This window comes from Sciurus vulgaris (genome assembly GCF_902686455.1).
Source record: "Sciurus vulgaris genome assembly, chromosome: 15".
Lineage (NCBI taxonomy): Eukaryota > Metazoa > Chordata > Mammalia > Rodentia > Sciuridae > Sciurus > Sciurus vulgaris.
Genome location: NC_136476.1, coordinates 1,229,657 through 1,373,835, shown reverse-complemented (window position 1 = coordinate 1,373,835; position 144,179 = coordinate 1,229,657). Strand labels below are relative to the sequence as shown.

Genomic DNA, 144,179 nt, shown 5'->3' with positions numbered 1-144,179 from the left:
GCCTTAAAGCTTTCAATAATTTTTGATAGCTTATTAGTGAATGCCATTAACTACCACTGACTGACCACTTTTTCTGTGCCAGATATCACCTTAGTTCAACCTCACAACTACTTCTCTGAGATGAATAGACTTCTGCCTTAGTTATAGAGGTGTAAAATGATGTGACCCAAAGTTAGAGAGGCAGAAAGTACAAGCACAATACTTTGGTCTCTTATCTGTCTGATATTTGAGACAATGTTCTAAATGAGTATACTCTACTACCTTCAGAATGCTACTGTAATCTTCTAAATTCCTCGTTCTGGAAGTTACATTCCTAAAAAATCAAAGGTTCAAATTATTTCTCTTCACTTGAATTCTCAACTTCATCCCAAACTAAATTATTTCTCTCTTTGAGCGAAAGTGATGAGCCACTTGAGTCTCTTTTTCTATCTAGTCAGAATATTAGCTCCTTCAAGACAGGTGCTCTGTGCTATACTTCCTTCTATCTTCCACAAGTCACCTCAAAAAATACTTGCTTTTTAAGAGGAACTCGTTCTTTCTTCAAGAGATTCAGCATATTTGCTTTTGTGGTTTCTAATGACTTTCACAGTTGCAGTCCTGGGCTCTGTCTCCTTTGGAATGTTAGAGATGCTTTCTTCTCTTGAGAAGTGTCAGAAAAAAGGCACAATGAAGCTGCATGCTAGACAGGGTCTTAAAAGTTGTAGATTTATGCCATAGCTTGAAGCATTTACTCACATGCTTTATAAAAGAAGATGAAAGATGTTTCTGTAGAAATATTAGTGTGTAGAATGCCAATGTGTGGGCCATATGAACACAGGATTGTGGGGAAATAACAAAAGTGCTTACAGGGTCTTGAATTGCTTATGTAGACACCTTCCAAGCCCAGTTGTACACTTTTAGACAAAGGAAGGGAAATATTGTCATTGTTGCTGAGTGCTTCCACATTGCAAGAAACAGTGGTATGTTTGGGCTGATTGGCATGATGATGGTGATGTAAACAAGTGGATGCCTAGTGGGAACCATAAAGCATCTTCAAGACATGTGACAAAGGGCAGTAGTCATGTCCTTGGAAGCATTCACCTGCTGCTCCTTTCTGGAACTCACAGATGGGGGCCATTCAGCATCGGCTACTTCTCAACCATCTACTGACTTTCCTCCAGGAAATGATTTTCAACCTTGACTCCGCAGTGGAGTCATCTTGGGTTTTAAGGGACTGATGCCGATATTCCACCCTCAGATTTTTACAGACTTCCCAGCCAATCCTAGTACTCAGTCACAGGCTGAGTTTATTGTCTGGACCCTTGCTACCAGGTCTGACTGGTAAACCAGAAACACCCTGCACTGCCTAGAGCTTGTTAGAAATGCAACAAGCTCATCCTAGAGCTATCAAATAAAAATCAGCATTTTAACCATATTCCCATGATAGTTAATTACATTAAATTCTGAAGAGAGTAAGTCTAGGTTTTTCTCTTCCTTTATAATTTCTTTCCTCCTGAGTCTTTGAAACACTCATGGCTTCTAATAACTCCAAGGGGTTTACTCTATTTCCCTGCTCTGGGTTGAAAGGTGCATTGGCAAGTGAGTTACTTGCTTTCTCGAGGAATTAGCCAGCCCTGGGAGGGTAGGCCCTGCTTTGTTCCCTGGATTGCTAACTGTCTGCAAGTTTTGGAGTAAATCAACCTTCTACCATTCCCTCCACATCCCCTCCCCACAACCTCTAACATCCTATTAAACAGAACTATTTATCCCAGGAAGGCAGAGCTGCCTCAGTTCTACTGGTCAACTTTGGAGCAGCTGCATGGAAGAATTTCCTCCTGTCTAATTCACTTTGGCCAAATTCAGAAACAGTGTTACAGGAGTGGGGTCTTCTGGGAAACTGAGGCATCAGGAAGACCATACTTCAAGCCCCAGAATCTTGTGATCTACCCAGAAAGACTTCAGACATGTTGCTCAGATTAACAGGAAATGAGTTTACTAGAAGGGATAGGAAAGGAGAAAAAGGGACATTCTCAAGTGAGAGAGTATGTCCACTCAGAGAAGAGAAGGACAGTATGCCTCTCCTATTCCAGTTTTATTGGGGATCCCAGAGAAGTTTCCCAGAGAGTCCCACTCAGGTTCACCTCTTGAGTTTTGACTGACAGCAGGAAGACATCAAACTTTCAAGTCTCCACTGCCACGACAACTCTAGGTGATTTTGGCCTGGGCTGACCGTTTCTAATTGACTTCTTAACCATAAATTCTTACAGATTTTATGGTTAATAGGAATTATTCTTTTCTCTTCAAGTTTCAGGATCTGGTCTGTGGACAGGGTTACAACAGTCTCCCCCTTCAGGATAACCTGTGTTGCTCTTATCGACATTATTTGGGGCCTGCATCTCTCCCCCAGATAACAGATACTTTGCTGAGGAATGTGACATATCCTAGCCACTTAAGCCAGGCATGGCTGCAGGTAAATTGCTTCTTGGAAAAGAAAGCAGTGAGGGTCAGCACAGTGGGTCCATTTTATAGAATTGTTTCCTTAACCTCATGTTTCCACCATTTGCATCTGTCTGTCCCCTATCAATAGTACTGGAAGCCAGCTTTCCCAAGGTGAGACTTTGGGCCAGGTAGGTATCCACAGAGGCCCCTTTTCTCTAAACATTTCCTTTTAGAGTTTTCACCCTTGGAAATCACTATAATGTCTCACATTGGACTAAAAAGTTAGAGCTTTCATTGCACTGTCCACAACTAAGAGTTGCTCACACTGGTGGAATGGAATTTTGGTGTTGATGAACAGGGTCTCTGAAGTTAAATGACCACTGGTATGACTTATCCTGGAAAACATGCCCAAGAGTGAGATTCAAGCAGCCTGTTACCAAAAGCTAGTGAGTATTTTCATTTCTGAGTAAGATCAGAAATAGAAGGTAGGAATAGAAGCTGCTGGTTAGTTACAAAAATAAAAAAAGTTTTTGCAAAGTGTGTTAAATCTTTATTGAAAGTCAAAACAGATGAACAGTATTGAATAACCACAGGTTGTCATTAAAAGAAAATGCCCTTGGAAGAAAACAGTCAGATGTTAGGAGTTTGCAAAGAAGATAACTATGAATTGACTTTCCTAAACCCCCTGCCCACTGCTCCCCCACATTCTGGACCTGTAATTGTCTTTTTTTCTTCCAACAGTTTCAGTCTTCCACAGCAAGCAGTTAGGGATTTTACTAATTAGACTCCTACCAGTCCCAATGCCTGGTGTTTTTTGTTTTTTTTTTGAGACAAGCAAATAAGGAAGTCATTTGTGATTGTTCATTTTGTGTGTCAACTATGCTGTGCTCTGGTTCCCACCTGTCTGGTCAAAACCCCAGTGTAGGTGTTGCTGTAAGGGTCTTTTAAAAATGTGATTAACTTTTAAATCGGTAGAATGAGTAAAAAACTCTACGCTTCATGATGTGAGTGTGCTTAGCCAATCCATTGAAGGTCTTAAAAGAAAAAAAAAATAGGTACTGTAGTACCCCCTTATCCTTGTGAGATCCATTTTAAGACTCACAATGAATGACTGAAAACTTGGATAGTAGTAGACCCTATATATACCATTGTTTTCCTGTGCATACATACCTAAGATGAAGCATAATGAATGAATTAGGCACAATAAGAAATTAACAAGTAATAATAAAATAGAAACATTATGAAATATACTACAATATAAGTTATATGAATGTATTCTCTCCCCAACCCCCTCTCTCTCTTTCCCTAATATCTCTCTCTGTACTGTACTCACCCTTCATATGATGATGTGAGATGAAAATTCCTATGCAGTTGATCTCTAGTAACTGAATCCAGGGCAGCAAAATCAAGGCTAAGGGGAGAATACTGTGTTTGCTTTGAAAGGATGACTCTAAGGAGAGCTATGATCTAAGGAAAGGACAGACTACTTACAGGCATTTTAGAGAACGTTGTTCAATGGTTTGCTTCTTTGTGGGCAAAGGAAAGGATACCAGTTCCTAAATCATCTCAAATCATTTTCCTCCCAGGGTCATCTTTATAGTAAGGATTGTTCCAAACTCTGTAGAGAAGCAGAACAAAGCAAAGGACTACCACACATTAGGTTTAATTTTTAATTTATTTTTAGTTTTACCTGAAATGACTTATTGTAAATGAACTTAGGAATTTATGTATTCATAAATATGCCAGAAACTACTTGCCATGGGGAGGTTCGTAATCAACCAGCCATCTTCAAAGCAACTTGCAGGTGTGTCTAAGATTAGAAAAAATAAAGTTAAAATGGAAATTATAAATTCAACTAGGGAAGGACTGTACTGTAAAATTCATACCTAAACAGTAAGAGCCTCTGGGTTTCTCAATTTAAAATAATAACCACTTTCATAAGAAATCCGTGAGACAGCGAGAGAGAGAGACAAAAGAGTCAATTGGAACAATTGGAAGTAAATACAAAGTGAAAAGAAAGTCCCCCAGAAATATCATCTGTATATAACTATCCATAAATATAGTTCTATTGACAAAGAAAATTAAAATATGCAACTTGAGGTGAAAGAATCTTTATGTATGCACTGCACTACGGTCAGAGTGTTTGTATCCCTTGCCCAAAACTCACATGTTGAAGTCCCAGCCCTCAAGGTGTTGTATTCAGAGGTTTTGAGAGGTAATGGATCATGGGGCAGAGCTTTTTTTAATGAAATTGTGCCCTTATAAAACAGGCTTCGGGAAACTTCCTGTCCCTTCTACCAAGGCAGGACACAGCCAAAAGACGACTATCCATGAACCAGCAGCAATCCCTCATTACCTACCACATCCGCTAGAAACCTATTCTTGGACTTCCCAGTCTCCAGAGCTGTGAAAAATAAATTTCTGTTGTTTCTAAGCTGCTCAATTTATGATATTTTTTATAGCACCCAAAAATGCTGTTTATATACCCATATATAAAATGACATTGATGTCATTTTTATTGGTGTGTTCTCTTTTCATCTTTTTTCTTTTTGTGTGATATATGTGTTAGTCAGCTTTCATCACTGTGACCAAAATATCTGACAAGAACAACTTAGGGGAGGAGAAGTTTATTTTGGGCTCATGGTTTCAGACATCTCAGGCCATGGTTGGTCTACTCCATTGCTCTGGGCCTGAAGTGAGGTAGAAGAACATTATGGTAGAAAGATGTGTTGAGAGAAAGCTGCTCAGCTCTTTGCAGCCAGAAAGCAGCTAAGGGAGTGGGTATTAAGGGAAAAGATAAACCTCTCCAGGGCATGCCCCACCTGTGACCTACTTCTGCCCACTAGGTTCCAGCTTCAGGTAGTCCTTTCAGCTATCAATGGATCAATCCATCCATGGATTAATCCACTGATGAGGTCAGAGCCCTTCTGATCCAATCATTGCCTAAAATCCCTGCTTCTGAACTTAGCTGCAATGAGAACCAAGCTTCCAACACAAGCTTTCTGGGGTATGTTCCAGATCCAAACCATAGCATTCTATAAACCAAATTGTAAAATATCAGACAGGCCTCTCTCATTCTACATTACAGTTGGTTCAAGCTCAGTCATATGAGGGTGTGGCAGATTGTATTTTCTAAAAATGGTCAAAGAATACATTCTATTCCACATGCTATATTACAAGTATGAATTTGACAGTCCTCTTATAATCTTATCATGGAGAGATGAGATATCTCCCCTTGAACCTGAAAAGGCATAAGTGCCTCATGTGACTTCTTAGGCTGGGTCTTCTTGAATCTTTTGGTACACCTGCTATTGGATACCAGTCACCATGCTATGAGAGGTAGCCCAACTAGTCTTTGGAGAAGCCTGTGTAGAGAAGGTCTGAGATCCTCCCACAGCCCTAATGGAGTTCCAAACCATCAACCAGTACCAACTTGCCCATTCTACTCCCAAGTTAATTTACTTCAGCTGACTCCAAGTAGAGCAGAGAGGACCCAATCTAAATTGTGCATTCATTAATAAAATAAATTATTTTTTCTGATGTGTTAAGTAATGGGATGGTTTGTCACATAGCAAGAAATAAATTAATACAAGGCCCTCACCATGAACTTTACAGGATTATGTGAAGACTTCAGGGATCTCAAGCACAGCTAAATACCAGAAGGAAGGAGTTTTGGTATTGAGGCTTCTGAACAGAACTGAGTCCCATTGGCAAAGCTAGTAAAGAATCCTGAGATCCAGAATCTTTGGTTCCTCACTGATAGGAAATTAGCCAGGGGCTTTGTCTATCTCTGAGGACTACTCATAGCCAAACTTCCACTGTCTGCACCATCTCCAGCACAGGACATATGGAGCTGCAACCCCTGTAAAAGTCATGACTGTTGTACCTTAAGAAAATTAGTGGAAATTTTGGTAAAATATCAGAATTTTCTCCAACTATGTGGAACATTGTAAAACATTAATTTGGATTTACATAACTTTGTATACCTCCGAAGTAGCCAGGACTGCACAAAGAGTCATATGGAAAATGAATGGTGGACACATAGACACATTCTATGAATACTCATCTAGTGATAACTAAAATAGCCAATGACAGGATGTATTTACTTTATCATCTCATAGATATCAGACCAGGGGGTGCATAATTTTTTACATGCATTCACACATGTCCATATTCACGTGTATAACAACAGTTATTGTAGTTTCTTGATGAAGCAAATAGTTCATCAATGGTTATATAATACGAATATCCATGTATAAGTAATGAAGGAAATTACAGTTGTCTATTATTAATATTCTTAACATTTTATATTAATTTTTTACTTTTGCTTAAGAATACTCATGTAACTCACATGTCAAAACCCCAGGAGGATGGCTAGTGAAGAGTTTAAATCTTAGGAAGTCTGGTGATAGGGGATGATTTTGAGATAAAATAACTAAGGACAGTAGGTTTAGGAGGGTAATTTTGTATAGCAGAAAATAGCAATCAAATTTCAGGTGGCATTGAGAGAGCAATATTTTCTCTTTCCACACACACAGAAATGGCCATTTGACAATGGTTTCCAAGTGTGTCAGAATAAATTTTATATGAGAATCCCTGATCAAAAAACTTAATACTTTATGGCAAAGTATAATTTGGGGTGGACTGAATTTGATCGGAATTCAATAAAATACTCAACATTTTTTTAACATTTCATAAAAATTAAAACTAGTCCACTAGAATGTGACTAAATATTTCTAGTAGAATTTCTTATAATAATAAAACATTGGAAATAATAGAAATATTTATCAGAAGATTATATGATTAAATTATGATTCATTTATACACTGAAAAATGATGTTGCCATTAAAAAGAATAAGAAAGCATTATATGTAGTAAACTATTGAAATAAAGACAGCATGGCAAAGAACAATGTGATTAACATGAACGCGGGGTTTTCTCAATGGCAGATGGTGGAAGGATGTTCTTAGGAACAATTAAGCACAGATGCCTCTGGGATGTAGGAAGGACAGCTACTGTAGCAAAAAGAGGGTGACCCTTCATATTTACTGTGCACTCTTCTGTAACTTTTGTGTTTATATAACATGTGCAAAACAGAAAAATTAAGCTGAAATGGGAACACAATAAAGACCACATCAGTCCCACTTTACATACATGGAATCATTCAATTTCATATATTAAACCTCATACATTCTTTCTACTTTCTGTATTCTCTACATTTTTGTATTCCCATCCTCCAACTTTCTTCAAATATTCCCAATAAGATTAACCCGAAACATGCAATGTGAAAAATAAAGTATTCCTCCCAAAACAAGAAAGCAAATTAAAACAAGAAAATATATTTTCATAGTTAAGGAGAAGTTAGAAGTCAATATATTTACAGATGTAAACATAGATATAATTAAGGGAATGTTGAAGTTAGGTGAAATGATTTGGAAGAGTAGAAAACTGTCACTAATCTGCATATACTAGATTTCAGGAAAATATTTTATAATAAGGAAAAGATACTGTATTGTCTACATTATTATAGCTTTTTTCCCCTATAATTTTATATTGAATAATTACACCAAGGCAAGGTTTCAATGGGCATGAAAGAAGGTGATTAAAACCATGCCCATAGAAGAGATATTTTCAGGAATAAGAAAGAACTATTATCCACAGATGGTTTCCCTAAAACTAGTTATTTATATAAGGATGCTAGGGATGTATTTACATTATATTTTAGTGCATATTGTGTTTCCATAACAAAATACCTGAGGTATGTGTTCATAATTATGAAGAAAAGAAGACTAGTCAGCTCATTGTTCTGAAGGTTCTAGGGTGGGCATTTGCTTGGCTCTCATGAAGGGTTCATAGCAGATAGTACCACAATGGCAGGAATTCATGTGAGAGTAGTAAGCAGTGCAGGTAGGAGAGAGGTTCAGCAGAGGTGCCACGCTTGCTTACACCAACCCATTCTTTTAGAAACTAATCCAGTCCCATGAGATCTGACCTATACTCATAAGTCAGCGTTATTCCACTCGTAAGGATGGAGCCTTCATAGCCTAAGAACTTCACCAGGCTGCACCTCTTAGGAGGTGCACCACTTCAACACCACACACTGGGGACCTACCTTCCAACACAGGAATCTTTGGGGGACAAACCACATCCAAACTATAGGACCCCAGGAGAAATTTAATAATTTTCAATAGGGAGGCAGAGGATTTTATGACTTTGGGATGAAAGAGAAAAAACAACTACAGTTGTGAGGGCTTTATTATATTGATGTATATTTAAGGGAATGTTGAAGTTACATGAAATAAGGTAAACTAAAAAGTAACAAGCTTTTACCAAAAAATAATTACGATTATGATGATATTGATAGTGATGGCAATAATGATGATACTGATGGTGCTGATGAGGGTCATGATGATAGCTCTCTTTTATTGTTTCATATGTATCAGGCATTGTACAAAAAGTTTTACTTACTATTTCATTCAATTTTCAAAACAATTGTGCAAGATAGAAATTATCTCATTTTCTAGTCTGGAAACAAGAACTCAAAGAGGTTAAAAATAAACTTTAAGAAACCCACCACATTTTCTCTCTGGTTTAAAACTAGAGATGAAATTAGTGATGATGTCAATCATGCAATATATCTGAATTCACACAGATGCCATATATGGTATCTTCCCTTTCAACTGAAAGTATTTTCAACAATCCTAAGAACTCTTCTTTGAAGCCACTAATGTGGATACACCAGATGATTTCTTGTCAGCAGTTTTGGTGGTCATAAAGCTGTTTTTCCATCATTTTGTTTATCATCAGAAGGTCTAGTTAAAACCTAGTGCCACATGGCTCTCTAAAATAATGGTTCTAATATACTGGGATTTTAGTTAACACTGGAAACTGCATGTAATCTCCAAACTAACTCATTCTTGGTTCAGGGTATAAAACATTTGGGTTTGCTGATGTTACCCAAGCAATCATATCTCAGCTCACAAAAACTGAGGATACCTTCCTATTGTTGAGATAGCAGAAACCTCTTTGCTGCTGATCAATATGGTGGCACAAATGGTTCCACTTACTCTTAGGCCCAATAGCATAGGAACTTTTGACCTCAATTACAGTTTGGGGAACCCAGAACTGGCAGATGTCCTAGGAAATTGGAGAAAGAATTAAGGTTATATAGCAGCACCCAGAATATTTTATTATCATTGTTAGAAAAGACATTAATTGAAGGCATCTACTGATTAGTAATTGGTCAAGGCAAACTGCTTTTGCTTACCATCATGGGAGTCATAGGAGTCTAGCCAGAGCTGGTGGATTGTCTGCATCAACCATTCATTGCAAGATAGTCCTTATACTCTTTATTATCCAGTTGATTATTTAGTTGGGAGTTAGAAATCTTGGTGAAACCCAGCCAAATGATATGCCTGTCCTTAAACCCACATAAAGTAAAAACAACTTCGCAGTAAGAGGCAGTGGGATAGCAGATCTGAGCTATAATTTTCATGGCAGATCTCAGAAAAATTGAGTCCTTTTGCAACAAAATCCACTCTACCACCAATTCTTCTGCAGTAGCCTCTCTGGACACAATGACCTGTGCTTCACTGAAGATTAGCGTTTGACTTAGATTTTACTGTTGTATAATAATTACCACAAAGTTGGTGGTTTAAAATAGCAGCTATTTATTATCTCACAACTCTTAGATTAAAAATTCTGGCACAGTTTATTAGGTTTTCCATTCAACTTCGTACAAGGCCAAGGTAAGAACCCCAGCTGTATTCTTAACTATAAGTCAAAACTTGTGCCCTCTTCTAAGGTGACATCTGGTCCTTTGAAGTTATAGGATTGAGTTCCCAGTTTCACTATGTCTATTACTGGGCACCACTCTTACAGGCCCAGCCATGTTTCCCCTTCCATCTTCAAAGTCAGCAACAGGAACCCTTTTTGGGTCAATTTAAATCGACTTCACTTTTCAAAGGATCACTCTATCAGTGCAGGATGGTCAAGGATAGTTTTCCCTTCAATTGCCAGATGGGTCACATAACATAACCTAATCACAAGAATACCTATTTCATCATAGTCACAGGTCCCACGGTGTTATGCTTTATTTATGGTTTGAATGTGTCCCCCTAAGGCTCGTGCTCTGGAAACTCAGTCCCCAGTGCAGCAGTGCTGAGGTGGTGGAAACTTTAAGAGGCGGGGTCTAGTGGAAGGTAAATTGGTTATTGGAAACCCTGCCTTTGGAAGTACTAATGTAGTTCTCATAGGATTACAATTAGTTCCTTCAAGAGTGAATTGTTATAAAAAGACTGACCCCTGAGTCCCTCTGGCTTTCTGAGTTTCTGTTCTGCCTATACTCCAGCATTGTGATGCCATTTGCCACAAGGCCCTCATTAAAAGCTAAAGCAGAAGGGACTGTCCAATATCGGGCTTTCCATTTCCAAACTGTAAGTTAAATAAAACATTTTTCTTTATAAAGTGTCCAATCTCCAGTATTTTGTTACAACAACAACAACAAACAAAACAAAACAAAACAAAACAAAACAAAACAAAACAAAACTGAGATACAAAGATTTTACAAGGGTATATAAACTAGTGGCCTATAATCTTGGGGGTATCTTACAATTTTGAAATGTTACGTATTACTGAGATACACTTGTTCTGCTGAGACCTGCAGGTGTGAGATGAAATTCCTAAGAATGAAGAACTTCCTTAAGAGCAACATCATTATCCCAGGTAAAGCCTGGATTTCTTAGACAGGAGAAAGAAATTTCAAAAGTAGGATTAGAATAGGTAAGAAATAAGGCTGTTCCTTTTCTTGATCTTTGCTTTAAGACACTTGAATGTTTAAGAATTCACCCCTTTGAAGTGCTGGTTAGAGATCCTCACTGCCATTGGGAATAGCCTGGATGCTGGGTAAAAGGGGACCCCAGAATGGCCTTGGCTAAAGATGAGCAATCTACATTTGTAAGTCAAAATAGAAAAGGTATTGCATGTTTTTGTATCTCTTTTCCTTTGCTCTTTCACTCAAAGTGCTTTTACACATTGTAATTCTGCAGCCAATTATAAGTGCTACATATGGATCAGGATGGTAAAGTTGAACAGAATCTCCTCCAAGATATCAAAGTAGTAGCAGAAGTTTTCAGCAAAAGTAGTAAGGAGAATGTGAATCCTAGAGATAGAGGTAGAATTGGCTCTCTGTGGCTCAGCAATAGATTCCCACATTAGCAAAGGAATTCTGGGGTTACATTTGTCAAAGAATATGGAGTTTCCTAACAATCATTCAGATCAATATGAATTCATGGAAAAAGTAAAGCAATTGGTAAATTGTACAGAGAAACTGAAAGAAAACACATCTCATTACCTACCCTGTCCACCAGCCCCTCATGCCATTATCATAACCAATTCCAAATTATCGACTTGACATCCATTCAGTGGCCAATTGAATCAATGCTGCCTTTGTATTTACTGAATCTCTAACATCATCTAACATCCTGGGGCCTTGCTGATTCTGGAGGGATGGCCTCCCCCAGGACTGGCAATTCCTGTAGACAGTAAATTGTGCACCAAGCACACATTTCATATGCAAATCAACCTATCCTGAGTTTGTGTCCACCCAGCCCACCTCCTTTATCTGGATCTCATACTTCAGACCACTATTTCCTTGCCCAAATCAACCCAGTGCTAAGTACCAGACAACTAGAAATAGCCAGAGTCTGCTGAAATTACTCAACATAGTCAATCCTAAACTGCTTACTTTAACTTGCAGGATGGAGGACACAAAATAGCTCTTGCCCATGTTTTCCTTCATGTCATCTATTCCCTAACAGATCATTTCTTCCCATATTTGACAGAGGAATTCTGAGTTCCATTTATTAAAAAAAGTTTTCTAACACAGTCATACAGATTAATATGTATTTATGGAAAAGGGAAATCAATTGAAGGATTGTGCTTCCCCATGTGGTCCTGAAAGGTGTGGCATGCTCCCTTACTTCCCTGGTACTCTGAGTAAAAAACTATCTTTTCAATGGCAATAATTATGTGTTCTGTTACCCTCACCATACCTGAATAATAATAAAAATCTACATTCAAAAATGCCAGTTTTCAGATGCGCTGCAGGTTTCCTGGACTAGATAATGGTATCATCAAATGTCTTCCCATGAAAGACATTCTTGGTTTGAAGATAACTGCAGTGGTGTGTGTGGATAGTTTTCCCTCTAAGAAGTGAAAAAGAAAAGGTTTTAAACCACTGTTTAAAATCATTTCACAGATTAAGTGTCATGGGTGCAAGGGGACTTTATTACATGTAAAACTAAGGTGCATATATAAACCCTAATATCTTCTCTTCCTACATTGTGTTTTGATGTCCCAGGTGTGCTACGGAAAAAAATTATTAGCTCAATAATATTTACTGTTCTGCAGGTAATTTTTCAGAATTATTTTTACTTTTGCAATCCTTGCCATCCTGTTGTGTTTTGACTCCTTTGTTTCTAACAATTCTGTCTCAAATTAGCAATGCATGTGTTATACTTGTGTATTCCTATAAAGGAAAACAATTTTAAAGCCAAATCATAAATTTTAACTTTTGACTTCCATGAACTGCCATGCATTCTCACTGATATTTTAAGGTAATGAGAGCAATATCTCATTTATTGATGGTCACAATACAACTTAAATAGTACACACCTTGATATACTCTTCAGAGCTTGCACATGTGTGAAATTCCACCACTTTCTACCTGTGTGCTCTCTTAAGGTCACCTTTTTATGCCTTCCCCTGCTCTTCTAGCCTAAATAAGTATGTGTCCTTCTGTGTATACCTTTCTTAGCTTAGAGCAAGAACACTCAGAGAGCTGGTACTGAATCTTGTTTATTTTGTAATATGGTAGTCCCCTCTTATCCATGGTAGATATTTTCCAAGATCCTCAATGAATGCTAAAACCAAAGATACTACCAGATCCTATGTATACTATGTTTTTCCCTTATACATACCTACCTCTGATAAAACTTAATTTATAAATAAGGCATAGTAAGATAACAATGACATTAATAAAATAGAATTATAACAATGTATCATAATAAAATTGCCAGCATCACTATTCTTTTCTTTACCACCATTTTTTAAGTAAAATAAGGATTATTTAACATAAATACTGCAATACCACAGTAGTAAATCAGATAACAAAGATGACTACTAGTGGGCATTTAGTATATATAGTGTGGATATGCTGGACAAAGGTATGATTCACATCCCTGGTGGGATGAAGTAGAAAAATGTGATTCCATCATGCTACTCAGAACCAGAGTCAATTTAAAATTTATGGATTGTTTATTTCTGAGATTTTCCATGTTATATTTCCAAATCATGGTTGCCCATGGACAAATTAAACTGCAGTTGGAAAGGCACAGAGGACTTCTATACAGTAGCAAGCCCAGCCAACACCTGACAGCATTGGTACTCATTAAATTTGGGTTGACTGAGTGAATGGATGAACAAACAAATGAGTCGAAGGCAAAAAAACAAGACAAAATAAAACAAAGCAAAAACATTAAGGCATAAGTGGGGCTGCCTGCTCAGTGTTTTCAGTTTGCCTTTTGGAAATGGCTGAAGAGATGAGCTTAAGCAGTCACGTTTATGCCAGGAGATCCTGTCTTTTGCTCACAATTGATTATAACAGAGTGACACGTGGCCACATGGAAGCAGGCAGCATTTCTCCACATCAAGAACTTGCATAAGAGACCCAGTTCAGATGTTATTGGATACTGGAGTTAAGAGGACCAACAGAATTAGGACCACAGCCATCACCACTGTAATCCACTGCTACAAGCCAACCAACATTGTGGAGAAGAGAAACCAAGAGCTGCTCAGGGAGCCCCACTGCAGAAAGGTCAAAGGAGGAGGCTTCGAAGGCAAAGTAGACATTGGATCCTCCTGAGTCCTGAGTGGAATCAGGGTTCTGTTTTGTCCTTTACCTCCTGATGCATAAATCTGTGAAACTGAGCTCTACACTTCAAAGTCTAAAGTCTCCATGAACCATTGAAAAATTCCAGAAATTCTGAACAGAAGCAAATCAGTTCTAAATGCTTTTGATTAGCATCTCCATGTAACTGACAAGCATGGTTGAGGTATAGCCAATATATCAGGAGACAACAATGTTGACTACAGTCCACAGTCACTGACCATGTTTCTGAATAAATGCCTTAAAGGGCATTTCTAGTCTACACAAACTCATACTTCATCTAAATTTCATTCTGATTAATTTGAAATTGAAACCAACTCATCCCATCCTCCCCCTGGTGCCCACCTCCCTGTTTTCAGTCCCTAAGCAAATTGAACATTTTGTTCTGTCAAAAATTCCGGTGCAATAAGTAGACTTTATTATCCCCCCTTATAAGAATACACATCTCAGAATATTCCACATCCCCTAATGTAATGGTATGCATTTCTGGAAGGAATGGCATACTTTCCTGGTGGTGCTGGTTCACAGCTTCCCAGATAGTTTCTATGGATAAGAAAGAACAACATTTGTTTGCCCCTGTAACAAGATTATCACTGAACTCTCAGGTAAGACTTCTTGCAGTACCTCTGTGCTCTTCCATTACTCTTTAGTGGATTTAATAATGCTCTAAAATAGCCTGTGTGCAGTACTACCAAGGAAGCCTCTTTCCTCATGACCATATGGCAACATCCTGTGGCCTCACTGCCAGATGGCAAGTGAGTGAAACACTTCTAGGCTCCTTTTTGATGGGTATTGAACCAAAGGTTTTCCTGTGACAGGTCACCCTCTTGCAAAATCTTCCCTCTGTCTTCCTCAATCTTATCCCAGGAGGTTGTGAGATCATTATCACCAGGGCATGGGGGAAGTGTGTACAGATAGACAAAGGCCACCCTGGATACTGACAAGTGATTTCTTTCTTTGTGTTACATACACTGATACTGTAAAGTGCTCTGAGCTCTGTGTGACATGATGATGTTGAACAAAAAGGCTGAGTTTTTGGGGATTGAACCCAGAGCCTTATGCTTTTGAGGTAAGCACTCTATCTACTGAGCTACATCGCCAGCCCCAAAGTCTCAGGTTTTAATTCCACCATAAGTGTCAAATTTCCTTTGAGAGTTGTTAGTGGAACAAATATGAAGTACTTCATTGATGAGAAACAATGTGTTCTTTTTTTAAAACCTGCACTTTTATTTCAATAACACCACCTGGCAATCTATCCTAAGGAAATACCAGTAATATAAAATATCCGAGCAATTTCACAAATAAAAATGTTTGGAATAACAATATCCAGAAAGTGGAAAAATTAAGAAATTGTTTGGAGAATTATTGTAGATAATTACAATGATATATTATTGAACCTAAAGAGAAAAATAAATGTGAATATTAGCCACACAAAGAAGTATATAAAAAAAAATTTGGAAGTAAAGTAACATATTTACTTTATCTTATTGTACAAAGAAAATCTATATAGGTGCATAAAAATTAAGAGACCACAAAGAAATTTAGATTGTTTCTAAGCACTGATTTGGTGCTTTTTTCCTCTGAAAAACTTTGTTTAAATTATCATCAAGCAACTTTGCAATGTTAACTATAAAACATTAATAATTCCTTTTATCTTTACAATCTATCATAGAGCAAAAATGTAAATTTCTTTATGGTCTTTCAATTTTTATGCACCTATGTAGATTTATTTTGATTACATGATAAAATAAACTAAATATGTTGCTTTATTTCCTGTTATTTTCTATATACTTTTGTGCATGGCTAATATTTACATTTATTTTTCTACTTAGACTGAATACTATATCATTATAATCACCTGCTTATCATTCTCTGAACACATTCTTATTTTTTCCCACTTTTTGATATTGTTATTCCCAGTTGGAACAACTCTCTGAAAAGTATGCATGTCTTAGTCAGACATAAACTCACATAATTATATGATACCATTTCAAAATAAGATGATCCATAGATACAGAATGCAGATTGGTGATGCCATGGCTAGAGATAGGGGAACTTGAGAAGAAACTGCTTAATAATAGGTATAGGATTGTATTTTGGAGTGACAGAAATACTTTGGAAGTAAATTAAGAGTCATGGTTGAACAATACTGTGAAAGTAGTAAATCTACAGAATTGTTCATTTTAGAATGGTTAATTTTATGTGATATGCCATTCACATCATTATCTGTTTAAAAAAAAGTTTAATGACCCTGACTTGGATCCCAAACTAGAGGAGCTGACTGTGTGCAACAGGTTCTGGCAACCTATTTTATCAAGTGTCCCACGTAAGTATATGCTCGTTCAAAATCACATCATGGAGAACTTAACAACCAGCTCTGCCTATTTGCAATGCTAGCAAAGAAGCTCTGTATAAAATCAGTGTTATGATAGTGAGTTTCTATTTGTGAAATTTAAATCATGAAAACCTGACTGGTAGGCACAAAAAGAAATGAATTTCAATGTCATCTCATCAGTAGCCTCATCACTTTGAGGATGAACTTCAACGGTTAGGGCATCCCAGGGAGGGTGTGGTGTTAACTCATGGTAGACCTTGTTTGAGCATCCCACAGTCAAGCAGGAGCATGGTCTGCATCTTTTATTTTCTTCTAGCACCTCTGTATAGGCATCCTTAGAAATATGGACCTACCTACCTTCCTAAAGGAGAGGATATTATTCTAATCATAATCCAGATATCAGATAAAATACAGGTTGAGTACCCCTTGTCTGACATGCTTGTGGAACCAGAAGTATTTCTGATTTTGGAGTTTTTCTAGATTGTTTATTGTTTGGGTTTTTTTTTTTTTTTTTTTTTGGAACCAGGGATTGAACCCAGGGGCACTTAACGACTGAGTCACATCTGCAGCCCTTATTTTTTGAGACAGGGGTCTTGCTAAGTTGCTGGGGTCATCCCTAAGTTGCTGAGGGTGACCTTGAACTTGTGATCCTCTTATCTCAGCCTCCCAAGTTGTTGGGATTACAGTGCCACCACGCCTGGTTTACCAATTTTTCAGATTTTGGAATATTTGTGTAGATGGTACCATTTGAATATCCCTGATCCCCAAGTCCCAAATCTGAAAAGCTCTAACATCTGAAAACTTCTGAGTGTCCTGTTGGATTAGGGGGTGCTTAACCTGTTTTATTGTAAATAACAGATTTACTCTATCTGCTGTCCCTACAGTTTATTATAATTGGATCCCACTTTTACCACTAAAAGAGGATTCAATGAGTAGTAAATATTTTAGGAATGAATCTTTGATTCATCTGAAGCTTTTCAAAGGTAACTTGTCTTCATAGCCATTGGTGAAAACATGTTTTAAAACAATGAAAGAAATACAATTGGGTTGAGGGTCACAATATTGAACAATAAAGGAACATCTATCAATTCAATACAAAAAGTAGTATTCATAAAATCAAACTGATATTAGAGCTATTTATGATATTCCATGTGAAAGACTCTGAAATGTTAGGACACAGCAGCCACAGGATAGGAAGTAGGCACAAAAAGTAGACCCCAAAGGAACTCCAGGACTAACTTACAGAGCTCACATTGACTCATTTATCCTCTGCAAAGGTAAACTGCCAAGAGAAAGCTTTGAGGTTTTACAAAGGTGTTTCAAAGGACACATTCGAACATTTGCTCTCTTATATTAACTCAAAGAGTATTCCTGATCCTGAGATTCTTCTCTAGGACATTATGAGTAATAACTAGGATCGTCAGTTCTGCAAAATGTCCCTTTTGTGGGAACAGGTCTTGCCAAGATTTAAACAGTAAGTGTACGCACATTAGGATGAGGTTTTTCACCTTTTGTTCTCAGAAATATGGAAAATAAGGGCGGATCAAATGGGTCTGGTAATACCCCACTTTTCCTTTCAGCGGTTTAATCACACGGGAGGTCTCGCATTTCATCAGGGTGTGAAATGTCTTACATTTCTCCTGGTTTCTTTTTTCTTCTTGCACAATGAATGCAAGTCCAGGAACGTGAATAAGGCCTTTCCCCACCACACACAGGCCCTCTCCCACCCCCTGCCAGCTATCCCTGCTCTGACCTCCGCGGGCCTCCCTGAGGACGGTGCCCCCTTCCTCTACAAGTTCCCGTCCTGCAACCCGCGGAGACCCGCTCTTCTCTGGCCCAGACCTCGGTGGGGGCGCGGCGGCCCGGGAAGGGAACGAACTGTAAAACCATCGCCTCCACCAGGTCACCTCCAGCGCCTCCCATCACCTCCACCGCCGCAGAGACGCGGGGTCAAGGCAGCCCCATCGCACAAGCGCCTTCCCAACGCGCCGCCCCGAGACCCCCATTTCTATGCACCCTGGAAAGGGTGATTAATTTAAAGTGAGTGGAGTCTGTTTCTTTAAGACAAGCTCATAAATCGTGAAAGATCACCACTTCTTTTCAAAAGCCTCTCCACGGTCCGAGTCTCCCTTCTGGGTCAGTAAAGTCATTGAAGCTTTAACGGCATGCCATGGCAGATTACACGATACAGCTGTCCCAGCACCGTGAAAATTAAGTTATGCCCCGTGTCAGCAAGGGGGTTTTCCCCTTTCTTTTCCCTCCCCTCCCCCACCCCGTCTCTTTTTTTTCTCCATTCCTTCCCACCCCTACTCCTCTCCCTAGGCTCGCTCTTGCTCTCTCACTCCCTGTCTCCCTCTCCCTCTCCTCTTTCCTACTCCCTGCCTCTCCAAAACCCCCTGTGCCCTTTCACTTTCCCGCTGGGAAGTGCACATCCCAAGAGAGGCAGAAGTTGGCCCACAGGCGGCTGTGCTTTGAGCCTCAGCTATTGATACTCAGTAAATGGAGATGATGGGCTTCTCTTTCAGAGAAGAACTAGCAAAATGGTGCCTTTTGTTCTCACCCCCCCACACACACACATACACACACATCCTTTGCTTCCTTCTTTCCCTCTTCTTCCTCCTCCTCCCAGCCCTCCCTTCTAGAACTGAGTTGAACCCTCAACATTCCAAAGTGATGCAGCAGCCCAGAACACGAGGTGCATCCTGAGTGTCCAAACGCCCCCTTCCATTCCACCTTCCTCTCTTAACTCACCCCTTTCCCCTGAACAGTCCAGGATGCTTGGTGACCACCATTCAAGATCAGAATGATCAAGCCTTAGTTAAACATTAGCATGGCTGTAGCTGCATCTCGTCTCTCTGGGAGGAAGGGATGAAGAGGGTTCCCTTCAAACTAGGAGAGCTTCAGTACCCCTCCTTCTGCTCCCTTCCATGCCTGAATGTGATCCATATATACCTAACCTCTTAATAACTCTCGGGGTCCTTCAACAGAGAGTAAAAATTCAGAGAGGTAGAGGTAGGGGGAGAGAGAGAGAGAGAGAGAGAGAGAGAGAGAGAGAGAGAGAGAGAGAGAGAGAGAGAATGAACATAAGCAAGAGAGAGACATAGAGAATTAAGCCCTCAACATCATTCAGATAGTCTTCCCTCTTTAAAAAATTAAAAGGCAATTTAAATAAAGAAATGCACATGTCTCTTTTCATACACTTGGCATCTGCCCAGAAGATGGGAGAAATGTTTGCAACATAAAAAATTATACTTTTCTATCTTGCTTCTCCAAGGAGGTGAAGGGGAAGTTTCAGTTGGTAATTTTGCAAGAGACTTTGAATGGCATTTCCAATGGCACCCAGGAATTAAAAGATGCCACAATGTAAAGTTGAGAGCAATTGTCAACATGGATGGAATAATGACTTTACCACTGAGAAAACAAAGGTTTCCTAGAGACTAACTCAATTGGGTGGAAATTTAAGGCAGTAACATTTTAATATGTAAGTATAATATATTAGATATATGTAAATACGTGTGTGTGTGTGTGTGTGTGTGTGTGTGTGTGTGTGTGTGTATAATTCCTGGATCTTCAGCAGGGAAGAGGTAGCTCAGATGGGACCTAGGTGGTGAGAAGAGCAGTGAGAGAGGGGCTCTGACATGAGGGAAGTTCTGAACTATTGGAAATGGCAATGGACTCAGCCAACCATGGACCCAACCTCTATAACCATGACTCAAAATAAATGTTTTTTCCTCTAATTTGTTCTTATTGGTTAATTTGGTCACAGCGACAAAAACACTGATGAATACAACAGTCTCCAACACTCCATTGGTCATGGGTTATTTCATGAAGTTAATTTCTTGAGCTGAGCAGGCAAGTAAGCTGGTATAGAATTGGAGGATCCCCGAGCAAATGTGAAGGTGTGTGGCATGGGCTAGAAAAGGAGGGTCCTGTATTGCACACCTCCTTGGAATTGTGCCTTCTTATCCCATGGGTCCCAAGAGAGGGACACACTCTATAATTTAGAGGTTCAGTGAGAAGGAGTCCTTTGCCCATGATTTCTGCCTAGTGAGTCATGAAAGCAGAGTTTTAATTCAGGAAAATTTTTTTCCACTTTAACCAGATTATGAAACTGAATTGTCTAGCTCCCAATTTGTATCTTGCCTCTTCATCCTTAACTTTTACTACCTTTCTGATTACCATTTGAGGACTAGGGAAACCAAATATGATTAATTGTCCCCTGGTATCTGCGGGGGATTGGTTCCAAGACCTCTGGTGGGTATCAAGTCCCTGCAGTTGCTCAAGTCCTTTACATATAATGACAGTGTATTTGCATATAACACAAGCACATCCTCCTGTATACTTTAAATCATACCTAGGTTATTTATAATATCTAATACAATGTAAAATTTATACAAATTGTTGTTTGTTTTGTTTAGGGAACGAACACAAGAAGAAAAGTTTATTTGTTCAGTACACACATATTTTAAAAAATATTTTCTATTTTGGGTTGATTGAATCCATAATTCAAAAGTATTAATCCATCAAATGAATTAATTCATTGATTAGGTTATAGTTATCATAATCAAACCACTTTACCTCTGAACATTTTTGCATTGTCATGTGAGATTTTTGGGGGGAGACACCTCATATCCAAAACATTACACAAGACAACATGGATTCTAGTAGATCCCCATCATCAAAGATCCAGTGCCTCTACTAGCAACCAGGATGGAAAGTTTTCACAGGAAAGGAGACCAGAGAGACATGACAAAGCCTTGATTGAGTCAGCTGTGACCCTATAGGCATCTTGACCTTAGAGATACCCTCTTTACTCACTTGCTTTATTCTTCTCCCTACGTTGTTGCTCTTACCTAGAAAATATCAAGGTATCATATTCCTAAGCATGGTATTTTTCATACAATATATGCAAACTCCAAACATCAATAAATGCAAAAATATCATAAACATTTACAAATCTAGTGTAAATTTATGCAAGATTTAGGAGGATGGCTCTGGAAGACATCTAGCTATAAATGCCACAAATAAAAAGTAGCAGGGCTCCTTCTTATAGGTACAGCCTTGATCACATTTTGGAAGTTATAGAGCAAGATCTGGAGGCATATGTGCTTGTCAGATAGGTTCTGAATGAATGCAATGCCATCTATCCACTACTAAACCCAATCTCCTCATGCTTATGAGTTTTGTTCCTAAGATTCTGTTTTGTGCGCATAGGGTACAACTTACAAAATTACATAATGAATTTAGAATATAGCATACAATCTCTGTTCTCTTGCAAGTACTACTAAAAGAAAAGGAAAATAATTTTGCAGAGTAAATGACAGTTTTAATAAAATTTCATAATTCTTGCCATTTATAAGAAAGTAAAATCAAAGGCAAGTTATATCACAAAAATGTTTGTTTGATGACAATGAAAACAATAAATTTAGACATTAGTCATTTCCATTCATTTATCCTCCACATAAATATTTCAAGCTTATTACAAAATAAGCTATCATAATCTCAGTATTCTATTTTTGTTACTCCAAACTGAAAGGCTTAGTTAACCTCAAATTTATTTTCAATAATTCCTGTTTTCATTTTTATTGCTGATCCTTAGAGACAAAGATAGCATTTTGTCACTAAAATAGACCAACAGTTACAGGAAGACTGGCTTATAAAGAACATTCTTATCCTGATTTTGTTCAAATGCTAGTGCTGATATAATTTGATTAAAGTAGCTGTGAAATATGCTGGGTATGTGAGAGGTAAGATGACGGAAGGGGTTTGAGAAATCCTAATCTTGTGGCTCTCAAGACTGCAAGAGTTGGACCCCATCTGGTGTAAATGGATTAAAAATCTTTTCCCATTTCAAAGGTTTGATCTCAACAAAGGCTTGATTTGATGAAATCAAAGTGGCAGCCTGGATTTGAAAACTATTTAGAGTGGAACTTCCTGAAGTTTACATGTAAGGGAAGAATTGGCAGAGATATGAATGTGGGGTGACCATGTATTTATATGTGTGTGTCACTGGAAGTCTGTTTGCAAAGAAATAAAGAATGGCTAGAAAAACAAAGAAAGAAAAAAATAAAGTGAGGTTAAGTATCAGGTTACTTGTCTAATAGAATAGGATGCTTTTATAATTCTTAACTTGGAAGATAAAAAAAGTACATCTGCTTTTAAAGAATAGGGTCTTCTGCAAAAGCCATTGTCCATGTTATCTTCCCTTCCTCTTCCTTATTGCATCCCCAATACATACTCCCAGACTCTTCCCTTTAATTCCATGCTATCATTACAGACAAGTACTCCAAATGGACACCAGAGAGAGAAAAAATTAGAAAAGCAAATGTGTGCTGCATTGGTAGATGATAGGTAGATGGTTGAGAGTGAAGAATGACCCACATCTGTGCTCTTTAAAGCCTATATTCTTAAGGGTTGCAAGCTGTTTTCTTTAGAAAGGAATTCATCTTCCTACCTTGCTGGGGTCTTTACTTGCCTCACTGGTGATTTGTACTTATCTCACTGATAATTTTCTGTTGTCTATGGGATGATCCAGGAATAGTTGAGGATTATCTCCCATTCTTCAACCTACCATTTCCATGGTCAATAGGAACTCTGAGAAATTCTGCTTTTGCCATTAGGCAAAATCCATGCAGCATTTGGAACAGAAGAGATACTGGGGGCAAGTCTGGTTCAACCTCTTGCATAAATTCAGGGAGGATGCTAGTAACTAGAAATATGGCAGTGGGGGATATGATACCTGACAAAAGACAAAGCAGTGGCCCAAATTAGCTATGCCTCTTGTAGTTAGCAAATCAAGTGCAGTGGTCATTAAACAGGATTCTTATAAATGTGTAAGAAATCCCCAAGATATAAAACAAGTATATCTTCAAATTTTAAAAACTGTGTTAGACTTTAAATTCATACTCAGTTCTGCTTTCATCTTGAATATAAAGGTATTACCAAAAGCAGGATGCCTCCTACAAATAGGCAATTTAAACTCCACAACAAGCTTTCTCTTAGCCGCACTTGTAAGATACTTAACTCTTCACTTTCCCTATTTTTCCCTCCTTTAGTAATCTTATCACCAGGATCGGGAAATACATCTTGTGTATAGCAAATAGATTTTGAATTCCCTCCAAGAAGATACACTAAGGTACTGACTTAGTTTTCTATTGCTGCTATGACAAATTACCATAAATCAAGTGACTTGCAATGATACAAACATCTCATCTCACAGTTCTGGAGGTCAGAAATGCAAAATGAATCTCACGGGGCCAAAAGCAAGTTTCTTCATAACAGGCATAGAGCATAATTTATATCTTTTGTCTTTTCCAGCAATTACAAACTGCAGGTAATCCTTGGTTTGTGGTTCCCTTCCATTCTTAAAGCCAGCAGTTATACTACCCCAACTTCTTCCAAATCTACTTCTCTGACTCTCCTACCTCCCTCTTTCATAAATAAAAAAATCTTTTCTTTTACATTGAACCCATCTAAATAATTCAAGATAATCTCCCCCATCTCAATATTTTAACTTAAGCACATTTACAAATTCTCTTCTGTCATGTAAGTCACTGGTTCTGGGAAGTAAGGTATGGATATCTTTTGGGGGGAAGCAAGAAGCATTATTCCGCCTACAAAAAGTATGTAAAGCAAAACACACAGCCTGGAAAAAGCACTGCTCTATGTTTTAGTTTTTAGTATGATAAATTTATTCTTTATCTTGTTCTCTAAATTTATTTGGTCCTATTACCTACCTTCTTTCAATTGAAGAAAAGTAGGGATGTCTAACTTTTGAGACTGGTTAGTGAATATCCAAGTAGCTTCAAAACACTGTTGTAGCCTTCAAGGGTTTAATATGGACATCTGTGATTAGAAGTAAGTCAACTAAAGAAGTTATCCATGTATTACTTCCAATCTTGGTCAATAAGGACAGCATGAATAACTAACTCTACTTGATAACTCTTTATGCAGATAACCAGAAAAAGGAGAATGCCAATGCCAGGAAGCCAATTGGTTATTTCAGATATTTGACTCTGACTCATCCAATTCCATTTCAAATGTGAAAAATCAGACTTCAGAAGTTTGATGGATGAGTGGGACTTCCAGAATAGTGGAATGAGAACCTTTTTAAATGTGCTCCTCCATAAAAGCAACAAAAACATTAAAAAATAAAGTCCAAATCAAAATTTTCATAACTCTGGAAATTAACTAAAAACTTCAACAATCTAAAGAGTATATATATATTCAAGAAAAACTGCCAAACATTTTGAAGAACAACAGGATTTGTGGCTTTTTCAACTCACTCTACACACATTTCTTTCTCCCCAACTCCAGAGTAGGCTTGAAAGCCAGCAGCAGATCCTGAGAGAGAAGGCCAGGTTTGGAGTCCTAACCCTAGTGCATTGTCACTAGTTGATCTGTCTTGTAACTTCTTGGAAAAGCCACTTTTGCAAGGCTATGTCATTATTTGACCTGTATCTTAATCCACAGGAAAAATCCTGGCCCCAAGACATTTGTCAAAAACAAAAAAGAGGTAATTATTTAACATCACAGCTCCCCAAGTCTGCTGTATCAGAGAGAACAAGAGACTTGCCAAAACTCAAAAGGAAGATCTGTAGAATGAAAGGTCATAGAGGGCTTCAAAAAACTCTGACATATTTCTGGAGATTTACAAGATTTTGTAAATGTGCAGGGCCATGTTCACCCCATATTCTCATCTTTGGCTGACCTTGCAGCTCTGAACAACAGAAAGCAAAAACCAAGGTGGAGTTGCAAAATGTTGGAGTACTGAGTTTGTACCCAAACATGTACTTAGACCTCCTTGGCAAAGGATGAAAGACTCCTGATCTCTCTCATGGATTGACCATTATGCTTAAAAGAGAGACTTTGATGACTGCACACTATGGGAAATATAGATTTTACAAGATTCATTCAAAAAAGTAAATGAAAAATCAGTGACAATAACAACAAAGTAAGAAAAACAAACTGTGGGTTGGGATGAGAGTAATCTTATTTTTAGAATTGTCACATTATATTAATTAAAATGTTCACTTTTCAACAGAAAGTTATAAGACATGCAAAAATAGGAATATATAATTCCATATTGGGATGGAGGGAAGAAAATAGAATATTTGAAAGACCCAGATGTTTGTCTTACTAAACAAAGACTTCAGATCAGCTATTATAAATATGTTCAAAGAACTAAAGGAGACTATGTTTAAAGTTAAAGGAATATCAGAAAACAATGACCAACAAAATAAGGAATATAACAAAAGAAATGGGAATTATTTCAAAAAGAAACAAATACAAATCTTACTTTGAAAAATATAGTAATAGAAATGGAAAGTGCACTAGAATGAGTGACATAAAATATAAACTGGAAGAAGGTAGATTGGGGAACTTGAATTGAGATTATTCAGTTTAGTGGATACAAATAATAAAAAGAATTAGTAAAAACGAACAATTGCATAAACTCCTAACATATCATCAAACATACTGGTATATGCATAATAGGAGTACCAGAAGGAAAGTTAGAATAAGGAAGATAGAATATCTGAAGAACTAATAGTCAAAAACTAAAATCTGATGGGAAAAAAAGATAATTTTTTAAAAAACTCACATGTCCAAGTAAGATTTATCCCAGGATGAAAGATTATTTAACATCTGAAAACCAATTATATTGATGGATCAAAGAACAGAAACCACTTCACAATAGATGCAGTAAAGGCATTTGACAAAATCCATCAGCTTTTCAGGATAAAAGCACTCAACAAACTAAGAATAGAAGAGAATTCTCTCAACTCAATAGAGGCCAACTCTGAAAAACCCAGAGCTTGCATTTGACTTAACTTTTATATTCTGAATGTTTTCCCCTAAGATCGGGAACAGAACAAGAATGTCTGCTTTTGCCACTTCAAGTCAACATTGTTTTGGAGATTATAACGAGGGTATTTAGGTAAGAAAAACAAGTGAAAGTCATCCAGATTGAAAAGGAAGTAGTAAAACTATTTCTATTGACAACTGACATAATCCAAAGTGTAGAAAATCCTAAAGAATCCACAAAAAGAGTATTAGACGTAATAAACAAGTTCAGTGAAGTTCCAAAAATCAAGATCATTGCAAAATAACTAATGAATGTTTCAAAAATAAAATTAAGAAAACAATTCAGGAGCCAAGAGTATATAGCTCAGTTGTATAGAATGTACTTAGCATATGTGAGGCCCTAGTACACACACACACACACACACACACACACACACACACACACATGCGCCACGGAGAAAGTGAAAGGGAAGAGGAAGGAAGAGAAGGAGGAGGAAGGAAGGAAATAAAAGAAGAAAAAAAGAAAACAACTCAATTTAGAATAGCAACTAAAATAAAGATCTAAGAATATGAAAACACACACATGTTCATGAATCAGAAGAACTTACTAAGTTAAATTAGGAACATACCTCAAATTAATCTTCTGATTTATGCCAACCCTATCAAAATACCAACTGACTTGTATATGTGTGTGCTGAAATTGAGTTGATTTTAAATTTCTGTGGAAATACTAGGAATCCAGAGTTCTAAATAAGTAATAAGAAAAAGATTTTAATAAGTAACAAAGTCAGGGAGGGACTCACACTGAACATCACGGGATGTTCAAGATCATGTTACTGGGGAAAATATGAGATACTACTTTATAATGACTTGGATGATTAAAATTAAAAAGGTAGAAAATAACAAGTGACAGTGAGGATGAAATGGTATTCATCATAGATCACTGGTAGGGAGGTTAAGTGATGTGTGTGCACTGAAAACAAGTTGACAGTTTCCTAAAAAAGTGAGTCATAGAGTTTCGATTTGAGCCAGTATTTCCACTCCATTTCTTACCCAAAAGATGAAAATACATGTTCATGCAAAAACTCGTACACAAATATTTATAGCAGCATCTTTCATAATAGCCAAAAGTGGAAATAACAAAAATACACATCAACTAATGAATGGATAAACAAAATATGTATACAATGGAATACTATTTGTTGATAAACAGGAGTGAAATATTGATACATAGATGAACCTTGAAAACATTCCTAAGTGAAAGAAGCTAGTCACAGAAGACCAGATATGGCATGATTCCCTTGATGCAAAATGTTTGTAATGTGCAAATCTATAAAGACAAAATGTAGATGAGTGTTTCCTTAGGTCTAGAGAGGCAGGGAGTTTGAGGTGACTGGGGAATGACAGCTACAGGGAAATGAATTCCTTTTGGGGGCAATTAAAAATGTTCTAAAATGGGAGAGTAGTAGTGGTTGTGCATGTCTATGTCTATGCTAAAAATCACTGAATTGTGCACTTTAAATGGGTGAGTTCATTGTATGTGAACTATATCTCAATAAGGTTGCTTTATTGAGATATAAATACATTATACATTATAAATATATATTGTTTTACATATACACATAAATGTAATTTATTTATTATAAAATATGTATATTGGGGAAAATACCAGCCAAAAGAAGGCTGTCAGTTTAAGTATCAGCTCAATAACCAATCTAACCCAAGTTTTAGGTCAATCACTTTTCTTTTCTCAGCTTATATTCTCAGCTGGAGTCAATATTTCAGAGATGCCATTCTCAAAGTGTGAACTTCAGACCATTTTCCGGGTCTTACAGAGTTGCTATAAAATCCAGTGAGGTGATATAGATGGAACCAGGGTTCAGATGGACAGAGATAGAAACCAGGAAGTGTTTTGGTGTAACTTAGTCTGTAGAGTATCATGGTTAAGTACATGAACTCTAGGACCACGCAGTCTGTCCAAATCCAGCTACAGCACTGGCTTGCTGTGTGACCAGAACATGTGACTTCACCTTTATGTGTGTGGTCTCTTCTATAAAATGGGATCATAGAATTGCTGTCTTCTTAGGGCATTATGCAAATAATATGATTTAATTAAACACATTAAAAACTTTTTTTTTAAAAGTGGACTATGGGATCAAAATGAACTTTTTGAGGGGATTTACAAAAATGAAAATGAGGAGGAAAGAAAGAGGTAAAAAGGAAGAAAGAAAAAGCGAGAGGGGGAAAGGATAAAGAAGGAAAAGGAAAAGAACTATTTCCCAGGTAGAATGCAGAAATGACAAATTTTGGAGATACTGAGTCAGAAAATTCTTACATCAAATTGTCATTATTGGAGATGATTTAACAAATTACATTAGGCCATTTATGTTGGTGAGGACTAGCCTCAGAAACCTGGGTACCATTTATTAATCAGCTATAGACATTTTGAGAGGAGAAGGATATGACTTTGTTCATATTCTGGATTATTCCATTTTATAACATTGTTATGCATGATGGTGGAAAATATAATAAGGACATAGTCAAATGCAGTTTTTTCTATAGTGTTATCTAAAATGCCTTATGTGAGTTTGAAAATGTGATTTCTGAAAAAATCTTGAGCTTACAAAGAGCTCATTTACTCACTGGAACTTTCTGAGCATCTCGATGAGCTCCCAAAGTTGGGGATGCTTTGGACTTAAGGGGCACGAAGGCGAATATTCAAAATGAAGGTGTTTGGCTCATTTCCCAGAAGAATAAACTAACCAAGGCCAATGTAATGTTTTCCCTGTTGTTTAAAAATTGAACATAATGGAATGAATAAATACATTTTTATTGTCCCCTCAGAAATTTATATTTTCATATTTAACAGGTTCTTTGAGAATTCTATTTGGTTTCTCACATTTCAAGGTCTGAGCCAAAATGTTCAGCAAGTGGGTTTTCAACAAAAAGGTCTTTGTTGTGGAGGATGTCACAGTCTGACAAATGCAGCTCCAGCAGATACTTGGGATAGGTAATGTGCTGTGGAATTCAGGAGGATTGGAGACACAGAGAAATCTAGAGGGAAAGATTTGGAGTTGTTACTTAAGAGATGCCATTTGCAAAGTTTGACTTTCAAACCACTGTATTCCAGACTCTGGGGGTGGTCTTCATAAGTTCTGTAGGTCATTCCATGTAAGTTTGAGAATCAGTACTTCAGAGAAGAAAAAAACAGACCAGTCCATATGTTATTAAATGCACAAGTGACTTAGTGAAAATGGAGTTTGGGAAAGGTTTTCAAGTCGGACAGGTGGGTTAGCAAAAAGAAAAAGTGGAGGAAATTGCAAGAATCTAGATTTAACAAACTGGATAGGGCAATGACTAGAGAGAGAAACTCTAACCCTAACCCTAACTGTAACCCTATCCCTAACCATAACCCTAACCCTGACTGCACATGAGCCACAGTGAAACAACCAGCTTCTCAATTGTAGCAGGGGCATGTTTTGTGCCACATACATGTGTGTACATGCATGCACACATTTGGTGAAAGACAAATCTTCTTTATTCTTCTGTTTTAAATTTCATGCATGATTTTGTTTTTATTGAAAGAAATACTATCATAAAATATCACCTTATAATTTCAGTAAATACTTTATATTTTTAATGGACTATGTTTTTTTGTACAGTTTTTGACTTACCCAAGAAAAATTGGGAAGATAGTATAAAGGGTTCCCAGATACCCTCTACCCTCTCATTCAATTTTTGCTATTACTTATTTTTTGTTGTTGTTATTTGGGAGTGAACCCAGAGGCACTTTACCACTGCATAACATCCTAGTTCTTTTTTGTTGTTGTTGTTTTCATTTTTTATTTTAAGATAGGCACTTGCTAAGTTGCTGAGGCTAGCCTTAAACTTATGATCCTCCTGCCTCAGTCTCCTGAATTGCTGGGATTACAAACATGTGCTACTACACCAGGCAACATCTCATGTTTGTATGGTGCATTAGATGCAATCAATGAACCAATATGGATATGCTATTACTAACTAAAGTTTTTTCAGATTTACTTACTCTTCATGTGTGTGTAAGTGCACATGTGCATGTGTACTCCAGGATCCCATCCAGGATATCTTAACACTTACTTGTCATTTCTCTTTAGCCTTATCGTGCCTTTAAGAGTTTCTTAGAATTTCCTTGTTTTTGATGATTTTCCTTGTTTTTGAGAAGAATTTGATGCTTTATTTTGTGATGTGACCCAAAAGAAAGGTATAACAAAAAATATTTACTGAGCATTTCACATGTAGTATCACTGACCATTCACAGTGCTTTCTGACTCCTTAGCATTACTATTTTTGTGATCTCATTGGTGGAGAAACTGAGGCTTTTTTAAAAAAAAATCTCCCATAACACTTCTGACAATCAATTGCAGAAACTGAGATGGGAAAGGATGCTGAAGACAGAGATGTATATATTTTAAATCCACAGATAAATTTCTGTATTTGGCCGCACCACTTTTCTCTGTGTCTTCCATCTACCCCTACCACCTGGGAGGGCAATTTAAGTTTTTCTGAAATGTACTTACACCTTGGAAATTTATTAGACCGTGTGATTGTCTGTCACATTCCAGTAGAGCCTGCTTCTCACCTCTCCAAGTAGGTCATTGAGAACATAGGTCACAACATTATGTCACTTCAGAGACCTGGGAAAATGGTCTTGGTGTCACATACTACAGAGGCGCGCCTCAACTGCCTTCAATCCAGCCCCACGTTGAGCAGTCACAGTTAAGCCAAATGTCTGACCATTTTTTCATCAGCGAGCAGATAATAATTCAAAGGCCTGGCCCAAAGCAACCTCTCTGAATAGGTCTTATGAAATCATTTCTCTTTGCAAATCCATAAAAATCAACTGGGACTCCTTATCAATAGGCAGGCTTAAATGGAGAGCAGAAGTCGCTGGATTATGATGTGCTCGTTTTAATGAAATTCCTCTCCTGCTGAGATGCTCCCTGCAGATTTTCCATATTTCAGCCTGGGAAAGGTTTGATGCTTTCCTGCTGGTGCCAAGAGTTAATTGAAAACATTTCAGGATAAATTCGGCTCAGAGGCCAATGCTTCCAGTCCATCATTATTCTTAGCAATAATAGAAGAGTAATACAATTATTAATAGGCATGTTGTATCCTCTTAAAGTGGTGGGGAGTTTAGGAACCGTGTCGTCATTCTTTCTAAAACTCCACACAAAACCCTGAAATATGAGACTGGGAACTTAGAAGAAAAACAAGCTTTTGCTGCTAAATTATATAGTTTGTCTCTTCCTGTTTGTAGTGGATGCATGGTAGTAGATGATTGCTGTTTTTCCCCTAAAGTTCTATTTTCAAATCTAGCATTGGGTTTTGAGAAGTACACACTTTTGGATATTAAAAGAAAATGTCTATAAACATTGGCAAAACAATTCAGACCATTATAATTGTGTTAGCTTTTAACATTGTACTTGCTGGGAGAACTATTTTAGCATCATCTGTTAACACTAAATTTGCTTTTAATGAAAACTACAATCTATATTGCCCTCTGTATATGATTTGACTGTCTTCTAAACTTTATTGAATAACTACTAATATTTAGTAGTTGTTATAAACAAGAATTCTAATTTTTATTTTCTTTGCTTTTCAATGTGGTTTGGAATGTTAATTCTTTTATTAACACCTTTCCATTGTGTTCAAAAACCTGTGATCAAATCTTCTCTTGAAACTTGATCTCTCTGGAGTCCTAGTAGAAAGGTTAGGATCACAGAGCAAATCAGCAACACATCTCTGACCTGGATGCTGCCTGCTGAAGGGAGCAATTAACATCATCCAACCTTCAATCTTTCCTAGGATTTCAAATCTTCTAGCCAGGATCCACAGACAGAACACGTATGAAGAAATGGGTAAGTATTATTTTTTCAGAGCAATAGTATAGCTTTCAATCTTTAAAATGACATTTAAACCACTTGATCAATGTATCTCTTTTTGCTCTCTAAAAATACTTTGGAGTTTTATACACGTATATGTAAATTTTAGATGTGTGTTTTTAATATCACTACATACTTATTTTCTACATAGGAAAGACTGAGACACAATTGGATAAGATAGTGAGTGGCAGGAACAGCTGGGATTCTCTGCCCTTGGCTTCCTACCTAGAGTGGAATCTCAGTGAAGGCAGAGATTCATTTAACCACTGTGTGTGTTTGTGGTTTTTTCCTCCTGTATTTAGGAAGGTTCTGAACATTTATTGAATAAATTCACTAAATGAATGAATTTTCTGGCTCTTTTAGACTCTTGCCTTTCCTTGGGGATATAAATCCAATTAGAAGTAATTTTCTCCTTCATTAAACTATAATGGTGTGGTTTTGTGGCGTTCTCTAGTAAGATCATTTAAACTTTAGATACATAATGAGTACTTTGGGAATGTGCCCTCAGATGTTAGTTAGGGAGATTACTACTTCCATATTGGGATTTCAGTATTCTCCATAGAACTATGCTGCTATGGTTTGAACATGTCCCCCCAAATTTATGTATTGGAAACTGAATCTCCAATGCAACAGTGTTGAGGTAAAACTTTTAAGAGGTGAGTATATCATAAGAGCTCTACCTTCATGAATGGATTGATACCATAACTGTGGGAGTGGGTTAGTTATCATAGAAATGGGTTCCTGACAAAAGGATGAGTTTGGTCCCTTGCCATTCTTTCCCTCTCATGAACTATCTCTTGCTCTTCCACCTTCCACCATGGAATGATATAGTACAAACGTCCTCACTACATCCTTCGATTTTGGATTTCTTGACCACCAGAACTGTAAGAAATACATTTCTTTATAAATTATCCAGCCTGTGGTATTCTGTTGCAGCAGCACAAAACATACTAAAATAGACGCCAAGTAGACTTTGCATAACATCTCATAATTTCTTCAGCTTGTGTCAGTGTTCCTCAAAGTATGATCAGGAAACTCTCCCAAGGAGCCTGACAAAAGCAAGGATGTTCACGCTTGAGCCCTGGGAGGTTCTGATTCAGTAGATTTAAGAGATTTTCATTGGGGACAAGTTCCCTAGCATTCTTTTTTTTTTTTTAATTCATTTTTATTGTAAACAAATGGGATACATCTTGTTTCTCTGTTTGTACATGAAGTAGAGGCATACTGTTTTTGTAATCATACATTTACCTAGGGTAATAGTTTTTGATTCATTCTGTCATTTTTTTCTTCTCCCCCACCCCTCCCACTCCTCTTTTCCCTCTATACAGTCTCTCCTTCCTCCATTCTTGCCCCCTCCCACCCCCAATTATGTGTCATCATCCGCTTATCAGCGAGATCATTCGTCCTTTAGTTTTTTGAGATTGGCTTATCTCACTTAGCATGATATTCTCCACTTTCATCCATTTGCCTGCAAATGCCATATTTTATTATTTTTTATGGCTGTCCCTAGTATTCTTATATATACTAGTATATGGGAAATATTGGATTCAAGTTTTAACCTCTGTTAAAATAAACATAATCTTAGAAGAAGCTATATATATATATATATATATAATAATGTCATATATAATATGTCATATAGTAATGTCATATAATAATATTATAATAATGTCATATAATAATATTATATATATAATAATGTCATATATAATAAGACATCATGTGATGTTTACTTTAGGAGAAATGAGCTTCCTTGAAAGCAAAACTTAATAAAAGTATACACCCAAAATACTAGAATTCACAACAAAGGGAATTGAATATTTAACCACAACCTTGTTATTCCTCTAAATTCAACTTCTTTTTAAATCTCTTATATTCATTTGCTAGGGCTGCTGTAACAAAGTACCACAAACCTGGTGGCAGAAACAACAGAAATTGCCTCAGGATTCTAGAGACTAGAAATCAAAGATGGAGATTTTAGCAGTTTGTTTCCTTGTGTGGGCTGTGAGGAAGCATCTGCCCCATGCCTGCCCTCCAACTTCCAGAGGTTTGTTGGTCATCCTCAGTGTCCCTTGCTTGTGGGAGTATCACCTACATCTTGGCCTTCATCCTCACACTTGTTCTCCCTGGGTGCCCCTGGGAATTTCACATGGTCAGAAACAGATGAAAGAACCTGGGACTTTCAATTGTCATCTGAAGTCAGGGTTAGTCTTGTGGGACCAACCTCTCAATCTGTGGATTCTGATGCTACTTCCAGGTAGAATGTCAAAATTCAACTGAATCAGGAGGACTGTTTGCCTGGGGTGTGGAGGGAACCTCCACACATCTGGGGTTACAGAAAGATTTTGTATTATGAGAGGATAGAGAAACCGAGTTCATTGTTCCACTATTCCCAGACAGTGACGTCTCAAAATCTCTAGTCCAGGAGCATAAGGACTCAGTGAGCATGCCATCATTTTCACATAGCTCATATAAATATTTTGAATGGCTGGGAGAGATATATTAGAATTGTAGGGATGGCTGAAGCCCCCCGACCCCTCAGCACACCTTATCTCTGCTATTCTTTGCTGTTCAGTGATGATGATGATGGCAATAATAATGATGATATCATCTCTATAGTATGCAGCACAGTTCCTGGCACATATGAGACACAATAAATATTGGTTCAATAAGTAGTTTGATAGGGCAAAGGCCTTACTTAAGAACAAATAGGTTTTCTTCCTGGGAGAAATGTTCTCACTGGTGACATCACAAGCAAATTAAAGTGAGGTGGTATGTGTGGAATGTGTTTAGTTGACAAAAGAATCTACTCTCAAAGATCTGGTTTGGCTCTGGAATGTTTTCATATAACCTGAAATGAAAAATGAATGTTTAAAATGACATTCAGCAAGGGAAGTAAAATGTAAGAGTAACGGTGAAGAATCTTTAAACTTATCACTAATGAAAGCTGCTTTTGCTTCCCCTTCCCTATAGACATTGTGTGGATCAGAGATTGAAGAGGAAAGCTGGTCTTGAGATGATTTTACTTCTATTACTGGGACAGTATGGTTTGCAGGTCCAATCATCACAACAGCACCTTCATATTAGTGAATTTTGCATTAGTATAATGAAAAACCTAAGGCAATTAAATTCTAAAGACTAAAGGTTTATTTTGGCTCATAGTTCTGAAGGCTCTGATCCAAGTTTGGGTGGTCCTATGGCTTTAGGTCTTTGGCAAGGGCAGCACATCATGGTAGAAGTGCATGTCAGAGAAAACCTCTTCAATCACAATCCAGGGAGCAAAAAGAGAGAGGACAAGAAGCTACAGTGCCACAATCCTCTTCAAAGGCATGTCCTGGAAAACCTAAAAACCTCTCATTAGGCCCCTCCTCGAAAGGTTCCATTACCTCCCTGAAGCACCACCCTGGGGACCAAATCTTTAACATAGGGACCTTTGGAAGGGATACTCATCCAAATTACATCATGTTCACATTTGAATGGGCTTCTACAGGACATAGGATACAGTGCTGGGGATGTAATCCAAGGCCTCAGGCATGCTGGACAAGTACTTTACCAGTGAGCTGCATCCCCAGCAGCACAAGAGGAACATCATAGTATGAACTCATGTGGTCCACATTTTAATACTCTGATAAGTTGGGTAGGGAATCATCATTACTTTCATCAGTGAGAGTAAAAGCTGTCACTTATTGATCATCTGCTCCATATCCCTGCACATCGAGATATAGCTAAGAGCAGCTTGAACTTCCATCCTTGGTTCTATAGGCTCTTGTGTTCTAAGAATCTACTAAATTATCAGGGTATCTTTTTTTCTAGTCCCCTCTGAATCTAATTTTCTGATTTCTCTGTACTCTTATTCCCCACTCTGCATCTCAGATCTGCATTTCTCTACTGAGCACTAATGCATAGTAAGACAAAGCTTTTATTGTCTGAGACACTAAGCTCCTCCATTATATACAAAATCAAGAGTAGACAGTGAGAGAAAGTGATGGGTAGGCAGACTTTTATTAGAACTTATAGATAATAATGAAGGACACATATGTCAGGATATAGCAAATAATTTAAAGCAAATATTAGATATCCCTCATTATCTGTGAGCCCACCCACTATTTCTGTCACCCAATTTCTGTCTCTTGCCATGTTGCTACATTCTACATTGCATCTCTCATTCTCTTTTCCTCTCACTTCTTATTTCTCCACCACAACTTATGATTTATTTACCAAATGCACTTGAATCACCATCTTGTGTTTTCCATTCAACCTTTCCATTCTGGAACCTCCCTCCAGGTCCCCACCCAGCACCTCATTAAGGTTTTTCCTATGGAGACTGTTTCTTAAGAGAAACTTTGGTTCAAGGTAATAAAATAAGATGTTTTCTTACTTTCTTTCATATTCTTATAACAATTCTTTAAAGTAAATATGATTTGAATACTTCTATTTTTCTCTCATCCATGAAGAAAATGTAATGTTTACTATTCATTCTAAGTAAGGATGGATTACGAAGAAAATAATCTCAATAGCAAAACAGAGCAAACAATTTGTGTGATACAACATAAAAGTGGTGAGGATGGTAGAAAGGGGTAGCCTTAAGAAAAGTCATTGCTTTCTTTAGGAAGAACATATAGAAACTGATTAACTTGAGCTATCGATGGAAAGTAATAGTTTTTTTTTAATGGGTTAAATTTTAAGATCGCTTTGGGGAAAAGGGAAAAAGTAATTTATAACTTCAAACATTGGAGGAAGGAAAAAGTGCAATAAAACAACAAAAAGAAAACATGATCAATCCAACAAAGATAAATAAAGTAATATTAAAATAAATACACAAGAAAACATGATAAATTTAAAACACAAGGTAAACTGGTAGGAATACATTGAAACAAACCAAGAACCAGTAAATATAAATAGACCTAAATCATTATGAAGTGATAAAAGCTTCAATGGATTAAAAAATTTACTAATTAACCAACCAATCAAACAAAACTTGTCCTAATAACTATGTGCTGTTTACAAGAAGAGGATGGAAATGAAGAGTTTTAAGAAGCTCTTTATAAGTAATGTTAAAGGGTGTTTATGATGAAAGTTTATAAAATAGCATGTATTGTACATTTTTATTTTATTTAAATACTTAGAAAAGATTGAAAGATTATATCTAAATATACGTAGATTATCTCTAGGTGTCATTATTATGAATGATTTTTATTCTCTTCTTTTTGACTCACCGTATCTTCTAGATGTCCAATGTGTGTTATTCTGCAATAAGAAAAAACAAAATGAAAAAAAGTGTACACAGTTTTTTAAAAAATAAAATTAAAATAATTAACAAAACAAAAGCAATTGCAATAACATAATTATTACACAAGATAAAAGTTACAGTTCATATTATTAAAAGATACTTTCTGCCACAAAGATAAAATATGTACCTAAATACTATACCTTCAAAATTTAGAAATAAAAGGAGAAATTGATGAACCCATAGTATGGTAGAAGACTTTAATATATTTCTCTAATAAAACAACAAAGATGGAGATATGGGAAAATAAGATAATTAGATGTATATTCTAAGAAATATTTTAAGAAAGAACATTGACAAAATCAGAGATTACACATTCCATTTTTATGCACTAAAATATGTACGAAATTTTATCATATGGATATTGATAGCCACAAACGAAGTAGCTTGAAATTGCAAAAAGGAACTCAACCAAAATGCAATAAAGTGAGAAAATAACAAGCTTAAAATTTGAAAACATAATCTAGATAATCCTGAGGTTAAAGAGCTGATAAAAATAGAAAGTATGTACAGTTTGAAATTAATTACAATAAGATAATTACTCAAATATTTTTCTCAGGGAAAAACTCTCATGTGTTTGAGTTGTGAATAAGTTATCCACCTTTTAAAACTGAACACCATTTTTACCCAAAAGAATGACTGCAGGACAGCTAAGTTTTTTAGATTTGGAAAAGGGCAAAAAGTTTATGTATACACACATAATTGAAGGAAAATAACAATTTATTGCCAATATGAGAAATTTGATATTCATGCAAAAATTAAGAACTTGGAAAAACTACACTTGTGAGTCTTACACCTTTCCAATAGTTAGAGAATTTTATGATGAGATCAGTGGTGATATTAACAAAGATGATCTATTTAATATCATAAAATAAAATGGATCAATATTTAGATTATCTTCATAACTCAGTGAGAAATATCATTAAAGACCAAAGCATGGTATTACTAAATCAAGCATGGAAAAATATTCATTAAAAAGGAAGACCAGACCAGTGGATTTTAATGTAGCAAATTATGAAATGTTCACTAATGTGATTTCAGATTCCACCTTACAATTAACCTTTAAAAATCTATCATGGTAAGTTTTGCCATGCACCAAAGAAGAATGGCTATAATTATTTGAGTTTAAGACTATTAAAATACTTCTTTTTCTGACAATGTATTTAATACCAGATTCATATGTGTGCATGTTAAATGTGTATAAGACATATTGGAACAGATTGAAAGCAGAGGTATATAGAGACTCCAAACTGTTCAGCCAGATATTAGTTTTGAAAAAATGTAAAACGGTAATGGTCTTGTTACAATTTTTTCTTAATTTTGGGAAATAGACTGCTTTTCAATATATTTTCAAATATATTGTCTATGTTTACATGTAAAGGGTTTATTATTATTTAAAATTAATTATTAAATATTTAAAAATTTATCTGCTTTGATTTCCAATATAAAATGAATATATATATATAATAAATAATAATATATATATATAATATATATATAATATATAAATATATATATATATATATAAAATCCCCTACATTGTAAAGATGTTAACTTTACAAAGATGTTTATCTTTGCCTTTGGTTCCTGAGAGGTAATCTTTGTCCCTATGCAGATGGTAACAATGTGACTTAGGATGGGGCTGGCCACAAAAGAAAGACCAAAAATACAATTTTGGGGCCACATGGAATCAGTCAACCTAAATATTGAGATCAACTAAATGGGTAATCAGTCAACCAATCATGCCTATAGAATGGAGTCCCAATAACAACTCTGATCATGGAGGCTTAAGGTAAGCTTTCCTGGTTGGCATTGATATGTGTGTGTTGTCCTCCAATGGAATGTGAAGCTCTATGAACTTTGTTCCCCTGGCTGATTTTAATCAGCATCCTTTCCTTGTAATAAATCATAACTATGAGTATGATAGTTTTCAATGACTTCTTTGAATGCTTTCAGCAAATTATTGAATCTGAGAATGGTTCCTAAACCTATAATTGGTGTCAGAAATAAGAGCAGACTTGGGGATTGTGCTCCCTAAATCTTCACTGCCATGTGAACAAAATCTCAATAATCTTTTTAAGAGTATAAATTTTCCTGCAATGTAGTGGCATGCACCTGTAATCCCAGTACCTGGGGAGTCTACTGTAGAGAATAGAAAACTTGAGGGGTAGCCTGGGAAACTTAGCAAGACTCTGTCTTTGAAAAGCCGGTAGGGAGGTTAGATTTTCTAAGACCCAAAAGGTTTAGAAACATTAATATATTTTCCATCTAGAAAGTCAAAGAGAATCTACAGATAATAATTAGAGTTCATAAGATCAATTTACAAAAACCAATAGTTTCCAACTCTACACTTAATTCAACAATTAATTAGGCAGTGTAATAATGATGATCCAACAGAAACTATAGAGTACCTAGGGGGAAAAAATTTAAGAAAAACAAGATTCAAATGAGGGGAAAATACATTATTTATCTAACAAAAAAAAATGGAAAGATTCATTATTGTAAAGCTATCAATTGTCTCCTCTATATTGAACTATAAATTAAATCCAACCTTTATCAAAGTTTCAGTAAAAGCTTTTTTTTTTTTTTGGTGCCAGGGATTGAACCCAGGGGCACTTAACCACTGAGCCACATTCCTGGCCCTGTATTATAATTTATTAGAGTCAGGGTGTCACTGAGTTGTTTACAGCCTTGCTAAATTGCTAAGGTTGGGTTTGAATTCCAAATTCTCCTGCCTCAACCTCCTCAAGTTGCTGGGATTACAGGCATGCACCTGGCTCAATAAAAGCTTTTTAAAGAAACTTTTACAAGTTGATTCTCAAACTCTTTTAGAGAGCAAATATTTGCAGAATTACATGTTTTGAAGCAGAAGAAAATGAAGAAATGATTGGACTGGATATCAAATCACATTGTAAATCCTTGGTAAGAGAAATAGAACAGTAAGTAGTTCAGTTCCTTTCTGGCTTGTTAGCTCTGAATTCTATAAATTCTGAAAATTAAGTCTAGAAATTACCTCTAACATCTCTTTTTGTGAGGCCATCAGAAGACAAGGGAACAGAACCCAGAGAAACCCATTAATTATTATGGAAGATCTTTTACAAAATGGCTGCCATCATTCTTCTCATTGCCAAATAAATGACACTTTGCAATGCCACTTTGCCTCTCTTCCCTGAATAGGTGGAGTCTATCCCCCCCCCCCCCACTGAAGCTGGGCTTAACCATGTGACTTCCATTGGCCAATGGGACATTAACAAATTTGAAGCAAACAGTTGTTTGTAATAGTGTTTGCCCATCGGATTTTCCCCTCTCTAGTTGCTTTGATAGGCAGTATGATAAGAAACTGGAGTTAGAGACACCATGACTCAGTTGCCCCTCATAGTCCCTCTAGTTGCCAGATATACAAATGAGGCCACCAAGAACCATCCCTCTCCTACCTTCCCACCAGCTAATTATTGCCAAATGAGCTAAAAAAGGCCAGGGAGGAAATTACCTGAGTCCAGACCAAAGTTCTGATTCACAAAATTGTGATCAAATATTTGATTAAAAACTGAAGCTATTAAGTTTTGGGGTGGTCTGTTAAGCAACAGAGGCCAAATAATAAAATCACTAATGTGCTGCCAATAACCTTAATACTGGCAGGTTGTTTTCTTTTGTTTTAAAATATTACTAGCTTCAATAGGTTGTATTTTTGCAAAATTAGAAAAATCAGGAGACTGAGTAAAAATTGCATTTGGCAATTTAAATGAAATTTGAGTCTGTTTATTTCTAGAGCTTACTGATGATTGTTTTAAAATAATATGCACTTTGAAATGTTATGGTTAACTTAGTCATTATAGATAATTTTCCTCCCAAAATATAATAGTACATTTTCATTTTAGCACTTGTCAAGAATTAGGGTATATTTTAACCCCTGAAGTTACCATAAGATTTTTTCAGATTAACCTTTCTATCAAAACTTCACTAGGATAAAAACAACTGTATTTTTACATACTTTTTAATATACTGAAAAATAATGGGATGTTTAAAACCTCAGAATGATTATCATCTATATGAAAGCTTGTATTTTTACCATGTGTCCATAAGGCACAAACGTGTTTAGAGAAGGGGAAGATAAAATTCTTAGGGAACAGAAATAGAGAAAGAAAAAGGTATGGTCTCTTTACAAAAGACAAGAGAATGAGATTCCAGAAAGCAGGTGTCTAGCATTGAGCCACACATATTGGTTATTTAACTCATTGTTTGTCTCTTCAGCATGGCACTTGGCCCACAAAAGGTACCCAGTAAAACTTGAATGGATGGGTAAATGAAAGGATGAATGATAATCTCTTGAGCGTCTTCTTACCCTAACATTTTTATGATTTATTTTCACAAACAGAACAATTTTATAGTTAGTATTATTTTTTGCTTCAAAAAAACATCACTTTATTATCAGAATTTGACACCTGCTGAACAAATAAAGGGAAGGTAGGGCACATTTCTCTGAAATACAGGTAATAAGGGAGCAGAAACCACAGGTGCTCAATCTGCCTCTCAATTTCTTCTTTATGGTTCCAAATGTTATTGTTTTTAAAAACTTTTAAACTATGTAAGTAGCATAATATGCTATGTATTCAGTGATGAAATTGGGAAATATTTTATTTAGTAAGGAAGAGGATAATAATGACCATCCATGACCTTAACTGCTAACATTAAGGCACATGTCTTCTTGTAGATAAAATTTATGTGCTGTGCAATGACATTTCAGTCAATGATGAACTACAAATAGGACTGTGATCCCATAAGGTTTTATCACCTGGTGACTTTGTATCCCTGTTGTTAAATGACACATCTCTGTAGATGATTCCACAAAATCATTTTAATTTGGGTCAGTATTTCAAATATTCTTAGATCCTTTATTGACTTGGCATTTTGAGACTCAATAATGATATAAAAGTTAGGATCTCAATCTTTTGACAAAAGCAGACCTAGATTATATATTCACTACCTACTAACAATGACTATAATTAAGTTATTTAAACATCTGTTCCTTCATTCGTAAAATGTCAATACTAATAAAAATAACAATAATTATTATACATAAAGTTGTGATTGAATAGTGTGGTGTATATTATGTGCTCAGCATTGCATGTGTTCATGTGTTACATAACATTCACTTAATCTTAACCAGCTTTGGTTATCATTACTATTTTTTATGTAATCTTGGTGATTTTTATTTTGTTAGAGTTAATTGTGATTATGATTATTCATTATTGTTATATTAAAGAGTTGTCTATAGTTATGTTTTCTTAGAAATTCAGTGAAATCATCTTGCTTGTTAAGATGCATTCACAGTATTGGTCTCTTAAACTTTTTAATAGTTAGGGGTCCTTGCCCATAAATTTGGCTATTCCTTACTCCTGCTGCTCTTCAGACCTCTCTGACCTTCGGTCTTTCCTGCTGGAGTTCTTTTCTGGGCACCTTTTCTCTACTCATCTCTTCCTTCTTCCCTGTATCTGTCCTTCTCTCTTTCTTTCTCTCTAGGTGAGTGACTCTGAGGTTTAGCCATGGCTACTATCCATCTTACTCCTACCCTGAGTTTCAGACCTGTGGCAGGTTTTTCGTTAAGGTGTACCATCAATTGGATATCCCAAAGGTCCTCAAATATCACTTTCCTTCTATCCTTTCTTCCCTTAGGACCAAAGGTGGCATCATCCATCAGTTGGTCTGAACTAGAAACCAGCAGCAGTCATGTTGACGTCTCACCTCCATCTATTCCCATATATGAACAATTGTAGTTTCTTGAATCTTTCTTCTTCTTTCCCTGAACCATAAGTCTCTAGGTCAATCCCTGACCTTTCTCAACTGGGACCTGTGGTAGCTTCCCAACTGTTCTCCCATCTCTGGTCTTTATCCCTTAAAACCTACATAAACTTTGTTCAAAAAGCTGAATCTCTGAAACTTTCAGGTGGGAACTCCCAGAGAGTCCTTGTCTTATACTGTGCAGAGTAAAATTCATGCCTTGGCATGATCTTCAAGACTTCCATGATTTGGTTTTAACCCTTCCTTCAAGTCCCATCCCTGTCACTCCCTACATTGTACTTTAGTGGTAGTAAGTGGTCACACACATGTGCCTACATATACTACACTATGTTGTTCTGCTCCTCCAGGCCATTGGGCATGCAGTTCCTCAATGGAAATGTCTGCCTCCCCTTTCTCTCAGCAAATTCCTGTTTCTGTCTTCAGTGTCATCTCCTCTAACAAGCTTTTCTTAAACCCAACACTGGGCTGTCTTCCTCTCCTGTGCTCAAGGTTGTTATGTTAAAAGTACCTATGCATGTCTATCTCCCCACCCTGTCAGCTGGTCCAGAAAAAAAGCTGTCACATTCACATGTTACCACCTGTCACACATAGTATCCTCTGTGAATGCCTATGGGACTTTTCTATGTATCCACCCTAACCTGTTCAGGATTATAGAATTAATTTTAGTCATCACAAAAGCTGGCTCAGTATTTGTTACAGAAAAATGCTCCAAATAGGTGGAACTCTCTGAAAGGTAAGAAGTGATATGGGTTAAAACTGAAGGTTGAAAAGTGCCATTTTCAGAAAAGAATTCTTTATAAGAAAGTCCTCAAGTCTCATTGAAATTTCCTTATTTTGGTGCTCAGTAATATCTGATCAGGAATAAGATATACATTAAGGTTTTGTTGTGAGCTATGACTCCAGTTTGGTATCCAAGTAACTTCAAATATTCTATAGAACTTATAAAATTTGAATATATTTGTAAAGATGCATATTGATATCCAGAGAACACAAGAGTGTCCATGAAGTCTGGACACAGATACTATTGTTTTATTTTTTGTTAAAGATTGAAGATGTCCTTAATGACATTGTACGTATTCACCTGTTTGCAGACTTTAAAATGCCTTTGGTTTACTTAAGAAGAACATGTCATAGCTACCTGTGGTATATGTACCAACCCCACTGATAGCAACTGAGTCTTTGATGAGCTCTACAAAGTTGAACTGAATTATTACAAAATCTGCAAAATATTACTTTCAAAAAAAATGCCTTGTCAAAAAATGTAGACATTTGTTTTTATTAGGAAGTCCACGCTTCCAAAATAAGGGTTGTCAACATTTTTTGAGTTCCAGCAGCTCTTCTTTCTTCAGTCACATGCATATTACACAGGGTTTGGAGGTAACTCTCCAAAATATTAGCTGAAAGCTTCCTCAGAAAGCAAATCTTTCCCACATCCTTCCCTGCAGTTCCTCTTTAAGAGGTGTCAGCCTGGCTGAAAGAATGAAGTGGCTGCACATTGTTTGGCCTTGCTATTATGTGCTTAACATTTCCATAACAAAAGTGCCACTCGACTTCTCCCCGATTAATGCAGCTCGAGGGCTCTTGTCGTCCTTTAATAAAACATTGTTGAAATCATTTATTTAGAGCCCCTGGTTACTAGTGGGAGAATGACCATCTTTGTGCCAAAATATAGTGTATACAGTCCACTATTTTGTAGTAGATCATTCTGTTATTTAAGAAATTGATTAAATGGATGCCTTAGAAGGTATTTATGCTAATAGCACATTACTTATGTCATTGGATAGCCAAGGGTGAACCTTTTCAACTGTCTTCCAAGGCAATCTCTCAAACAGAATACAGTAATGTCCAACTTAACTCAGGCAGTGAAACCCACTGGAAACTCAGCCCTCCTGTAAGTATTCTGGCCACAGAGCATTTGTAACATGATGCTCCCCAACAACCTTGCTTGGAGTTGCTGGGAGAAACCGCGTCAACTGACAATGGTTTCTGATGTTCCTTGGTATAAGAGGTCAAAAAACAAAGAATATATGCTTTTCGTTTTCCAGCTTTGAAAAGAGATACATGAAGTTATGATAGAGAGCCTCTACAACTAACTCAATAAGCTCATGATGCAAAGCCAAAGTACGAAAGTAGAGAGATTTTTAGTGTGATGTTCGATGTCTTGAAAGTTTGTCATTTTTTTCATCTCTTTTTATTTGTTACAACCTAATACTGCTGGGAAGGGGTGAAGGTGATATAGGGCAAAGAAAGGAAATCTCATTCCCATGGGGTTTCTCTGGACTCTTCGGTACAGAAAGACGTGACCTTCTGTCTTTACTCATGCCAACTGTGCTGGAGATCTTAAGGTGTATTCCAGATGTGTACATTTAAGAGCCCAGTGGCCTCTTAAATTTGTGGCAGTTGGGGCCTGGAGTTGCTTCCTTCCCGGTGGACATTTGTAGGGGTGATGCCCAAGTACAGAGATGTCCACTACTTAGTAGGACAATTTTTTTCCCTACAGCCATTTTTTCCACTTCATGTATGTGTGTTGCTAGCATACCTTGCTATATATTGTTAAAGATGAACAGAGACCTTATGCTATGTCCTTTGTGATTATATACAAAAGCGTTGCTGTGTGCTTGGGTGAGCAGTGAAGCCTGAACCTTCTTCTATTTACTGTATGGTCACTGTCAGTTCAATGAACTGCCCCCTTGTTCTCAACCATTGTCCCACACTCCCTTAAACATTTGTCACTGAAGTGGCTCCAAAGACAAATAAACTGTCACTGAGAATTCAAACCTGCTAACTGGGGAAATGGGAAAGGCTGTGAGGACACATGATTTTACATGAAATTCAAAAGGAGTTCCTCTCCCTCTGGAAGACTTCTGTGGAAAATAGATGGCAGGGTGCCTGGTGGGAGGGGCACTTTTTCAGAATTTCAAGAAAAGCCAAAGATACCTTCTCTTTCATTAATGGTACTTCCAAGGCATTTTTCATAAGACATTTGAGAGAACCAAATGTCCAGAATTCCAAAGGGCTCCCTGGAGAGGGTGAGATATCACAGATGTCAACATCTGTAAAAATCCTTTCTATCCAGAAGCAGATGGCAGCATACAGTTCCATAACCAACAGCCCAAGGGTCCTAATATCTCAACGGCCTGTTCTGGAATCCACTAGATCTGTAGGGAAGGCAGGGGGTTCCTGGACTCCTGTGTATAATTGTTTAAATTAAAATGGACCACAGATCAGTGTTCACTTTCTTCAAGGAAGAAAGCATAAAGCCTCGTGTCCCCTCTCCCCAAGAGTGAGCTATGTTGATTTATTCCAGGCAGATGCTTTTGACAGGACCCTGTAAAATCAAGTCGTGAGTTTATTGTAGCAGTTAATTATCAGGCCTTTTCTAGTGCTAATGTCTTTTACTTCTTACTGGGGAAAACTGGGCCTTTTACTGGGACAAAGACTTAACTTTTAGTCAAGAATGTGTTAAAATAACATGGAATGGAGATGATTTAAATATATTTAAGGACAAATGCAGGAGCATTGCAGAGTATTGCTAACTCCTCCTTGTTTTGTAAAGGGAGCTGATTTCATTTACAAGTCTCTTGGAATACTCTTTGTTCACTTCCCAAAGAAACAGCACTCTTAGCTTTGTTTTAACAATATGTTTACTCAACCATTCAGGTGACTAGAGATTCCAACCACACACACCGCTTTCCTAGACTCAAGTCTGATGCTACAACTATCTTAGACTTTCTGATACTATACATAGGAATCTTAGGTTTAGGTGCACCAAGAAGTGTCTGGAATCCTTCCATAAATGCTGGGAAAAGAGTGAGCTAGAAGCAAAAGAAACTTCCAAAGTTGGGGGTGGGAGCTGGTGGAAGGAAGTTGGAAGGGGCATAGCTTTGTTAATTACTTTAGGCAGCAGAGAAATCTGGTTATGTTTTCTCAGTACATGTTAATATCAAATAAAGAGACACCAGATCTTGCTAATCTGTCGACCCCTCAGACAAAGTTTATTTGTGGTGACTTTTAAACTCCTGACTTGCCTTCCAATCACTGCGTTTAAAAGGAAAAGCTTTAAATAAACACCCGGGATAGAAGATAAATAAACTTTTTTTTTCCCCCTTGCAAGTGCCTAGCTTGGCTAGGTTCAAGCTCAAATCCCCAGAGGACAGAGCTCTCTCTTTTGTGTTAATGTTTAAAAGATTTTCCAATGCCGGAGTTTATTCCTACTGCAAACATTTCTATTTACAAGGTCAAGTGTATCAGCACTCGACACAGCTTAAGAGTGTAATTATTTATCTAAGGGCGTTTGAGTGTAGATCAGTAGCTCTGGCAGAAACCCAGCCTTCAGCCCACTGCTAAACAACCCCTCACAACAATATTACAAGTTCTGGTAATTATTCCTCTCCCCAGTGTGTTTACTTTTGTCCGCCTGAATGTTTTGTAACAAAATTTTGTACTTTTCTTTTTCTTTTTTTAACCAAAAGTGTGAAAATGACTTTGAAGTATTTGAGTCATGTAGGCTTCTTAGAACCTATTGGTAACAGATGTTATTGGCATGTTTGATTGTATGAGAATGTCTAGTAGCCACAGAGGACACCCCTGGGGGTTAGTGGCATAAGGAAGGGGGGTTCTGGGGGGCGGGGGGGGGGGTCCCAGTGAAAAGGGGGGAGGGGGAAATGTGCTGCCTGGGTTATTTTCAAATTATACACTGGAGACAAATGTTTTGTGATTTCTTTCCACAAATGCAAAAACCAATGGAGGCCAGTCACATATCTTTTTAACAGCCTCATTTACAGATGTCCAATTGTTCTTTAAATTAAAGGCAGAAACAACAGCCTACATTTCTTGTCATGCACTGTATTTTAATTTCAGTTGATTGTTGATGGATTCCCAGTGCCCACTCCAAACACCTCCATACCTATTATTGGGTTAACCACAGTGTAACTTTGAAAAGTAACTACAACATTTTCATTGTTTAAACTCTTTACTGATGCACACATTTTAATAAAACAAATAACAAAAAATACACAGTCATAGTTATTAAAACATAGGACTTTAAAAAATGATGTCTATAAAAATACAATGTTTAAGGCAGTTTGGAAATGCATTTGTACATTTCTACAATGTCCATAAATTCTCTTGAAAATAAGAATGTTACTTCAAATCTATAAAATACACTGTACATTTTAAGACTGTTCTAAATAGAGCATACTTCAAAATGGACTGTGGGTTTGGATCTCTGGTGAAAAATGGATTCTATACATTTCTGGGGGGGAGATGTAACATGGATGAGGATTTAAAACTTTTAATTTCTTTTAAAAAATAAATTATTTCTGAAGCATACAATTTATAAAAATTCTATATACAAAATACAGCAACTGGTAACAAACCCAGTTTTAATACACTTTATATACGATGTACCAGGGTTTAGTGCCCTGATAGGAGCAGAGGCAATATATAGTCTCTGTATATTTGAACATACAATTAATTTCTTGATGTAAAGTACAAAAATGATGACAAAAACAACGTCATAAAGAGGCTTCATAGATGGCAGTGCAGAGCTTTTTAAAATAAAAAGTTGCATTCTTTAATACCATACATCAGAATTTTTGGACGCTTAATTCTAAGAAATGTGCTAACAGATCAGAGTGGTAGCAATGAGATTAAGGTCAAGGGCTCAAAGTTATCTAACACTAATTTAAGGGTTTCCCCTAAGGCAATCACCCTCCTCCCAACCCAATGTCACCGAGAATTCTGGGTGCTGATGCCAACAGTAAACGAATAAATCGGTAGGTGGGACTTTTCTATTATTTACTTACGATTGCTATGTCCACACTGGCCACAAGCAGTAACAGTCGATACTGGCACTGTTTTTTCCCCCTCACCGGGAAAACACTAATAGCCCCTTTGGAAATATAATTCCTTCCTCAATCCCGCCCGCCCTCCCTCACCACCTCCAGGTCCCTGGAACTTTGTTAAGCCCCCCACGGGGTTAGCACCCTCTCTTCCAAGTACAGGACTCCAGTTTTCTCCTCCCACGCCCGGTCCCTTCAGGGTATCCTGACCTCAACAGATAGGTTTCGGCAGAGAAGACCACTTGGTTGTTTCCGAAGCCTAAATGGAGTGCGAGAGGGGAGGTTCAAGAAATCATGCTCCGGAAAGTGGACGGGAGAAATGCCAAAAATAGTGGTGGGAAGAATGGCAAGGCCGAATCGATTTGGAAAAAGTTTGGGGAAGTATTCTCGACCATCTTCTTTCTGTCCCGGAGCCACCGGTGCCCCGGAGCGGGGGCGAGCCGGAGAGCTAGCGCCGGAGCGGGGCGCGGGCCCTCCAGCAGCCAGCTGCTGGGGCGTGAGGCCTAAATGAACCGCCCGAGCAGCAGCAGCAAGATGGAGGCGAGCGGCGTCCAGGCGCCTCGGGGCGCCGAGCGGTCACCGCCGCTGCCGCTCCTGCGCCCGGGTCCGTACGGCAGGTCCCCGCGGCCGCCAGCAGCAGCAGCGCCTCCGCCCCCGCCCGGGCGCGGCGGGTGCGGGACCCCGTCGTCGTCGTCTAGCGGTTGCTCGCCTCCAGTACCCCCGGGGCGCTGCTCGTCGTCGTAGTCCTCGTCGTAGTAATCGTCCAGGCCCCCGTCAGAGCCGCTGCTGCCGGGGCCATTGCCCAGCTCTGAGCCGAAGCACAGACGGGCCATGTTCTCCTTGACCGACTCACAGATGGGCCGCTCCAGGCCATCGCACACGCAGTCATTGAGTAGTGCCGCCTTGGGCACGGCCAGCATGTCCTCGATGACGGTGCGGCACTCTTCCGTGCAGCGCAGCCCGTTGAAGAGCTTACCGCAGTAGGTCAGGTAGCGGTTGAGCGCCAGGTTACAGCGGCTGTCGCGGTCGCAGCGCCGCCGGGCCTCGGTGCAGCCCATGACCCCGCCCGCGCCCGGGCCGCCCGCGCCGCCGCTGCTCGTCCGGGGCAGGCACGGCTCAATGGCGCGCTTGGTGGACTTGCAGTTCTCGTCCTGCGCGCAATCACAGTCCTCCAGCGCGGGCCCGCGGCGCGTGTGGTTGAGCTGAATGAGGGCCGAGATGCAGTGGCTCGGGCAGCGCCAGCGAGACGAGAAGGAGGCGGCCGAGGCCGGGAAGGCGGCCGCAGCGGCCCCCGGCGCGTCGCCCCCGCTGCGCTGAGCCAACACCGGCGCGCACGCCTCGGCGTACTGGTTGTAGGCGTAGCTGCACTCCGGCTCCCCCTGGCACTGCAGCAGTGCCTGCCAGCAGATGAGGCGGCGGCCGTGCGCCAGTCCCGAGCCCCGCGGCGCCGAGCCCAGCAGCTGCAGTAGCGCCATCAGGCACAGCCAGGCGCCCGGCACGGTTCCCCCGCGGGCCCCGCCGCCGCCGCCCAACAGCGTGGCCACCATCGCGGGCAGCGGCGGCCTCCGGGCGAGGAGGGGAAAGGAGACGAGGCGCTGGGAGCAGTGGACGCGGAGCCGGTGGAAAAGTTTGCCCAAGTCCTGCCCACTTCTTGCATGAGTGTCTTCATAAATCCATGCGCGCCGTTGGCTGATGCCCCGCGGGTGGCAGAAGGTGGGCTCTTGCTACGCGTGCGGTGGCTTCCTGGAAATGTTTAGCCGCCGAGATCTTGTCCCGCTCCTCCACCCGATAGCCCTCTGCTCGGCCCCCAGCGGTGGCGAGAGGCTCTCACTGCCGCCCCGGGGGGCTGCGGGCCGCGGGCCCGCGGCAGGGCTGCAGGACCGCGCGGTACCGCGGGTGCATTTTGCTCGGCGTCTGCAGATACGTGGTGCAACCGGCGGCGTCCGAGCCGGCTGCTCGCGCTGCGGCAGCGGCTGGTCTTTCCTCTCGGGCTCAGCGCCGCGCCGCCGCCGGCTCTCGCATCGCGCCGCTTCCTGGCTCGGCGTCCGTGAGCTGCCCGCCTTCCCGCGGCCCGGCCGCCCGCGTCCCCTCCCCCTCCGTCCGCGGCGACCCCGGCCCCAGCGGAGCTCCCGGAAGGTCCTTCTAGGAGGCGCGGGGAGAACAAGAAACTCGGCGCGGCCGGAGAGCGGCTCCCGGGCTTCCCTTGGCGGCTTCTCGGGTGACCAGGAGCCTGGGGAGCGAATCCGCTGAGCCGGGCTGCGGACTCGCTAGCAGCGAGGCTTTAAATACAAAAGTGGGCTGGGAGCCCCCGCGTGGTGCCGCGGTGCCCCCTCATTATGCATGCATGGAAAAGCAAACAAACAAAAACATTAGCAACGCTCCTCCGGCTCGCCGAGCCCCGGCCCCGCGCGCTCCGAGCCTGCCCGCTTTCTCCTTTCTCTACTCTCTTTCGCCCTTTGCTCGGCCCCCTTTCCCGGCTTTTCGAGATGCTATTGGTCCTGCCTGTTGTTGTTGAAACTTTTTTTTTTTTTACGAGCTGCTGGAGTGGGGATGCGGAGTGGGGGAGGGCGGGGAGAGTGGTGGGCAGCTCACATTCAGGCATTCAGGGCTTGAAAGGAACGGCTTAGGGAGCCTGACAGAGGCCCGGAGCTCCTCCTACTCTTAAGGAGGCTCGGATATGGAGCCCCAGCTTGCGCACAGAACCAATGGCCAGGCTTAGGGGCAGCTGTTAGCATCCGGCTCAGCCACGGGTCTTTTTGTTCGGTTTTCTTTTCCTTTTTCTTTCTTTCTTTCTTTCTTTCTTGCTTTTGTTTTTTGTAGGGTAATTGTATTAATTCTCGCCGATCCTCCCCCCCCCCCAACTCCCCATCGGTGCCTTCGACTAGGTTCAGAAATTAGTTCATTTTTCAGGTTCTCCATCTTTGAGTTCTGGTCATTACGGGGGTCGGGATGGGAAAGAATCCAGATAATTTTATGGGGGACTTTTGAAACTTACACACACATACACATCATGCAAGAAAGACGCACACTCACTTCAGTTGGGGAGATATAAATGAGAAATTTACAGCCCTCCCTCTCCAGCACCCGCTAGCCTAACTGGCAGGTATGGCTCTTGCACCAGGCATCGTTTTCAAATTGCAAGGCAGAAATCCAGTCAACCAAATCATTTTCTTAGGAATATGGTTATAACACGTACGGCAATGAAAAAAATTATAACAGCATTAAACGTTTTCAGGAATGTTGAGCAGTACCATCTGGCCGCAGTCACAACACAGAGGAAGGAGATAAATCGACACGCAGCAAGGTTTATATTAAAGTGTAAGTTTCAGTCCTCATTAGGACTTGGGAAGCTGGTTTAAGCCAAGCTGCCCTGCAGCCCATCAGTTTTTGCAGTTCTGCCCCGGGACTTTACGAGCTACCTTAACTGGGGCGCAACGCAGCCTTCGGCCACCAGAGGCAGCGGGCGTCTGCGGCCTGTCAAAAACTGGCGCTTTTTTACTCCCCTTTCCGTGGAGAGACTATCAACTCCATCTGTCACAAAAATTAAGGCTAAATCTCCTCTCCAGAAGCGGTGGGAACCCAGGGTCCAACGCGCTCAGAGTTGAGCTGCGCCTCTCCCCAGAGTCCAAGTGAATGTAAATGGCAAAAGTCAGAGTCAGAGCCACAGCACGCTTACATTTATCAGATTGCAGAAAAGCCTCCTGCACATGCGGAGGCTACAGTAACCCCTAGAGGCGCTGGGTCTGCCTTGGGAAGCTGGACCTCTGCAATTCCAAACAAATCAAAACAAAACAAAAACAAACAAAAAACCTAACCAGAGCCGGGTTGAACTAAGGCAGACTATCTTGCTCTGATTTGAATAGTGGAAAAGACACAATGTAAAACTATACTTAAAAAAATAATAGGAAGACTGCAACTTCGTGATACATCGAAACAACCATATCTATGACTGTGTGTGTGTGTGTGTGTGTGTGTGCGCGCGCGCGCGCGCGCGCGCACGCGCATGTGTGTTTTGGGGGTGGGGATTATTTGGACTTGTCTTAGTCCTGTCGTCTCAGACCTGCCAGAAAGGATTGGACAACTCAGTCCTTCTCTGTGACTTGGATCTCTCATGCATAAGGTTCAAGGCTAGATTAGACACTTGATAAGAGCCCTTCCATCAGTAACAATCTGTGATCTTAGGGTCATAAAGAACAAGTTTAAGGATCAGTCTCTTCTTTAAGTTACTGATTTAAGTTGTCGAGTTCCTTTAGACTAGTGAATCTCAAATAGCCAACATGAGAATTTTCTGGAGGCCTTGTTAAAATTTACATTGTTGGCTTTGGGAGTTTCTGATTGGTAAAACTGGGGACCTTGAGAATCTGCATTCTTAAGTTCTCAGGATACTGCTGCTGCTTGTCTGGGACTACTACTCCTTCTTCTTCTTCTTCTTCTTCTTCCTCTTCCTCTTCCTCTTCCTCTTCTTCTTCTTGATTAATTAATTTATTTTTTCCAGACTGCACTTTGATTCATTGTACACAAATGTACATCATCGCCTTTCTATGGTTGTACATAATGTAGATTCATACCATTTGTGTAATCATACATGTACATAGGGTAATGATGTCTGTCTCATTCCACCATTTTTCATACCCCCCCATTTCCTTCTACATAATCTAAAGTTCCTACATTCTTCTCTCACTCCGCACCCTCCAACCTCCATTATATATCATCATCCACTTATCAGGGAAAACATTTGGCCTTTGGTTTTGGGGAATTGGCTTATTCTCCAATTCCATCCATTTATTTGCAAATGTCATAATATTATTATTCTTTATGGCTCAATAATATTCCATTGGGACCATTCTTTGAGAACCTCTACCCTAGAATTTTTTGGATGAGATTAATGCCATATCTGAGATGCAGGTGGCAAAGATTTGCTCCCATTCTGTAAGCTCTCTCTTCATGTTCTTGATTGTTTCCTTTGCTGTGGAGCTTTTTAGTTTGATACTATCCCATTTATTGATTTTTTATTTTACTTCTTATGCTTTAGGAGTCTTGTTGAGGAATTTGGTTCCTAAGCCAACATGATAGAGATTTGGGCCTACTTTTTTCTAGTAGACTCAAGGTCTCTGGTCTAATGCCTAAGTCCTTGATTCACTTAGAGTTGGGTTTTATGCAGGGTGAGATATAGGGTTACATTTCAGTCTATGGATTTCCAGTTATCCCAGCAACATTTTTTGAAGAGGCCATTTTTTTTTCTCCAATGTATTTTTATAGCACCTTTGTCTAGTATGAGATAACTGTATATATGTGGGTTTGTCTATGTGTCTTCTATTCTGTTCCATTGGTTTTCATGTTTGTTTTGGTGCCTATACCATGCTGTTTTTGTTACTATTGATCCATAGTATAAAATAAGGTCTGGTATTAGAAAGGAGGCCAGAGTCTTAATTGCCTTCCTCTTCAGTCTTGGGCAGGCCTTAGTGACTTTGACCAGTAGAATATGGTGACAGTGACTGACATTCTACAGCTTCCAAGGCTAGTCACATGAAACTTTACAGCTTCTACCTGCGTTCTTGCAATCCTTTCTCTGGAGAAGTCAGTCTCCTTTGAGATAGCCATATTGTAAGGAAGCCCAAGCTTTCCATTCTTAGAGGTTACATGGAAAAGGGATAAAGATCCCTCACCAGCTTCTAGCTATTTCAGCCATGTTAATGCAGACTATATCAGATATGTAATTAAAGACATGTCTTGGATTCCAGCCCATTCCAACCTTCAGATGACTCCAGCTCCAGCTGTCACTTAACTGAAAGCACATGAGAGAAACCCCAAGCCAGGATCTAGACCAGGTGAGGCAAACGAGAAATCTACATGAAAAATTTAGAAAGCTACTCACTGTCATGGTGGTACAGTGGTGCTGCAGAGACCCTAAGAGTGAGTGTGGTATAGTTTGGATCTGGAATGTCCTCCAAAGGCTCATGTGTTGAATGCTTGGGCCCCAGGGTAACAATTTTCAAAGGTGAGGCTTTTGGGAAGTGAGTAGATCATGAGGATGCTGATCTTATCAATGAACTAATTTACCGATGAGTTCATAGTTGCATTGACTATTAGGTTTTGGAGGAAGTAGGACAATTGAGGACGTGTCTTTGAAGAGTGTATTTTGTCTCTGCCCACATCCCTTGCTGCCACCTTATAGGGGAAAGCATGAACCTAGTCCCCAACTATCACAAATTATGAAGCTCAGTTTCCCACATATGGCGAAATCACATCTGGAGTGTAATGGGTAAGTCTCACCCTGTGAAAACCAACATCATGGTCATGGTATCTCCCCTGACAGTATTTTATTGTTTTCTTCAAACTCACAACTCCAAAATGCTATCATGAGATGTAAAAATTTCTGAAATATTCCCTGTGTGGAAGTTTAGGTTGAAATGAGAAAAAATAGAACAATGTAGTAAATTCTTTAAATATCTAAATTTATTCAAAATAAAGACCTTTTGCTTATTTCTTTCCTGCCTTAGGGATTTCACATCTCCTTAAATTAATAGAACACTAGAATTAATAGATGACAGAAAGAGGTTTGTTTAGGGTTTGCTAATACTAGACAAAATAAATAGTATCTTTTTTCAAAGACAATCCCATTTTTTTTCCCTTTTGAAAATGAATTAGTTTATGAAATCTGAAATTTTGGCAACCACTGTCAGGATTATTTAGATAGAAATATGCCTTTGTATTTTTTCCCCAAAATACACATTCCTTGTTCCCCAAGGAATAATTTAAGTATAATGAAGCTATAGTGGGCACATGTTGTTGAAAAAGCTCCCAAGTGCTTTGAAAATGCTTCCCTACTTTGAACTCTGGTTTAGAGGACAAGTTGGGAAACACCTAGTGTTCAACAACAAGGAAAACTTCTAAAAAACCAGGGCAGTTGAGAGACAGGAAGGGTGGGTGTAAGCAAGTAACATTTTCTTAGTTATAATTAACAAGACTCAAGGATATGTAGATAGTTCTTAAGGAAGATAAAAGATGGAGCTCAGAGAAGTCTCCAGATTTTTAGCTGTGGGAATGACCCAACACTGCTGTACATCAGTGATGTGTCCTTCAATGGGGTTCCCATTCTTCTACTTTGTTCCCAAGAATTAATCCTTCTTAAGAAAACAGTAAAATACTTTTTTGTGCACATACATTTGTAACGTCAGTTAGCATCTGACTGTCCAAAATTTACTTGTCAGATTAACATGGCCTTGTGACTAGCCATTTGGAGTGCTAACAGTCCAGGTGCAGACACTTGAATCCTGAGATTCCTCCAGTGTTTCAAATTAATAGCACTTCAGCATCAAGAGGGATTCATTCTGTAGATCTAAGTTCAGCAAATGTAGCCATGTAATCTACACTGACAAAGAAAAAATATATGATCTTATAAGATAATAATGGAAAAGTGTGACAAAATCAGCACTGATTTCCCATAAAAAAATCAGGAAAACAAGAATTAAATAATATCAAATATATCAACCAGAAACCAATAGCAAATATTTTTTCAAAATGCTAGAACCTTTTGAATTGAAATGAAAAAAGGATAATCAATATCATTATTAATTTTTAGAAGTTTTAATAAATGCAATATAAAAAATGCAATGATATATATAAAAAATATAAAACAAAATGTGTAACTATTACTTTCAGTAAACATGGCCAGCATTACTAGTCCTTGTCAATATTTCTGGTTTTCCTTAACTTTCCTTGCCACATAGCCTTTGTAGTTGGGAAAGACTACGTGAATAGTTTCAGCCAACATTCTGGTTGGAAATGACAATCGTCGCCTCTAAGATAAGGTATGTTATTGCTAGTGTTAATATTCTCCATTACTCTCTTTCCCTGGTTGCTGAACCTAGAAGTCTCCTTTAGTTATGAAGATACCACAAAGTAACCCATAATGCTGCTGTAGTTTGGATCTGCATGTTAACTGAGGTCTCAAGTTTTAAAGGCTCAGTCCTGGATGGTGCTATTAGGAAATGGCAGAACTTGTGAGAGGCAGGCCTACTCGGTGGTCCTTAGGTCATGGGTGGCATGACCTTGAAGAAGATGTGGGACTCCAGCCCCTTCCTCTTTCTTTCATTTGCTTCCTGAGCATTTGGTGAGCAGTTTTGTTCTACCTCCCTGATGTACCACCACAGGCTCAAAGCAATGGTGTAAATCAGGGGCTGAAACCTTCAAAACTGTGCACCAAAATAAACCTGTTCTAAATTGATTTTTTTGAGGTATTTGTTATAGTAATGGAAAGCTGACTAACACAAATGCAAATTCAACATTTGGAGAACAGCTGTCCTAGGCCAATAACAGTTTTTGTGTGAGTGAAAAACAGATTTCTATTGCCATAATCTCTGATGTTTTGAAGCTTTTTGTCGTTAGGACAGCAGAAATTCATCCATAACTACAATAATTTCTAAGTATGACTGCATGCTTAGAAAATCCAAGAAGTACTTAATAAAATGCTGCTAGATTTAATGTGAAAATTTGGTAAAACACTTACTAGAAGAATATCAAAACAAGTTTTCTGGACTCTAGATAAAAGCATGAAGAAAGAAAATTTGGAAAAACTTTTCTTGTAGAATTGTGACAAAAAGATATAAGTTATTTGAAAATAAAGTCTTAAAAGAAAGTCTTTGGATGCATATAATTAAAGTTATAAAAACCTTAAAAGTATCTGAATATATAGAAAAGTAAAATATAATAAAATGTTAATTTTCCCTAATATAATGTAAATGTAATGCAATCCTAAAATCCCAACAAGAATGAAATTAAATTAAAATTCATATGGCAAAATTAGTGAATTAAAATACTTAAGAAAAATAAAAAAACAAAATTTGAAGTATCAGAACACATGATGTAGTATTAATAATTAAATTAATATGGACTTGATTAAATGATAACCTTTGTTACATATTAAGTTCACAGAAGGAGTTGGTTTAATCAGTAAGAAAAGTATGATTTCTAAGTTATGAATTTTAACTATTTATATGAAAGTTTTTAAAAAAGTCTTCTAGATAAAATTTAAATATAAAAAGTAAAAGAATAAAAAACAAATAAGAGAATCCAGGCTATAACATATATAACTTAGACTTGAGGTAAACTCTTATACTCAAGACTGGAAAACCAAAAGATGGGGAATAAAACATATATATTAGACCACATAAAAATTAAGAAATTTCATATGGAAAAAATACCAGGGATAAAGTCAATAAACAAAGCACAGATCTGGAAAGAATATTGTTTTAATCAGCTATTTTCGCTTCTGTGACTAAAGAACCTGAGCAGCACAATTGTAGAGGAGGAAAACTTTATTTGAGGGCTCACAGTTTCAGAGGTCTTGGTCCATGGAATGCTGGGTCCATTCCTCAGGGCTTGAGCTGAGGTTGAACATCATGGTAGGAGAGTATGGCAGAGGGAAGCGGCTTATGTGGAAGTAGAGAGAGGGGGAATCCACTCTCCAGATACAATATATATAGTATATATATTACAGGGATTAATTATATTAATTAATATTAATTAATTAATATTAATATTAATTACTAATTAATATTAATTAATTAATATAATTAATTATATTAATATATACAGGGATTAATTCACAGATTGGATTAGGACTCTTAAAACCCAATCATTTCTCCTCTGAACCTTCTTGCATTGTCTCATTGTCTCAGCTTGTGGGGTACACCTCACATCCAAACCATGACAAATATTTATAAAATAAATTGCTTGGGCTGACTGTGTCCTTCCAGAATTTTTATGATGAATCCCTAAATCTTTAATGTAATGGTATTTGAAGGTGGGGGCTTTTGAGAAGTAATCAGCTTTAGATGAGGTCATAAGGGTTGTTAATCTTTCATTGTGTAACAAATCCCTGAAAATAACTTTTAAGGACAGAAGGTATATTTTGACACACAGTTTAGGAGGTTTCATTCCATAAACAATTGGCCCCATTGCTTTGGGTCCTGTTGCTTTTGTGGTCATTGTGGGGGAATGTTTAGTAGAGCAAAGCCATTGACTTCAGGGTTAGTAAGTGGAAGGGAGGGTGCTGGGGTCCTACAGTTCCCTTAAAGAGCACACACCCTCCCAGCACAGAGGACACAGAGACCTCCCAGTAGGCTTGACTTCTGATGTGTTCTACCATCTCCCAACAATGCCAAAATGAGATCTTGGCCTTTAACATCTGGGCCCTTGGGGAATATTTTAGATCCAAACTAGGGCAAGTTTAGAGTCCCCATAATGTCACTAGTGTCCTTAAGAAGACGGAGAGACCAGAAGGCTCTTTACCGTATGAGAATATGGCAAGAAGGCAGTTAGTTATCTATGAACCAGAAAGAATGCCTTCACCAGACCTGTACCATGGGACTTCCAGATTCCAGAACTATGAGAAATAAATGTTTTAGATGAAGCCACCCACTCTAGTCTTCTGTTACAGCAGTCCACTAAGAGAGTATATCACAAAGACTACATTTTCTAGTAAGCAAAGAGCTCTTATAAAGTTATAGGAGAATGACAGACGAAGAAGATGGAGAAAAGGTATAAATAGACAATTCAGAGAAGCATAAATCCAGATTGGCAATGAACAAGTAAAAAGATGTTTAAATGAACTAGTAGTCAGATCAAAGAAAAGTAGAAAACCATGAGAGAGCACTTTAACACTCAGTAGATGGTCTAAAATCTGAAAGTACTCCGACAACTAACTCTCACTATGATACCTTCAAACATGCTGGTAGACTTGTGAGGTGGTAAATCATTTTTTGGAAGGCAATTTAGTAATGCCTTTCAAATGTAAAATGTACCCCCTATTATATATAATTATAATGCACCAATAAAATATTTTTAAAACTGAAAATCATGTACCATTTGGTCCAGCCCATTCTTGAGAATCTTTCTAATGATCTTTCTAACAACAAAGCAATAAATACTGATAGGGACACAGTGAATCTTCTTGCAGTCCCAATAGAAATAGTTACTTTTTCACCAAAAGTACCAGCAAAAGTTCTGGAACGTTGTTCGGTCTAGGTGGTGTACCCATGTACCTTAGTAAGAGAGAGAATTCTTCTTAAGGAGAACCAAGGCTGTCTTCAGTACAGCATTCAGGGACATGCTTTCAACCAAAAAAATAAATGGATACTGGTCATTTTCTCTGGTTTTAGAGGTAAATTTGTTTTAAGTACAGGAACTTAAGTATTCAACACTGTGTGAAGATTAAGAAAAATGCAAAACAATTTTAATTCTTTGGAGCATATCATTAGTAACTCCAGGAGGTAAAATGATAGCAAAGTCTTGCTTTCACTGCCAGGCACATGAATACATACAGAACAGCTGTTTAACACCATCAACCTCTTGTTCTCTAAGGGGCAGAAAACACACTGCTGCACCATTGCTGTGGGATTCAGGAGATCAAGATCCTGGCAGGGTTTCAACATCTTATAACATGGGGAAATCCTCACAAAATCAGTAGGGGCTCCCATTCTCAGGAAACTTGGCTTTCATATTTTCTGAAGAAGATATATTAATAAAATGGATATTTAAGCCTAACAGCAGGGTTCACTATAGAACATTTGAGATACCACATGCTTCTACTCTCAGTGGCTTGCAGTTAGCAGTTTAGTTTTCAACCAAGAAAATTTTTCCAGGATAGCACCTTGTGGGCGTTACCCCCAAGTTCTTCAGAAACTGGGGCCAATTCCACAAGTGGCATGGTAGAATATTTCAAAGCCATTCTGAGCCTTATTTCTAAATCAAGGTTCTTGCTACTGAAATTAAGATGAAATGTTTTTGTAACTGGTTCATACACCTGGATAAGCTGCTTTTTTTTTTTTTTTAAATAAAAATAGCATAACTTATCCACTCCTTTAAGTCTGCCTTTTCTCTTGCAAAGGACTATAGGCTTAAAAAAATAACAACAAAAAAACCTATCAACAAGCCGCTTCAAATTTTGTGTCTAATTAATACTTCTCAAATAATTTGGCAGAATCACATTAGAATTGTTTACATCTTTATTGATGAAAAACTATAGTTATAAAATGTTTGGGGAATAATATTTTATTGACTGATAAAATAATAAAACATCCAATCTTATTAACAAAATGTGTATCCCAGGACTTTATCATACATATGGATTCAGTTTTCTTATCTTTTACTTACCTGTTCATTTTTCACTGAATTTGATTTAACTGAATCCAACAAATTGAGCTTCCATTGTATAGATCTGGAAGATGAAGTTATAAATGAAAAGATTGCACTTAAAGTCCTTTCTGGGTCAAAACGCAATGCTTTCAGGAAGTTTTAGGGCAGTGAAACGGTTCTGTGAGATATGTTAATGGTTTATACATGACATTACGTATTTGTCCAAAGAGTTAACCTAATGTAAATTATTGACTTTATTTCATAGTATTAGTATTGGTTCTTCAAGTAAAACAAACCCACCATACTAAAATAATACAAGCTATAAATAATCATGGAACAGGAACAAGGAGGAGGTGTTGTGTGGGACTCTGTACTTAGTGATTTTTTCATGTATAGCTTCATCATTTAAGGCTTCCATGTTTCGTATTTGTGTTTTGCTAATGAGCAAATAAAGCCAGACTTGCCATTTGAATCCAACAGTTGGTCTTTGTGGTATGTATTTCCCCAATACTTAACTATTTATGTTGATATAATCACTCAATCACTCATACAATTTAGTTATCCAACCCAGAAATATTTGTTCCCACCTGGGTAAAGGATTTTGTTATCTTGCTCTTTAGATCAGGAGAATTTCTTTTTTCTTTTTTTTTTTTTTTTTTGGGTGCTGGGGATCGAACCCAGGGCCTTGATCCTTGATGCTTACAAGGCAAGCACTCTACCAACTGAGCTATGTCCCCAGCCCCTATCAGGAGAATTTCTGAGAGGTAGTTTTATGTTATGTGACTTTGTTTTATACATAGACATATGCTTAATTACTGAAGTCCCTTAATACATTCTTTTTGGTTTTCTCCTTTATTCAAAACAATTTAAATTTATTTTAAAGCAGTAGTCTGCCTTGCTTTTTCACTTACCAGTATGTTTTGGACACTGTTTCATATTACTTTATAAAAAGCTAACATATAACTTGCTTATTCTTTTTTTGATGATTGCATAGTATTCATATTTTTGTGTTCTGTAAATTATTGAACCAGTGCATTAGTAATGAACATTTAAGTTTCATTCCTTTTTTCTTGTTCTTTATTTTTCCTTTTCTTTTTCAGTGGTACTGAGGATTGAACACAGTGTGCTCTGCCACTGAGCTACATCCCCAGACCTTTTTACTTTTTATTTTGAGACAGGATCTCTCTAAGTTGCCAAGGCTGACCTTGAACTTGCCATCTTCCTGCCTCAGCCTCTCAAGTTGCTGGGATTATAGGTGTGTTTCACCATGTCCAGCTTAAGTTTCAATTTTTTTTTTTTTTATTCTTCCAGGGCATCAAGGAACATCCTTGCACATATATCATTTCATAAGTACTTTATTGTGTGTATATATATTTTAGAAGTGGAATCACTGAGTCTAAGAGGAGGTAAATTTTGTGCCAGGGTATGAAAGTGTTTGTTTTCTTGCCTCATCACCAAAACAATGTTTATCATACTTTTGGATCGTTGCCAATCTGATAAGTGAAATTACATCTCATCGTAGCTTTAATCTTAATTTCTCTTATTATGTATAATACATGCATTACTTAAATCTTTAGAAAAGTAATAAGATGCAGATTTAAGATCAAGGATGTTAAGTAATTCCACATCACGCCCTGCATGAGGAAGAGTACCCGGCAGTGGTCTGCTCTGTCCTTTGTGTCTGCCCCATTTTGCTGTCCACAGCACCAAGCACAGGAAGAAGAGTCTTGGTCAGACATTTGAGCTTCCTGGCAGTTTTCCTCCAGTGATCAGTAATGGTAGGAGGTTTCAAGATGGCGGCCTGGAGGGTGGCTGCATCTCATGTTGCTCCAGGACTCAGGATTCAAAAGAGGAAATATTGAGACGCTTGGGACCAAAGCAAAGCAGCCGGGTGACTCTCACCCGTTGGGAAGGCGTCCCGGATGGGATGGTGGTCCCGGAACGCAGGGAACTTTGTGAAGTAGAACTGCCGGCGAGACGCCCCTCCCCCCGCTGGAGCAGTGAACGCGGACAACTGGGAGCATGGGAGAGGAGGCCGCTCGGCACAGCGCTGGGACTCGGAGCAACCACTGGGGCTCCGGCTGCCCAGGGGAGGAGTGGCGAGGAGAGCTGTGTGGACTCAGAACACCGGGGCCTGCCCTGAGGAGGAGGAGGAGGAATGTGGCTGCTTAGATTCGGAGTGACTGCACCAGAGCTACAGGCGGTTGCCAGAGGAGAAGCTGCGCGACGAGTTGTTTGGACTCAGAACGACGCTTCTGAACACTGGGGCCTGCCCTGAGGACGAGGAGGAGGAAGAGGAACGCGGCCGCTTGGATTCGGGGTGACTACACCAGAGCTACAGGCGGTTGCCAGAGGAGGGGCTGCGTGGCGAGCTGTTTGGACTCAGACCACTTCTGAACCCCGGGGCCTGCCCGGAGGAGGAGGAGGAGGAGGAGGAGGAGGAGGAGCGCGGCGGGTTGTTTGGACTCGCAGTGACTGCATTAGCGCTCCAGGCGGCTGCTCAGAGGAGAAGGCGAGTGGTGAGTTGTTTGGACTTAAAGTGACAGCTCCTGAACACAGGGGGGCTGCCTGGAGGAGAAGCGTGGTGGGACGCTTGGTCTTGAGTGGCTGCACCAGAGCTCCGGGCAGTTGCCCAGAGGACCCGTGCTGCGGGTCACGTGGACTCAGAGCCACTCAGAGCGACCGCTCCTGAACACCCGGGGGGTTATCTGGAGAAGGAGGAGGAACAGGGAGGGTCACTTGGACTCGGAGTGATTGATTGCCCAGGGCTACGGGTGGTTGGTGGAGGTGGAGGCACGCAGTGAGTTTCTTGGACTCCTAGTGACCCCACCGGAATACTGGGCGGCTGTCTGGAGGAAGAGGCGTGTGGCGGGTCTCTGGGATTCAGAGCGATTGTACAGGGCCCCAGGTGGCTGCTCAGAGGAGGGGCCGCATAGCCAGGCGATTAGGTGCAGAGCAGGGTCCCAGGATCTAGGAGGCTTCTTGGTGGAAGAGCCGCACAGAGACAGGCTTAGGGCGGAGCGAAGGTTCCAGGCCTGCGGGCAGATTCTCTGAGGAGGGGCAGCCTAAGGAGAGTCATCTGCAAAAGGTGAGGCTCCCAGGCCCAGGAGGCAGGGCCGGGCCCCTGGGAACTTTGCAGAGGAAGGCAGCCCAGCCCAGGCGGTAGCTGTAAATTGAGGGGAACCTCTAGGAGGGAACTGACCAGCGAGACCTCCCCACCGGGTGAGTCTTCCCTGCTGGGTGAGGTTTCCCCACAAGGACGGTAAAACCAGAGACTCAGGCCCAAACAGGCCTTGCCTCAGCCCACAGCCTAGGTCCCCTTTGGATGACCATTGGTCAACAAGTGGAGGCACCTCTGCCCACTAGCAGGGATTATACCCCACCTGAAGGCCACCACTCCTAGAGAGGCAGCTTCCTTGTGGAGCACCGCATTATCAACTTCCTCCAAGACTTCAGCCTACTGAAGGTTAAGGGGGGATATATATAGAAATCTTCAGGGACATTGTAAGTCAATAGAGGAAATCTGCAATATCTCAGCGGTCCTCTGATACCTGAACAATATGAGAAAACAAGGAAAGAAAATGCTGCAAACAAATCTAGATGTTACATCAATAAAACCCAGTGACAGCATGGCAGAAGAAATGACAGAAAAGGAGTTCAGAATGTACATAATTAAAATGATCAGAGAAGCAAACGATGAGATGAAAGAGCAAATGCACGCACTGAATGATGAGATGAAAGAGCAAATGCAGGCATTGATTGATCGCACCAATCGACAGTTAAAAGAGCAAATACAGGAAGCAAAAGATCATTTCAATAAAGAGTTAGAGATATTGAAAAAAAACCAAACAGAAATCCTTGACATGAAGGAAACAATAAACCAAATTAAGAACTCCATAGAAAGCATATCCAATAGGATAGAACACCTGGAAGACAGAACCTCAGACATTGAAGACAAAATATTTAACCTTGAAAACAAAGTTGAACAAACAGAGAAGATGGTAAGAAATCATGAACAGAATCTCCAAGAACTATGGGATATCATGAAAAGGCCAAATTTAAGAATTATTGGGATTGAGGAAGGCCTAGAGAAACAAGCCAAAGGAATGAACAATTTATTCAATGAAATAATATCAGAAAATTTTCCAAATCTGAAGAATGAAATGGAAAATCAAGTTCAAGAGGCTTATAGGACTCCAAATACACAAAATTACAACAGACCCACACCAAGGCACATTATAATGAAAATACCGAACATACAAAATAAAGACAGAATTTTAAAGGCTGTGAGAGAAAAGAACCAAATTACATTCAGGGGGAAACCAATACGGATATCAGCAGATTTTTCAATCCAGGCCCTAAAAGCTAGAAGGGCCTGGAACAACATTTTTCAAGCCCTGAAAGAAAATGGATGCCAACCAAGAATCTTATACCCAGCAAAACTTACCTTCAAATTTGACGATGAAATAAAATCCTTCCATGATAAACAAAAGCTAAAAGAATTTACAAAAAGAAAGCCAGCATTACAGAACATTCTCAGCAAAATATTCCATGAGGAAGAGATGAAAAACAAAGAAGCAAATCAGCAAAGGGAGGAATTATCCTAAAAGTAATTGTCAAAAAAAAAAAGAAAGAAAGAAAAAGAAAATAAGAAAGAAAGAAAGAAAAACAAAAGCCCAGGGGGGCAGGGAGAGGAAGGAAGAAAATTAAAGAAGTCTTTTTATAAAGGCAAATGAGTTCTTACTAAAATGACAAGATGAATTATTTCTGAAAAATATTTCCAAATTTCCTTTAAAAAAATTTCAGGAAACCCTTTTTTTTTGCCAGGCATTATGGTACACACTTAAAATCCCAGTGTCTCAGGAGGCTGAAGCAGGAGTATCACAAGTTCAAGGCCAGCCTCAGCAACTTAGTGAGGCCAAAGCAGTTTAGTGAGACCCTGTTTCAAAATGAAACATAAAAAAGGCTGGGAATGTGACTTGGTGGTTAAGCGTCCCTTGGTTCAATCCCTGGTACCAGAAAGAAAAAGAATAAAACCCTCTTATCTTCTTTTCTTTACTAGGAATATACCAGAAAAAAAAGTTAAAAATTTTTTATCTGGAGGCGGGGGTTGTGGCTCCATGGCAGAGCATTCACCTAGCATGTGTGAGGCACTGGGTTCAATCCTCAACACCACATAAAAATGAATAAATGAAATGAAGATATTGTGTCCATCTACATCTAAAAACATATTTTTAAAAAATTAAATTTTTTAAAATCTGGGTAACCATCAGCAGATTGATATGAAAGAAATGTTTTGGACTTATGTTTTAGAGACAATTAACAATGGAAAGAACTTGAGAAACAAAACTTTGCTGTTTCCTTACTGCTTTCTCTCTCTAAAATATGTTTTCTCTGCATGACTTCAGATTTGGATCACTGGGTTCCCATATCTTATATGAAACCTTGAGAACCTTGTGGATTCTGAGCAACAGTTGATGACTTCATTCATAAATTGTGGATATCCACAAGTTGTGAGTGTTGGGTCTGTCAGGTGAAGGCTTATCCCTGGACTTGAACTGTCTACTGCTCCAGCTGTCCTAATCAGCATCTTGTTAGAAGAGGGGTAATTGCCCTGATTGCGATTTATCTAGGGTCAGTGGCAGTTTGGGAGGTATGGAAGGGACAGAGCCATCTAGAGAAGAGAGGGTTTCCTATGCTCTCAGGCAGAGTAGTCTGTGACTATTTGATGACTATTAAACAAATCAGCGAAATGACTCAATGAAGTAATTTTGTGCTACCAGAGTTATATCAATTCTGAATTGTGAATTTTCATTGTTATTGTTTTTATTCATCCAACAAATATTGAGTATCTCTATGTGTCAAGGATTATTCTAGGTTTTACAGGTCCAGCAGTGAATAACTCGGGGAAATACTTGTTGGGTGCAAGGTCATTTTATCCAGTGGTCAGCATAATTCTCTTTCCCTGTTCTCACAATGAATCAGAGAACCAAGTGAATCATCATAACAAAAGGAGAGCTCATTTCTGGAGAACCATAGATGCCTGTAGGCTCAGACTTGTAGTTATTCTACAAGCAAAGGAAGCAAACTGTGAACTGAATTCCTTCCTAGGAACTTCTCTAAGATTCTCAAATCCTTGAAAAGCATCTGGGGAAAGCACACATGATGGGGTAAAAGCATCCCTTTAAAGCTGGTCAGCCACTTTGCTGCCAAGGGGCTTGTCAAAATTACTTAAGAGGAAGGGAAAAAGTTGGGCGGGAAGAGACAAGTGCACATATACATTTTTAAAGTAGCTAGCAACCAAGACAACACCAATTATTTAACCACAGTAAAGAAACCAGCAGCCAAACCACACTGATTATTTAACCGCGTACCCAAGTGCTGAACACAGCCATAGCCAGCCACGTTCATTTAATGTAAATATCCCCAGTAACCAATCCCAGAGGAGGCAAGAGTTGCAATAGAGGACAGCTCCTCACCTTTCCTGGTCTTGGCTCCAGATGTCTGAAGCTGAGAAACTGGCTCCAATCCAACAAATATTTTCTTTAACTTTTGCTTTTTTTTTTCTCTCTCTAAAAACGGATTTATTCTTCCTTTACTCCTCTGCTGTCTCCTGTGAGCACATATTCTTCATTTGTTGAATTATGTTCTTTGCCTTTTTATTTTCACCTTTCCTTCTAATTTCAATCCTCTCCCCTGTTTCCCCAAGTGCTTTCTTTCCAGCACATTTGATTCCTACTCCTGTGACTTTCACTAATCATTATATGTAAGGTTTATTCTCAGGGGGTGTTTTATCAGGAAAACAAGAAATTTCTTTGTTGTTTGCAATGGAATAATCCACAGTAGGCTAAATTTTACTATACAATGGTATCTTTTACTGAGAAATATTAGTCTCATAGATCTGATGAGCCCAGATGTTCATGTTTGAAAATCATGACTCCACTTCTACTCGGTCACAGGCATGGCATCTGACTCAAGGCCAGTCAATCCATTGGTGTCTGGCAGCAAGTCTGATTTCTTCCTTTTGGGATCTTACACAGAGACTGGACTGAAATGTGGCATAGATTGGGGGCTGTCTGACAGGGTGGGCCATATGCCATAGAGCAAGCATGGCTACAGAGAGAAACAAAAACAACTGAAGAGAACCCTGTGGTATACAGAAGTTGTCTGAGGAATTGGTAACTGTATACTTCTCTGAAGGAATGAAAGAGGTGTCCACTTCCTGTTCATGGTTTAATTTTATTTCCCATGAGCCCAGGGTCTATTTCAATTGCTAAACCTGTGAAAGAGTTGTATCATCATATTAATGTGTGTATTAATTAAGTTGTATCATCATATTAATGTGGGGCAACATCAGGCCCCACGGGGTCATTTATCTGGCCCCCCCTTTGTCCTTCTTTATCCTCAATGTTCAACTTTTCTATGGATAGGGAATCAGTTTCAAGAAGATGCTTCCAAACAAAATATTCCTCTTATATTGTATGTAGGGAAGTCTCTTAGATATAATATATCAAGCTTAATGAGACCTTGGAATTTGTGGAAAAAAGGCATGGAGCTGCTACATATAAAATGCTTAGAGTGTCATTTATGCCTAATCAGCTCATGCCACACCCTGTCAATAGCAAAATATGATGTTGGTGGACCAAAGCTGCTTCCTTCCCCATTGCCTTTGGAGTATTTGATACTGTATTATGACTTCTTGAATTCAAATCTGACTGAGTTTTGGGAGTAGGAAATTAGCAGTGCTCTTGAAGGTCACATTAGAAATGTCCTTTAAACAACCAAAAAATATATGATTATGAAGATTAGAGAAAGACTGAGATTGAAAATATTTTTTAAAAAACAGTAAAAAGAAGGTGATCAATCATAACCAATGGTGCTGAAAAGTCAAATAAGACGAGGATTGACAAATGATCATTGGGTAGAGCAAGATTTTGGTCTTTAGTGACTTTGATGAGTAAAATGATCAGATAAAACCTGATTATAGTGGTTTAGGTGAGAACACAAGGGGAAAATGGAAAACACTGAGTAAAAGCAACAATTTCAAGGAGATTTCATGAAAATGAGATAGTTATTTACTGAAGATTTCCCCAGGGGACTCCATCATCTACACAGGTGTTGAGAACAGTCAGGGTTTGAATCCCAGCCTTACTGTGGACTAATTGGATGGCATTATGAAAGTTCATTAACTCAGTTGGACTCAAGCTTCTTAACCTGTAGAATGAAGTTCAGATCATGAAACTATTAACTAAAGAGTTAGGCTTCTAGCACCATAAGCATATTGACTAAGTTAAATTAAACCATAGACAAAATGATTTGATAAATACTTAATATCCATGACAGGAACACATGAGGAGCCAAAGGGACTCCTCAGCTAAGCTAAGGCAAGAAGACTCCCTACCACACCATGGCACTGCTCCATCTTGAATTGAGCTCCCCTGGCTTGATCATACACACAAGACCCCCGGGCTCCTCCCAGACCTATGGAAGACTCTGGTAGGGGGTCAGGAAATCTGCATTTAGTACTGTCTCTTGTTACTTTTTCTGTACATTGAAATGTGAGGACTCTTGCTAAGGAAACATGGATGCTTATGGAAGCTTCTGAGCAGATGGGTGACAAGACATTTGTTAGGATTGATGGGAGGGAAGAAAGGCAGGAGTACTGATTAGAATGACGTTGCAGTCAAACTAGGTGAAGAGTGCTTATGCCAGGAGGGAGCATGGCATACAGAAAGAAAGGCAGGTCACAAGAAGATTGTTTTCAGGGCAAAGTTGACAGCATTTAGTAACTGACTAGAAATAATGAAGGTAAGGTGAAGAGATGACTCCAAGGTTTTGAAGCAGATTGCTCCTCTTGTTCCTAGGCTCTCTTCTCTGCCTTGTTAGCATTCCATATTGAAGCCCAATAGTCAGTGTCATTGTAGCATGTCAACAGCATAAGCCTGAATTTCAGAGTCCCTTTATCTTCCCCATCTTAGCTAAGATCCCACCACTCTTTTTTTTTTTTTTTTTTTGTAACAAAGATTGAACCCTGGAGTGCTTAATCACTGAGCCACAGTCCTACCCATTTTTATTTTTTTACTTCAAGACAGAGTCACTCCAAGTTGCTTAGGGCCTCACTAAGTTGCTAAGGCTGGCTTTGAATTTGCAATCTTTCTGCCTCAACTTCCCATGTTGCTGGGATGACCAGTGTGCACCATCACACCCAGCAACAACTCTGCTCTTATGGTGTCTCAGGACTATGCTCTAAAGTGATTCTTGACTTCTTCATTCCTCTCAGTCTTACAAGCAATATTCAGATTTACTTTCAAAACTGATAAGCACTCTTTCCATTTTTCATCTCTGCACTGCCAATTCTGACCCAATCCAACATTGTTGCTGGCCTAAACTGTGATGGTTCCTGCTTCTCCTCTTGCTCCTCATAGTCTATTCAACTCTTGTCATCTCTCTGCTCAAATCCCTTTAATGATTCCCTTTGGTGATTCCTCAAATTATTCCAAGTAAAAGTCAAAGTCTTGTAATGGCCAACAATGCCCTACAGGATCTGTCCTCGTCACCTGACCTTGTCTTCTCATGGGCCTGTGAGCATCTACTTTAGATAATCAGACTGCCATATTGTTACCAACTCCCAACTCTGGCTTTATGCTTCTGCTATTCCATGATATTCATGGACCTAAACTCCTCTCACACCTTCCTTCTCCATCAGGGCTTTGGAGTGCTCAATATTATTCCTTGGCCTCAATGCTAGTTTTCCAGAAATCCACATGATGGACTACTCTTATTGTTATTATTGAAATTAAGTCCCTGTCACATCTTCCCAGCACCCTTTCATGACCTCTCTGCATGGAATAACATGATCAAACGACTAGCTGTGACTGTTTTGTCCCACTTAATTTTCAAATTAGCCCACATCACTTGCTATACTATATATATATTTTTCTATTATCTGACTTGCAGAATGTAAGATGCTAAGAGAAGGACATTTGTCTACTTTGTTTTGTGCTAGATCCCTTGAGTCCTGAACACAGAATAGCACATAGTAAACTCTCAAAAAACAATTGTTGAACAAATTTCAAGATGAGTTTTGAGGCAGCAAAGATACAGGTAAAGAACATGGACTTTTAAGCCTGGTGCATTGGGTTTATATCTTGCCTCTGCCTCTTACTCATTATTTGATATTGTACAAGTTACTTTGCATCTCCATGCCTCCTTTGCCCTATCTGTAGAATGAAAATAATAATAAGAGCAATTCCTTACTTGAAATTAGATATGTTGAAGCCCTAGGAAGAACAAAGCCCCCTACAAAATCAAGATAAAGATACACTATAATTGTTCTGAGTCGGATTCTAGAGTCAGAACTTGCACAATTTTGTGTTCTTCCATGAGCCTAGCAACAGCGCAATGCTCAGAGTAGACATTCCACAAACGTTTGCCTCACTGATTTGATAAATGCACTTGTGTTCATTGTCTCATATAAACTTTATGGAAAACATTGCTTTATTTAGTATTTTCTCCTTTTTTTGCATTGAAATTTGTAATATTTGCTGAAAAGTTGATTGGTACTCTCATAAAATTTGGATGGATGTTTATGGATTACATGGCTAATATTGTTAAGAATGTACAGCACAGCATAAACATGGAACTCTTGCACAATCTTTTCCTGGACTTGTACTTTTTTGAACTGGGTTCAAATCTAAACTGAGCAAGGCCACACAGGGCGTTAAAGCAAAAAACGTATGGTTGGAATGCACTGAAGTCCCTTGACTGTGGGAGATGGGCAGTTGTGGAGGTAATTTTTTAAAAACCTGCTTTTTATTTCTGGTCACCTGGCAAGCCAATCTAAGAAAACATACCACACAAATGTGATTTTCAAGCCACACACATTGACTAGATAGAAAAACAACTTCAAACATCCCATAGTGTTTTGGAAATTATTTGCCGAATATGTCAACATACCCCCTGAAAGAAAAGCAATTGCCTAGTTTTTGGATTCTTCTCATGCAGATTTCTCAAATTTTGAAAAAAACAAAATTCTTAATATAATTACTTGGATATGTATCACAGTTTTTTTTTTTTAAATGGCCTGTTGAATGCTTTCTACAAATCATTAAATGTGTCTATGTTCATTGTGAGCAATCCATGTGTATGAGACATGGGGTAGAAGGAAAAACCAGTAGAAGCAGCAGAGTAATTAAAGAAAAAGAATGAATCAAACAACATTGCTCTATGTAAATTTATGATTACACAAATGGTATGCCTTTACGCCATGTACAAACAGAGAAACAACATGTATCCCATTTGTTTACAATAAAAAAAAATAAAAATAAATAAAAATAAAAAAGAATGGGAGAGGAGAGAAGTACACAGATTTAAGCACTAGAAAGTGCTGCATAAGTAAATATTAATCTCATTTGAAATTCATAGTCTTCAAATTTTACAACAGCAAATATTAATGCTTCAAGGTCATTTAAAAACAGTATGGTACACTCTACATATTCAAAGTGAAGAGGATTACTTTTTCTCAAAAACAGTGAAGTCAAGGGTAAAAGCATTGCTAATGATTTCCTATTTATTGACCCAGTTTTGCAGGGTCTGATGACTTTATGAATCATGAACAGCAGCTGAGAGTGTGAGAAACATAATTGTGAGTGTCATTTGCTGAATAGACTGAGAAATATTTTTGTCTCAGGCAGAAACAAAAAACAATAAAATTAAAAAATTAAAAAACTAACACATTCATTAAACATACATGTGCAACTGATTTTTCTATTTACCCTGTAATTTTGTTTTAATCATTGGCCTGATATCCATCTTGCAAAACTTTCTTTATGGATTAGCATTAATTTAATGATTAGTCTTTACTGAGCATCCACACTTACAGGAGGTGTCACTGTTGGAATGTATATGCTTGATTGTATTAGGCTATGTACCATGCCTTAATCCTAATTTCCTTCCTCCCATTTTACAGATCACAGGCTTGCAATTTCCAATGCCACATAGCTAGGATTTGGAGCTTGATCTGTCTGCTTCCATAATCTTGCCTCACTGTACATGACATGTCAAAAACTTCTTATTTGGCTCATCTGACACTGGGAAACTAATCCACCAGGGCCTTAACAAGTCCTTTGGTCTTTAGTCTCTAGCTTAATGTTGGCCAATTATTTCAGCTTAGAGATTGAGCAGGTTAGAGGAGTGAGGTGGTTTTGACATTAGCATGTTGAGGCTGGCAACTCAGCCCCAGCTCTGATTTCATCTTGGTGACATCAGCTTGGCATAGCCCCCACTTGCCAGTTGCCTCAATATTATGTCCAGCCATAAACTAGACACCAAAGACTGCAAGAATTGGTTAAAAAAAAAATAAAAAGAAGACTAGGCAGGATAGGTGGGAAGCATTCCTTCCATAGAATGCCAGTTTCCCAGGTCTGCCAACTTTTGCTTTCCAAAAGAGAAAGAAGAATAGTTAACCGCCTTGGATCAGGATATACCATATGTGCACAGTGATCCCTTTTGATTCCTTAGGCAACCGGAGAAAAAGAACTTAAAGTCTACTTGACACCATTTTGCATATTCCTATCCCCATTTTGTGAATGAGTTTCTTGGTGTCTTCTTTGAGTCATCATATATATATATATATATATATATGTGTGTAAAATATATATAATATGTACATATTATATATAATATACATATATTAAATATAATATATTATCTATTTATATCATTTTTATATTTATTCATATTACACATATAAAATTTGTATAATATTACACATATGTGTAATATATGCACAAAAGTATAATGCCCATTTATTATTATTATTATTTCAACTAATTCAGTTGGCAGTGAAAGATAGGCTCATCTTCAGATGGTGGATCATCCACATGCTTCCTCTCATCCTTAATATAGGTAGGCTGATACTGAACTAAATAAGCCATCAAGAACTTTTTTGTAGGCACAGGGTGTATCTCAGAGGTAGAGAGAGTGCTTGCCTAGTATGTGGGAGGCCCTGGGTTTGATTCTCAATACTGTAAAAAAAAAAAAAAAAAAGAACCTTTTTGTCAGTCATTGACTATGAGATCTGAGAGGTCTTTGCATCGATAACAAATTCACTAATGAGGATGAGGAAGACAAGGAAGAAGGCAGCAGAGAGAGTAGCCTTTTGTATTTTTCCGGATATAACTGATATTTCCTTTACATGAGGAAATAAATTACAGGTTAGGATAATTGCAATGAATTCTGGTACTAATTTACTAAAGGGCATATATACAAATTCTTGTTGTTATTATAAATCATGGTATTTCAAGGAATGCTAAGAAATCGTGCACTTTCACTGACAAAATTCATCTAATGACTCATAGAGGTGAATCTCAGATCTTGGAAGAACAAGCATCTCTTATCACTCATTCCTGACACTGCTGGAAGCTGAATTTCCAGTTGAGCTTCCTTCTTGTGTTAGCCTCAGAGCAAAAGAGATTGTTGAATTTCACTTGCTGGATTCCTGTAGTGGATCATTCAGTAGAGAACATAGTAGTACAGTGCAATATCAGAAGAGAACTGAGAAGAATAAAGGGGTGGAAGAAAAACAGAGGAGGAGAGGAAGATGGGGAGATTAAGAAAGTCAAGGAAGAGTGACGGATATGGCCATGGCCATCCAGATGCTATTCTTGAGTTACTTGCCCCTTCCATTTTCCACACTGCCTGCTTCTCCTATTGCCTTAGGGATGGGGACATTCCTCTCATGGCATTAGTCCTGTGGGAATGCAAACCAGGGACTTCAATTTGTTTTCATCTTTTTGCTTAGAAAGGAGGTAAGTTTCATTTCCTTAACTTACTTATTCTTATCCTTTTATTCTTAGAGTGTATTTTTATTTTTAAAATACAAACTATAAAACCACTCTCACCTCCATTTTTCTTCTTGAAACCAAGTCAGTCTTGTAGGCTAATTTACTGCCAGTTTGTTCTCCATTACCCCAGCTCAATGTGACACACACCCACTTCCCCTTTAGGTTTATCTTATGAAAAATACAATTCATCCCTTAACTTTGGTTTCTTAAAAAGTTGTACCTTTGGAGATCACATTAATTTGGTTCAAAGAATGGGCAAAATTTAATATCTAGCAGGCTTGGAAATGATATTTCATGCTGTTTCCCCTTTTCAGCAGAAACAAAATACCAAAACTTCAGGATAGATTGAGATTTAAAATGTTAGCTGTAGAAAAGGTCAATCTTCCCCTCTCCCTCCTCTACTTTTCTCTTTGAAGACTCTTCTGAATTTACTGAACTTAGAATAGAAAATAATAGTAAACAGAATTTTGGCAACAATGTGGTCTAGTTAGTGTTGAAGAGTTTAAAGCTAAAAATGTTCTGTTTGTGAAAGAATTTGCTAATTATTCTGCAGATGTTCCTTCTTTTTATCCCTTATGCGTCATAGTTTCCTTAACATTTGTGCCCTCCCTTTCTCCCTTTCTCTGGCTTTAGCTGTCCTTCATGTTCTCTTTTTAAGCAGGAAAGATAGGTTCAAAGACTGTGTAAAGTTTCTTTTCTTCCCCTGAAACAAGGATATGACTCCCAGCCAAGTTTCTGAGGTCTTGTCTAGAGAAGTCCTATTACTTTAATAGTAATCTCTTCCAGAAAATTTTCTCCCGATTCAGTGATGTGTATATCCTGGATTTAATTTTATTAAGTGAGTTACAACATTAAATTGTTTGATTTGATTTCATTTTTCCACCTAAGCTTCTAAGTTCCCCATTAATATAATCAAATATTGGATAATGAGTTCCTATAATTTTTTCAAAGGATTTAAAACGGAGAATTCCCAAATAGTTCTTGGAATTATCACAGAACTACCAAAACAGCTCAAAACCATGGCTAGGAATCAATGTTCTTATCTTTTTAAAAATTTTTCAAAGAAGCTTGTTTTTAAGATTTGTTGAATAAATGTAATAAAGTCACTTAATGACTTAGTGATGCATTCATCTTAGTATTTTGAGCTTCCATGTTAGTATCAACTTTCGAATAAAGTTCAAATACTTTTGTTTTTAGCAACACAACATCTTTCCCAATACAACTAAAAATTAAGTCTAATCCATGAATTGGTCGTTATTGATTTCTCCTTATTTTTTCATTTCATTCACATGGTGCATCTATCTAAACCTTAAACATACACGGGCACACATGTGCCCAATTGAGTCAATTCCTAATCATTTGTAAACATGGTAGATCTCACAGTGCAGAGACAGCTTCCTACACATTGTGATTGAATGGAGCTTCAAGTTGCTCATTCCAAAATTTATCCCTGGTGACCCTTGCCCATAGCTCTGCTCCACCTGGACTGAAGTTCTCATCAGCATACTGCCTTGCTGGCTCTGTGTTCTTCTACTGTTCCCACTCCAGTTTAAACAATTAATGAAGAAACCTGAAACCAAGAAGTTACAGTGAGAAAAAGTGCAGGTAATATGAGAGACCTTCCAATTTTCTCATTTTGTGAGATTCATTGAGTAGATGATTTGTTGTATAATCTGATCCCCGGGAAGACTAACTTAACAGCTAGTCTTGCAAATTGTAGCTGACAAAACTGACAATTTTGCCTAAGAAAGGACCTCAATACACAGAATTTCCATACCCATGCCTTATTCTACATGAAATGTGGTTTTCCCAAGTCATCTTTGCTATGAAAACTGCTTGGTGGTTCTTTACTATGGGCCACCCCCTACTTCTCCCTGACATATTCACATATACACACATCTCCTGAAGGAGTGAGTAATGGACAGCTTTTCTTTCTCCTCCTTTTCTTCTTCCTCTTCACACACACACACACACACACACACACACACACACACATACACACACACACACACACCTCACCAAGAAAGTGTGCAAGAGTCACAGAACTGAAGATATGATTTGCCTGAGTTATGGAATATTCTGAATGATGAGGTAAGATCATTTCAATCACCAGAAATACAAATGCTGCATATAAGAGTCATTGCATATAAGAGTCATTGCTGTTTTCAATGTCTTATTTGGTCTTTAGAATAGAGCTTCATTGTTGTCTTTGAGTTATGGCAGATTTTCAAATCTTCAATGTATCTCACTTCCAGTGTACATATACCATTGGATTAGGAAACATAAAATGTTTTAGATTATCTACATGATCATCCACCTCATACCTGATTATACATATAACATATTTTCCACAGCTGGCTATGGAATCCTCAACAAAATAATGTAATAATGTCAGATGTTCCTATAACTTCCTCACCACAGAAGGAGACTGACTGATGACTGTTGGATACGAATTTGAGTTATTTGGTAATCTAAAGTATTGGTGTAGTTAAAAAAGTGTTCTAACCAAAGTTATATGGCTATTCCCAATAGATGATAGAGAGAGAGGAAAGAAGGAAGTTGTTAGAGAGGGATGGTGTGAATAGTTACCTGTGTCATACAAGGAAGTATATTATTAGAGAGGAAGTTTTGCAAATTATGGAGCAATCAGACAATTATTCCTCTTCCTCTAAGTTTAAATGATATTCTGAAATTTAAAGTTTTTCCTTTTGAGTTATGTAAGTATGTGTGTTTGATTCAACAGTGGCACCATCACTTCCAATAGTAAAAACTAGCAATACCATTCCCAAAAGTGTCCCCTTCTACTCAGAAAGTATGCTAAACCTGAAGAAATATAGTGGTGGACTGAGATAAGCCTCTGAGGAAGATTAGGTTTTCCCAAAATATATGTGGATTTCCACATCATGCAGATTAGAAAAAGATAAGGTGGAATGAGGTCCAAGCAGAGTAGTTAATTAATAACTTGACCAGATCGTTTGTGAAAGCACTCGTTCTTCTAACTATGGGTGTTTTTTTTTTTTTTTCTTTTTCTCCTCCTAGAAGTGTGGAAGAAGACAGATTTAAATATAATCGTAAATTTTCTTCTTTTAAAATGTAATTGCTGAAGTTACTCCATACAGTCAGGAAAGTCCCTTTATCCCTTAAGTGATACCCAGATGAAGAAGAGGGGAGGCATGGTCAGGTACCGAATCAATGTCTCATTCTGCTCATCCATATTCCATTGTTCCAGAAAAGAAGGGACAATACCTTTTCAAGCAAATTGTGTCTGATAATGGCCTCAGCAAAGTGAGCCAAGAGCCACAATGAAGGAAGGAGCCACTTGGGAGGAGCACCCAGAGCTGAGGCAGGACATCCATGAAGATATCACCTCTAGTGAGCAGAGATCCTTATGTTGACAACCAAGGAAAAAAATGTGAGGTTAAAAGATTCTTTAACAAATACATCAGGCGTGACTATCCCACTAACCAATTTATCTCCAAGCTATAAACTCTCCTTCACTTAAATTTACATCTCATAATTTCAACCTTATGCTTCAACTGAGAAATTAAAATTCAACAAGGAATCTCACAATTTCATATAATGCTCTGGTTATCTTACAGGACTCTTCAATTATTTAAAATCCATTCAAATGCCTTTTCCCTGCTGACAATTCCACACTGCCCACTCAGAAAAAGACTCACCAGGAGAATAAATTATTTCTTCCCTTGTCAGTGGTAATTTGTGTTCACTAAATTACCTCCAGATCTACTTTCCTGAGTCAAAAATAACTTCATAGTTTTTTTCCCCTCCATGTTTAGCTTGGAAAGACATATAGATTTTGAAGTTAACCTCTCTCTGTTAGATGCTCAAGAATAATTAAGCTCGTTTTCTTCTTAAATCAGCCAGATGTTTCATTTTAAGATGGAACAATACATGGTTTATTTGACCCAAACTCTCATGGAAAGGCCATTGCTTTCATTTTGATAGTCCTGTTTTGCAAGAGGTAAAAATGAAAAACATCTTTAAGAGAATTTCTTTTCTCTCTTTTTAAAATTCCCTGGGAACAATGCTTGGTATCGATAGGAAACCACATTGTTTAGAAAGTTATTACTGATGATGCTTCACAATCTGATCAGACACGTAAGATATAGCCATCAAGTTAGGATTTTTACCATATTGTTCTTCAAAACTTTGAGAGATTTAAATGTATTATCATGTCAAGATCTGTTTCTGGCAAGGCATCTATTTATACTATTTCTCTGTCACTTTAATGTTTTCTTCTAATCAAGCTAGCTAATATGCTTAAGGTACCTTCCCTTTTTCTTTTTTCTTTTTTATCTTAAAAATGCTAATAAATGGTTAAGAGTATTTTTTACAACATGGTGAGTGTTATTTCACAATGTTTCATTAGCCACAAATCCTCAAGTCACTTTTAAGAATTCCAGATGCCCTACTGTAGGTATTTTTGCAGCTGTTTTGTGGGAAATCATGAAAGTGCAACTCCTTTTGACAAAAAAGAACATATCTCTTTCCTGCAGGGATCGGTTTCTTTTACTGTACTTTGTAGGAACACGGGCACTGTAAAGACAGCTGTGCACTGCACATATTCTCTCCATGCACCTGAAGTTCAGATAGTTAAAATATGTTCTAATTTGCAAAATGCTTTGATTTTACTTTGAGGGAAACCTTTTGAATTAGTTATGATACATTCCAAAATCACATTTTACTTCCTGCTATTTGTAGCACAAAATTTGTCCTAAAGAAATTCTATCTGCATCTGATGGCTTTGCTTTTGCAGAGAGTTTTGTTGTTCTTTGTGATTAGGTTTATAAGTTGAATCTAAGCATTCTTTTATGTAGTAGACAACATATTAAATCAGTTGTCTCTGTACTCAAGGGGAATTGGTTCTGAGAACCTTCTGGAGTACCAAAATCCATATATGTTCAAGTTCCTTCTGTAAAATGGAGTAGTATTTGCATATAACCTGTGCACATCCTTCCATATATTTTACAGAATATCTAGATTACTTATAATTAATAACACAAATACTATGTAAATGATCATTTTACTGTATTATAAGGGAGCAATGACAAAAAAATTGTGTATGTTCAGTATGGACAAAAATTATTTACCAAAATAGTTTTGATCCAAAGTTGACTAACCCCATTATTTCCAGTACTGTACAATCTGTGTGTCTTCATTATCTGGCAGTATCTTCCTCTGAGTTGTTTTACTTCTAGTGGTTATTTCTTTCAAACAAAATCAATAAAAAGTGTTGGAAATGGATATGTAGGGTTCAAAGACCTTTCTGGAACTCATATTGCTAAGATTTTAGCTGTGAAGTCTAGACTAGAAGGACTCTAGTGGTAGGATCTGTGATATAAGGAAAACTAGACCCAAACCACATAATTTGGAGTTAATTATTTCAACTCAATGCCCAGAGACACAAAATACCATTGGCACTCAAGAATTCTATAGTCCAATTAAAAATCAAGTCAGTTTCCTCAGTTTCTTTATTTTACTATTTTGTCCCTTGCTTTTATGGTTTAAACCTAGGTTTATAGACCTCAATGTAGCTTCCGATGAGAGCCATCCATTCCAAAAATACACAATATGGCTTAATACAGCTATGGGGATGACAAGCTGAAATGACACAGTGTTCACTATTGGGAGTTTGCCATCCAATGAGAAGGTAACATGCAAACCAGGAATTCTAGTATCCTGAGGCAACGGCTGTGATGAGGTGGGCATGGCCTTGGGTGGAGGGCAGAAATAACTGCCAAGAAGCTGAGAATATTTTTACTATAGGGGTCAGTGACTCTCAAAAGTAATGAGAACAGGACGAGGATCTGACTGACTTTCTATGTTCTAAAGATGATTCTAGCGATGCCATGCTTTTCTACCATTGCTATGAAGAGCTCAGCTGATCTTACTGGAAAGAAAAGAATTCCTGTCTTTTCCTATTCAGTAGCTAATCAGAAAATAACTCCTCAAAGCAAAAGGAGAAGCAACACTCTGCCTTAATCTCCATCTGAGCCCTCTCCAGAATACTTAGTATATATGGATTTTCAGATCCTTCATTAGTTTACTTGAAACCTCTTACACAACTATAGTACTAAATGTAAGACAAAGGTTTCCTTACATTCAACAAAATATTCTGTTTCCTTGAAGTGGTTAACTTGTGAAATTGTTTGCTTTGCTTTTAAAGATGATGAAATTTATTGGGTGTTTTATTGGATTTATGGAACCTCTTCCTTTACATACACAGTTGACACTCTTTATTGGCTGGTTCTATATCTTCATATTCAACCAACTATGGACTTAAAATATTTTTAGAAAATTGTGTCTGTATAACCATACTCAAATTTTTCTTGTCATTATTCCCTACATCATACAATTTACTACTATTTACATAATATTGACACTGTATAAATATTATAAGTAATTTAGAGATGTTGTGAAGTACACAGCGGGATGTGTGTAGGTTATATGCAAAATATGATGTCATTTTTATATAAAGGACTTGAACATCTGTGAATAGAACCAATGCCCTGAAGAAACTGAGGGATAACTGTGCTCATATGCTCTTTGTGATGAGGTGGCCTCAGCCCAAATCCTCTTCTTCTAAGCAGAAGAGGAAATCATCAGCACAATCGTACTTCTGTTGTAGATGTCCTGGGAAGACGAAAGAAGGTAAATTAATTATAGTGCTGTGCATACTGCAGCATGTAGGAGGTGAACAAAAAATGTGAGCTCCTGTCTACATTTGTGACAGGCTTAGAAAACGGTGAAATCTACTTTATTAGACCATGGCTGAACTTGCAGGGTGCAGAAAGATTGTGTTTGCCCACTTCACTATTGGATTCTGGCAACAACCATCCTATGAAACAGCTTGGCTCTCAGCCTGGACTGAGGGTCCAGGTGGATCAAGCCAGGACTGGGGCTTTGCAATACCTGTCAAGCAAAAAGGAGGTTGAATTTTAAATAAAGGTCCTAGTGGGAATAAGGTGAACAATCAAACAACTTTTTATTCTAAATAAAGATAGAGTCCTACATGATTAAATTGGGTAAAAACTGGCAGGCAGGAAAAAAGGTAAAAAAAATGCAAATTATTAAAGATATGCAGCTTTCCTCCTTTCAGGCAGGTATAATAACTTAAACTGTGTTTAAGTTAAAGGCTGTTCTATCCAGGAAAACTGAAATGCCTCCTTTAATACAGCAAAATAACAAATTTGGTATTCAAATTTGGAAAGTTAATGCATGTGAAGTGATTGAAAATAACTTGTTTTCTTAACTGGTTTAAAAAAGTCTCTGAAATATTATTGATACTATTAATTTAATCAGCTAACCTTGTCCTCCCTGGATTGTGGCTCTGTAAACTTCAGTACAGTTGTTGCTTAAATATTCTCTCATTACCAAGTGACGTCCACATCAATAATGCTATATGATATTTAGGGGTGAAAGACTTGGGCTACATCATGAGCAAACTATTCACAGACTTATAAGATAAAATAGATTCTTAATTGGTTCGGATTTTTGGAAAATATGTTCAAATGATCTCTTTTCCTCTTGAAATATGGCGTGTTACAAAGCACATGTGCTTATGCAGCATAAATACCTGGGCTAAAAATGATTTTTAAACTCAAGATTATAGAAAGGAAAAAAACCTTCTAATTAAAAAAGAGTCACCACAAATAAAAAGAGAATAACGTGTCAGTACCCAAAGGCCTACCAGGGTTGGCAGTGAGAAATAAGATATGACATTTCAGTAATTAATGGAAAGTCTTTGTCAGTTCTGTAATTATCACACTTTCCAGAAAAGCAAAGGGAAGGTCCATATTTAATGTCCCAAACTGGCTCCATCCTATGCATTCAGACTATTTCACTGAGTCCTTCAACTGCGTCCTGGTGACACGATTCACAACGGTCACAGTCACCATTGCAATGCTGGCGCCAGCAAGCTTTAGTTTGTTAGGAAAAAAATACTACTTTCCATGTATGTTTAAATAGTACAGACACATAATATTAAAAAAACAGAAGCTCTGAGTATGTAATTTGATGCTAAGCCTTTGCAAAATAGGCAGAGATCCAAATATTTTTTTCTCTGCTGAAAGAGTTTAAAATATGTTTCCAGGGGTGACTTGGCTGGAGAAGCTACCACTTGGGATTGGTGAGTTGAAAAATTTGATTTGGGGATGTTCTGTATTTCTGAGAGAGTACCAAAAGGGGCTCCAGGCATTGGCTGAGATCCAAAAGGAAGGTCAGTTCTACATTCAAACTTTCCAGGTTGAAATCAAGTGTGTATGTGTGTGTGTATGGGGGGTTGTATGCAAGTGCAGAGGTGGGGACACATCTTGTTTGTGAAGCCATAGGTTTGGATCATGGAATCAAGTAAAGTAGTACAAGACCTACCCAGCTCAGGTAGTTATAAATCTAGACTCTAGAATTCTTTGAGGATTTATCTTTGGAATACTAGAGATAATACATTAGTTGGAAGCTGTGTCTTGATGGTGGTCCTGTGACAGGGAGATGGATATAGCTTACCAGTCAGTGAAAATGGCATTCTCTGGACACCATGCTCCCCTGAATCCTTTAAGTCAGTGTAACCACATTCTAATGGGGCTCAAAGACAAATCTCCCAGCCCAGCAGATGTATTTTGTAATCTTCTAGGTCCTTTCCCATTGCTCCCACCCCACTTGTACTTTCTTTAATTTCCTGGCTCCAGATATCTAGGCTCATATGTTAACTGCTGTGTCTGACTTGGTTCTCCTTTGGGTCTGACAATGCCCTTCCTGGAGGACTGGAGCTGAGCACTTCCACCTGACTCAGATTTTCCACTCTAGACCCCAATCTGAAAACAACCTTTGGTTGAACCTGCTCGCACCACTTTCCCAAGTGGATTTTGGACACCTCCTTAACAGAAATAAATGGCTTCTCTTAAAATATGCAGAAAGAGATATAGATGATTACTATCTGGTCCTTACTTATGAGGACTGTTAATTGCATCAGATAAAATACGTGTAAGTAAATGGGACTAACATCATTATGAGTGCTGATGTATGGATATGGAAGTCTCCCCAAGTAAGAAAGGAGCACTCCTCTTTGGGAAGAACAAGTTTACAATGGTTAGAAGGATTTTCAGGGATCTGTAATAGTGTTTTTATCAGTTGTCTATTGATACTGTAGCAAATTACCAAGAATTCTGTAACTTAACACAAAACAAATTCTTAACTCCCAGTGTTAAAGGTCTGATGACTTGACTTCATCAGACTAGAATCAAGATGTTGGCAGGACTGCATTCTTTCTGTAGTCTTTGGGAAGAATCTCTTCCAAACTCATTTGGATTGTTGGAAAAATTCAGTTGCACATGATTGTAAGACTGAGTTTCTCTTCCCTTCTTGACTGTTGCTGAAATTACCCCTATCCAACGCCTTTCTCATTTCTTGTACATGGTTCATACAATTGGAAGCAGAAATGGTTTGAATCTTACTTGTGCTTCACACCTCTTCTGCCTCTGAGTCTCCTCTTGTTGCATCTCTCTGCCTTCCTCTTCTGCTCTTAAAGACACCATGATTAAGAAAAACCTAGCAGTGCAAGTTAGTCTTGCTATTGTAAGGTCAGCTGATTATCAACCTTAATTGCTTGACATTATCACAGGCACACACAAAAGGATGGTGGTAGGGGGCCAGAGCCCTGCCTTGCACCTTGTGGCTGTGATGTCGTGAATTGGTAGGAGAATGGAATTCAAATCCCGTCCTCATTGAGCATTTATAGACACTGTGTTACCTGAAAACAGAAGGTAAACCAGAATCCAACTCTTCCTCAACTTCTCAGCATAGAGGGAAAGACAGACTTCCTTTAAAATAATCATGATAAAATGAGTTAAATGTGATATGTCTAACCAACATTAAAAATTTGATGGTTTTATTTTGAAAGGGTAGTTTTTTCTCTCAAATTTCGCAAGTTACCTCATATTTGTGACTATTTAAAAAAATCCCCAGAAAACTTCTGAGCAAGGCATTGGCCAAAAACTGCAAAAAAAATAGGAGGGAATCTAGAAAGATCCATCCTCAATCACTCTTTATCCACGAACTCTCACTTACCTTTTTGCATTACTTTAAACTTTTCCATCCAACGTGGAATGTTTTCTCTTTTACAGCCAGAGCACTGAAATGGTTTAAAGGGAGAAAATCAGATTGTAACAGCAATGATCCCTGTTGGCATTTTGAAATGTACTGCTTCCATTCTTAGTCCTCATGCAGTTTCTCTGCTTTCTAACGTGCACTCATCCCTTTTTCTATTACTTTTTTTTCCTCCTTCTCCTGTTACTTTTTTGTTTTAAAAACTCAATTGTACACCTGATAATGGATTGAAGAAGAGATTGCATTTCATTCATTTTGGAATCTTCTTTTAGTCTCACTATCCCAGTCCTAATACGGTATTACTGGCAGCGAAGCTATTCAAAAGTTTAGTAAATTTTAAAAAGGCAATGAAAAGAAACAAAACTAAGTCTGTGGTCTTAGGCATTTTAAGTGGGTAGACAGAAAATAGCATTTGCTGCCTGAACTGTTTCTTTTCCATGCAAGAAGCTAAGTGAGTGCCTAAGTGGTGAGACAATGAGTCTCAGAGGATTAAGGGAGTGAAATACAGTTGAAGAAAATATCCTATTATTTAAATGCAGAAGTAGTGAAATGAACATTGCTGCAATGTCATGTGACAGAGACATATCATAAATGGTGATTAAGACCATTGTATACATCCTGGAAAACTAGGCAATTAAAGTAGATATTAAGAACAATTGGTTCTATGTTTATCCTTTAGTGGTCTCCTTGTTGCTCTGATGGCTGTTTTTAACTCTGGTTTGGGTAACCTGGGGCAGCCTGTGGTTCCCAAACTCAACAGAAGATACAAAGCATAAGCACAGTATATAAACAACCAGCTCATAAGTCACCAGGAATGTGCTATCATTCACGGAGAAGAGGTTCTCAAAGAGAGCTAATGGAAAATGGATCCTTATTTTGAAGATTCAATCTCAACTTCTCCCACTTGTATCAGAGAGAATTTCCTCTCTCTGGCAAGCACCAGGAATGTCCACATCTTAACCTCTGAAACCCATGACTTTATTAGGCTATGTGGTAAATTGGCATTAAGGTTGCTCTTCAGCTGACCTTAAAATAAGGTCATCCATCTGATGTAATCAGAAGCATTAATAAAAGTGGAAGTGAAGGTAGAAGAACCAGAGTTGGAAGAGATAGTATGACAGCAGCAAGGCTGGTTCTGAAGATGGAGGCTGAGACCAAGAGTAAAGGAATGTGGGCATCCTTAATAAGCTAAAAAAGATAAGGATATGGACTGTCCCCTAGAGTCCCTACATAGCTCTGCCTACCCCTTGGTTTTGGACCATTCAGAATCATGCCAGACTTCCAACATATAGCACTAATAGTTTGTATTGTCTTAAGCCACTATAGTTGTGCTAATTTGTTAGAGCAGATACAGAAAACAAAAAATCTGTGTGCTTTAATCAATTCCCAGTGTGTTGACCATGACAAAGGACCATGGAATGTGAACAAAAGGCAACCCTCTGCTTGAATAATTCTCCATGCATAAGGATGAGTGACAGACTCTCCAGGGTGTCATGGGGAAAAGGCCACTGTACTCCTGATTCATGAAACAGAAGGCTGGGACTGTAGCTCAGTGGCAGAGCACTTGCCTAGCACGTGTGAGGCACTGGGTTCAATCCTTAGCACCACATAAAAGTAAACAAATAAAATAAAGGCATGCTGTCTGTCTACAACTACAAAAAATATTTTAAAAAAACTGACATCACATGGCCCAATCAGTAGACCTTTCTAAAAAATTGACACATAGTATTTGTACACATTTGTGGGGTACGATTGTATACTTGTAACTTCATACGTGTATACAATGTATAATGATCAAACCAAGATAATTAGTACTTAGAGATCCTCAAATATTCATTTCTGTAAGATAAAAAACTTCACTCTTCTTCTCCAGTTATTTTGTAAAATATCTTAAATTATTATAGATTGTAGTTACCCTCCTGTATTATATTGAACAGACTCTTTTACTTGCATAAGAAATTTTTAAAAATCAAATTAGTGGCCAATATTTAAAGATTTAACTTAAGCATCAGGATTTCTGACTTTTCTTGAAAAAATATATCTTGCCATATTTGCATTCCTGAGAGTGTGGAATAATGAATATTCTGTTAGACAGAATCCTGCTGGTTGTCACCTTCCCCAGAACTCTGCTGTCTCATGTCTTCTCCATATACTCCAGCCAGAGACCCCACCAGCACCTCAGTTTACAATTTTTGGTACACCGCTTGTATATAAAAATGAATTTCACTACTGGCTTAATTAGGGTAAAGTATTGAACTCAATCTAGTCAGTTTCAATGTTTCATAGGGTATGATAACAAACATTGCTTTCATTCTAGGAAAAAAGTCTCAGAGGTGAAATAGTTTGACACATTCTCTCATTCCTTCCAAATTCTTCATCTAAGCAGGACCAAAAAAGGTTGACATTGGTAACTGATAGGAAATTTCCAAATGTGCTTGATGGTTTTAATTTTTGATCAGCTAAGTCTTTAACCACCTTTAACTAAATCTGACTTCAACAGATAAGGAGAGATATTTTCAAAAGGATATAAATCAAGCTGGAACACAGATGGTAGATGATGAGCTCAAACAAAAAAGCACAATAATCTGGTAGCATTTTCATATGTGCTGGGCCAGAAATCCCTATGCACTTTTATTAGATTAACATCATGTAAGTTCTGACATCAGTCACCACATGAGCTAGTATTAGAAAATGCACTTTGGAATCCTGATGCATGAATTGATATGTTTGGCTTTATTACCAGCATATCTTTTCACTCATGATCTAAATGCAGATGCTTATGGGCCAAAATTTTCAGAAAAGTAATACCTTACAAGCTCACACTTGAAGTGGCTCTCAACAGCAACTGAAGGTCACAGACATGAGAACAAGAAAGGAAAGTCAGCTCACAAAAGGAACAGTGTCCTCAACATCTAGGCAGGAATGCACCTTTTCCATCACAGCCTGTGAGTCTTCAGAACACAATGTAGTGAATAATCAGTTGTCAAGGGCCAGGGGGAGACCCAGCAAGGCTCTTGACATGGCCCTCTGTAGGTGTGATGGATGTGGAGAAACTCTACCCTTCCCAGGGGGGTCAGGTGGCACCAAGTAGACAAAGAGTGCAAACAATTTGGTCCTGGAAAAGAACTTTCCTTTTTTTTTTCTTTTTCTTCTTTTTTGGTATTTGTCCAAAAAGTTACAGTATCCAGCCATTCTCTATTAAGTTTGAAATCTATGCAAAGAAGAAGAAGAAAAAAGGAAGCCAAAGTGAAACCCTGCACAGAAATACCCACTGGGTAAACCCACATACTTCAATTGTGCAAACATTTCTGAAGAAATAAATGTTAATAAAATGATATTCACATTAAAGCCTGAGCTTAAAAAAAAAATCTGTTTTCTGTTTGTGGAGGAAAAAAACAAAACACCAAGGTCTCCCAAATCTTTCTTATGGAGGCTGTGAATAAAAACAAGTGAGAGGAAGATAATTTTTCCTTAGACTGAGAGTATAGAAAAAAGAAACACAATGTATATGTGCTTTCTGTTGCAACTGGTAAATCTTGGAAAAATATTTTTTCTGTCTTTTCATTGTTTCCTTGTCTTTTCACATCTCTGAGCAGTGGTTCTAATTGGATGTGGATTTCCTCTGGCTTTTGATAAGATATGCAACACTATTGCTTACCTCCCTTTCCTCCAATCCAAGCCTTACGGAGTTTTAGAAATATCTATAAATTTGCTTAAATGCCAGACAGTTTTTCCACTTGTAAGACAACAGGCTTCCCTTAGCCAGAGTGTCAGAATCTGACCTATGACATTCAGGAGTTCATATCTGATAACTACCAAATGTTACAGAGATGTTCAGTTTTCTTGGCTTAACTTCACTTCAAGACTGGGCATTAGATGCTTGACCTTGGAGCAGGTCTGCTTTTTAGTCCTGATTAAAATGGGCAGAAATGCCTACTGACAAGCACATTTGGAGGAAAGAACCCTGGAGGAAAGAAAAGAGAAATGACCTCTATCTACTATAGCCAAGCAGCATGAGGAGATTTGCCTTATTCTACTCCTGCACATAATGCAACAAATCAATTTTGCCAGTCTTGTTTTACATACAGAGAGATAACGTAAATTGCCAATCCTAAATCAGTAAGTAGCCAAACTGAAATTCCAAATGAAAGCTTTCTGCCATGGTAACTTTTCTTATACACAAAGCCTACTTCTTACTCTCAATAGAAACTTCCAGAAAGATTCTTTGATGTTTGGCTCTTTTGAAATTCTTACCACTCCCATGCACCTTAGTTACAGGGATTTCCCACAAAGAGAACTGCATATTGCAGTAAGAGCTTTGCAAAAATAATTATTAACACACCTCAGCTCAAAAATTCATTTCTAGTTTTGAACCCAGACTACATTTCTCTGGTGAATTGTCAGGATAGAATATGAGAACTGCCATTTAATTTAGGTGATTTGCAACATTCTACCAGCCCCAACACCATTCACAGTCACCAAATTGTCCTTGTGGCCGTAAACTCATTTTAAATAGGAATTTGGATTGTGGCAGGTTTAGAGGAAAATGTCAGAAGCAGAGTTGTTTCTGAGGGACCAAGTAAATGGGCAGCGTAACAATCAATCCAATCTGAAAACAGATCAGGCAATTAGGGGAATGAAGAGATTCTTCCTCAACCATCTACCTTCTCTTTTCCTAGCAATTCCTGGGCTTGATTTGAACTTTTCAGCTCATGTATAAGTTTTGATTCCAAGATTCCCATTTGGTGTTTTTACACAAAAGAACAGAGCAATGACACGCAAAGGTTGTGGGTGGTAGAATGAGAATATCTGGTTGAAAATCACTGTACCACGTTAACAAACACATGACTTTTGGCTGCTTACCTAACCTCTATGGGCCTTTCTCTGTAAAATCAATTGCTCTAAGTCTTTCTGAAACAATATAAATAACATACTTCCTGGCTTATCATAGGAATCAGAAAAAAAATTAGTTTTTCTGTCTTTTCTTCATCTTTCTCCTTATTTGCTACTCCCTGATCCCTGATCTTAAGGTAAACTCCACTTTTTTGCCACACTCAGATATTCTAAGAACCATAAATGGTGGTGGCTTTGAAAATGAAATCTTGTATCCTGTTCACCAGCTGCATAGTGATGAGGATAGTGTTTAACTTCTCTTAACCTCTATTATCTTATCTATAAATTGGTTATTATAGTGGTTATAAATATCATGTCTAACCAAACAAATTTAGTACCTTCTTCTGGGTACTTATGAATTCTGGGTCCTCGTAGCCGGTAGAGATCTCTCAACCACAGGCCTAGTTTACAAATACTGGCTGATAGAATATAAAAACAATAATCTCATTTACCTTTATTAATGAGTGCCCAAAGTAAACATACAAAATAATCACCACAATGGACATGAAAGTCTTAAGACAGTATCCCAAAAGGAAAAAGGCTTTTTCCTTGGGCTTCCCACTTGGGTGGTTGTTGCATGTGACCCACAGTCCAGGAGGTGTCAAACTCAAAAATGAAAACCAATGGACTAGCAATGGTGGAAGAGATGACTGGGAGGAGCCTGGGTCCCTGGTGGCATAGTGGAATCACTGAATGAGTCCTCAGCTTTTCATCTTTGTATTTCTTCTTCTATGAGATAATGGTTGATTAAGCTACTTAAGTCATATATTTTCTTACCTGTAATCAAAAGCATTATTCCTGATTTTATGATATTGCTTCCAGACAGTTTGAAAAATTATAAATAACATATTTAAAGAATTTAGCAAATACCTGCCATTTGGTAAACATGTGGCAATAATAACACAGCTTGCATTTGAATTTGTTATAGCTTTTAACCAATAGGCTAAGAAGCACTGGGGTCCCCTCAAACAGGAGCAACCTTCTTAAGAAGTACTTCTTAGAGGAAAATCAAACATTGACTTGTATCTACTCGTGGCCTTTAAATCCCTTCATGTTGAGATTCCATAAGATCTTATCAACAGGAGTAAATAATGTAAAATTTCATTATCTTGAAGATGATGTAACTTTGATAAAAAGACACAGAAATAAACAGATATTCTCATTACCAAGGATTTGATGATCTTACTTCCCAAGCTACTCTTTTTTTTCTCCCTTGGCTGTGAGCCCATTTGACTTATCTTTATGGCATGAGCCAAACTTCAAATCTATCAGTGTCACTCATGGTCTGGATAAACAATTTGCAAGGAATAGGAGATTGAATCCTAATCTATTGTTTGGTTATTATTTGAGGATTATGAGTTGTCTGGATCATAGGAAAAAGACTGAAAATGCTGCGAAAGAAGTTCATTCATAAGGTCAAACAATATTTAAGGTCTTATGCTAGATGCGAGGAAAACAAGATCATGTAAGGCAGAACCCTGTCTTCATGGTACTTAAAGACTACCAAATAAAGAAAGACATCTTAAAGAAAGCGTACCCAAAACGTCATCGCTATTGCCAAATAAAATTGATAACAATAATGATGAAACATATACACCACTGGGACTACTATTAATAGCTACTAGTCATTACTATTATTGACTATTAGAAACTAAGTGATTATCATCTCCCATGTCCCAGGTCCTGCCCTAAGTACTTTACATACACTGTCTCTTGTGGCTATTTATTTATTTATTTATTTTTGAGATGGGGGTCTTGCTCTGTTGGTCAGACTGTTCTTGAACTCAAGCAGTCTTCCTGCCTCAGCCTTCCAGGTTGCTGAGACTTCAGATAAGCACCCAGCACCTGGCTCTTACAGTCTTTATAACAGTTCTTTGTGGTGAGTCCCACTGTCAGGACTGTTTTAGAGATGAGCACACTGAGATAGATATTCACACAAATAGTGGAGAGCTAGAATTCATTGCATATCTCATAATCAGAACAACTAGACCGTGGTAGAGATTCAAACAGGGTACAATGGAACTTGAAAAGGAGGATGTAGTTAATTCTGTCCTGGTGCTGGGGTAGGGTTGGGGGAAGAGGGAGGATGAATAAGAAAAACCTTCAAATAGGAAATGGCTCATGGTGGAGGCAAAACTTCATGGAGAAGAACTTTTCAGAAGAAAATGTGCACTGTGCAGTTCTTTAGCATGTATTATAATATGAAACAGGGTCGGGAGAGGTTTGAGAGCAGAATGATATCTGAATTGGCCTGGTGCCCTAGGTAAAGTGCAAATTCCAATGCAATTGGGACTTCAGGGACCTGAGGAAATGATTAGAACTGTTTATTCTACCAAAGTGCTTGACATCTCATGAATAAAAAATTTCTATGACTACAAAATGTTATGATTGTCTACATCAGGCCAGGGAAACATTATAGTCAAAGAAAAGGGGAGAAGTCTGAACATATCTATTTAGCATATGAAAATGGGTATTCATGCCAATAATAGTTTAATATGATAGAAACATATTAGGCAGTGTCTGTCTAATATGGTAGAACATGGAACATAAAGATTTGGTAAATATAACACATGTCAACCAGATTCCCCTGCAGTCAAATTTGGCCCATAGAATTCTACAGACCTGCCTTGTCCATAGCCCTGGACCCATGGTATAGTTTTTAGCACTCTACTTGCTCTATAGAATTTTCCCCCCACAATTCCAACAACTAAGTATTTTAACTTAGCTAAGGTTTGGTCAACCCTGAAAGATAAGAGAAAAATAAGGTAAGATTTTTCTGACTTTTGAATTCAAACATTAAAATTTAATATGATTTTTAATTACTTGAAATATTTACTTAGTGAAAATTCTGCTTCTAGTAGATAAAATCTTGAGTTTAGTACTTTTTCGTTCTCTTTTAAAGGTGAATGTCTGCCTTATTTGAAGACATGATAAACTATATTGCTTTTAATTGGCATTTCCTTAATAACAAATGATATTGAACATCTTTTCATATTCTTGTTGGCCATTTGTATATCTTTAGAGAAATGTGTATTTAAGTTATTTGCCATTATAAAAATTAGGGTATTGTCTTCTTGTTGAGTTTTCAGAGTTCTTTATATGCTCTGGATACTGGACTCTTGTCAGATACCTAATTTGCAAATATTTTCTCCCATTCTGCAGGTTATCTTTCCATCTTCTTGATAATGTTCTTTATGCACAAATTTTTTTGTTTTTAATTCAGATTTACTTATTTTTTCTTTTCTTGCTTCCCCATGTTTTCTTTGAAGTATGTACACACATGTTCATGGCAACACAATCCACAAAATTCAAAAGATAGAAACAGCTCATTTTTCTATCAATGGATGGAAATGTGGTATTCATACAATGGAATATTGCTTAGTCATAAAAAATGTTATACTGTTCCTTGCAGCAACATAAATGAACCTTGAAAACATCACATTATGTGAAAGAAGTCAGACAGGAAAGGTATCATATGATTATCATTTATGTGACACCCAGAAAGATGGAGAAGTTGTGTTTTTTCCTATTCCTTATGTCAAAAAACCAAAACCAAAACCCTTAAAAAATCAAGAGACACAAAATGTTTAAAAATATTAAATATAAAAATATTATACAAATATTAAATATAAATTATATAAAATATAAACAATATTTTAAAAATAAAATTAATGCAAAAATCTATGATGCAAAATGTAAGTATTAGAAATAAAGACAGAATCTGACAGGGCAAGATTAGGGTGAGAAGAGTCACACAGTGCAGTATCAGATTCCCTCCCACTGAATATTTTATCCAGCATGGATTAACATTTGTTAATTTTTAGTTTTGAAAAATTGCCCTGGAATGTTTTCTCTTGATTATTGAATTTTCTAGTGTTCCCTAAAAGTTTGCACCTAAGAGCCTTATTCACCTTACTTTCATCCTGGCTCTACTTAGAGCACATTTTTTTTTAACCCTCAAAACTCTCTAAGCTTTGGGGACTGAGGTTATGGCTCAGTGATAGAGTGCTTGCCTAGGATGTGTGAGGCACTGGAATTGATAAAATAAATAAATAAGTGAATAAAATAAAGGTATTATGTGCATCTACAACAAAAAATTAAAAAAAACAGCTCTAAGTTTTGCTCTGATGTATTGGTAATCAAATCTGGCTTCACATAAGAATACAGTTATTAGGTAAATTAATAATATTCAGGACCTATGCTCAGAAAAATTAATCTAGGCTCTGTACAAGTGAAGTTGAGTATCAGAATGTTTGAAAACTTTATGGGAGATTCTAATGTGCAGCTAGGGTTGAGGATTTCTGCCTTAATTTTTAAATTATTCATATAAAATTCAGTAATTAGTAGTATTGATCATCTAGGCAGAATGTGTCAGTTCTCCTTTCATTGACTTTGATTCCTTGGGTAAGTTGTTTTAAATTTCTAATATCCAAATTCCCATCTGATAGCACAGTCCTAAAAGGAAAAAAATTAAAAAAGAAAGAAAGAAAGAAAGAAAGAAAGAAAGAAAGAAAGAAAGAAAGAAAGAAAGAAAGAAAGAAAGAAAGAAAGAAAGAAAGAAAGAAACACAAATATTCAGCACAGTGCCTGGATCATAGAATGGTCATAAATACTGCCCATTCAGGTACTTCTGACACTGAAGATGGAAAAAGGAAGAAGCAGGAGCTATCATTTATTACTGTGAAGAAGAATCTCTTACCAGCCTGTTATCCTCTTGGGAATACAAATGTTTCTGTAGGATTTGTATTGATCTTTGTTTATTTTGTCAGTCCTTATTTATTTATTTTGTCTTAGATTTTGGTGAGTACATTTGCTCTGGTAACACAAATACTTTTTTAGTTCAATGGCATTTTCTTCTATCATAACTTATATTTTCTCTCCTTCTGGCAATATTTGTAACTATCACTGGATCTGTACTTCTTTTTCCTTCTAATTTGTTGGAGAATGTTTTTAATTTTTTTCTTTTTAATATAAAATTCACATGCATATTCAAGCCAAAAGCTACACATTGTAGGAAAAAAAGACAATAGTATTTCATACTACCCATATTTATTCTTTCCAGAAGCTGCTTATCTTTACACTGGTTATGGAGGTGCATCCCTACAATTCCAGCAACTTGAGAGGCTGAGGCAGGAGGATCACAAGTTTGAGGCCAGCCTTAGCAACTTAGGGAGAACTTGTCTTGAAATTTCAAAAAGGGACCAGGACATAGCTCAATCTTCAGTACAGGAAAAAAAAAAAAAAAAAAAGCAAAAGTAAAAAAAATTTCTTGCTGATATTACCTTAAGATTTCTAAATAGAATATTTGTAGAATCTTAATGGCATTTATTTCTTAATGGCATTTATTTTTAATATCCAACACTTTTGCTTTGTCCAATAGTTAAATAAGCACAATTTTCTAACTTTTTTATATTGGCTTTGTCAATAATATCTTAGATATGACATCAAAAGTACAGGCAATAAAAACAGAAACAGATACGTGGGATGCTATCAAACTAAAAAACTTCTGCACAGTAAATGAAATAGTCAATGAAATGAAAAGGAAACCTACAAAATTTAAGAAAATATTTGCAAATCACATCTGAAAAAGATTTAATCTCCCAAATATGCAAAGTGGTCCTACAACTCCATGAAAAAAAAATTAAATAACTTCATTTTTAAAAATGGGTAAAAGTCTTTAATAGACATTTCTTCAAAGAAAACATGCCAAAGCTAACTTGTATGTGAAAAAGTGTTCAATATTATTAATTGTAAGTGAAGACAAATCAAGACCATAATGAGATAGCACATCATACCTGTTAAGAATGGCTATTACAAATAAAAACAAAAGATAACAAGTGTGGCAAGAAGGTGAAGAAAAGGAAACCCATGTATGCTGTGATGGGAATACAATTTGCACTATTGCACAGTGCAGCAGTTCCTCAAAATATTAAAAATGGAAATACTCTGTGATCTAGCAATCCACTTTTGGGTATATCCCCAAAAGAACTGAAATAGGGATCTACACTTCATGTTCATTGCAACATTACATACAATAGCAAAGACAGAAAAATAACCTAAATGTCCATCAGTTACAAGAAGGAAATCCTAGCATTTGCTACAACATGGACAATCTTGGAAGACATCCTAAATGAAATAAGCTAAACCCAGAAGAACAAATACTATGTGATCCCACTTATATCAGCAATCTAAAATCATCAATTTCATAGCAGCAGAATCTAGAATGATGATTACCAGGAACTGGGGACAGGGGAAATCAGGGTGGTGTTGATCAAAAGATATAATTTTTATAACATGAATTAATTCTACAGAGTACTATACAGCATAGTGCATATAGTTAATAGTACTGTATCGGATACTTAAAGTTTTTGGTCTGAAGGTATAGCCCAGCAGAACGTTTGCCTAGCATGCATTGGGATGTTGGTCCTTAACACCTAAAATAAATATTTTTAAAAGGATAGATCTGTGAAAAATGTATTTTTACCAAAAAATGGGGGGCAGGAGGAAAATTTTAGAGGTAATGGTTCAGTTTAGGGCATTGTATTTGGTGATGGCTTCATGAGTGCATACTTATTTGCAAGCTTATCAAGATGTTTGCATTAAATATGTGTAGCTTTTTTGTATGTCAATCATACCTCAGTAAAAGGAAGCTAAATAATACAGTTTGTCTTCTAGAGGTATTTTTCCCCCTGAGGCAAAACTTGCATTTCCATCTACCCATTACCACTGCAACTACCAGCAATATTTAATTACTTTTATCATATTTTTCATAACTTTCCAATGCTTTGCTCATGCAAGTAAAAAGCAAAAAAAATTTTTTTCTCTCTGAAAGCATACTTGGGCATATCACTGTTTCTTTTTGCTGAGTCTAATCTTAACTTCTAACTTCCATCACTGGGTTTAAAAACTTTTAAAATTTATTTTAATTTTTGATTGACACATAATAATTGCATATATTTAGAGGGTACAATATGACATTTTGATCCACGTGCACTTTGTATAATGATTAAATCAAATAATTAGCATATCCATCACCCTAATCATTGGGGTTTTAAATTACACTTTTTTTTTTTTACTTCCAATGAAGTCTTCTTATCTCAGGTTGCATTTCCTCTTCCCCTGACCACTTATTCTACCATTCATATTTCCTAAATCCTATCAAGAATATGAATTCCAGACTTTGTTAAGTTTATTTCCATACATGCTTCACATAATAATTCTGTTTCTTGAGAGGACATTACTTCTGATTCCTTAAAGCCTTTATATTTAAAATTTTTTTCTGTGCCTTTTAAGTCACATTGCTGATTTGTGACCATTTGCTCATACCCAAAGAGGACAATGATATCTTACATCTTTGCAAAACTTAGAAATTTTTCTTAGAGATTGGGTGACTTTAGGTAAAGGAAGGAAATGATTTAGTTTTCTCAAATTTTGTTTTGCTAATAGAGTTTCAGAAAATAGAATGAAACCAGGAAGGAAGCAGAGTCAGAGGCAGTGAGATGTCAGTTCCAACCTCCCTTTTCCCTAGTGATTACTGGTTGCTCCACTGATACTGAGACTCCCATCTCCCTTTGGCATAACCTTTTTGAATTCTGGATTATTTCTTGATCCTATTTTCAGATAAATGTGAATAAGTGTGCTCTTGGAACACTTACTTTAAGTGGCCATAAGTGCCTGACTGGATGTAACTTTTTCTGTAAATGATGTGTCATGAACTGACTTTTGCATTGGTGCTTAGAGATTGGTGAACTTCTGCTGATTAAATGGCATTATCTCAAACAGTGAACTACGGATTGGTACAAGCTGTGATTTGGATATGGTTTGAGTGTGTTCCCCAAATGTTTATGTGCTGGAAGCTTGGTCCTCAGCATAGTGATGTTAAGAGGTTGTGGAATTTTTAAGAGGTGTGGCCTAATGAAAGGTAATTAGGTCACTGGTTGTGCACCTCTCAGAAGGGATCAATGTTGGTTTCTTGAAGTGAGTTAGTTTTCTCAAAAGTGTTTTGTTAAAAAGCAAGCCCCACACCCCTGTTCCCATGTGCTTGACCTCTTCTGCTCATGGCTGCTTCCATTTCTCCTTCTCCACCATGTTGTGATGTAGTTGAGGAGACCCTCACCAGAAACTGAACTAGTAGGGTTGCTTGACCTTAGACTTTCAGCATCCAAAATTGTGAGCTAAATAAACCTCTTTACTTTAGAATGTCATTGGCTTCAGGCATTTTGACATAGCAACAGAAATGTAGTAATACAGAAATCTATCCTATTTCTACTACATCTTGCTGAAATTCCTCAAAGTTTTACATATACGTATATCATCCTTAAATGGTTTCTTGCACAGGTATTTTTCTGTCTCTATATTGCTTTAGCCAAAGGAGAGCTGATGGGTAAGAGACAAATGTGCTCTTTCTGCATGTGTCCCTTAGAAATCCATGCTGCCTTTCTTACATTTCCTCTACCTAGAAGTGTCTTACTTAGTCACAGAAACACAGACTGAACATTTCAGTTTCTATGTTGGCATCACAGAAGGCAGCAATGATTTCCCACAAAAGTACCCTGATAACCACAATGCTGTCAGAGTGTGGAGTTTGGGTTACTGCTATATTCTTTTGTTTGTTCCATTAGGCATTTTTTATAGAAATAGAGGTCTAATTTACTTGAAACATGCCCCTTAAGAACTTTGGTCACTGGGGCTAGGGTTGTAGCTCAGTGGTAGAGCACTTGCCAAGCATGTGTGATGCACTGGGTTCTATCTTCAGCACTGCATAAAATAAATAAATAAAATAAAGGAATTTTGGCCATTGTCCATTGATTTTTTTAAATTTATTTTCATTGTAAACAAATGGGATACATGTTGTTACTGTTTGTACATGGAGTAACAGCATAACATTTGCATAATCATACATTTACATAGGGTAATGATATTTGAATCATTCTGTTATTTTTTCCTCCCCCCACCCCTCTCACCCCCTTTTCCCTCTACACAGTCCTTCCTTCCTCCATTCTTGCCCCCCCACCTACCCATTATGTGTCATCATCTATTTATCAGCAAGATCATTCCTCCTTTGGTTTTTTGAGATTCGTTTATCTCACTTAGCATGATATTCTCCAATTTATCCATTTGCCTGCAAATGCCATAATTTTGTTATTCTTTATAGCTGAGTAATATTCCATTGTATATATATACCACAGTTTCTTTATCCATTCATCAATTGAAGGACATCTAGGTTGGTTCCACAATCTGGCTATTGTGAATTGAGCAGCTATGAATATTGATGTGGCTGTATCTCTGTAGTATGCTGATTTTAAGTCCTTTGGTATTGGCCAAGGAGTGGGATAGCTGGGTCAAATGGTGGTTCCATTCCAAGTTTTCTAAGGAATCTCCACACTGCTTTCCAGAGGGGTTACACCAATTTGCAGCCCCACCAGCAATGCATGAGTGTACCTTTTCCCCCACATCCTCTCCAACACCTATTGTTGCTTGCATTCTTGATAATCACCATTCTAAATGGGGTGAGATGGAATCAGTGTAGTTTTGATTTGCATTTCTCTTATTACTAGAGATGTTGAACATTTTTTCATATGTTTGTTGATTGCTTGTAGATCTTCTTCTGTGAAGTGTCTGTTCATATCCTTAGCCCATTTGTTGATTGTGTTATTTGTATTCTTCATGTAGTTTTTTGAGTTCTTTATATATTCTGGAAATTAGTGCTCTATCTGAAGAACAAGTGGCAAAGATTTTCTCCCACTCTGTAGGCTTTCTGTTCGCATTACAGATAGTTTCCTCTGCTGAGAGAAAGCTATTTAGTTTGAATCTGTCCCAGTTATTAATTCTTGTTCTTGTTTCTTGTGCTATGGGAGTCCTGTTAAGGAAGTCTATTCCTAAGCCAACAAGTTGAAGATTTGGACCTACTTTTTCTTCTATAAGATGCAGGGTCTCGGGTCTGATTTCAAGGTCCTTGATCCATTGTGAGTTGATTTTTGTGCAGGGTGAGAGATAGGGGTTTAGTTTTATTCTGTTGCATATGGATTTCCAGTTTTCCCAGCACCATTTGTTGAAGAGGCTATCTTTTCTCCATTGCATATTTTTGGCACCTTTGTCTAGTATGAGAAAATTGTATTTATTAGGGTTTGTGTCCGTGTCCTCTATTCTGTACCATTGATCTACCTGTCTATTTTGGTGCCAATACCATGACGTTTTTGTTACTATTGCTTTGTAGTGTAGTTGAAGTTCTGGTATTGCGATACCCCCTGTTTCATTCTTCCTGCTAAGGATTGCTTTAGCTATTCTGGGTTTCTTATTCTTCCAGATGAATTTCATGATTGCTTGATCTATTTCTGTGAAGTACGTCATTGGGATTTTAATTGGAATTGCATTGAATCTGTATAGCACTTTGGTAGTATGGCCATTTTGACAATATTAATTCTGCCTATCCAAGAACATGGGAGATCTTTCCATCTTCTAAGGTCTTCCTCGATTTCTTTCTTCAATGTTTTGTAGTTTTCACTGTAGAGATCTTTTACCTCTTTGGTTAGATTGATTCCCAAGTATTTTATTGTTTTTGAGGCTATTGTAAATGGAGTTGTTTTCATCATTTCCCTTTCAGATGTTTCGTTGCTTACGTATAAAAATGCTTTAGATTTATACGTGTTGATTTTATAGCCTGCTATTTTGCTGAATTCATTGATGAGGTCTAGAAGTTTTCTGGAGGAGTTTTTTGGATCCTCTAAATATAGAATCATGTCATCAGCAAATAGTGACAGCTTAAGTTCCTCTTTTCCTATTTGTATCTCTTTAATTTCTTTAGTCTGCCTAATTGCTTTGGCTAGAGTTTTGAGGACAATGTTGAATAGAAGTGGTGAAAGAGGACATCCCTATCTTGTTCCCATTTTTAAAGGGAATGGTTTCAGTTTTTCTCCATTAACAATGATGTTGACCATGGGCTTAGCATAAATAGCCTTTACAATGTTCAGGTATGTTCCTACTATCCCTATTTTTTCTAGTGTTTTCAGCATGAAGGAGTGTTGCATTTTGTCGAACGCTTTCTCTGTGTCAATTGATATGACCGTATGATTCTAATCCTTAAGTCTGTTGACATGATGAATTTCGTTTATTGATTTATGGATGTTAAACCAACCTTGCATTCCAGGGATGAACCCCACTTGATCATGGTGCACAATTTTCTTAATATGTTTTTGGATATGGTTTGCCAATATTTTGTTAAGGATCTTTGCATCTATATTCATCAAGGATATTGGTCTAAAATTTTCTTTCCTTGATGTGTCTTTTTCTGGTTTGGGTATGAGGGTGATATTAGTTTCATAGAATGAGTTTGGTAGGGTACTCTCCTTGTTTATTTCCTGGAATACTTAGAGAAGTATTAGAATGAGTTCTTCTTTGAAGATCTTGTAGATCTCAGCTGAGAATTCGTCTGGTACTGGACTTTTCTTGGATGGTAGGTTTTTAATGGCTTTTCTATTTCATTGCTTGATATTGATCTGTTTAAATTGTGTATGTCCTCCTGGTTCAGTTTGGGAGGAGCATATGTCTCTAGAAATTTGTCAATGTCTTTGGTACTTTCTATTTTGTTGGAATACAGATTTTCAAAGTAGCTTCTCATTATGTTCTGTATCTAAGTGGTGTCTGTCGTGATATTTCCTTTTTCATCACGAATTTTAGTAATTTGAGTTTTCTCTCTCTTTCTCTTTGTTAGTGTGGCTATGGGTTTGTCTATTTTGTTTACTTTTTCAAGGAACCAACTTTTTGTTTTGTCAATTTTTTGAATTGTTTCTTTTGTTTCAATTTCATTGATTTTAGCTCTGATTTTAATTATTTTCTGTCTCCTACTACTTTTGCTGTTATTCTGTTCTCCTTTTTCTAGGGCTTTGAGCTATAAGGTTAGGTCATTTAGTTGTTGACTTTTCATTCTTCTCTGGAATGCACTCCATGTAATGAATTTTCCTCTTAGTACTGCTTTCATAGTGTCCCAGAGATTTTGATATGTTGTATCGTCATTCTCATTGACCTCTAAAATTTTTTTACCTCCTCCCTGATGTTTTCTGTTTTCCATGTTTCATTCAATATTCATATTATTTAGTCTCCAGGTGTTGGAGTAATTTCTGTTTTTTACTTCGTCATTGATTTCTACTCTCAGTCCATTATGATCTGATAGAACACAAGGCAGAATCTCTATTTTTTTGCATTTCTGAAGGGCTGCTTTGTGGCATGACATATGGTCTGTTTTCGAGAATGTTCCATGTGCTGCTGAGAAGAAAGTGAATCTGCTGGTTGATAGATGGAATATTCTATATATGTCTATTAAGTCTAGGTTATTGATTGTGTTATTGAGTTCTATGGTTTCTTTGGTTGGTTTTTGTTTGGAGACCTATCTAATGGTGACAGCGGTGTGTTAAAGCCACCCAGAATTATTGTGTTGTGGTGGTCTATGTAATTCCTGAAGTTAAGAAGGATTTATTTGATGTACAGGGATGCACCATGGTTTGGGGCATAAATATTTACTATCGTTATGTCTTACTGATTTATGGTTCCCTAAGCAGTATGAAATGTCTTTCTTTATCCCTTCTGACTAACTTTGGCTTGAAGTCCACTTTATCTGATATAAGGATGGAAACCCCCACTTTTTTACTGAGTCCATGTGCATGATAGGTTTTTTCCCATCCTTTCACCTTTAGTCTGTGGATGTCTTTTTCTATGAGATGAGTCTCTTGCAGGCAGCATATTGTTGGGTCTTTCATTTTAATCCATTCTGCCAGTCTATGTCTTTTGATTGATGAGTTTAGGCCATTAATGTTCAGGGTTATTATTGAGATATGATTTGTATTCCCAGTCATTTGGCTCATTTTTGGCTTTTAATTAGGCTTGGTTCCCCCTTTGAGTGGTTTTTCTCTAAGGTAGTTCCTCCCTTTGCTGACCTCCACTGTTGTTTTTCATTTCCTCCTCATGGAATATTTTGTTGAGAACATCCTGCAGCGCAGGCTTTCTATTTGTAAATTCTTTGAACTTTTGTTTATCATGGAAGGATTTTATTTCATCTTCAAATCTGAAGGTAAGGTTTGCTGGGTATAGGATTCTTGGTTGGCAACCATGTTCTTTCAGAGCTTGAAATACATTGTTCCAGGCCCTTCTAGCTTTTAGAGTCTGGGTTGAGAAGTCAGCTGCTATCCGTATTGGTCTCCCCCTATATGTAATCTGATGTTTTTTCTCGCGGCCTTCAAAATCCTATCTTTATTTTGAATGATATGCATTTTCATTATAATGTGCCTTGGTGTGGACCTGTTGTGATTTTGTGCATTTGGTGTTCTGTAAGCCTCTTGTAGTTGATTTTCCATTTCATTCTTCAGGTTTGGGAAATTTTCTGATATTATTTCATTGAATAGGTTGTTCATTCCTTTGGTTTGTATCTCTGTGCCTTCCTCAATCCCAATAATTCTTAAATTTGATCTTTTCATGATGTCCCATAGTTCTTGGAAGTCTGTTCATGATTTCTTACCATCTTCTCTGTTTGGGCAACTTTATTTTCAAGATTAAATATTTTGTCTTCATTGTCTGAGGTTCTGTGTTTTGGTGCTGCTTTCCATTGAGTTTTTTATCTGGCTTATTGTTTCCTTCATTTCAAGGATTTCCATTTGGTTTTTTTTTTTTTTTTTTTTTTTTTTTTTTTTTTTTTTTTTGAGAATCTCTATCTCTTTGTTGAAATGATCTTTTGCTTCCTGTAGATGCTCTGTCAGCTTATTGGTATTATCATTCATTGACTGCATTTGCTCTCTTATTTCATCCTTTGCTTCTCAAATCATCTTAATCATGTATAATCTGAAGTCCTTTTCTGACATTTCTTCTAACATACTGTCATTGGATTCTATTAATATAGAATCTATATTTGTTTGGATCATTTTCTTCCCTTGGTTTTTCATGTTGTTCACGTATCTTCCCCTCTAGCAGTGTAGTTCTGGGGTATTGCAGATTTCCCCCTATAGGCTTATAGTGGCCCTATAGGTTTCAGAACCTTTTCTTTAAGGGGAGATCAAATTCATACACTATGCAATCCTAGACCAAATAGCCCCTATGAGTACAATAACAATATTGTCATAATAAACAGAATGAGTTCAAATATTATCTTCAGTAAAACAAAGAGATTTACAATAAAGTCTGCAGTTTATGGAAGGCAAAGAGGATGCAGAGGGATGTAGAATGTGGCTGTTAATGGAATAAGAAAAGATTATACAGAAGTTCTAGATAATAGAAAGGGTAAGAGTGTAATCAAAAGAAATTGGATGTTAGCATGCAAAAAAGGGAGAAAGAGACTGTGAGGTAACAGGTAAACAGAAGGAAAGAGAGCAAGAAAAGTAAAGAAATAAAAACTTAAATTTTTTCAATAAGGAGAAAAAAGAAAATCTACAGGATAAGAGTCATATAATAATGAAACCTCCCAGTGTTCAGTAGCCTGATGCATGAGAGGTACATGACATTGACCTTCAAGTCTCCATCAGGCATCTCAGGATGGGTTTGCCCCACCTAAAGATCAGAGCTCCAGCTTCCAGGATTATCCAAGATGGCCGCTCTGGCTTCCAAATGTGTTGGCAAATGGGGAGCTGCAGCTCAGTGTGTGGACGTGGTCAGCTGGAGGTCCTGGAGGCGGAATGCGGTTGGTCAGGCAGGGGTCCTGGAGGTCGGGTGTGTTTGGTGTGGTTGCGGGATCCTGGAGGCCAGGTGCAGTCGGTCTGGGGTCCTGATGATAGGGTGCAGTGAGTTGGTCTGGAGTTCCTGGCAGCAGGGAGCATTCAGTCGATGTGAGGGTCCCAGAGGCATGGAGTGATCGGTCGGGCTGAGCTGTCCTGGAGACAGGGCTCAGTCAGTCTGGCCGGGGATCCTATGGGGCCTGGCTGTTATCTCAAAATGGCAGCAGCCACATGTAATCAAATGTGCAGGTACTGTAACAGTGAACTTCCAGGCAACAGCAGGCAGCTGGTGTTCCACTGGCGGTCGGCGATCAGTTTGCTGACTGTTATCGGATGATCGGGAGGTGAACCTCGTGCGTTGGGTGATGGATATGTGTAAGGCCAGTGATGGACAGGCAAGAGGTAGGCAAATGGCGGATGATAGGTGCCTGACAGTGAGCAATCTGCACTCAAATAAGGCATCGATATGCTGGCAGACTGCAGGGGGTCACAGCAGACAAATGGGGTAAACAGCAGGGGATCGATAAGCAGCAAAAACTGCCTCACCAAGAAACAGATATCCTGTGTTTGAAATCGGAGTTATGGTGGGACAAGGAACGCAGCCTGCCTCTAGTCCGCCATCTTGGCTCTCCTCTCCATTGATTTTTTTTTTTCTCCCCTTCTTTTTTCTGTACAAATAATTTCAAAGTTTTCCTCTGGGACTTCTCTCTGTAACCCTCACCTCATCATTATTTTTCTGTGTATCACATCTCTCATTAATTCTCAAACATTTTATTCATTCATTTATTTGTTCTCTGAGTATTTATCAACACCAGGAATGGCATCAGGTGCTGGAGAGTTAAAGATGATCCAATTCTCCTTGTCCTCAGGGAGCATATAGATTCAGTCTCTAGTGTTAAAAAGGACTTTCCAACAACTTTCAGAGAGTTGAGGACTCTCTGGAAATAGAGAACAGGGGGATGAGAATATGCACATCTTAAATATTTACTGTTACTTTATTTGTGCAGTCTCATTTTTCTCTGATGAATTGGTGATGATAGTCATAATTTTTAGCTTTAAACATTTATTATTTTAAAGGTTCGGTGCTAAATGTACACACATTAATTTACTCAATCTTATGGTCACCTTATAAAATATTCATTGTTAAATCCCAATTTTACAAGTGAAGGAAATGAAGCATGAGAATTTAAGTACCTTGCTCAAAGTGGCATAGCTGAGTCTACCAGGGCTGGGTTTCAAGCCATAAATCTGCTTCTAAATCCATGCTTTCAGCTATCTGACTCTCCAGGTCTGGGAGGAAGCACAACCATAAACTCCTTTTTAGAGGTGCAGAAACTGAAGCCTAGGAAGAATAAATAACTGGCTCAAGATAACTAGTAAAATCGGTACTTGAGCCTCATTAGTCTGACTTCAACATTCCACAAAACTACCTCCAGACACTCAAATTCAGATGATCTAAGATTTAAGAACTGGAAATTGCCTCAGTGATAACTCTACGGAATAATCCTCTTTTTACAGATTAACTGTAGTGTAATCATTAAATCACTTACTTGAAACAATCATGAGACGGTTCAAGGTGGCACAGCAAATTTACATACCAAGGGAAGTTAGTGGTTGAAATATTATTTTTATTAAAAAATGCAAGATGAGAGATCCAACACTGGATGCCAACACAGCTCTTCAAAATGATTCAAATGACTTGTTTCTCTGCAACAAGAAACAAATTGGGAAAGGGTTTTAGAGACACTGAGCTCATTGTAATGTACAGTGGGACCTAGGGGATGAAACAAATAGGAGATGGAAACAAATTGTTTTCAGAATGACGTCCACTGAGCTGTCCCCTGAAAAGTGACCCACTGCTGGGCAGGGATCCTTCTATAATGCTGAATTGGAGCCAGCTGGTATCTGGAATGTACCTTGTGTGTCACCTTCTGGTCTCTGTTTGAAGTCCAACTGCATGTGATTAGGGGTAACTGACACAGAGCTTGTGCTAAGTCCAGTAACTTGTTGAATGAATAGCAATTGACTTGAAAATTGGATGAATAGATTGAATTTCTTCTGTCTCTGTCCCTGTCTCTCTCTCCCTTCCTCTCTCTTTCTCTCCTTGATTAAGCAAGACTAAATCCTCTAGGTCTGGTTAAAACAGTGCTTACTGTTTCTGAGAGGGATATTCTTGAGAAATAGTGCTATAGGACTACTAATTGGGATTTGAATAGGATGAAATTGTAACCCAGACATTTACATCATCTAATTAGTATAACAATAATTGACTGCAAATGAGGATGCATTTAAGTCTCTATGCATTTCCCTTACAGTAGTCAAATGATGTGTTTATTTTTTTTTTAATATATAAAATTCTTGGTGGTTCTCAAACTTACCTACACAATGGAATTGTCTTGAGAATTTAAGAAAAAAATATTGATGCTACTGGAGTCTACCCAACAGATTCTAATTTAATTAGTATGGAGTGTGGCATGAGCATTGGGGTTTCTTACAACCTACAAGGCAATGCTAATGTGAAAAGCTGGAGAACTGCTGCAAACCACAGTTAAGATTTCTCGCTGGGATGAGGCACCAGCTGCAAGACTGTTTTACACCAATATATTTGCTGAACATAAACATCCCAGTGCAAACTCTTGCACCCAAAAACCCAGGGCTGCCTGTGGACAATCTTTGGAAAAGTTCAAATTTGTAAACTGATAATACATATAATTCCACAGGCTCCATATGGTTCCTGTTATCTTGAGGGAAACTATACACATTTGCCTTGCCCCAGGACAGAAAGATAAATAACAGATGTGGATAATTTTTATCGTGCTTGTACTGAACAATAATAGAAAAATAAGAAATGCAGGGGACAATGAAAGAAGTAGAACTCTTGAAAATAAAGCTCACATCAATTTTTCTAGGTCATACCTTTGAATTTTTAAAACTCTGCTATGTAGTAGATCTGACATAACTGTCATACAGGTCTGCTTTTCTAAGACAGACTATTTCTAAAGTGATAAGGAAAAATATTAAATATTTTAGTGTTAATAGAGCCAAATTAATCAATTTATTTGTGATAGTGAAAATAACAAAAATCTCCATATAGTTGACTATGTGCTGGGCACTGTTCTATGCACCATATATGTATTAACTTTCTTAATACCTTACTATTATGCTGAGACAAGCACTATTATTTTTCCTGTTTTACAGATGAAGAAACTGAAACCCAGAAAATATGAGTAATCTGTTCATGATGACACACGGTGGTAGAACCACAAATTGAACCTAAGTACTCCAGTTTCAAATACCAGGCACGACAGCTTAGAGGTACTGGTGGCAACATCTTCATGGCAGAAGACAGGGCCTTCTAAAGAAGTGAAATAGAGACTGTGGAGCTGATATGTATGGTGTGCCAGACACTGGGTAGCTTTTGGATTGCTTTCCATTTTCTCTACTTTTAAGAAGTGGGAATTTTTTCCTTTGAAGTCCCATGAAGTCTGCGTGATGAACTTTGGCTAGGCTCTCTTGGTGAATGTTTTAAAAACTACATATAAAATATTTTTTAAAAGAATTTTTACTATGAAATACAGCATGTATAGTGAATATAATATAAATGTGTATATATGTATGTTTGTGTATGGTCTTCTAACAATAATAATCGAACATGTGTAAATCCATTATTAAGATGTCTGATCAAGAATTGGCAAATTTGTGGGCTATAGCCAAATCCAGCTCTCTGCTTATTGGCACTTGGTACAAGCCATTATCTATTTATCTATTTATCTTGTTACAAAGGTGAAGTTGAATGCTTGTACCAAAGACCATAAAGTCTCAAAAACAAAATTATTAACTTTTTGGACCTTCGTCAGAAACAAATGCCAAATCCCACCTTAGATACCTCTTCCTGATTCCCTTCTCTTTTTCTCCTCCCTTAAATTCTATGCCAATATTTACCTTTAAGAAAATTGCTTATTCTTACTTTTTTGACTTTAGAATATGTAAAGAAATCATAAGGATGAATTCCTTGGCAATTTGTTCCTTTCTCTTCATATTATGCTTGTGAGTTCACCCATTTGATGTGTGTGGCTGAAGTTCATTAACTTTTTATTGTCATATGGGAACCTATTACATTAGAATCTCAATTTATTTATTCAGTCTATTGTTGATAGACAATTGTGTTGTTTATAGTTTTTTTTTTTTCTTTGATTAAAGCTACTATGACTTAGTATGACTTCTGATGCACACATACAAGACATTCTCTGGTATGTAATATTTATTAAAATTTCAGGGCCATATGATATGTGTGTGTGCATCCATACACCCCATGTGAATGTCCTGTTTGAACTATTTCCAGAGTGGCTGAACCAAGTAGTATTCCCATCCCTAATGAATGAGAATTCCACCTGCTTTTTATTCTAACCAACTCTTGTTATTTTCTTCCTTTATAAATGTTTGCTAATCTGAGGTGTGATAAATGTTACCTCATTATAATTTTTTAATTTGTTCTAATTAGTTGTGCATGACAGTAAAATGCATTTTGACACATTGTACACAAACGGAGCAAAACTTCTCATTCCTCTGACTGAACATGGTGCAGAGTCACACTGGTTGTGTAACCATACATATATATAAGGTAATAATGTCTATCTCATTCTACTGTCCTTCCCATGTCCACTGCCCCAGCCCTCCCCTCACTTCCCTTTGCAGAATCCAAAGTTTCTCCATTTTTGCCTATACCCCCATTATGGATCAGCATCCACTTATCAGAGAAAACATTTGGCCTTTGGTTTTTGGAGATTGGCTTATTTCACTTAGCATGATATTCTCTAGTTTCATCCACTTACCTGCAAATGCCATAATTTCATTCTTCATTAAGGCTGAGTAATATTTCATTGTGTATATATACCACATTTTCTTTATCCATTCACCCTTTGAAGGGCAACTAGGTTGGTTCCACAATTTAGCTATTGTGAATTGAGCTGCTATAAACATTGATGCGGCTGAGTCATTGTAGTATGCTGATTTTAAGTCCTTTGTGTATAGGCCAAGGAGTGGGATAGCTGGGTCAAATGGTGGTTCCATTCTAGGTTGTCTGAGAAATCTCCATACTGCTTTCCACAGTGATTGCACAAATTTGCAATCCCACCAGCAATGTATGAGTGTACCTTTCCCCCCCACATCCTTGTCAACACTCATTGTTGCTTGTATTCTTGATAATTGCCATTCTGACTGGAGTGAGATGAAATCTTAGAGTAGTTTTGATTTGCATGTCTCTAATTGCTAGAGATGATGAACATCTTTTCATGTTTGTTGATCAGTTGTATTTTTCTTTCTTTAGTAATGAGATCAGAAACTTTCTACTTTTCATGGGCCATTCCTGTGACCTTTTCTGTGAAATACCATTTTGTATCTTTTCTTGTTTTTCTATTTTGCCTGTTATTGATTCACATACATTCATTGCATATTCTGAATATGCTATTTTTTTAGAGAACTTCTTCTTTCTACATGCTGTAATAATTTGTGCATTATTAAAATTAGTGGTTCCTCAAATACTTGAATGAATTTACTGTAATGCCATTTAATTCTAGACACTTTTGGGGAAAGATTCTAAAATACTGATTTCATTTCTTTAAATAGCTATTCTATTACTGTAAGTGTTGTTTATTTCTTCTAGGAATTTGTTATCTGTTGCATTTTCAAATCTGGTTTAAAGTTATTTTAATAGACTCTTAATGCTTAAATGTCATCAGAATGAAGTTATATACTCCTTTCTATCCTTTTACCCACCAGATATATATCATTATGTCTTTACGTCATTTGTTTTTAATTTAATTCCATTGTGGTCAGAGAGAATATCTGTATGGCTTTCCTCCTTTTATGTATGTTGAGACTTGTTTTATGGCCTACAGTGTGGTCTATCTTGGTAATTTTCCCCTCCACACTTAAAAAAGGTGTTCTATTATTGTTGAGTGGAGTGTTTTATAACTATCAATTAGGTTAAATTTGTTGATAGTGTTGTTAAGTATCATTACAGATGTTCTGTTGATTCACTCTATCAGAGAAAGAGGTACTGACATCTCCCATCATAATGGTGGATTTGTCTGTTCCTACTTGCAGTTATGGTAAATGTTAACTTGGCTTATCCCTCCTCCTCCCCTTTTTTTAGCCAATGTATATTTATATCATATACATGATTTATAATATATATAATACTATATTTTGTATACAATATATTCTTGGGTTTTGCTTTTTAATCCATGATCTTTGCTTTTTAATTTGGGTATTCAGACCATTTATACTTACTGCAGTTATTTATATGGATTAAGTTTAACACCAATATTTGAATTCAGTTGTCCTATTTGGTTTTTGTTTAAGGAAAACTTTATTTGCCTTCATTAATGATTTTTTCCCCATTTATTTTCTTTATTGGATTATTAAATCTCTTTGTTAATTGAGTAGTTCCTTTAGAGTTTATACTATACATGTTTAACATAGCACATTCTATCTGCTAATGATATTAATTACTTAATATATGATGATGTCAATTAATTTTATTCTGACATAAAAATGTTATGAAACTATTCATCAATCTTCCCCTCCATAATTTCATTGATGTTGTCATGCATTTTGCTTATACATATTTCATAAATCTCACATGATTTTGAATTCATTTTTTACATAAGATTTCACAATAAACACTAAGAAAAATATATACAGATCACAAAGTTATAATTCCTAGATTTCTTCACTCCTTTGTGTTGATTCACATTTCCATCTAGTGTCGTTCTCCTTCTCCCTGAAGACACTGGTGATCATTTTTTCAGTTTTTAGATATTAAAAAACCCTCTTTATTTCCTTCATTAAAAAAATATTTTCAAAATGCTAAGATACCATTTTTTAAATATCTCAAGGATATTGCTCCATTGTCTTCTTGCATTATTTTTTTGTGAAAAGATCTTTAAGATTCTCTTCCTTTGTAGGTTTTGAGTAATTTTATTATGGTGAATTTTAGAGTCATTTACTTCAAGTGTCTTCTGTTTGGGGTTCACTGAAATGCTTGGATCTGTGGGTTTATAATTTTTAGCTATTTGGACAATTTTCAGTGATCATTTCTTCAAAAAAATTTTTTCTACTTCCCCTGTAGAGATTTCAATTTACAGCACATTAGTTCACTTATTGTGGTCCTATATCTCACTGATGCTCTCTTGGTTGTTTCATTTCTTTCTTGTGTTTTGAGTCATTTTCTCTCCTGTGTTCTACTTCAGATAGTTTCTCTTGCTATGTCTTTCAACTCACTAGTCTTTCCTTTTATCATATCTAATCTTTTGATTATTTGAGTTTTTCCTCTTGTTATGGTTCATGTTTTCCTGATTCTTCATATGCCCGGTAGTTTTTTTTTTTTTATTTATATTTTTTAGTTGTAGATGGACACAATACCTTTATCTTATTTGTTTATTTTTATGTGGTACCGAGGATTGAACCCAGTGCCTCGCGTGTTAGGCACACGCTCTATCACTGAGCCACAACTCCAGATGGTCTGGTAGTTTTTGATTAGTTGGCAGACATTGTGGATTTTACTTTGGTGGGTGCTGGATACTTTCTGCATTTTTGGATTATCCTGGGATGCAGCTGTGTTACTTGGAGACAGTTTGATCCTTTTAGGTCTTCATTTTAAGATTCATTAGAAGGGAACAGAACTGTGCTTAATGATAAAACCCTTCTGATTACTCTACCCAGTGCTGAATTAATTATGTTGTTCTCTAGTTTTTTTGGTGGGAAGAGGGACAATTTTCAGCTTCGTATTAGTGCCAGGCAGTGTTCTTTCTGAATCTTTTGGGAAGTTATTTCCTCAACCTTACATAGTTTCCTCATGAGCATACAATAATCACTACTCTGTTAAATACTAACTAGATAACTCTACAGATTTCTGGAGTTCTTTCTCTCTCTCTGCAGCTTTTCTCTCTTGTATAATTCTGACCAGCTTGGAGAACTATTACCTATCTCAAGTTTTAACCTCAGTACCTCAAGTTGATTGCTCTTCTGTGTTCATCAACCCATTCTATGCCCTAGAATAGTTTCCAAGGAAGAATTCTGGAATAATCCTGGGCTTCGTCTAATTTTTTTTTTCTTGTCTGTCAGGGATCACAGTCTTTCATTGCTGATGTCAGGTGTACAGAAAAATATTGTCTTATACTTTTTGTTTTTTCAAGTGGCTGTTTTGATTCTAAGATTCTGTTCTTGATCATCCATCTTGGCTAAGAAAGTAGGTTCAATCTTCTTTTAAAACAATTCTTTTGTTCAATTTTAGCAGAGGTTTGTGGATTTTATTAGGCTTTTCAAATAATCCATATTTGACTTTGTCAAATCTTTTCTTATTCATAAATTTGTTACTTGCATTTTTCTCTATTATTAATTTCTATTCATATTCTTTATTTCCTTCTTTCCATTGGCATAGCAGCTTTATTCACACATTAAACATAAACACCAACAATAACCTCTGGACAGAATGATTACTCAGTAGACAGTGGTATCCCAGCTCAGATAACTCACATAGCTCTTGTCTAACATACATCATAAGGAAGTTCTTCTGAAGCTTGAAGGAATTTCTTTTTTCTTTTTGTCCAGTTTTTTTTAATTGGTGCACTATAGTTGTACATAATGGTGGGATTTATTGTTGCATATTTATACATGCACACATTAGAACCATATAATTTGACTAATATCATTCCCCAGTGTTTCCCCTTTCCTTGCCTTCCTCCCACACTCTGGTCCTTTTCTTCTATTTTATTGCTCTTTTCATTTTTGTGAGATCCCTCCCATCTTTTCTTTCTTTGTTCTGCTCTAGCTTCTGCATAAGAGAGAAAACATACTTTCTAAGTTTTATTTCACTTAAAATAATGTTCTCAAGTTCCATGCATTTTCCTGCAAATGACATAATTTCATTTTTCTTTATGGCTGAATAAGACTCCATTGTGTATATATACCCCTGAAGAAATCTCATGCACAGCAATAACATATACTGTGGTAACGTTAACCAAGCAATATCACCCCTGCAGAAATCATGAAAACTCCACATAATGACTGCTCTTAAAAAACAAAACAAAACAAAACAAACAATAAAACCCTACCATAGATGAGGAGTTCATATGCTTGTATGGTGAGGAACTATGTGGTGAGAGGTGTTTACGTTGGGATTAGGATAGGGTCAATCACAGGAAAACAGAGTCCAGAACCCAGTTTAGAATCAAGATTTGGAACTGCTGCATTTACAAAGAGAACAAAATGAATCCTGAACTCTTCTGTGTCCTGTGACAGGCAAAGCACATGGATGATTATTGCTCCAAGAATTGAAAATGGAGAAATGGATCATCAAAAACTTGGAGATCAAGGAAGTCTTCATAATGTGGCTAGGAATATTTCAAAATTGTAAAACTGGATAGAAACTTTGTTAACAGCATATGTGAGTCTCTTTAAGAATAACTATGAAGAAAAGAGGCTCTATTCCCACTGTCATAAGCATTTATGCCTTTGCCTTTTTTCTCAGATGGTCTGTGATCTTTCTCACATGATCTGATAGACAATATTCCTAGGCCCTCTGGTGCTAATACTATTCCCCAACACAAATATTAAGTCATCTCTTGACTGTATTCTCAGAATCTAGCCTACTAATTTGCAGAAAGGGTTCAAATATTATTCCTTTATTATACAGAGTAAAGAGTTTGGGTTTGATTTCTTGGTCAGGGAGAGCCATTGAAGATTTGTAAGCAGGTAAAGGTCACATTAATCTGTGCCATTAAATCAAGCTGATAAGTCACACATCACGTGACTTGCAGCCAACGATAGGTAACTGTGTTTGTTTGTTTCATTCTTGATTATGGCAAAAATCCTAGATAAGCCAAATGTCGTGTGGGAGGCACTGTAATGAATGTGGTCATCTTTCAAAAGCTTCAAGCCTAACGGAGGAGCTTTACAAACCAAAACATCCAGTAATGAAAGGTTGTCATTGAATTTACATAAATGTCCTGTTAATAAATTGTGGGGGTCTGTCTACTGTGATTCATTAGACAGAAACACCATGGTTGATGAGACCCACAAAGTATTATTGTTGTTGAAGTCACATGTGTCTTGATGGACTGCAACAACTGGCAAAAGCCACTTTACCCAATTTTTAAAAATCCCTCTTCATTTAAATATGTAGGACTTGAGTCATGGAAGAGCAGGAATAAAGACAATATAGAAGTAGTAAAGAAAGTGTTAATCTATTGCTTTTTCCATAATATTCTATTCTTTTAATTGTACTTTCAGATTTTTTAATTCTAAGGAAATCATCATTCTGTTGTCTAAGTTGTATGCAATGTGTACAAATATTTATTAAATAAGGGCCATAATAATAGGTAACAGTTATGAATGCTTACTCTGTTCAAGGAATGTGCTATGTGTTTTGCATATATCGTTTCACTAAAGACTCCAAGAACCCCATAACACAGTCATGGTCATCACCCTTATTTTATAGAGGAGGAAATAAATGCTTAAACAGGATCAAACAGTGTGGAAGGGTAGAAGTGAGATGTGAATGAGGAAGGTTAAGCTCCACTATCACAGGTTACATGGGGCTTGCTGTGTCATCATCATGTAGGAACCACAGATTTGTCTTCCAGAGGGACTGTCCATGTTTCCTAACACATTATTTGAAGACAAAGTGGTAGTAGTGTTGCTGAAAAAAAAAAAATAAACTAACTCAAAGAACACAGTTTTTCTTATTACTTATAGCCATAGGTACTGTGAAAAATTGTCTATATAAACCTACCAATAAGGGTCTATATGTGTATCTACCTATCTATATTCATAAATTATTATCTTAATTAATTTCTTTTCATAAATTTATCATAATGTTTCAATATTTTAAGATATTGAAAAAACCTGGGCTCGGTGTAAATGCCTATAATCCCAACTACTGTGGAGTTTGAGGTGGGAGGATTACTTGAACCCAGGTGTTCTAGTCTAGTTGGGCAACATAGCAAGAACCCTGACTCAATGAAAAAAGAAATTAAAAGATGTAATTTCAAAGACAGTATTAGTATTTAAAAACCCATCGATTTATGTATGTATAAATAGATAGGTAAACATATATAAACATGTATACATATGTGTTTGTATAGTAGCCCCTTTTAACTGCAAGGAATATCTCCCAAGACCCCTATTGGATCTCTGCAAGCATAGATAATACAAAATCCTATGTATACATACCATGTGGTTTTTTGTCACACATTTTTTATCAGTGTATCATAGTTTTACATACTGTCAAATTTATTGGTACTCATTCCTACATGCACATGATACACAATATGACAATATAATTTGGTCAGTGTCACTCTTTAGCACTTCCTCTCTCCCTCCGTACCTCCTACCCCTTGAACCCTTTCCTCTACTGATCTCCTTTTGATTTTTCATGAGATCTGTCCCCATCTTTCTTTTCCTTTTTCCTCTCTAGCTTCTACATATCCCTTGTGTTTTCCTATACAAACATATCTGTGATGAACTGTAGTTTATAAATTGAGCATTGTGAGAGATTAGCAACAATACTTAATAATAAAATGGAACCATTTTTTATAAAAATATACTATAATAAAAATTAAGTGAATGTAGCCCCAACTCCTCAATGTCATTTTGTACCATCCACCCTTCTTTTTACCTGACTGTAACTAAATCATGGAAAGTAAAAGCACAGATAAAGGGGACATTACTATATAAATTTACATATAAGTCTAAATGCATCTATTGCATATATACAATTATTATATATACCATACTAGGTATATTTGGATTTTAACTCACTTCTGGAATGTGCAGGAAGCTTGTCCATGTCTGTGTATATTATTAGGACAGAATTTCCATTTAGAAAAGGGCTTCTCCATGAATTTTCTTTCTATGTCTCCCAGAACAAAATGAATTTCGACTGTGTCAAAATGAATATATTCAGGCTGGGGAGATAGCTCAGTTGGTAGAGTGCTTGCCTTGCAAGCACAAGGCCCTGGGTTCGATCCCCAGCACCACAAAAAATAATAATAATAATAATAATAAATTTAAAAAATGAGTACATTCACTCCCTATCTTTACGTACTACATATTTCCATTTATTTTCAAGCCAGTTGGTGCAATGCATGACTTTCCCCAGAGCAAGAGGCTGGAGTGGAAGGCATGGCATTTCTCAGTCAACAGAAATAGAGGTAAATCAGTCTGGGGTCCAAATGCTCTGTGAATGCTGGCAGCCAGCCAGAGAGCAGGTCTAAATTAAACAGATTATGCCAAAGAAAGCACAATGCAAACCTAAGACAAATCGCCCAAAATGGCTTTTATTCCTGCATTCCACCACAGTTTCTGAATATAAACTGTCCCCCAAAATATTAAGGGAGAGATTGAAAACTGCAAATCCTCTGGTGGCTCCAAAGCCCTCTGCTTAGATTTCAGAGAGGCAAGCCTAGGTCTAGACATTTCCCCTGGTACCAGGCAGGAGGCCTCTGGGGCTGCAACTGTGGCTGTGTGTGTGTGCACGTACTCGTTTACGCTCTTATAGGCACAGGCATGTGTGCACACTGCAAATTCATCATGTCAAGGGCAGCACTTGCTCTGCAGGCCTCGTTAGGATAACCACATCACACAATGGTTTCTTTCTAAATAAACAGACGAGGAGAGCTGGCTGATAAGTCACTTACAGAATATACCGGCCAAATTTAATCAGCGGCCCCTGCGTGCAGACAAGTGGCCTTCTATGCTAGCTGGTTTGGGAGAAGATATCATCTATCCTGTGCACAGGCCTCGTAATTGCATCTCATTCCTGACTCCTGCAAAATAATGACCCTCTCCTCCCATGGTTTGCAGAACACATGGGGAGGAAATAGTAGATCTGAGCTAACTGGCCCAGAAATTCTAACCAGATGATGGAAAAATGTTTTGTCAAAGTAAGAGTTCTTTGAATTTTTAAGAGCCCAGCATAATCTAATAACCAGCCTTTCAAGACAGAGTCCAATATGGGGCCAGCAAGACTGTCCGCCATTATTTTAATATAATTTTGCCAGTTCTTTCATTTTGACGTGTACAGAGAAGAATCCAAAATAAGACATTCTTTCTCAGTCCTTCCTTCCCTGCTTTTCTTTTATTGGCAAGAGAATAAAACACTTTTCCCTCTAAACAAAGCAGTAAATGACACATTTGAAAAAAAAAAAAAAAGTTGCAAAACTGCATTGTTTTCAACTTTATTAAATAACCCAAAAAAGAAAAAGTAATAAAATGATTTTAAGAAGTCTGTTAAACTATCATTGGTTTTTGGAGGTGTTGACCAGTTGTCTAGTTCACTCAGTAATTGACCTCTTTGATTTGTTTTTATGTCGCTTTCAGCTTTTGTACACAACAGGCAGTCACTCAAACAAGGAGGCCTCTAAACACTGAAACTCTCCAGAGGTGGATGCTTTGGTCAAGACTTTGAAGAAGGAAGATAGAAGCTTTAATCTCAAATGCTTCCCTTGGCATCTCAAAATCAACAGTGACTGTTTTCTAGTTTTCTGAAGACTATGGTCTATAGGAATGAAGTCACCAATTTTCATGTTCTGCCTAGTTTGACCATTTAGGCAAATCCTCTGATCTCCTCACCTCTTCAACCACCCAGATGTCCATATTCTCTTCCAGGGCAAGACTGCTGAAGGCGAAGCTTCATACTTCATAATTATCTTCTCTTCATTTCAAAAAACATTCTTTCCTGTACTGCAACTATTGGAAAGCAGGAAAGTGACTTCACAACAAGACTTATTCATATTAAAGAGAGAATGACTGATACCATTGGGGGGTACCACTTCAACTAATTTGTATTTTGAGGTTAGAAACATTCGTTTCTTGGAGCATTATGTTTTATGAACGTTAAGCATTCTGTCCCCATTGTCCCTAAGTACCAATTTAAGGTTTGGAATGGATTATTACTGTAATATGAACCCAGAGGGATAAATCTTCAGTAGTATTATTCTAAAGACTGGGATTGGTAAAGAAGAGCTCTTCATACCCCTAGACCATACCATACTGAAAACTGATTGCTTAGAGAGCTCACTCTCTATTCCTATATCTAATCCAGGACTAAGAGCTAAAGGCTTTCCTGAGGTATCTTTCTAAGATTCATCCTTGGTGTGCAGAAGGAGCATCTAGGTTCAATACAGGTGGGTGTGTTCTATACTGTACAATAAACAAGTGACTAATGAACTCCCATGTACAGTTGTCCTCAGTATCTGTAGAGGATTAGATTTATGACCCTCCACATATACCAAAATCCTAAAATGCTTAAGTACCTTATATAAATTGGCACAGTGTTTGCATATCATCCACACGCATCGTACATATGCTTTAACTCATCTCTAGAATATTTACAATACCTAATGCAATATAAATACTACTTAAGTAGTTATTATATTACAGTGTTTAGGGAGTAATGACAATAACATAGTTTGTACAAGTTCAGTACAGATACATTTTTTTCAAATATTTTTGATCCACAGTTGGTGAAATCTGTGGATACAAAGCACTGACCATATTCATTATCGGCCTTGTCAAGTGTTTGCAAAAAGGTTCACCATTTGATCCTCTATCTGTGAAGTGAATACAGAAGAGGTAGGACAAGGCAGTTAGTAGAACAGGAAGGAGACTTCAGGGGACTCCTGCAGCTTGTGTAGAAATGGCATGGCAGATGACAGATGTTAAGGTCAAGGTAAAATGAAACCCTGAAACGTAAAGGCAATGGATGAGTTAGCATGGGTTAGGTCTCCAAACCTCAGAGATCCATATGGTTTTCTGTGTGAAAAACACATTTATCTTGACCCAAGGAAGGAAGTGAGGAGGAGGCAGCAGTTACCAAGACAGGAGAAAACCTAGAACACTTGAAGAGGGAATGTCAATGGGTCCAGGTACCCATAGTGTAAATACTTCAAAAAACTCCTAAAAGTTTGATTGAGCTCATGCATGTCCATGGAATGGTGCTTTTCCTCCATCTTTCTCTGAAGGGCTAGTAAACCATAGTGCAGGCCATTCTGATTGGACTCTGTTGAGAAAGGAAAAAGGAAGTATCAGAAAGAGGGAGGAAGATGCCTTCCAGGAATAATGTTTAAGGACATCCTGGGATAACTGGATGAACATCTTTAGTGGGGACCAAAGATGGGAATGAACAGCATGGAGAATAAAGATTTCTTTTACATGGCCTAGGGTAGAAAAAAATTTGATTTGAAAGTCTCAATTTTGTTCCTATTTCAAAAGACTACTTGTGATATTGTCTGTGGTTGTTGTTCAAACTAAAGTTTCTGGCAAAACCATTGATGCATCACACACCACAATGTGCTCTTTAACTCACTCCCAAGGTGATTGTAGCGCTCAAAGGAAGGAAATCACTGATGGAAATCTTTTGTCTTTCTTGGATAGCAAATAAATTGCATCCATTACTTCTGGAAAAATGAATTTGAAGCTGTATTACTTCAAGGAATCCTATAAAGACTGAAATTTGAATTTTTCTCAGTAATTTAAAGATGGATGTTCAGTACCCAGCAAATGACCTGTCTCTCCCTAAGTCCTGTGAAATTACTCTCTCCCTCTTGGGCCATCTGGTATTGGCATTACACCTTCATGTGTTTTTTCACTTTCAATACCAGATCTTCACCTACACTCTTTCATGCCAAGAATTACATCCCTGCAGTGTTTGGTTCATCCTTTCCAAACTTCCATCACGTATTTCTTGAAGCACCACAATATCTCTGAATAAGAAAAGCCTTTTTTCCTCATCCTTTCTCTCATATAGAACCTCTGGGCATGAAATCATCATTCATAAGCTGTGTACCTATTTTACCTTTTATTTACTCATGGGTATTGGTTGCTGTTTGAGTGAATAGTCAAACTGTTCTCTGTAGACTTATTCTCTTCTATTTGTGTCAACAATGTCCACTTTTAGTTATAACCTACTTAGAGATAGAAAGTATATTCTCCAGCTAGTAGTTTTTGAAAATGGCTTATAGGAATATCCCCTAAAATACAGGAAAAACACTAAAAATCATATATTTAGGTTACATATATATACAAAAATACCCATATATTTATGCGCACACATATAAATGTAAAAATGTAAATGTATACACATGTGTAAATAGTCATATGTACATGTATATGCCTATATACCTACAAGTATATCTATTTTAATGTTACCTTTTATATTTTTGTATATACTTTAAAAGATATGCAAGATTTTTGTACAGTGGTGGCTCAATACAGTTACTTATATTCAAAAAGCTTTTTCCCAGGGGTCCATGGTCAGATACTGTCTACACCATCATAAATAGTCTGTGGCTAAGTATCATTTGACAAAGAAACAATGATGTCAACAACATTTACTCATTGTGTATTTTTTGATGCTCTTAAGATTGTCATCTAATTATAAAATGGTCTTCAATACAATTTTTCAGCAAATAAAAGGCAATTTGCAATAACTCCCTTTTAGCATTCTCTGTTTTGAATAATTTCAGAGAAGATAGAGAATAAATGAGATTAATGCCAGGTGATAAAAACTAGAAACCACTGAAATTTCCAAGTCTTTCTCCTTTTTTCTGCCCCCAGTGATATATTCACCCACTGCCTGGTCAGAGTTTCAAGGATGAGGTGTAGCAACCTCTCCATTGTTCCTGCGGCAGAACTCAACTCATGTTCTTCTTAGTGATAACAAAGCACGTTTAGATTGATTGACCTTTGGTGTTGAGCCTACTACCAAAGTTGAGGTTCATCTGGGAAAGGACTGGCATAGTGTGTGCCTGATGTTCAGCTCCTCTTGACCCAGCCACCCCAGCACAAGGGCATGCCTTGTCAGACATGTGTGTCTCCCATGTAGGAAAATACAGAGGGACATTATGCCACAGAAAGGTATGGCCTGAGTAGCAACACCAAGGAGAAAACTCCTTTTTTGTTTCTTAGCCCTCCTCTGGAGAAACATCTGCCAGACAGACAGTGACCATAATATGAGACTTGTGTTTCCTGTAGTGGTGAAAGTTCTAGACTACCAAACTGCTTCCCTGATTGGGATCCCCAACTTCTTCATCTCTACCTCTGGTGTCTGCCATGTTGGGCTTGATTTATTCCTGATTTTCTGAATCTGTCATCAGCAGAGCTATTATCTCCCCCACTCCTCGCAAAGGAGCTCTTTATTTTATGGTTAAAAATCCATCACTCTTTCTATAACGGTGACCAAAAAAAGATAGCCTCTTCAACAAATGGTACTAGGAAAACTGGAAATCCATATGCAGCATCCTGCACAAAACTCAACTCAAAATGGATCAAGGACCTAGGTATTAGACCAGAGACCCTGCACCAAATAGAAGAAAAAGTAGGCCCAAATCTTTATCATCTCAGCTTAGAACCAGACTTCCTTAACAAGACTCCCAAAGCACAAGAAATAAAAGCAGGAATCAATAAATGGGATAGATTCAAACTAAAAATCTTTTTCTCAGCAAAGGAAACAGTCAACAATGTAAAGAGAGAGCCTGCAGAGTAGGAGAAAATCTTTACCACATTCACTTCAGATAGAGCACTAATCTCCAGGATCTATAAAGAACTCAAAAAACTTAATACCAAAAATACCAAGAACTCAATCAATAAATGGCTAAGGATCTGAGCAGACACTTCCAAGAAGAAGATATACAATTGATCAACAAATATATGGAAAAATGTTCAACATCTATAGCAAGTAGAGAAAGGCAAATGAAAACTACTCTAAGATTTCATCTCATTCCAATTAGAATGGCAATTATCAAGAATATAAGCAATAATAAGTCTTGGAAAGGATGTGGGGGGAAAGGTACACTCATACATTGCTGGTGGGATTGCAAATTGGTGCAACCACTATGAAAAGCAGTATGGAGATTCCTCAGAAAACTTGGAATGGAACAACAATTTGACCCAGCTATACCACTCCTTGGCCTTACATAAAGGACTTAAAATCAGCATACTACAGTGACTCAGCCACATCAATGTTCATAGCAGCTCAATTCACAATAGCTAAATTGTGGAACCAACCTAGATGCCCTTCAAAGGATGAATGGATAAAGAAAATGTGGTATATATACACAATGAAATATTACTCAGCCTTAATGAAGAATGAAATTATGGCATTTTCAGGTAAATGGATGGAGTTGGAGAATATCATGCTGAGCGAGATAAGTCAGTCCCCAAATTCCAAAGGTCAAATGTTTTCTCTGATAAGTGGATGCTGATACATAATGGGGGTGGGATGGTCAGATTAAGGAAAGAATGAAGGAACTTTGAATTGTGTAGGGGGAAATGAGGGTAGGAAAGATGGTGGAATGAGACAGACATCATTATTCTTTGTACATGTATGATTACCCAGATGGTGCAAATATACATTGTATACAACCAAAGAAATGAAAAGTTATACTCCATTTGTGTGCAATGAATCAAAATTCTGCTGTCATATATAACTAAATAGGACAAACAATAAAAAAGAAGTGAGAAAAAAGAATATTTAATATTAAATTAAATTATTATACCAGACAATAAACAATACTACAGAGCAAGAGTAACAAAAATAGTATGGTATTGGACCTAAGATATGGCAGGTAGACCAACGGTACAGAACAGAAGACACAGAGGAATTTTGTTTTAAAATGTATTTTTAGTTTTCTAGTAAAAACAAAAACAATAAAATCCTGGGAATTTCTCTGTGAAAGTGATGATAAATAAAAGGAACTGATCTCTTGGTCATGTCAAAATGCTTGGGGGCCCACAGGTAGACAAGGAAGACACTTGTTGATTTGGTTGGAGATCTAGAGTCACCATACAAGATGAGAAGAAATAATGTTAAAACAATAATAGGCAAGATTACAGGTGATTTCATTTTTCTTTGTATGCTAAAATGAAAATTTTCTACAATAAGCATATATTTATTTTAAATTAGAAGAAAATGTACAATGTTAAAATAAAATCAGTGTACTGTGAATTACTTTTAAATAAATATGTACACAGAGAAATCCTAAAGAAATCAAGGTTGCCAGAAATCACATAGGGTAATTTTATTTAAATTTGAAATGTGAGCTATGACTCTTTTTCAGATATTCATGGAATAGAATGACAGAACAAAATTGTTTTATGGATGAGAGAAGATAGCTTTTTGTTTTTTTTTTCTCTGTCAGATGGTTTCTTCTATTTAACCAAGATTACAATTCCAGAATATCTACTTCTCTATTTCTACTGCCTTTTATTTTTCCATGGCTGCAATCTCTTGTAATTATGGAATTTTTTTTTTTTTTTTTTTTTTTTTTTTCCTGGAGCAGCACCTCAGAGATTAGCCAGTTTGGAGCCAATCTGACTATTCTTGATTGGTGCTAATAATCTTCTCTGTAGGAACACAAGTTTTTAGGACATTCATATCTGCTCTGAGACTTAAAACAGCTGGAAAATACATTACCTGAATTTTTTTATTTGACATTCAAATTCACTGTTAAATAGTACTTAATATCTGCTTTATTTTTTTTGCATAATTTTCCTGTGCACAATCACCTCAGAAGTTCAATGCAGTTCAAAGTGTAAATTTAGAAGTATAATTCAAAATATCTACTTTTAATAGATCAACCCATTGCTTAGCTAAGCAAATGACAAAGTTCAAAAGAGGGTCACAAAGTCATGTGTTTCTTTATTTTTGAACAGCACTGTCTTTTGCATACATTTATCTTTAAACTGTAAGAATTCGATATGAAGGATGAAGCATTCCTCAAATAAAGTCCAGTCCCACCTTGGTGATAATTATTTATTTAAGAAAGCATAAAAACCAGTGTGGTGGTGCATGTCAGTAATCTCAGCAGCTTAGGAGGCTAAGGCAGGAGGATAGCAAGTTCCAGTTCAAAGCCAGCCTCAGCAACTTAGTGCAGACCTAAGCATCCTAGTGAGCTCCTGTCTCTAAATAAAAAATAAAAAAGGCTGGTGATGTGGCTAAGTGGTTTAGCACCCAAGGGTTCAATCCTGGCACACATGCTTGCACACACACAGAGAGAGAGAGAGAGAGAGAGAGAGAGAGAGAGAGAGAGAGAGAGAGAGAGAAAGCAAGAAAGCAAAATATCCTCATTTATTTAATTCTTTAGCACTAATTTATTTGTTTGGCTAGACTTAACAAATATCATCTTTGTTAATAGCAATTTCTTTATTTCATTCATTCATTCTAGATCCTTTGCATTACATACACCAGGGAACAAAACAAACAAAACAAAACAAAACTGAGCTCTCATGGAGCTTAAATTCTAGAGGGTGGATAATAAGCATAGCAAATGAATAAAAATACAGTTTCTAGATTCCATGGAGAAAGTAAAGCATAGAGGGAAAGATCAAGAAAAAACAGATTGTTTCTATAATAAAATGTCTAAGATCAATAGAAAGAATAGAAATGTATTTGGTTCACAGTTTTGGAGGCTGTGGAGTTTCCATTGAGGGCCTTCTTGATGCATTGTAAATGGTAGAGGGCATCACAAGATGAAATAGATCAAGAGTGCTAGGTCTCCCTTCCTCTTCTTAAAAAGCTACTTATACCAGCCCGGGAATCACACCCTCATGATCTCATTGTTATGATTTGGATATGCAGTGTCCCCCAAAAGCTCATTTTGTGAGACAATGCAGGAATGTTCAAGAGTGTACTTAGATTAATCCATTTGATGGATTAATAATTTGAAAGGATTACTTGATGGTAACTGTAGGCAGGTGGGGCATGGGGCACGGTAGGTCACTGGGTGTGTGTCTATGGGAATTACATTTTATCCCTGGCTCCTTGCTTGCTCTCTCTGCTTCCAAGCTGCCACAAGCTGACCAACTTTCCTCTGCCATGCTTTTCTGCCATGATGTTCTGCTTTATCTCAGACCCAGAGCAATGGAGTTGGCCAGTCATGGACTGAGTCTCTGAAACTGTGAGCCCCAAATAAATTTTTGTTCTCTAAGTTGTTCTTGCCAGGTATGTGGTCACGGTGACAAAAAACAGGCTAACATACTCATCTAGTTTTATTTACCTTCCAAAGGCCTCACTTCCAAATACCATTAACATGTGAATTTGGGAAGTAAGTTTCCAACACCTGAACTTTAAGGGAACATGTCCAAATCATAGTAGGGGATATGGATCAGACTTACTGGGAAGGTGTCTTTCAAAGACTTGCAAAAGTAAAGTGGGGTTGGCCAAGCAAACAGAATGATCTCAGCAGACAGAGTGAATGGTACAACGATACTGAAGAGGAACAGTAGCACAGCTGAGCGGGTCATGGGATGCTATAGGGAAGATAAGATCAAAGAGATCATGAGGTAGATGGGTATGGATTACAAAGGATATCCTAGGTCACTGTGAAGATCTCGACTTTTACTCTGATTGAAATGGGAGCAATTGCAGAATTTTAAATGGAGAGCTGGCATGACCTGACTTGAAAATATCACTCTGACTGTTATGTTAAAACCAGATTGAAGAAGAGACCAGGCAGGAACTGACTATAGAAATTCTTATTTAGGTGTTTAGACCAAAGTGGTATCAAAGAGAGTGGTGAGATATGGTATGACTCTGGATGTGTTCTGAAGCTAGAGCTAACAGACTTTGCTGAGAGACTGGAAGTGGAGTGTGAGAGGAACAAGGATGGGGAAGTCCAAAGAGTTTTGGACTGAGCAACAGAAAGCATGGAGCTCCTATTAATTAAATTCATATCTTTGTTTCTGGAACACAGGGGTAAAGTTCTGGAAGGCAATGACCGGTATTCTATGATCAGTAAGCTGCATAGAATTGAGAATGATGGTAAAATTATGTCTACACATAAAGTCAAAAATTCCCCCCATTTATGTGCAGGAACTGACCTTTTGCATCTCACAGGAATGACTCATTTTACTCTGAGGTAAGCCACTCATAACTCCAAATACTTGGCTGGGTTGGTACCTGAAGGCAGGTACTTCTGGGCACCCATCTGTTCCTTAGTACAACCTGTAGATGGCTGTGGGGTTGGGTTACTTCTTATCTGTTCTAGTTCTCATTTTGATTTTTTCCCTAAATATGTACAAGTTCAAGAGAGGAATGAGGTTTAGGGAGAAAATCAGGTTTCACCTCTTGCCTAACTATCTTGTTCTCTTGTATTATAAAACAATGCAGGCTTAATCTGTAGGGCATGGGTCAAAAGTTTTTCACAGGGGTCAAGTCCAAAACAAATGAGTGATATTGGCCATATATCACTCATGATGGGAAGTAAGTAGTTCTGAATGTGGCAAACTGAAGAGTTTCAGGTGATTGCTGCTATGGAAATGTAAGTTAATAAATAAATATTTGTATGAAAGGACTATGGTTTAGATCCATTTTCCCACCCAGGCTTGGGCCAGCAGAGCAGCCCCAAAGAGACCTTTCTTTAGTCCTTTGCAGGCTCATCCTTCTAGCTCTCCTGTTCTCCTTTCCATGGCCCTTTCACTAATGTGTTCTTTTGCTGGTGGTCCTCACACCCCACCAATGTTTCCTGACTCTTGGCACACCCCCTACAGAAATAATCAGGTCCTAGAACTTTTTACCCTGGTATATCTCACTAATTCTGCTTTTATAGATGTTTACATATTTGTCTATAGATTGAAAATAATTCACATTATTCACTTTAATATTATAAAAACTTCCTAGTAGGCATTCCCTAAATTAGGCTGTAAAAGAGTCTTTAGCAGAACAAAACTTAATATTCAAACTCTTTTTCATTTTTACCAAGCAGGTGGGCAGAAGTAGAAACATATTTTTCAAAATATGTGATTTTTTTTTCTACTAGAAAGTTAAGCATTCTTTCAAGTGTTTATTATTTGTTTTTCCTTCTCTAGAGTAACCACCCCTAACTCTTGATTCTTCTTCTACTGTGTGATTTGTCTGCCTTTCCTCTACCAGTGCGCATGTGTGTGTTTACATACATATTATATAAAAATATTTTAATTTTTATTGGCACATTATACTTACACAAAATAGTGGGATCCATGGTTACATATTCATACATGCCCAAAATATAACAATATAATTTGTTCAGTTTTGTCTTCCAGTACTTCCCCTTTCCTTCCCCTTCTCCTTCCCCCTGGCCCCCTTCCTGTATTTTACTGACCACACTTCTATTTTCATGAGATCCCCCACATCCTTTTTTACTTTTTTTTAACAGTCACATATTTTGCAAAGATTTTTTCCCAGACTGGTGTGTTTTGTGTATGTGTGTGTGTGTGTGTGTGTGCGTGTGCGTGTGTGTGTGCACAATATTGCTTATGGCATCTTTCATTCTGACACTTTTTTTTTCCTGGTAAAGTCATCAAATATGATTTTCTTTTCCCTTATAGGTTCTGGATTTTGTGTCTTCCTTAACAAGATGTTCCAATATCTAGCTTACAAAGAGAATCGTCTTCATTTTATTCTAATTCATGTATAATTTTGGTCTTTACATTTATTTAGCCCTTTCATCTGATAATTATTTTTATATGATGTGAGGTATGATTATAGCTATTGTGTTGAAATGAATAGCCAATATTATTTCCTGAAAAAAATTCATTGGTTCCCACTAATTAAAAACGTGACCTTATTCTTATATTAAATTTGCCCCTTAATTCAACAACAAACATTTATGGAGTTTTGTACTAAGGTTCAGAGCAGGGAGAGTAACAGAGTTCCTGAGTTCCATCAATATGAGGCTTGATTAAATACAATTTGTTAGATATCCTCTTTTACAAATGTAGTGGATAGTCAGTTCTCTAAGAATATTTAGTATCTGTCAATGGTTGTTCCACAAATATACCAATAATTTAAGATCTTAACATTCATAAACAGGAACAACAAAAAAATGATCATTCATAAGAAGCTCTCTACTTTACCATGTCCTCATTCTAATCCTGTTCTAGGAAAGCACTCATCTTTCCTTTAGAATCATCAGCAAGGGCACAAGTCAGGAACTGACTTTGGTATCTGTTATGGTTTGGATGTACCTCCTAAAAGCTCACATGAGAGATAATGCAAGAAGGTTCAGAGGAGAAACAGTTGAGTTGTGAGAGTCTTAACCTAATCAGTGAATCTATCCCTGATGGGATTAACTGAGTGGTAACTGAAGTGATAAGGTGTAGCTGGAGGAGATTGGAACCGAGGTATGGCTTGGGATTTTATATCTGGAGAGTGGAGACTGTCTCTCTGCTTACTGATGATGAGAGCTGGTTCCCTCTGCCAAGCTCTTCTGCCCTGATATTCTGCCTCACATCGAGCTCTCATGTGGAGTCAGCCTTCTATGGACCAAGACCTCTGAAACCATGAGCACTCAAATAAACCCTTCCTTCTCTATAATTGTGCTGGTCAGATCATTTAGTCACAGCAGTGAAATAGTTGACTAATACAATACCCATGAAGGAAGCATATTTATTTCCCATCTTTCTCACTGTGCCTAACACATCCAGGAGGAATTAGACAGAATTAGGGTGGGGAGGGGGAGTGAGCTCATATGTCTACATGTGACCACAAACAAGGATGTGTTCTTGTTTCCCTTGCTTTTCCTCACAGCATGTAGGTGAAAAGTGTTGTTCTCACATTAAACCCAGGAGAAACAGAAAGAAAATTTTCACTAACTTAAGAGAAATGTCTAAATGATATGATTATTCTTTTAATACATCAGTACATATACATGGATTTGGATAAATTTGTTATAAATTTTTTACTTGAATTTGAAATTCATTAGTAGATGAATTTCTTTGTTATGAAAGTATAAGGCGAATTGTGGCAGGTATTGTATTTCACCAAAGATTTTCCTTCAGGGGCATTCCTCAGGGAAACGTCTGAGGGTCCAAACTAAAAGTTCTAAACTCAGTTGTTCAAACAAAACTTATCAGAATTCCATAGTGCTATGATTTATATATATGAAAGCCATCTTTATTTCTAGTATTTCTTTACTTCTTCCTCTTTGTTATTACTCATGAATCTTGCTTTCTACATAAGGCAGGACAATAGAATAGAAGCTTTAGGACGTACCTAAAGTTTAGGAAGGAGGCACATTATTTGTTTGATGTTTATAATCTCAAGGACTCTATCAATATTTTTCATAAGGGTGATTGACTGACTATTCTGAAGAGTTGTTCTGCCTCTCACCTCCACTACTCTTTCCCATTCCTACTCAGCCTCATTCACCAGTTCAGCAGAAAACAACTCCACAGAGACAATTCCACAAAGAAACAATGACTCCTCAACTTTGAAGAAGTTACTTTTTAGAAAGAAAATTTTATCCTGCTTAAATCCTGGGGGAAAAGTAATTATACAGAGAAGATGGACACCAGACACAGAGAGGATGGATTCTCCAAGACCTGACACAGAGGAGGAAGATCCAAGGATAAGGAGAGACAGTGCGGACTGCAGAATTTGGAATGACGAAGGCAGGAGTTAAAGACCAAGGCCCTTCATCCCAAGGTGGACTCCACAGCTGCTTCAGTTCTTCCTCCACCAGTTGAAAACATCCTCCAAGAGGCAAGGTCATTTGTCCCTGACCAAGCCCATTTGTTCTTTCTCATTCAAAGAAAATATTTTCAATTCATTTGAGGAATTTAAACTCAAGTAAAGTTTTCAGTGTTTACAAAGCCATTTAACACCCTCTATTATGCTTCAGAGTTAAATATAAATTCCCTAATTTATGTTTATTATCTTTTGAAGGGATAAGTTTGACTTGTCTTTTAAAATGTGAAAAAACTTCACAATTTTCTGAAAAATTCATGGCCACAAATGTATTTTTTCACTATCCTTTACCCTTTTGAAAACTGACTTGATTTTATAAGCCTAGGTACTTCTCTTTCACCCATTTGCTGTGTCCTCAAGACACCCCAAGCATAAAGTAAGTAGATGAATTTGCTGATGTTTTTTTCTGTGAATGAGCCATATCATGCAGAGTAAATGGCCATATGCTCTGTAGGCTTCTCATCTTTAATGGCATAGAGGTGTTTAAAAATATATTTAAAATATAAAATATAAATTAAAGACTTGTATCATCAGAATATATGAAGAAACTTATAACTCAATAATGAAGTATCAAAGTCATATACAAAAGTGGACTTGAACAGATACTCCACTAAAGAAGATATATGAATGGCAAATGGCATAGAGTTTTGGATCATGTAAAATAAAAAATTTCAAATCCCCTTAGAATAAATGACCCAGATTAGAGAGCAATGTATTGGCTAGGAGAAATGGAAAGGATAGAAAGGACATGTCTCCAAACTTTAGTTTTTAAACTCAAATCGTTTCTTGAAAGGCTCCTTTGAAAATACACTCTACTGTCATGTGTATCTAAAAAGAACAAATAAAATGAATTTAAAAGACTGCTTTGGGTGGGAGGGCTTATCAATTTAAAAAAAAAAAATTTCTTGAGTTTTTTTCCAAGTCCTACTTCCTGAGAAGCTGCTGGATCATCAATTTCTCAGCACAAAAGAAGTCACTGAAGTTCCCAAGGCATCCAGAGAACAAAGGGGAGCCTGCCTCATGCTGATAAATTACTTGTGTTAGCACCTGTAAGTCGGTTTTGCCTCCTGCTTGAACCTCTACTTGCTGTTGATAACAGCCACAGAAAATGAAACTTGACAGCAGATTGTGATTTTACAGTATCCAGCAGCAAAGTTCAGCTAATTGTGAGCATATGATTTCACAAGCGTCAAATTTTATATTTGGTCTCTGGCTCTGACAACCCTATATTCAGCAGTTGCTAATCATTGAGGCATTAATTGCTTTTCTCCCAGGACTTAAGCAAGATGAAATTTTCTTTCTAAAAAGTAACTTCTGCAAAGCTGAGAAGTCATTGTTTCTTTGTGAAATTGTCCCTGTGGAATTGTTTTCTGCTGAACTCTCCAAGAAAAAACAAAAATACTGTTGGGACAGCAAACAAAGATCCCTGTGCTGAAGCTTTGCAGAAAGGCAATTCCGGTGGTGTCTAGTTTCAAGTTAGAATACTAAGATCATAATTTCAGGCCATGGATGGCTCTCCCAGATGTCTTTGGTCAAGTTAATCACAGTTTGCCTGAAGGTTGAGTTTTCAGGTAATCCATCATGGCATAATTGTAAATCAAGAGCTCCTTCGAGCTGAAAGTTGGGAGTTTTTAGCTCAGCTTGAGACTGAGGACATTTAATACAAGGTTCCCAGTCTCTATCTTTTCAGTTTTGCAACTGAAGCCAATTAAACGACTCTTTAACAAATGCAGTAGAAAGCTCAAGAAGTTACATGTCAAAGGGACACATCAATTTATAATCAACAAGAACATGTAATGTTCTGAGAACTCAGTGAAACTTAGTCTTGCCATGGGCCCTCCCCTGATTGAAGATTTTTATCCTAGATGGTTAAGTGTGTCCTCAGTAAGGCCCCAAGGAGGTGCAGAGTAAAGTTAGTGTCACTGGGGGGAAAAGGCACTTTTTCCTGCTTCTCCTGACTTTTTGTCCGAAGTCCCACACACCATTAATCTATGTTGCTTTTCTCCGGCCTCAAGTTAATGTTCTCCCAGGCTCACTTTTAATAACAATGTATGTTTAGAAAGCCATGCTTTGAAGAATTAGCCTCTGGTCTACAGTGGAGGTTCTCTGGTGCTTGATGTATAAAACGTTATGTATGTGGAATCTGGTAGAACACATTTAAAATTTTATATACACATACACACAACTGTATAGTCGTTGCATATATCATCTCATTTACTTCTCCTCTAATCCTGTATTATTTTTTTTTACACATGAAGAAGTACAAAGGTGAAGAAAAACATTGTCCAGAATTTTCTATATGTTTTACATCCACATCCAGCATTTGAACTCTAATCTGGGGGTCTTCAGAGATAACTTCCATTTGTGGGTTATGTGGCAGTCATTTGGCATTTATATTTTTACCATTACCCATTCTGATCTCCATGCATGGCACACCAACCAGGAAGTGCTGCAAAGGGTTGACGTAGCACTTGATTATGCTCTGATGGTCTTCCAAGAGCCTTGGCCCATCTTAATACCAGTTAGGAGGTACCGCTTGGTCTCTCTCCAAACCTGAGCTTCCTAAAGGCATCTCTTGCAGCCAGGGAAAAATGGCATGTTCAAGAAGAAGAAGAACCTGACTTTTTTTTTTTTTTTTTCATATCATGCTGTCCCAGGGATAGTTCTAGATATGTGTGGAAGATACTCAAAATCTGTATTTTTTGAAATCACAAAGCCATGTCGCTATCTGTTCAGAAGGAAATAGCAGTGGTGTTTGTAATTCAAGGCTATCAGAATTAAAGTTTACCTCTATAAGTTTCCCAGATCTTGAAAATTATACATGCTTTTCCCTTCATTTTATCCAGGAATATTTGCAACTATAGGACTCCAGCTAAACTTCAAAGGCAATTCACAATCCTGCCCACTCATCATCTTCTTGCTTTTTTCTTCTCTCAGCCACATCAGTTTTTTCATTGGAATTCTTCATTCCATTCAATCTCTTCCCTGGAGTAAGAGGCATTTTCTTCAATTTCCCTATGTTGCTACCTCTGCAACTATCACAGCCACACACTGCTAAGGGCCTTGGGGAAAAACATCAGACAGTCAGATGCATCTCTTTCCAACTCTCCTTCTGCCTCTGGTCTTGCCATATATTATTAATCACTGCCTTTTGTGTCCTTATGCCCTACCCTATCATGTCCTCATAAGACAGCTGCTACTATTATCAGACTAAATGCATATATGATCAAACAGCTTTCATCACAAATCTAGGGTGACACAACAATGGCACAATTAGAGAGTTTGTCTTTTTTTTTTTTTTTTTTTTTCAGTACTGAGGAGTGAATCCAGGGGCACTTAACCACTGAGCCACATCCCAGCCCGTTTTTGTATTTTATTTAGAGAAAGGATCTCACTGAGTTACTTAGGGCCTCGTTAAGTTGCTCAGGCTGGTTTTGAACTCACAATCCTCTTGCCTCAGCCTCCTGAGCTGCTTGGATTCTAAGCATGCACCACCATGTCCTGCAGAGAATGTCTTTTTAAAGTACATATTCTGATCATTGTTGTCTCTGACACAGTTCCTCTCTCCCAGTCTTCCTTTGGAATTCCTTCCTTGTGTAGTTGGGATACAACAGGCCATGTTTATGAGAATTCATGGATGGCATGGAGAATCTACTAACACATCACTGGGAATAAAGGAACTCCCATCCTCAGTTCCCTGTCCTTTCTTTGGTGAAACACCTTCTGTTTGGGGAAAGTTGGAAATAAAAAGGCAAAAACACCAGTCTGACACTTATTCTAAGAATATAGAGGGGAAAACCCTAAACTTAGTTTCTTCTATATTCTTACTCAATGATCAACACAGATAAGTTCTGTGACCTCACTTGTGTGGGGATTCTTCCACTCATACTAAGCAAGTCGACCTTCAACAGGAGATGACAGCAGCTGTGTCCTCTCATCCATTTCAGTTCTGACACTGCCTGCCTGAAAGTAGCATCAGATCCAATAGGTTAAGGCTTCTGTCTTGCAAGACATACTCTAGATACCTTTCACAAGTTTAGGCCTTTGGAGTCTCTGACTAATAGGCTACAAATTGCGTTTCCCATCACCCTCTCCTAAGGTTTAATTCATTTGCTAGAGTGGCTCACACATTTCAAAGGGAAACACTTTTACCAGTTTATTATAAAGGATAGAGATAAAAAGACGCATAAGATGAGGCATGTGAGAAGGGCACACAGTTTTCATGTGCTCTCTGTGTGCACCAACACCAGGAAACTCCACATGTTCAGCTATCCGGAAGCTCCCTAAACCTAGTCTTTTTGGTTTTATTAGAGGCCTTATTGCTTGAGCATATCTGAATGAGCAGTGTTTGACAACTGCCTCTGTTTGAAATGATGTTGTGTTTTGGTTGCAGTCTGAAGCTTTGAAGTGCTACTTGTCATCTCCTTTCTTCCGTGGATCACTCACCAAACATGACAGATTTGGTAAAATGTTAGTTAGGTTGAGTCTTGCTTGCCTCCACTTTGTTACTTTTGTATGAATCCAATAGTTGTTTTGTTTTGTTTTGTGTGTTTTTTTTTTTCTGGCTTTTTTTTTTTTTTTTACATTTTTAGCTGATGTTCATGAAAAAAGTTAGTACTTGGAACTGTGCTGGCAATGAAAGGAAATTCTAAGGAAATCTATTTCTTTGCAGAGCTCATACCATCTTTTGGGTCCTCTGCTGGAAAAGTAGAATCAAGCCTTAAATAATTGCCTTTTAAATTGTATCTTCTAGTATTACATATGTAAGACCATACTGTATCATACTCTGTGAATGTAAAACCTCTTATTTGATACATGGTAGTGACCATGCTTTATCAGAATTCTTTTTAATTTTAATGATATTACTCTGGAATGTTTTCTTTTTGGCTGATGATTTAGAAGTTAATTTAAAAAAAAATGATGCCAGGTATCACAACAGTAACAGAACTTTACTGTTTTTTCAGGTTTTGTTTTGTTTTTGTTATTCCCCCTCCCCTTTTTTTAATGGAGTGTGCTAGATGTCTCTATAATTTTGTTCAGATGACCGCAGAACTTTGGAAAAACTGTTGCTGTTGATGCAAAACATACTGCTATTATTGATCTTTTCATATAAATATATATGTGCATATATATATATATATAAAATTTGAATTTTTGGAAACTTTAGCTGTGCTGTCAACTTTTGAAAAAGTATCCCAGTTTATTGTGATGAGTTGGCGTTGTACAGAAATTTATAGCCAAATTGATCTAGAAACGTTAAACTTATTTTTTTTTCCCATTTGTACAGGGGTAACTGTTTAAATATGTAGGATTGTATTTATTTAACTGTATTAAATATGTAGGCTCTTATCTATATGGTTTGATTGCAGAAACTAATAAAGTATTCTCTAATGAAAAAAAAAATTACGGATTGAAAGAACATCCTCAACAAGATTAAGGTCATCTACAAAACACCCAGTGCTATCATTATACTTAATGAATTTCCCCTAAGATCAAGACTAAGACAAGTATATCCACTTTTAACACTGATATTCAATATTGTATTGGAAATTCTGTATGGTGTTGTTCAGCAATAAAAAGAAAAATGTAATCTGAACTGAAATGGAAGAAATAAGCTATCCCAGCACCATTTGTCTGCCTGTAGGGGGTATGAAAAATGGTGGAATGAGACAGACATCATTACCCTATGTAAATGTATGGCTACATGAATGGGATGAGTCTACATCGTGCGCAACCATAGAAAGGAAATGATGTACCCCCTTTGTGTACAATGAATCAAAATGCAGTCTGCAAAAAAAAAAAAAAAAGGAAATAAATTATCTCTTTTGAAATGACAAAATGTTATACATAAACAATTGCGCAGTTCACTAAATACAAATAGATCTAACAAATGAATTCTGCAAGATAGCAGGATACAGGATCAATCTGCATAATCATTTGTATCTCTAGATATTACAATCCAAAAATGAAATTATTAAAACAATTCCATTTACATTCACATCCAAAAACAAAAGAAAACAAACAAAAGCCTTGGAAAAAATTAGCTGAGGAGAAAATCTTGTACTGTTGCAATTTTATAAATTACAAAACATTATTGAAATAAATAGAACTTTAAATAAATTTAAAGGCATCCCCTATTCATAGATTAGAAGAATTAATACTTTAAAAATGTCAATGTTTCCCAAATTCACCTACAGATTTAACAAAACCCCAACTTTGTATTTTGCAAAAATTGACAAATTTATTCTAAAGTTTATAAGGAAATCACCTAGAATAAGCCAAACTAAAGGTTAAAGATACAGTACTTTATGAAACTGAAACAACTTCAGACATGACTTGTAAGAACAGGGGTTCCCTCAAGGCCACCTTTACTTCTGACCACCTGATCACAAACCTGAGGGGGTTCCCACAACTGCTTTATGAGTTTTATAACTTCTTAGAGTGATGCACAGAAAAGTGCTATAATTTTGAAAAGTGTTTTAATATAGTAAATATAGAATTATTTCCATTATATACAAAATAGAATTGGCCAAAGTAGGAAATACATATACCAAAGTCTGGGAGGATTTCCAATGTATATCTTCTATCTTCCTGAAGAATGCAGAACACTACAGGCATCAAAATGTGCCAATACTACCCAAAAATTTTTGCTAACCTAGGAAGCTCACCAGTTTCAGTGTCCACAACTTTTGTTGAGGCTTCTTTACATAGGTGTGATTAATTGGAACATTGGCTACATTACTGAACTCAAATATAGACCCCAAAAGTCAGGACAATAGTGCATGGCTCAAAAACCCCAACTCTTAAATCACCTGGTTGGTCTTTCTGGCTTCCATTCTGAGATTCTGAGTCATGCCCCATTCTGATTTGGATCTGGAATGTCTCCCAATGGCTCATGTGTTGAAAGCATGTTTACCAATGTACCAAGTTTCAAAGGTGAAACATTAATCAATGATTGGATCACGAGGGCTCTGACCTTCTCAGTGTATTAACCCATTTGATGGATTAATAATTTAAATAGCCTGACTGGGAGATGGTGAAAACTATAGATAGGTGAGGCATGGATGGGGGAATTAAGTTATTTGCCTGGCCTTGGGGACTGACTGTATCCTGGGCCCCTTCTTTTCAACCCCACCCTCCTCCACTTTCTGGCTACTATGAATTGAACAGTGTCTTTCCACCATGCTCTGTCACCATGATGTTTCTTTCTTGGAGCCAACCAACCATGAATTGAATCCTCTGAAACTGTGAGACACAATAAATCTTTCTTCTTCTAAGTACTTGTTGTAAGGTATTTTGATCACAGTGACAAAAAGCTGACTAAAACATCCCCCTAAAATAAACTATCTAAGGGCTTACCAGGAGTTACTTTGTTAGATAAATTATCAGGTATGGTCCAAGGGCCCACCATGAGTAACAAAAACATTCCTATAACCTGAGATATTCCAAGAGTTCAGAGGTCACCTCTCAGGAATTGAGGACAAAGGTCAGTCACCTTCGTTATTATTAAGAAATGCAGGGCTGGGGAGATAGCTCAGTCGGTAGAGTGCTTGCATTCCAAGCACAAGGCCCTGGGTTTGATCACCAGCACCGCAAAAAAAAAAAAAAAAAAAAAAAAAAAAAAAAAAAAAAAAAAAGCAAGGGACCCACAATATCCAAAACAATGATAAAAAGAACATAGAAGACTCAGAATTTCTTATTTTAATACTTAGTTCGAAGCTATAATAATAAAGATACCGGCCTAAGAATAGACATAGATCAAGGAAATAAAATTAAAAATTTAAATGCCCCATCCCCACCAAAAAAAACCAAAAACCAAAAAACAAAACAACTCTTACCTTTATGGCTAGTTGATTTTCTTCAAGGCTTCAAGACAATTTAATAGAAAAATAATAGTCTTTTCATCGAATGATGCTGAGAAAAATGAATATTTATAAGCAAAAATATGAAGACGGATACTTTCCTCAAACCATATAAAAATTATTCAAATGAATCAAAGAACTAAATGTAAAAGATAAAATTACAAACCATTTAGAAAAAATCATAGGGGAAAATCTTTAGGACTTTATATTAGGGAATGGTTTCTTAGTATGACACCAAATGCTGAGAAAAACTGATAAATTGAGTCAATGAAAATTAAAAACATCTATGGTTCAAATAGTAGCATTGAAGAAAATGAAAAAACAAGCCACACCATCGGAAATATTTTGCATTTTACATCTGCTAAGGAACTTGAATATATTTTTATATATAAAGAACAGTTACAATCCAACAATAAAAAGACAAATAAGCTGATTTAAAAATAAACAGAAGATTTCATTTAGACATTTCTTCTCTGAAGAAATATACAGTCAGGTGCTATGGCACTTGCCTATAATCCCAGTGACTACGTAGGCTGAAGTAGGAGGATCACAAGTTCAAAGCCAGCCTCAGCAATTTAGTAAGGCCCTAAGCAACTCAGTGAGATCCTGTCTCCAGATAAAAAAATTTTTAAAAGCATTTGGGATGTGTCTCAGTGGTTAAGAGTCCCTGGGTTCAATCCCTGGTACAAAAAAGAAAGAAAGGAAGAAATATGCAAATGACTTACAAGCACACAAAAAGATGCTTAACTTCATTGATCGCTATGGAAATGCATATCAGAATCATGACAGGATACTACTTCACGACTATGAAGATGGCTGAAATTTTTGAAGAAGAGGGAAAAGAAAAAAATGTTGGTGATAATATGGAGAAATTGAGATTTCATACATTATTGCATGGTTGTAAAATGGTGCAGCCACTTTGAAAAGATTTTGGGAGCTTCTTGAAATGTTAAATATAGAATTAATATGTGACTCAATAATCACACTTCTTGTTTTACACCTGAAGGAACTGAAAACACATTAAACTCAGAGGTTCTCGCCACTGAGCCATATCCCCCAGCCCTTTTTTATATTTTATTTAAAGACAGTGTCTCACTGAGTTGCTCAGTGTCTCACTAATTTGCTGAAGTTGACTTTGAACTTGAGATCCTCCTGCCTCAGCCTCCTGAGCTGCTGGGGTTATAGGCATAAGCCACCATGCCCAGAAGATGGTAGCATAATTCTTAGTAGTCAAAAGGTTAAAAACGATCCAAAAGTTTATCAAATGGTAATTGGAAAAACAAAATGTGGCATATCGGTACACAATGGAATATTGTTTCGTCATCAAAAGGAATAAAATTCTGATGAATGCTATACCATCAAACCTTAAAAACATGTGTTAACAAAGCCAGACATGAAAAAGGAGGGATCTGGGCACAGTGGTGCATGCCTGTAATCTCAGGGGCTCAGAATGCTGAGGCAGGAGGATCAGGAATTCAAAGTCAGCCTCAGCAACTATGAGGCATTAAGAAACTCAGTGAGACCCTGTCTCTAAATAAGATACAAAATACGGCTGGGGATGTGGCTTGGTGTTTGAGTGCCCCTGAGTTCAATCCCCAGTACACAACCCCCCACCAAAAAAGAAAAAAAGAAAAAGGAGGGGATCTCAAAGATAGGAGAAAGACCAACCATAGAGAGAGAAAGGGAATTGAGAGGACAGAAGGAGGAGAAGGAATGGGGAAGTGCTGGGGAACAAAGTCTACCAAATTATGCTATGACTATGTTCAATGTGCTACGATGAATTCCATTGTAGATATATGTGTGTGTATACAATTATGATGTGGTACTTAAAATAACAATAATAATAATAAGCGGAAGATTGCTACAGTGGAGAAAATACATCAGGGGAGGGAGGAGGTATTAGGGAAGAGAGTGATCAAATTATTTTATGTGCATGTACAAATATGGCATCACATCTCAGAATCATGTATAATTTATCATGCACCAATGAAATGAAGTAAAAAGAAGCCAGACATGAAAGCACACATCATATGATCACATTTATGTGAAATGTCCAACATACTCAAACACATGAAGATAAAAAGTAGATTACTGTTGCTGGGAAGTGGAGGAGGTCCTGCGGAATGACTGTGAAAGGGTATGTGTTTTCTTTGAGAGGTGAAAAAATATTTTACAATGAGACACTGGTGATGACTGCTTAACTGTGAATATATTATATATTAAACACCAAGTCAGGTATTTTTAAATAGTACATGTTGATTATATCTCAATAAAGCTAATGTTTAAAAAATAAAGAGGTTCAAACTTCAACATTAGAGGGAGCAGAACTCATCACCGGCAAATGGCGGTATCAGATTTGGAAGTCCCATGGAGATTTATGCAGAAATGGTGGACTAGAGGGTGACGGCATTTCAGGTCGCTCCAGGACTCAGGATTCAAGAAGTTGAGGTTTTGAGAGACTCTGAACCAACTCAAAGCCACTGGGTGAGTCTCTCCCATTGGGGAGGCCCCCGGATGGGGCCATAGTCCTGGAATACACGGAACTTTGTGAAACAGAGTTGCCCAAGGAGACAAGACACCCCCACTCCCCCAACCTCCCTGGAGCAGTGAACTAGGACAACTGAGATCATCATAGAAGGAGGAGCCACCCAGCGATTCGCTTGGACTTGGATCGACAATCCCAGGACCCCAAGCGGCTGCTTGGAGGAGGGACCACACAGAGAGACTCTTGGGGAGGAGCAAAGGTCCCAGGACTGTGGGAAGCTTCTCTGAGGAGGGACCACCAAGGAGAAGCTTTGGTGCAGGGTGAGGCTCCTGGGCCAAGGAGGTAGGTCCTGGCCCATGGGAAAGTTGCAAAGGAGGGCTGCCCAGCCCAGGCAGTAGTTCTGGATGGAGGAGAACTTCTATGAGGGGAGCTGACCAAGGAGACATCCCTACTGGGTGAGTCTTCCCTGCTGGGCAAGGCTTTCCCACAAGGGCGGTAGAACCAGAGACACAGGCCCAAACAAACCTTGCCTCAGCCCAGCAGTATAGTTCCCCTTTGGGTAACCATTGGTCAACAAGTGGAGGTGTCTCTGCCCACCAGCAGGGAATATATCCCACCTGAAGGCCACCACCCCTAGAGGGGCAGCTTCCTAGTGGAGCACTGCATTATCAAGTTCCTCCAAGACTTCAGGCTACTGAAGGCTGGGAGGTGATATACTGAAAATCTACAGGGACACTATAAGTCCTACTGGAAATCTGCAACATCTCAGAGTTTCACTACTAGAGGGGTAGATACCTGACCAATATGAGAAAACAAGGGAAGAAAATGTCCCAAACAAACCTAGATGGTATAGCAATAAAATCCAATGACAGCATGGCAGATGAAATGTATGAAAGGGAGTTCACAATGTACATAATTAAAATGGTCAGGGAAGCAAACAATGAGATGAAAGAGAAAATGCAGGCATTGAATGATTGCAACAATCGACAGTAAAAAGAGCAAATACAGGAAACAAAAGATCATTTCAATAAAGAGTTAGAGATATTGAAAAGAAAACAAACAGAAATCCTTGAAATTAAGGAAACAATAAACCAAATTAAAAACTCCATAGAAAGCATAACCAATAGGATAGAACGCCTGGAAGATAGAATCTCAGATATTTAATCTTGAAAACAAAGTTGACCAAACAAAGAAGATGATAAGAAATCGTGAAGAGAATCTACAAGAATTATGGGATATCATGAAAAGGCCAAATTTAAGAATTACTGTGATTGAGGAAGGCTTAGAGAAACAAACCAAAGGAATGAACAATCTATTCAATGAAATAATATCAGAAAATTTCCCAAATCTGCAGAATGAAATGGAAAATCAAGTTCAAGAGGCTTATAGGACTCCAAATACACAAAATTACAACAGACTCACACCAAGGCACATTATAATGAAAATAACTAGCATACAAAATAGAGATAAAAATTTAAAGGCTGTGAGAGAAAAGAATCAGATTACATTCAGGGGGAAACCAATAAGAATATCAGCAGATTTTTCAATCCAGACCCTAAAAGCTAGAAGGGCCTGGAACTACATTTTTCAAGCCCCGAAAGAAAACGGATGCCAACCAAGAGTCTTATACCCAGCAAATTTACCTTCAGATTTGACGATGAAATAAAATCCTTCCATGATAAACACAAGCTAAAAGGATTTACAAAAAGAAAGCCGACATTACAGAACATACTCAGCAAAATATTCCATGAGGAAGAGATGAAAAACAATGATGCAAATCAGCAAAGGGAGGAACTATCCTACAGGAATAGTCAAATAAAGGAGAAACCAAGTCGTGTCAAAAACCAAAAATGAGCCAAATGACTGGGAATACAAATCATATCTCAATAATAACCCTGAATGTTAATGGCCTGAACTCATCAATCAAAAGACACAGACTGGCATATTGGATTAAAAAGAAAGGTCCAACAATATGCTGCCTGCAAGAGACTCACCTCATAGAAAGAGATACCCATAGACTAAAGGTGAAAGGATGGGAAAAAACATAACTTGCACATGGACACAGCAAAAAAGCCAGAGTATCCATCCTCATATCAGATAATGTGGACTTCAAGCCAAAGTTAGTCAGAAGAGATAAAGAAGGACATTCCATATTGCTTAAGGGAAGCATAAATCAGCAAGACATCACAATCATAAATATCTATGCCCCAAAGAGTGGCTCATCCATGTACATCAAACAAATCCTTCTCAATTTCAGAAACCAAATAGACCACAACACAATAATACTAGGTGATTTTAACACACCTCTCTCACCACTGGACAGATTTTCCAAACAAAAATTGAACAAAGAAAACATAGATCTCAATAACACAATCAATAATTTAGACTTAATGGATATTTATAGAATATACCATCCAACGAAGAGCAAATACACTTTCTTCTCAGCAGCACATGGATTCTTCTCTAAAATAGACCATATATTATGCCACAAAGCTAATGTTAGCAAATACAAGAAGATAGAGATACTACCTTGTATTTTATCAGGTCATAATGGATTAAAATTAGAAATAAATGAAAGACTAAAAACCAGAAACTACTCGAATACCTGGAGATTAAATGATATGCTATTGTATGATGAATGGATAACAGAAGTCATCAGGGGGGAAATAAAAAAATTCTTAGACGTAAATGAGAACAAAGATCTCTGGGACACTATGAAAGCAGTACTTAGAGGAAAATTTATTTCATGGAGCTCATTCAATAAAAGAAGAAAAAATCAACAAACATACAACCTAACACTACAAAGCCCTAGAAAAAGAAGAACAGAGCAACACCAAAAGTAGTAGAAGACAGGAACTAGTTAAAATCAGAGCTGAAATCAATGAAATTGAAACAGAAGAAACAATTGAAAAAACTGACAAAATAAATAGTTGGTTCTCTGAAGAAATAAACAAAATTGATAAACCCTTAGCCACACTAACAAAGAGAAGGAGAGAGAAAACTCGAATTACTAAAATTTGGAATGAACAAGGAAATATCACAACAGACATGATTGAAATACAAAACATAATTAGAAGCTATTTTTGAAAATCTATACTCCAACAAAATAGAAAATCTCGAAGAAATCAATAGGTTTCTAGAGACATTTGAATTACCTAAACTGTATCAGGAGGCCATATATCATTTCAATAGACGAATTTCAAGTAATGAAATAGAAGAAATCATCAAAAGCCTACCAACAAAGAAAAGTCCAGGACCAGATGGGTTCTCAGCCGAGTTCT

At 37.5% G+C, this 144,179-nt stretch overlaps 1 protein-coding gene and 1 long non-coding RNA gene across 3 annotated transcripts; one reads left to right on the top strand and one right to left on the bottom strand.

Moving 5' to 3' along the window:
• Positions 1-48,348: 48,348 nt before the first annotated feature.
• Positions 48,349-50,932, bottom strand: GAS1 (growth arrest specific 1). Its single transcript, XM_079112979.1, has one exon. The coding sequence runs from the start codon at positions 50,899-50,901 to the stop codon at positions 49,858-49,860; it is 1,044 nt and encodes a 347-aa protein (XP_078969105.1). The 5' UTR covers positions 50,902-50,932; the 3' UTR covers positions 48,349-49,857.
• Positions 50,933-52,224: 1,292 nt separating this feature from the next.
• On the top strand, positions 52,225-121,648 carry LOC306645486. Of its 2 annotated transcripts, none has more exons than XR_013759669.1 (4): positions 52,225-52,672; positions 55,096-55,182; positions 55,530-55,616; positions 118,428-121,648. It is a non-coding gene; the product is annotated as an uncharacterized lncRNA (long non-coding RNA). The 2 variants fall into 2 exon arrangements; XR_013759670.1 differs by lacking the exon at positions 118,428-121,648 and adding an exon at positions 108,243-109,487.
• Positions 121,649-144,179: the final 22,531 nt, after the last annotated feature.

What these genes read in the sequence shown, in the direction of transcription:
- GAS1 (XM_079112979.1), bottom strand. Translation starts at nt 50,901, where the DNA reads ATGGTGGCCACGCTGTTGGGCGGCGGCGGCGGGGCCCGCGGGGGAACC.